General features: G+C 44.6%; 3 protein-coding genes across 9 annotated transcripts; all 3 read left to right on the top strand.

Moving 5' to 3' along the window:
- Positions 1–219: 219 nt before the first annotated feature.
- On the top strand, positions 220–75,430 carry RASGEF1C (RasGEF domain family member 1C). 4 transcript variants are annotated; one of them, XM_063348829.1, is made up of 14 exons: positions 220–444; positions 46,639–46,817; positions 48,469–48,591; positions 51,168–51,305; positions 56,412–56,624; positions 58,773–58,847; positions 62,447–62,542; positions 63,613–63,715; positions 63,817–63,896; positions 64,530–64,625; positions 69,758–69,853; positions 71,272–71,395; positions 73,456–73,528; positions 73,932–75,430. In XM_063348829.1, exons 2-14 carry the CDS (start codon positions 46,641–46,643, stop codon positions 73,954–73,956), a joined length of 1,419 nt encoding a protein of 472 aa, XP_063204899.1. In that variant the 5' UTR covers positions 220–444; positions 46,639–46,640; the 3' UTR covers positions 73,957–75,430. The 4 variants fall into 4 exon arrangements, with proteins under 4 accessions (XP_063204899.1, XP_063204898.1, XP_063204900.1 ...); XM_063348828.1 differs by having other exon boundaries at positions 46,635–46,817; XM_063348830.1 differs by lacking the exon at positions 220–444 and adding an exon at positions 2,510–2,641 and having other exon boundaries at positions 46,635–46,817.
- Positions 75,431–86,876: 11,446 nt separating this feature from the next.
- Positions 86,877–98,727, top strand: CLK4 (CDC like kinase 4). Of its 4 annotated transcripts, none has more exons than XM_063348977.1 (14): positions 86,877–87,009; positions 89,114–89,173; positions 89,802–89,953; positions 91,001–91,226; positions 92,434–92,524; positions 92,922–92,988; positions 94,428–94,544; positions 94,641–94,807; positions 94,910–95,004; positions 95,752–95,881; positions 96,230–96,312; positions 96,800–96,879; positions 98,191–98,278; positions 98,370–98,727. In XM_063348977.1, the coding sequence occupies exons 2-14, from the start codon at positions 89,120–89,122 to the stop codon at positions 98,505–98,507; spliced, it is 1,488 nt and encodes a 495-aa protein (XP_063205047.1). In that variant the 5' UTR covers positions 86,877–87,009; positions 89,114–89,119; the 3' UTR covers positions 98,508–98,727. The 4 variants fall into 4 exon arrangements, with proteins under 4 accessions (XP_063205047.1, XP_063205046.1, XP_063205048.1 ...); XM_063348976.1 differs by having other exon boundaries at positions 89,796–89,953; XM_063348978.1 differs by lacking the exons at positions 86,877–87,009; positions 89,114–89,173; positions 91,001–91,226; positions 92,434–92,524 and having other exon boundaries at positions 89,820–89,953.
- Positions 98,728–102,117: 3,390 nt separating this feature from the next.
- On the top strand, positions 102,118–110,543 carry LOC134522145 (collagen alpha-1(XXIII) chain-like). The gene is made up of 3 exons (XM_063349458.1): positions 102,118–102,507; positions 106,538–106,607; positions 110,485–110,543. The coding sequence occupies exons 1-3, from the start codon at positions 102,292–102,294 to the stop codon at positions 110,541–110,543; spliced, it is 345 nt and encodes a 114-aa protein (XP_063205528.1). The 5' UTR covers positions 102,118–102,291.
- Positions 110,544–121,896: the final 11,353 nt, after the last annotated feature.

Genomic DNA, 121,896 nt, shown 5'->3' with positions numbered 1-121,896 from the left:
TTAAAAGCCCTCGCGGGGCGGATTCGCGCCTGGCCACGTTACGCACAGGCGCTTCCAGCGGCTCCCTCACCCCCCCCCCCCCCCCCCTCCCCGTTTACCGCGCCCGGCCCCGCTCCGCCAGCTGCACCGCTCCGGGGCCGCGCCCGGCTCCGCGCCGCCCCCCCGCCCGCTGCACCTGCCCCCGCCGCCGGTCCGTCCCCCCCACCGCCGCCGGTCCCATCCCGGGTGCGGCGGGCAGGCGGCGCTCTGTGGCCGGGCCGCTCCGGGGCGGTGCGGCGCGGCGCGGTCTGCTCTTCCTCCTCCTCCTCCTCCTTCTTCTTCTCCTCCTCCTCCTCCGCGGCGGGCAGATGCGGCGGATCCTGGGGCGGCTCTCGCCCGCAGCGGGCTCCCGTCCCCCCGCCGCCCCCATGGACGGCAGCGGGGGCAACAGCCGCGCGTAGCTCGGTGAGTCTCCCCGGTCCCGGTCCTGTCCCCGTCCCCTCCCCCAGCACCCTGCCCGCCGGCAGCCCGCACCACGCTGCCGCAGCCGGGGATGCTGCCTCCCTCTGCCGCGCTCCTCCGTTTCCCTCTCCCCGCGTAAATATCACCCCCGCTCCGGCGTCCCACGCGTGTTGGCGGCGGGGGCCCGGCTGGCGGCGGGGCTGGGCTGCAGGGACCGGCTGGCCGCCCGGCTCCGCCACCTGCTCCCTGCGGCTCCGGCTCCCCTCGGGGGCTGCGGGAGCGGCGCCTCTGCGGGCTGGTCCCTCCTGCCGGGATGGGGTCTGGGAGAGCGCTCCCCGGTCGCGTCGCGGCGAGCCTTTCTCTCTGCTAGGAGTCCTGGGCCGGGGGGGTTGCAGGTGGACTCCCAAATATTTGTTTTAGGGTAGGACTTTAGCAATATCAGTCTTGGAGTTATTTTCTTTCAGCTAAATTTAATTTAAACCGACTCGGCGGTTGTAAGAAGCTCAGGGGAAAATGTCAGTTTGGGGATTGTTTTCCTTACCTTGGGTTTAAATATCTCTCTATATATATATTCGGTCATGATTTCTTTTTGTAAAATAATTTTGTTGTGCTTTATTTAATCCTGGAATTTCACAATCCTCCCAAGACAGACAGGCTTGTTAGAGGCTGAAATAATCAGCTCCAAGGCATAGACAGTGCCCTTGGTCGTAACAGGTGCAGTGTGCATATTCTTATGAACAATGAAATGGTTTCAGCATTCAGGTTTATTTGTATGCTCTGCATTTCTGTGACTCTGAAGAAATTGTCATGCTATGTTATGTCAAAGATGTGCTTACAGCATGAGCATGTCTGTAGTACCTAATTAACAGGACATGGGAGCAGCTGCACAGACCCCGCCAGTGATGGCTGTAATACCCGGGGTATTTCTGGGTGACACTGTATAGCTTGGGGTGTTTTGGTGGCTTGTGTGAGGACCGACGCTGGGCACCGATCCCTTAGCGATGCTCTGGCATAGCATGAAACACGGGGAGATGAGCGGGAGAAGAGAAGTGCAGAGGAGGAACCATTTGCATCCAGATTGTATTCTCTAGACTTGATGGTCCTCTAATACAGTTCCCTGCCCCTGTGTTTTCTGGGTAGGGTGGCAGTGGTGGCACGTCTTATGTTGTTACTGAAACCTAAAACACTGATGCTTATGTTCCACAGAAGAGATTTCCTGGACAGGTATTTCATAGATTAAAAGATTGTTGTTTACCGTCACAGGCTCCGTATTGAAGACAAAAATCCAGAGTGACACCACATTGGTAATTGACTTAATGGGAGTCATTCTGGAGTTAGAGCTGTAGATCAGAAGGAAATTAGACTGGAATTTAATTACTGCTCTCAAGCCAATATATCACAGTCCTTACCCGGGTTCAGCTTCTGCTGCGGGATACCTGTGCTCTGTGGTGCAGCCAATGGCATCTTCTGCCTGGAGGTGTCTCTGCCCGCCTTGGCACTGAAAGATGCACTTTGCTGGTGCTCTGCTTTCCAGGACTCCTTGAATCTCATTTGTTTTGTTAGGGATGGGATAAGGAGTGGACTGTATGTGTAGGATGGGGGACGATGACTGGTAAAGGGGTGAGGATGGGGAATGCATTCATTTATTATCCTCCAGCTCTTTATAGATTACAAAGAAATGGTAGAGCAAAGGAGGAGTCAAGGCTGAAGCCCGGGGAAAGTGCCTGCGAATGAAGGTCTGTTAGAGCTGTCCTCCTGGGTGATCTTAGTGGAGGCACAGAACAAAGCAAAGACACTAGAGATGTCCAAGAGGTCTTAGCTTGTCATCAGAGGTGCTCTGAGACTGTACGGGCTTGGAGATATGCCTTGTAGCTTGCCCCATCATGAGAGACAGTGCTTCTTCCTCCAGGAAAATGATGGGAAAGAAAGTCATGATGGTGTTGTTGGGGCATTCAGCCCTCTACAGAGGGTTTCCCCAGTGGTGGGGCCTGCCACCTCATGCTAATGAGTTGCAGTAACAGCGAACTTCGCGTTGTTCTGTAGTATCAAAAAGCATTGGGACAGCAAAGTGTCTTGCGAAGGAGGTGGAGAAACAAACCCAGCATTTCTACTGCTGTGGTTAACTTCCCTTGGACTTCTTACAGCCTCACCCAGCAATGTGATTCCATCCCTCGTGGTTCTTGGTTTACGGCAAGCAAAGGTAGGAATATGCTTCTGCCTCCTCTGAGGCACAGCATTTTGTATAGTTCTAATTCAGCCAACCAAGGAAGATAATTACCTTCTTAACCCTTTGTAAGATGTGACTGATACAGCTCCCGCTGGTTTCTTAAGTTAAAAGTGGTTTGTACTGTTAAAATATAGCACGCTTCACAAAAATACGTTAGTTGCGGAGAAAACATTTCTATTATGCTATTAAGTCAGCTTCACCTAATGATGTTCAGTTGAAAGGATTTAAAGTGTTATTTAATCGAATTTGCGTACAATAATCTTAAAGTATTCCTTAAAAAGCCTTAGAAATAATTAGCAGCCTTATTTAGCATCTTGGGTGATTTACACTGGTGCGAGAATGATTTGTCCTTTTCACATCGCTGGCAAAGCGTGATGTTCCTGTGAGTAAGCTGGATAATGTTTACAGATCTGCTAAAGCAATCAAGCTCTGGATAGTGGTCCTTTAATTGCCTGAGGCTTTTCTTGCTGTACATGCTTGTTTTAACAGAGTTTTGAAAATCATCTCTGGAAGCCAGTTATTTGTTTATGCTGCAGATGCTGATCTGGTCAGGGATATGTCTATGCTACAGTCATGGATGTAGCAGGAAGCGCTGAGCTCCGCAGGAGTGTGTCTGTGAGGACATGGAGGTCAGAGCAGCCTCACGCTGCCGGTACCTGCTCGTCCCTGCTGAGCTCACCTGTGCAAAAGGAGCGCTCTGGCCTCACTCCACTGACTTGATGCACTTGCAAGAAACAAGTCAAGGTGGGATTGATGCAAGAACAGAGACTTCTGGACGCCCCGGCCAACAAGTGTAGGAGACTCATCACCCCAAGCCATTAGTTAGGCCAGGAGTTTAGCAGGATGTAAAAACAAGTTAGATGTTTCAGATAGCTACAATGAGAGAGTGCCGTGTGTGCTTAAAATGAACTCATCTTTAAGGGGAGGTCTAAAGCCTTTTGCTTAGAGTTTAAGTTGCTCTCTGATGCAGAGAGTTACGAGAAGGTGCTTTCTAGGTGCTACTGATGGCTGCTGCAAGGCACGGGGTGTTTTTGAGGTCTGAGTGTCAGTGCCTGTCTGCTGAGGAAGACCTGTTCTCTCACAGTAGACAGTTAATAAATGAAGAAATTAATAGTAGCAAATGAATTCATAATCATAAGTTTAAATCTGTGTGATGAGTTCCTTAGTAAACTGTATCCATTCTTTATTCTCATTTCCTTGCTCAAGGTCTGCTCTGCAGATTATTATTAGTAGTAGTAGTTCAAATACTCTGGGCTGCTTCTTTCTAATAGCGTCACATTGGTTATGTTAGAGATGTTTTGTCTAAGTAAACTCCCTCCAGATACTTTTCCTTCCTGCAGATTTCTTCAGGGATGCAGAAGCTTAGCAGGTGCATAGTGAAGGCCTTTCCTCTGCTGGTCAAATGTTTGCTCATGTCCTAAATATAACTTCTGGGAATTTGTGTTTGTTTTGGAGCTGGGGAACACTTTTCTCTTTTACCCTCTTTATAGATTCAGAGGATTTAAGCATATGATTAACATTAAACATGTGAATATTCTCCCCGGACTCATTTTTTGGATCAAAGGCAGAGTGCTCAATATGTTGAGAGGATGGAGCCCACAACCACTAAATGCAGGGAGATGATCTGCTGCTATGCTGTCTAAAAAGAGTATATGAGTGCTTTGGATTTATGTCTCTCTGTGCCCCAAATCCCTCTGCTAACTGCTGTCTTGATGTTCCTTATCTACAAAGTGCTTACAAGCATTAACAAACGTTTGTGGTGCTGTTGAGACATGTTGTTATCCCCATTTTCCAGAAGAGATGCTGAGAGAGTTTGGAAATAGGCGGAGACCGCTGCAGGTTATGGACAAAGCTGGGTGTTGAACTAGCAGCCTTTAATTCTCAGCCCGGTAAGGCAGGGGCAGTAGCACAGCACTCCGGCAGTATTTGGTTAAACGTTGCTATCTTTCCGTGATTCTGAATGCTCCCCAGATTTCCATGCCAACACAAAGGCTTCTCATATCATCTACTGGATCAAACTCCAATTGAAAATATGGCCTGTTTGCAGGAGTGAGCAGTGGCCTGTTAAGGGAAAGAATCTCAGAGAAAATTTTGTATCTGTCCTGACTCTCAGTCTTGGTGGCTGTTGCAAGGAGAGCTGCTGTGTCAGGACTCCTGTGCCCTGAATAGTTGCAGCTTAGAGAAAGTGGGATTTTTCCATCTTCTTTCCTGTAAGCGCAACGATTCTTGCTTTCTTGCTGATTTAAAAATACTCAGAATACTTCTACAGAGCAGAGAGCCTGAGTCCGTGCATATAAATACAGACAACACTAGGTATGTATGCCTGTGAGCTGGCAAATGAATCAGTTTCTAAATCCAAAGTTTGTGTTGTGTCACTTCTGGCTCTGAGTTGGCTTGTTGTGTGTGTGTGTTGGTTTTTTGTTTGTTTTTTTTTTTTTTTCCTGGTTTCATTTGGCTTCATTTCCTTAAGTTAGAAGAATCTCTCAAAAGAGAACAGGCAAGCTTCAAACAAGGAGGGATGTGTTTTGCACTGATCTCGCAGGGCTGTGCTCGCGCAGGGCAGCGGGGAGGTGACGCGGGCGCCGGCCTCCCGTGCTGCTCTGCCCTTTGTCAGTGAGACCCTCCTGGACCGCTGTGGGACGCCGGGGCCCTGGGAAGCTGCGGTGGCCAGGCAGGCTCGTGGGCTCATGCTGGACCCAATAACCATGACAAAGGCAAGCTTCTGTGTGTTTTGAAGTTTTCCTTTAGGAAATAGGATTCCTCAAAATCCAGCATTTTGTAATATAAGGCAAGTGACAAATCTGCAACAATTCTGGAGTTCCCCACAGGACAGCCATCTGGTGTACCTGTGCATACAAACATGCGTGAGGGACAGACAAACCCTAATTGGGAATTTACTACCTTTATGTGCTTTGTGAATGAATCACAACCATCCTGAGCTTTTGCATGTATATAATGGTATATTTCCCTCTCTCCTTTTATCCTCCATAGGGAACCTGTGTTCTTCTGAACGAATGCTCCCTTCCATAAATGACCCAATCAGCCTTCATCACTGCTCGTTAGATCAGAAACTTCATTAGTTAATAGCAGTGGTGTTCTTCCTTTTTGTCCCTACTACAGCTAAGCTCATGGCATTTACAGACAGACTTGTTAGTCATTAATATTCTTTGTATTCTTCATCTTTGGCTTCAGAAAAGAAGGCCTTTCATCTCTTGCCTTGCTTTGTTTTTTAGAAGAAGCCAAGTTTGACTGGAGGAAAAAAGAAACCAAAAAAACATTTCTCTCCTGCTTTCTTATAAGCTTCCAAGCAGTCTCCCCTGCTGACTTTGTACTTTCACAGTAGACAAACATTGACTTTATTTCCACAGAATACAGCTGTTTTATTTTTTTCCTGGTTTACCTTTTTGCTTATGTCTCAGCAGCTTGACAGGACAGAACTAATTAACATCGACCATCTATATTGCTGAAACTTTCATTTTTTTTCCACAATTTTTCCATGAGGTTTATTGTACCTGAAGTCCAGTTGGTGTAAAGAGAACATGAGCATGTGTCTAAACTTAGAAAAACTGTGAAGGGTTTCCCTGGTTTGGAGCCTAGGAGATTACTGTGATTGGTCTGTTGATTCTTGCTCTTTTCTTTAAGAGAAATCAAAATGCTGGTACCCAGGAATGTGTTTTAACTCTGCCTACCTGGGGTGAAATGTGCATGGGCAAGTAAAATAAATAAAGCATATTCCTCAGTTGGGGAAGATTTTCTTTTCACCGCTAAATGCTCTCTGCTTGTAAGTGGTTAAGTCCAGAGCCTTTGCTAATCTGCAGTGCCAACTGAAAGAAAAGATAGAGGCACAGCATTGAATGTCTGTGATCATATGGAATCTCGCAGATGACTTCTGAAGAGCAGGACCAAAAGCAAAAAACTTCCGGCCTAGGCTATGTGTTTCGGTACACCAAAAAAATTAAAAATCTCTTGAGGTTCGCTAAATGCGTTTTTGAATGTGCAAGTAGTTCATATCCATTCTGCTCAGGTTTTCTCACTTCTAGCTCTGATGCAGTGCATATCACAGTGTGATCATTAGGCGTGATTACCACATTTTTGACCTATTTAAAAGTCTCTGGCTGTGAAATTCCGAAGATCCTAATTTAAGCTATAAAACAGATTATTAATGTGCCTTCGCTTACACATTTCATGGCTCATTTCCTGATTACAGCAATCTTGAACGTGTACATATAGTCTGTTCCAATGGGTGTGTATAAACATTGTATACCATGTACAGCCTGGTCATCTGGGCTTGGAGCTCACATTCCACATATCTTCCACAAATCAAAGCAGATAGAAGAGAAAGCCACAAGTGTGAGAAGCTGCAGCGTCCCACGTTGGTGCTGGCAAAAGGCCTGTTGCTTTCTGCAAGGCTGGAGCTCAGGAGAGGGTACAGGAATGAGGATCAAGCAGGGGTATAGAAGTTGGGCAAAAGACCAGATTTCAGGCAAAGAACATCTTCACACAACCCCTTATTCTCCCTGTGGACTGGAGAAGGTGCCCTCTGAAAGCGTCAGGGCTCAGTGGCTGTCTCTGGGTTGCTGCCAGGAAACTTCAGCTGTACTGAAGTGGGGCACAGGCAAGACGCTGTGTGTGCTCAGTGGGTCTGTGGAGGGCAAAGATGGCTGTTGAGATCTTCCAGTCTTTTCCATCACTTCATTCAAATCTGTCGTCTTGCGCATGGAACTGAAACTCTGCAGAGCTTCCTTATCCATGCGCACAGAAAGGAGTTTGGGGTTACAGTTGCATGGGTCACTTATGATTCGGCCATTGGGATGACACAACATGAAATAATTCACTAAGGTTACAGGTGCAACTGCAGATGGTGGATCCAATAGAGAAATTCAGTTTGCAAGTTCAAGAGCATGTGACAGTGTTGTATAAATTACCCTGTCACCCAGTCACTGCGTGAGGCCCAAATCAGCGAGGCACGTCTGTGCATACTTACTCTACTGCCTCTACTCCTGGTGAGGACATAAAGAAAAGCCTACGTCTCACTAAGTTTCATTTGATGAGTTATGTGCTTAAAAGTGCATCTAGAGATTTCTTCCTGAGCTGGGAGCGTGCTTCAAGTGAAGCGTGTGGCTGGCTGAGTTTGGTGCCATCTTCCAGAGGGGCTGACGCTGCAGTCCTAGTGTCTGGGGTTCCGGCTTTCAAGTCTTTCAGAAAGCAGCATCCCTTGGGTTTAAGGTATGAAGCCTTAAAATCTTTGTGTTGACTCTCCACTTAGACTGGGTGCACTTGTTACTGGAGTAGTGGTTTGTTCCCATTCCCTTCCTGCAGTCTAACAGCTGGAGATGTTTGGGGGTCTCTAACGCAACCCCCACTCTCACCTGGTCACAGACACAGTGGGGTCCTCTGTGTTTCTCTCAAAGGTCGAGGTAAGGTGCAATACCTATTGGCAGAAAAAGGGGGGGGGGGAAGGAAAAGTGAAAGACAGGTGAAGGAGTTAATTTGGCTTATTGACTTACCCTTTTGGGTCACGGCACCTGATCAGAGTCCTGACCTGACAGAATCGAGTAGTTCTGTGCTGCAGTTGTTTTCGTTTTTGTTTGGGGTTGTTGTTTTGTGGTTGATTTTGTTTGTTTGTTTTAAATCATTTTGTAATTTTAATAATGGTTACTTCGTCAATCACATCCAACACAACCAAGTCAGGAGGCAAGTGTGACTTGGAAGATAAGGCTTGACTATTCTTTACTTTGCTCCCTTTAATATACGTTGTTGTGACAAAGTGACATGTATATTAAATGTGTAATCTTGCAGATATTTTAAATGGTTGAATAATTTGGGGGATGTGAGCAGTTCTTCAGAAGTCAATAGGGACAGTATCTGGGCCTGGGCATTTGTAGATGAAGGACACAGGCTATTAGCTATTTAGGGGAGAGACCTTTTCCTACTGCCATGTCGAGTACTTGGCTCTTTGGTCCTACGTGAGCTGTCAGATACAGATGTCTGCCTCCACATGAGATCAGCAGTGATTTTCTACAAGTTTGGGATGCAGGATGAACGCAAAGTCTGGCGTAGAGCAAGGTGAGATGGGACCCTTCTCTTTCAGGACACGGGGGAGAACTTCAGTGTAGCTGAACCGCTTGTGCCTCGCACACACAACGTGTGAGAGGTGAGAACCAGGCAATAGGCCATGATATTTGTTCCTACTTAGTAGCGGTCTCCCCTGGCATTTTCTACCCTACTCCAAGGAGCGGAGATGAAGGCAGAGTTGCAATGAGTGCTCCCCATCTCCAAGCACTGCTGGAGGACAAGGTTAGCAGCCTCTCTCGTGGCTGCTGCTGCGCCAAGTGCTGTGGGAGAGATTTCTGCTCCTTTCGGCCTCTGTGGAGGCTGCCAGTACAAGCCTCATATACTCGTTCTGTGTGTCTGGGACAGGATTTGTGCTTTTGTTCTTGGCGTGTGCTTATGTTAAACAGCATTTCAGGTGTTCAGTGTGTATTGTTTTAAAGCGATCATGATACAAATTTATAAAGGCCGAGTTGCTGCCATTTGTTACTCAGTTGTGGAGACCATGTGGATCCTTTGGATCCTCCTGACTATCTCCCAAGTGAGAAGCTGGTTGTGAGGCTGGCCAAGCCCTGGTAGGAGATATTACATAGTGCACACAGCTGGGAGAGCATCAGCTTGTCGTTTGCAGTTGTCTTATTTCTTAATGTGGTGTAGTAAATTATAAATGTACACAAACGTCTATGGAGCATTTCATTCGTAAGCTGCCAGACTGCAGTGTGCGTTTTGAAATTGCTGTTTTGGGGTTTGTTTTTGTTGCCGAGGACAACTTCATTAACTGATACTAGGCATTTCTTAAAAATAAATAGATCACATGAGAACCATGTGTCCATTAGTGGTTCTGTTAATAAAAACTTGATCTTTCTTTCATTCCGTGAAAGATCTTCTATGCAGCAACCTCTTTGTTCTTTATGGTACAGTTATTAGCTGTTATTAGGTCATTTCAGGAAGGTCATTATTTGCAAATTGGTGTGCTGTGGAGCTTGGAAGCATGTGCCACAGTGTTGTGTAGGCCAACAGAAATATTTGAGAGTGTAGATTGTTAGGAAAATGTGCAAGATGTTTGTATAAATAGGGATGGTTACGTCTAAGTCCCTCTCTGGGCATTACTCATGTGCCCCTCTCTTCTGGGGTATAGCAGTGCTAACAGCTATCCAGTTCGTGTGTTAAAGCAAGTATCTTCCGAAGTGGAACCACAAATGACAGCAGAATTATGATTAAAGGGCAGTCAGTACTGATGGTGAGCCCAGCATAAAATACAAGTCTGGCTGTGGTTAGGAGAATGTGCCCATGTAATAAGTAGCTTAACTTGGTGTATTCTGTGAAATAGAAAGAAGCGTGAAATATGTGATGTGAATGGTAGGCTGGATTTCCCTGTCACTCCGTATTTATGTTCCTGGAGCTGTACTGGCTTCGCCAGGGTTACTTCTCAATTGCACCCAAGTGAATGAGGTGGATTTCCACTTCTCAACACTTTTTTTTTTTCTTTTTTTAATTTGGAAACAGCAGTGTAATTGAGATTCTCTCTTGTAGCTCTAGATTTAGAGCTTTCATATCAGATAAAATGTAGCCAGTGAGACTAATGGGTCTAAATGTTTTATTTTACCTGATCAGATGCTAACTGCTACAACTTCATCCAACTCCATTAAAGAAAATAGGTGTTGTTCCTTTCTCATTAATGGGAGTAGGATTGAACCATTAAAGGCCAATTTCAGCAGAGATATTAGCAAATACTAAGGCTTGATCCACGGCGTTTTGCAGTCAATAAATCAGCAATTGTTATCTCTGCAGTAGCAGGTCTAGTAGGGATTTGAGTGTCTTTGAGATTGAGAGTGCTTGTCTTGAGTATCGCTTGTTTAAGTTTTCTGAAATCAGTTAAATTGAGATAAATTCAGTGACTTGTTCATGTCTGTTGGAGTTGCTCAAAATTTATGTTCTTCACTGAGAATAGACTGTGGCCTGCTGTGCTTGGGTAGGGGAAATCAGGAGCTTTTCCCCATGGGCTATAAACAGCCTGACGAATGTTTGTGTTCTAAAGGAGGCGTTCAACCAACCACTGAAACAGTATTTCCAAACTGCTTTAAATCACTTCCTAATCGTTTCTGTTACGGATAGCCAGGTTTTACTTTTTGTAGGCTTTTACATGCATGAAGCTTCCTTTTAAGATTGTTGTGTCACTCTCGCCTCCCCTCCTGGCAGGATTCTTCTCCTTTACAAGCCAAGTCCAAATATCTCAGTGGTATGTTGTGGAAAGAAAAGCCTATTGTATGAGGCTGTGTGTATGGGTGTTTCAGCAAGAAGCACAAGAAATCTGAGGTTCTGTCTTGCACACCTTCTATCTTGATGTTTTGACAAGCCCCATTTAAAAAACTCCTTATGGCAAGTGATTTTTTTATGAGCACATGTGGAGAGGAATGTGTAAAGTGCTTGAGATGGTAGGGACTGGGAAGATGCATGACAACTGCTTTGTGTAAGATGATCTGTGTTGTGAGGAACAAATGGTGCATTGAGATGACAAATGGAGCAGTGGAGGTGCAGCTGGGCTGCACGGGCTGTTCGATAGTGGAGGTACCGCTGAGCGGCTCGATGAGAGTCTTCTGCAGTGCTAAGAATAATAAAAATGCATTTACTTTCAGCAGATGAAAGGATTTTGTATGCTGGTCAATATAAACAATTTCCTTTTAGGTTTGAGCTTTCTGATAAATTAATGATATAATTCCCATTGAATTAATTAAATCAGGTTCCAGGGTCTTGATTTGCAGAGTCTAGCTGTGAAACCCCTACCAGAAGAAGATTTTAGGCAAATAAATGGCCTCTATTTTCTTGTGTGCTGGGTGGGGTGTCTGGCAATAATTAGTGCATTTATCAAGGCATCTTTCCATGTTAGAGACAGGCTGTTATCCGCTTTTCATAGATGGAAACAGAGGGACAGTGAGATTATGGGGCTTGTCTAGAGGCCACTGTGTGATGTAGCAGACACAAGAGTAAAGTGCTGGCACCCTAAAAGACAGACTGGTCCCCTGCGTCTTGCATTGTTCTTCCTTTGGGGTATATTGTGCCTTTGCCTTTCCTCTGGATGGCAAACAAATACAGCACAAATCTGCCCTGTTCCCTGCACCAGGCTCCCAAAGGCAGGCAGGGAAGGGAGGGTGCTGACCTGTCCCATCAGTGCCCTCTGGTGCTTCGCGATCTGGGGAGCAGAGGCTGTTCACTTTCAAAGGGAAAAAGAGAAAGCCAGCAAGAGTGCGTGTGCAAATGGTTTTCCAGCATCTGAATAAAGAGCACAGTAAGGAACAGTGGTGTTCATTTCCATCGAGGTAGTTTCTATGCTGCCTGGGGACCCAGGGAGGTTGCACTTATGTCATTTGGAAAAGCGCAGCTGGACTGAAGGCAGGAGCCAGCCAGGGGTGTCCCAGAGGGACGGAGAGGGGAAACCAAACCAAAAATTGTAGGGAAAGTAATGAAAACAAACTATTTCAAATTAGCAGGTCTTGCTCTTAAACCACCTCCCAGGGGAAAGGTGTTCAGGGGAGCATCACTTGGGTCTTTCACATGGCTCTGGCTGAAGTCCCCACAGTGATTTGGAGCTGAGAAGGAGAATGGTTTTGCCCAATTTCTTTCCCTATTACACCAGATAGTTCCTGGTTTCCACAGCGCCACAGCCATGAATGTGGACACTGCCTCTGCTTGGCTGATTCAATGGGAAAACACCCCCTGCCCACGCTTGGGGCCGAAGTCCTGGTCAGCTGGGCTGGGATGGGCTGGAGCAGTTGTCCTGCACATGTGATGGCGTCTTCCCTTTCTGCAACTGCAGAGCAAATATTGTGTGTCCAAGGCACAGCTCAGCCCGCAGTTCCCTGAATTGATTTGTGACAGCAGGGAGTGAAGCTGAGGCCCTCCTTTATTAGTAGGCCAGCTTTAAAAAAAACAACCCAAAACCTATCAGCTTTTGCTTTGGCTTACCTCCCTGCTGTGAACAAGCACTATTTGATTCATAAGACACTATTGGTAGGTCTTTCTGGATTCTGTGAATGCTTAAAATACTGAAAAGTTTGTTCCTAGTGGAGTAGAAGGCTGGGTTCATGACTAGCAATGGAAGAGATCTTTTTGCAAAGATAAGCGCGAACATGAAATGTCTGTAGAAATGCAAACAGTCTTTAGTCTGGAATATTCTAAAGCAAAGGCAGAATACCAGAAAACACATAAGAAAAATGTGTGTGGGGAAGTGAAGTAGTAATTTGACAAAGTCACCTTGGCATGGCTTTCAAAGGTTGTTGTTGCTGTCAGCAAGCAAAGCACAAGTGCAAAGACTTGAGGTTTTGGTATCTCACCAGCTTGGGCTGGGAGTGTGGAAGTGATCCTCGCCGCTGGCACTGCGGGGAGCTGGTGCTAGTTTCTTGGCTTTCCACATGGTGAGACAACACGTGCTAATATCACATTGCTCTGATTAGTTCTGATTAGTTTTGGTTTCTCTCACTGGAGTTTGAACGTGTGTTGGCTTTCCTCGGTAGATCAAGAAGGAATTAATGCCGCATTCTACTTAACTGTTCGTCAACAGCTAAAATCATGACAAAACTGCTCCACCCCAATTAGTAAAGCAGCAAATAGGAAGACTTAATTAGACTCAAGACATCTGAAATCTTACTGCTTCCTGGGTCTGGGAATACTGTAGCAGACCAGTGCGTGCAGCTAACTTTGCTTAGTGTTAGCCCTGCACTGACGAGCAGAATCATTCTTTTCCTCGTTTAGAAGTATTTGACCTTAAGATATGAAAATATATCAAGAAGGTGACTTTTAAATGATGGAAACTTGTTTTTCAAGACTCAGTTAAAATCTGAATTTTATTTCTATGTATCTTTAACTCATTCTTATTTCTGCTAATTACTGTGTCAAGTAACTAGTTTATCAAGACCACTTTAAAGATGAATGACAGTCAAGTCTTGTGATGAAGAGAATGTTGTTTTCCTACAACCAGGACCAGAGGAATTTGTACCCATGAATTAGATTTGCAAACCTTCTGACCTGCCTGCCATCGGTATTTTTTTCATAAAAACAAAGATGCTGTCAGCACAAGTCACTGTTTCACCAAAAGGGTCGTTTACCTTTCATAAAAAATAATAAAGAGCTGTATAAATATTCTCCATATGCTGCTACTGGATTGTATTAGTGAAATATGTCAATGTTTGTGGCGTGTGCAGCCCCACGTTTTATGACACCACTTGAAAAATGTGAGACATTCATATGAGTTATTTGGAAGATGGTGACAAGGCTATTGGATATAGCTGTGTCTTAAAGAGAGCATTTTCAAGCATACAGTAGAGAGAGAGAAACATGCATGACCAAGCGTCGCCAGTGCTGGGGTAGCAGACTTCAGCCCATGTGCTACTAGCAAGATGGCTGTAGGGCTTTGCAGTTTGTTGGATTTGTTTTTCCAGTGTGACCTGTGGGACCGAGTGCTTACAGGGACCAAGCAGATGGCCATGGAGATCTTTTCTGCACAGCTTCCAGAAATTTGAAAGCAGTTTTTTTGACAGCTACTGTAGTATTGGGGCTCTACCATACCTAGGTATTTCCCATCCATGTATTTACTGAGCTTCTTGGATTATCTGCATATTGCCAAGACTCAGTGTGGAGCTCAGGAGCTGAAATGTAGACACCGAAGAATCTAAGAAAGGTTGTGTTTGACTTCTTGAGCAGCTGAGACTTTCACCTGATGGTGTTGGCTACAGCAGAGTGAACCCTTGTACATCTGATGCCTCGCACACCTGAACACAGCCTTTTGTGTCGCTGACCAGAGCTGGGTTTTTCTGAGCCAGAAGAGCAAGGGTGATTGGGGACAAACTGGGTTTGGATCTGAGTCATGAGAGTATGCAACAAGTGGCTGAGGAGAAGGTGACCCCAGCTGCCCTGTCCTCTGAAGCAGTTGTGCTGTGCCTTCCCCATCCCGTAAGATGACAGGGACGATTGATAGTAAAGAGCAAAGAAGCAGCAGCTTCTGCCTGTGTCTTTTTATGACTATATCTAGTCCCTGAGCCTTCACTGTATTATCTCCTTAAATCTCCGTGCCTGACAATTGCTTTAGCACAATTTTACTGTTATAAAGTATTACTGTCCTGGGTTGCAAAAGAAAAGCATGCACTTGCAAGCCTGATTTGGAGTCAGTCTCCCAACCCGCAACTGTCTGCTTTAATTTTCCCTTTTCACATAACCCTTTTTTTGTAGAGTGAGCTATTGCAGGGAGAAGTTGTATGCAAATTTGAAATTAAACCTTTGGCCCTTCCAACATTTTCTATTTGCATTGCTGAAGAAGCGGTTGAGGTTTCCCAGCTTTGGACTCTGGCTATGGAAGCACCCCGGCTCAGGGCTGGGAGTGTTGATGCGTTTGGGGTGTCTCCAGGTACAGCGTTCACAAAACAGCGGGTGACGGGATTCACAAAACCTGTGGGCAGATGATTTGTACTGCAGGCAGCAGCACAAAGTGGGGGCTCTTTTGGTTAATGAATATTGAACTTCTCCTGTGTAACAGCGAGTTGTATCCTGCTCTGCAAATGAGCATCTTTGTGAGAGGCTGAGCTGCAGACAGGGGAACTGCTTGTGAGTTCATTAATTCCTGTCTGGGTGACAAGTGTGCTCCAAACAGGGCTCTGCTGGTCACCGAACAGTTGGTGCTGTGTTTTTTTTTTTAGTTGTTTGGTTCTGATTATTTTCCTCTTAAAAGCTCAGAGTCTTTACTCAGTGCTGGATGCTTTCCTCTATCTGCCCACATTGAATTTTGTACATGACAATATCCTTCTTTGGAAAGAATTGATGTAATAAATTTGCGCACGCAGCAGTCCCTAAATTCAGCTCTATTTGTGGCAGGAGTTCCAAAGGGCACATACGTCTCGGAAACATTGTGACTGTTGCATGAAATGATAATTTTAATGCATGGAAGATCAGCTTCTGATTTATTTTTATTAGTGCAGATGAAAATTACTATGATGGTTCAAGTAGGGCGTAAAATAAATATCTCTAATCTCATTCCGTGAGGAATATTAACTTCGAATTTTGTATTTCTTTTCTTTCCTAAGCCACTGTAAAATGCTCAGTATGTGACTTGAGTGTCTGTTCCATCATGTTTATGTAGGAAGGTTTCTCTTTTTCTTTTTTCATGATCTTAATAGGAGAAGTCTGTTTTCATTTCTGCGGCACTTTATGCAACATTCAAGTTCCAGTTCCTTTCACCAGGAAAAGGTAACAATTTTTAACCAGAGCGCACAAATGTATGTTTATCCCAATGGACAAAAGCGCATTAGGAAGAGCTTTCCCAAACAGGTGCTGCAGGTGACTTCAATTTAAAAAAACACCCATACTGGGAAGTCAAATGCTTGCTACCAGCAGAAATGTCCCTGTAGCCAGGGCTTGTGGAAGGGACTATTTCTGCTTTTTTTTTTTTCCTTTTCTCACCTGCAGGTGAGAACCGATATGGTCCTGAAGACTTCCTAGATATACAAGTAATTTCTTGGAAGGTTGACTGTAAATTGAGGTTCTGGGGAACACCCAGGGACCTGAGTCTCCAGGCGCTTTTTTCCCCAGCTGTTTTGGCACAGGCTGCGGGGAGGATAAGCCCTTTGTAGACTTTCAGCCGTATCCTGCCTGTGACAGGTTAATCTGCTGCCTGTGTCCGCGCCTCGGGGTGGCTGACAGCACGAAACCAGGCCTGGAAGTGGAAACTAGCGCTCCTCCCTGCTCCCGTTTCAGGGGTGGTGTGTTTTAGGAGATTAGGGGTATGACGTGTCCCAACTGCTATAGCATACCTGTCTGCTGTCCTGCTGCTGTACGGTCCCAGTCATTCTGTTAGTGTGCAAAATCATTAACTGGTAGCACTGGCCTTGCCAAACAGATCACTGAAGAAAAGGTGATGATTCTCATAGCATGGCTCAGCACTCCTGCTCTGAACTACCAAACAGAGGTGGATGAGTAGAGTTGGGAATAACTAAGTGTTTTCATCCCTAGGTAAGTGAGCAAAAACATGGTTACAGGCAAGGCAAGACTTCATACGCGCAGAAGAGAAGATGAATGCATGGCTCTGTGACGTGGTCCTGTCTTTGACCGCTGTTGTAAGAGCACTGGGCAACAGTGATGTTTTAATGGGGTTAATTGGTAGCCTAAATATCATTGTGGGAAAATAGTAAAAAGCCTTGAAGAGAATATTAAAGGATTCAAGTATTGCTTAAAGAATTAACAGAAGATGCAGATGTAGGTATGTGCACGCATGTGTGTAATTGGCAATGCAAAGCCTTTGAGTTGGAAATCATTGGTACAGAAATACAGTTAAGAATGGATTTAGTTCTAACAGCCACAGCAAAAAGAATATTAAAGCAATAAAAAGATGTATTGTAAGGCATTCGCTTCTGTATCGATATATTGATTATACTGAAGGTGGAGTGTGTGCATAGTTGGGCCTTCTGGTAAGAAAAGGAAACTTATTTTGGGGAATGGGAAAAATCAGTGGAAGTGCTGTAAGAAATTAATATTAATGCTTCTTTCTGAAGGTCTGGAGAGGGTTCTTGTGAGTTTTACTCTATGTTCCAGTAAGTTGGGGACTGTCCTTTGTGTGGGAATAGCTATGCACAGTTTAAAGGTGAAGAAACCAGTGTGGTCTAAGGCTCCACAGGTATAAGAGAAGGGAAGTCATGATTTGAAAATATTTATAATGGCAAGGAATCTTACACTGCTAAAGTGACACTTCTGCTGTGAATAATTTACCATAATGAAAGTCAAGAGTTTGGCATCCTGGTGAGTTGACTTTGGCTGTTTGCAGTGAGAGAGCTGAGAGAGGTGTTCCTGATGAGGTAAGGTTGATGCTCATTATTCCAAAGAATAACTTGAGTAGTCTTTCTGTGTCAGCAGCACATAGTCTGCTAAGGATTATCAACCTCCGGCCTAGAGAATGGACATCCAGAGTGCATGGTCAAGATGGTGTCTACCTCAAATGACTTACCTGCCTAGGAGCCCACTGAATCACTGGTTAGCATCCCTTCAGCTGGGCTGAGAGCTCTGCTGGTGGTAAGCTTTTTGTGGTAAGGTTTTGGGAGGAATTTGGAGGAGGTGGCTTTGGGAGCGCCATGGGTTGAGCTGGGGAGAGTCCTTATAAACTACACTGGTCTTGTGACTGGTCTCTCTTCTGTTGATTTTGTTAGGGGCAGCCCTGCTGTCTCTCAGTGGGTTTAGGGTGTTGGGCACTGGGGACTGCAATGGAAGGCTGTCACATCTGTGTCCTTCAGTGTGAAGTGGAAGCATGTATCCCATTTGTGGTCTCCACCACTATCTTGCATTCAAGCTGTGCGCTAACCTACTTGATGATGCCCAGTTCCACCACGGACTCCTGCATAGTGTTAAGGACACTCACCCTGTCCTGTCCATACCCCGCAATGTGGCATGGTGCCTGAAAACTTAAGCTAACTCCGGACAAACCAGCTCACACGGTAGTTCACCGTTGAAATAAAAGTACGCTGTGGTCCCTGGGTGCTGAGACAGGCCGAGAGACGTGATGTCTGCGTGGTATGGTGCAGGGTACAGAGCCAGTTCATGACTTTACACTACAGAGCATACACATGCCCTGAGGGTCTTATACTCACAAGAGGTAGCTCATCCCTCTGTCTCCTGAGCTTTTGTATAAACCGATAGGCCCAGCTACTGTGTTTTCTTTGGCTACTAGAAGCCTAATCTTCGACTGTCCTAATTTCTTTAGGAGATATTTAAGAGTTGCTTGGTCTCCACTAGCAAATATGTTGCTTGTATTCCTGGATGAAGATATTCTTGGAATACTTATTTTAGTGCAAACCCTCCAGTGGGCAATCTTTTATTCCAGAATAATGGGCCTTTGTCCAATTTAACATAATGTACTTTGGAAGTGGAAGTCTGTAGTTTGTTGTGCAGGAAATGCACTCATTTACCAAATCTCATTAATTAACTGGCACCTATTTAAGGGAACTTTCTTCTCTCTTGTGGTGTTTAAAACATCATCTGTCATGAAAAGTAGCTGTGTAGTTTTTTACAATTGGTCTTTGATTTTACAAGTGATTCCTTCTGCATATTAAAAGTAATATTTCTGCTACTTCTTGTTATGAAAAAGGGACCTCAGCTTTGAGAATTACAGTTTCAGCTGCTCAGAATTGTGTGGCAGCTCTGTGCTTGCTGCCAGGAAGCTGTTACTGTGCTCAGGACAGTGCGTCTCTGCCTCTTGATGTAATATTCTACGTGATGAAAAACTAAAGTAGTTTTTTTTTTTTTTCTTCCGTGTGTAGCCCCCACCGCTTCTGGGCGGCGCAAGATTAATCTTCTGGCTGCCAATCTACAGAGCTCTTGCCCAAACCAGAGACACCTAGCAACGCCTGCACTGCACCAACTGTCTCAGACAAAACTCATCGCCTTTCCTCAGCGGGCTTTATCGATATAGCCATGCAAACGTTTCTCCTCGGCCGCCTCATCTTTGCTCCTTGCCTTGCTTCACTTTGTCATTTCCAGGTCACTTCCCTTGCCTTTGTCAGCATGTTTAGCATTGCTTCATGAAGGCGCTGCCCTCAGGAGCACCGTCATGCATACTAAATGCACGTCTGGGACCACAGCATGAAGTGGCCCATCCACTCGGGAGCAAGATACAGCCATAGGGAAGAACAGATGACCCCCAGACCTTCTGGAGGTCAGTTCTGTGCAGCCACACAAGCACCTTCTACTGTCCTTCTGGAGTCAGGGTGCTCGCGTGGCCCTTGTACAGGTGGATGCATCGCTTCTGCCATCCCTGGCTGCTCTGACTCGTCTTCAGTGGTGCCTGAGCCAGCCTATTTTAGTAATGTAATTATTCACATTGAGCATAATCAATGAGCCACAGAGCAATCTACGGGTGGCTCCAATCAGTGGAATTACTCAGAAGGATCAAAATGAGCTGCTTTTTCTGAAGATGATGTTGTCGTTCACATAGAAACAAGTTCAAGGAAACCCCATGCTTTATGTGGGGTATGCTGTGACTCCGAGTACCTGTTCACTTAAGTCCTTGTCTTGCCGTAATGTAGGAGTAGGGGTCTATGTATGTTTGGGAAGATGTGGGTCCCAAAGGTGTTTGCCTGCAGAAGAGTAATAACCTTACCAGGGAGATTATGAATAAAGGGCTGCAGAAGATACTGCAGCTCTGCTGGCAATACCAGTAAAATGAGGAAAAGATTGTTTCAGTTGGGTTTAGCTGCGTGTCTCTCTAGGACAATGTGGACACAGGTCAGGCTCTGATAGCCACCCGAGAAAGGCGGTGGAAGCTTGTGCTGTTGTCCAACAGAGAGCTGCTGCGGCTGGTACCTGCTGGCATGAGCCTGCTGCCCCCATGCAAATGGGCCACAAGTCATTAGCACCTGACCATGAACGCATACTGGGCAGGTGAGTCCTCTTGCCTCTCATGTGTGCTCTTCCTTCCAAATTACAAAAATACATGGAAGATTTCCGGGAGGGAGGGGCGATTTGGTATGAAAAATGGCACTCCTCTGTGCTTGGCAGGACTTCGGCCAAGCTTACAGCCGTACAGAGGGGAGGCCAAATGTGTGCCCTCCATCTGAATGTGCCTCGGCACAGCTGTGGGAAAGTGTCACACAGATTGCCACCCGCGGGCTGTGATTTTTAGGCGCACATCTCTGTGTGCATGGGTTATGTATTATTCTGCAAACCTGCCTCTGTCTGCTGGCTAACCCCAAAAAACCACGACTTTGTGTCCTCTCCCACATGTGCTGGATGCCACTTGCTCACCAGGAGCACAGCTTGAAGGTTTTATCCTACCCATGAACTGATGCCAAAAGGGACAGTCTCTTTCCTCTTGTGCGGTTGCGCGTCTGCTCCTTCTCCCTTGCCTCAGCTTTGCAGGTTGTGTGGCTGATGGGAGTGGACTCCCTGGGCTCATCCTCTGGGCATTGTTCAGTTTTGATAAGAGCAGAGCAGCCCTTAGAGGGTTTTTTATCTCTTGGTGTGTTAATTTTCTGCTAGATCAGCAGATTGAGCAGACTTACCCCACTTGTCTGCCAGTTGCTGTCTGTGTTGCAAGGGAAGCAACAGGCAGTGGTGGGCGAGCAGCATCTCTCCTTCACGCTGCGCGTGGTCGCACCAGATGATGTTTAACATCCAACTGCTGTCTTACCTACTTACTGCGTACCTTGGATGTGCCCGCAAATGGAAACTGCTGTGTTTTTTATATAATTATTGTCGGGTTCTGCATTTCAAAATGCAGCCACAAATAGCTGTTTGGCATTAAAAAGCTAAAATATTGTGTGCATGAAGTCATTAATTTGTCAGACTCTTACGCTGATTGGGGTGAGAATCAGATGATGGGATCCAAATATTTCCATGCTTTCAGAGACCTCAGTTTGCAAGTCAGAGATTAGGTCCAAATGTTCATGGTGATCCTTCCCAAAATGTCTCATCCCAAAGGGCGTAACAATCCCTTGCCCATCTTTGGGCACTCGGCTCAAGTTCCTGAGTTATGTTCCTGTCCCCAGGCATCCTGTGCTGTCCTGCAGAGGTAAAGGGACCCAAAACTGGAGGTATTTTGAATTGCCAAAGCCCTATTTATTTTATGTATTTGAAATCCAGCTGGGGAGGAAGATTTGTTCTACTCAATGTTACTGTTATTTTAAGGTATTGGTTTTGGAGTTTGGAGGGGTTTCTTGCTTTATTTTTAATCCTCCCTTTCAGCTGCGTGGACAGAAAACCTTGTCCAGGACTCCTGCTGCTCAGAAAAAGTAAAGGGATGTTTGAAAAATGTTCAGTTGGGTCCAGTTTTTCAACTTAGTTCAGATCCCTGATTTGTGAGCCCAAAATATGTGTGAGAAAGCCAAGGTGTTTCTGAGACACCTGTATGTTTTGGACTATGTCTCTGACATTGCCTTTTGTCTTGATGTATAAGAATAAGCACGGTAACACTATGGTATTTGTTGGCAAAATCTAATTTCCTTTATGGCAGCCTCCCTCCAGGTTTTAGGCGCCAGTTCAGCAAAACACAGAACCATGGGAGCAACCCCATCTCTACTGGATGGGATGTTTTTGTTTACCTAATTTTGAACACACGAATAGCCTTATTGGTTGTTGCATATTGAAGAACACGTTTAAATGATTTACTGACCTGGGGCCTACATGCAGATGTGAATATTAAAAATGAAAATTTAGGCATTCAGTCCAGATTGTGAAGCTGAAATACTTCTTTTTCAGTGCAGTCTTGGGGATTTAAACAAACACTTTCCGTTAAGATTAATGGAAGATACATGCCGTAATTCCTGTAGACTGATTTGAAAAACATCAATCAAGTCTAGTATGAAGCCCTGAATGCTTGATGTCTTTGCGTTGCAGTCTGCGTTCTCAGTTCTGCAGGCCTTGTAACATCTCCTGGTCACTGTTTTGCATCAGGACCATTACTGTCCTTATCTCACTGTGTTTCCAGCCCCTGTAATTTTATTTTTAGTTCCATGGTACTTAGTTTTATCTTAAAAATCACAGTTCCTAGTCCTGATTCACAACGGTACAGTCTCTGTTTCTATTCTTATTTCTACTTAGTGCATGTTGCAGCGGGAGATGGACGTTTACAGCCTTTAAATTCGTGAAAGAAGGCCTTGAAACACTTGACAGCATTAACCATAAGTGCTCGGAATCCCAGAGGGAATATAAAGTTGATAGACTTGTGCGTGTGTTTTTAAATCTCGAGGTTTTAATACCAGTCTCCTGATCAGTGGGAAGCCCGTTTCATTGCTGTGGAGCATTTCATGCCGGCGACCTGGCACACGCAGCCTTACAACCTCCCGCATGTGCATCAACCAGACACGCATGTGGTGGGACTGGATCAGTCCTGCTGTGTTTTAGCATGTGCCACAGTTAAATAACTCTCCTCCCTGCCTTTCTGGAAAGTACTTACAATTGTTCCCAGCTCCTTACTTTTCTTGATGTTCTACCTTCTCTTTCTTGGTGCTCCGGAGATTCCAGAGAGGTGTAGCAAGTGTCATTTTCATGTGCTATCTGTAGAACTGCTCTGGTTTTTGGAGGTAAATCTGTGTTTTCCTTCAAGTCTGCCTTTTGTGCGTAGGCATTGGTGCTTGAGGCAGAGCATTTCATTAAAGATTTATGTAAAGCAGGGGCTGGTCTCTGAGGCAGGAGGATAAAGCTGTGCTCCAGAATGCTAATGCGGAGCTGGAGCGGTTTGAGATGTGCGTAATGCAGCACCAGTTGGCACAACCCAAGGTTTCATCCGGGAGAGGGAAACTTGCACCATCATCATCTTTGCCACCCTGAAACTTTGAGGTTCGTTTGCATTTTGGTTTACAGCGAGGAAGCAGAAGCGCCCTGCAGGCTGGCCTTGCCAGGCACCCTGGGTGAAGGGGCTTTGGCTCTCGGAGCCGAGGTGGCAGGCAGCTGTGAGCCTGCCAGTGCACTCAGCGGAAGTCATTGGGAGAAAACACAACTGTGTGATTTTGTTCTCTCTGCTCTATCCTTTCTCTTGGAGCTGGCACGAGCAGGGTGTGGAGGTGAAGCTCAGCTTGTGTTTTCCTCACTGAGATCTCTCTGATACATTTCAGCCACTGCAGAAGTTATGCAGAATGTGCCTTATCTATGTCCCTGGTTCTCCAATGCTGTCCTGGTTGGATGATTTGGATCCAGAGAGTCTGTCATTCATGGAGACACTTGTGAAAATCCACAAGTAAGTCTGAGAGCATTGGTGTGGGTAGCTTGATTGTGTACCTGGTGGTCACCGCAGCTGCTGGAAATCTGACTTGCGGAACAGCCATTGGGTTCAAACAGAGCTGTGGGCGGGGATTGTCCCAGCTCCATCCACAGCAGCTTGTGCAGAGCCCAAACAACCTCTGTCTGACAGCACTAAGTAGAAATCTAACAGCATATGGAGCTTCCCCTGGGCTTCACAGCTGCACGGAAGAACCCACATGTACTTTTTCAAAATAGTGTTGTTTACTGTTCATGGCAGGTGCAGCTCCTGTTCCCCACTTTGCGGGCAACGCTCCTTCCTGTAAGGATGCACCCAAAGCTCCCAGGGACTTGCTGTCCTTCACACATGCATTTATGTATTGCTGAGTTGTTTATTTGAATGTAAAGGCACGACAGGAAATGGGGTTTGTATTCATGGAAATGTAATTATGTATGTTGTGTAAACTGACTAGTAAAAGTAATTCTGGAACTCAAAACAGGACAAGATTTGAATACTTATTAACCAAAACAATGGTGGTTGCTGTGTACCTTGGAATAAACACCTCTGTCCTATAGGAAAGGTTGTAAGTGTTGTCCCATTGTCTCCTATAGCTCTGGCAGGTGGAAATGACCATCCTGCAGACCCAGTGTAGGAGGCTTTGGCAAATGTGGTCTTGAATTTTCTCTGCTGCATGAAGATCCTGCAAGTGACAGGATAAAAAACTGGAACAAGCTTGCCTACGCAGGCGGTACGCTTGAGCTAATCTCCTGCAGATAGGATCTGTGTGTTCCTTTGAAGTCATTCATGGAGAGCCACGATAATGTGGAAATCTCTTGGACTGTCTCCCTCTGCCCGGCAGCTCCATCTGGGATCAGAGGCCAAAGTGCTGCATTGGATGTGTGAGAGGGAAAAGCTGCCGTAGGACTCTGGGCACACAGAGGGTGGTGAGGGGCAAACAGCCTTGTCAAGGAATGAACAGGGTAAGGTTTGATTTTTTTTCTTATTTTTTTTTTGCAGGCTGAAATATCAGCCAGAGCAGTGTAACAGCATGAGTGTGAAATAGCTTTTTGAGTCGGAGAACCCAAAGATAGGTGTGCGTTGCAAATGCTGCTTCTTGTGGTGTGAGCTCCCGGCTTGCATCAGCTGTACACAGCAATTGCACTGCCTGTCACTAAGGCGTCAGATCCCAGGGTTTCACTGAGCTCACCGTGTACCTGAACTAATAGAGCAGACCTTGACTGTCTCATTTGTAGTTTGTTTTAAGGTAAATGTCTCCACAAATTGGAAAGTCCAAGTCCCAGTCCTCCTAACATCAGCCAACTGCATGGAGACTGCCAGCCAAGTGTGTGTATTTTAACAAGCACACACCTGGAGAAACGCCCGCAGCTGGTTTTTGCTCTGTGTTTGTCAGAGGCAGGTAATGCAAAGCTGATGGCTTTTATAAGAGAAAGTTCTGAAATTCTTTGAATTATTCTAGTGCAAATCAACTTGCTTGCTATGTGAGTGGAGCTATAGAAAAAGATTGGCCAGTGTTATTATCCTAACCAAGAAATAATTCTCTAGTTCTCCTAAACTGTGGAACATGAATTGAAAAAATCCAAGTCTATTTCTGTATTTTTGTGGTCTCCATTTTTGGCAGTGCAAGTGACGTAGGACAGCTAAATGTCACTCGGCTTATCTGCTGCGTCCTCAGCCATCAGTGCGGGCAGCCACCAGCTCCAGTCCCTTTCAGCAGCTCTGCAAACAAGCACTGGAAATGGCTTCACTGATGCTAGGGACAATGTAGGGTCTAGAAATAACAGGTTGGCAGTGATAAGTTGTTGTTTCCCAGCAGCTTTGGAGGACAGGGTATACTTGAAATAAATCTATCCGGTAGGGTTTCAAATTGGCCAGGGCTGTAAGCAACAGTTTATTGAGCTTATTTATGATGTTGCACCTAGGAAATGAAATGGAGAAATGTCAAGTGCTTTCAACACCAGCCAGCACAATTTAATGCCCCCTCCCCCTTGCTTGGAATCTCTGTCTTGGCTTCCTGCCGGACGCATATTATTGTAATAAAACACATTCGCATTCTAGGTGGTAAATGGAATTTACCCGATAATTAAAACTACAAATAAAATAAATTCATTCATCATCATCTTCATTCTCAGCGTAGCTTACATTCTTAGTACTATATATGGTATAAAAATGTGCACCTTGGGCTTTTTAGCTGTTCATGGCGTAATGACCAAATCCATCTGTGAGAGTCTTGGGAATCCAAGCTGAAGCAAAACCACACAAAAGCTAGATCTGAGCAGTTCCCTTAAATGATGTTTCCACAGCCTCTTCTCCTGTATTTGGACTTTGTCCCGGTCTGAAGCCCATCTTCTTTCCAGACTGCTGGTTGTTACCATTATACAAAGACAGAACAGCCTCAAGTTCCTCAGCTGAGTAACCATCTGTCTGGCCTCCCACACGGACACCTGAAGATGAGTTAATGTTGAAAAGAAAACAAATCATTTAAATAATTTTAAAGCCTCAAACGCATCTTTCTACAATCTGGAAAGTTTCCAGTGTGGGGTTTTTTTTTTTCATGTGTTAATAGGATAGATACATACTTAGGTGTAAAGTGTGCTTGTTACATTAAAATTCTGACATCCAGTTTGATAGAGTTGCTTCATAGTTGTGCAAAAGGTATTCTTGACGCCTTGGTTGTAATACGTGTGCTGAACCTGGCACTCAGAACGTGGGTCATTTGGACATGCACGGATGGCTGTTACTTGGATTCTGTCCTGAGGACCAGCAGCCCTTCTGCAAACCTGGGGACAGGGAAGAGTGACACGACATCTGCAGTCTCTTTTGCCAGTCATGTCTCCTTGTGCCGTCTTACTGAGTAAAGCCTGAGTAAGCAGTCGCATAATCCGGTACAAGTAGCACAGCAATTTCTTTTCAGAGGAGTGCTTCCTAATGTTAGGATAAAGTTACACAAAATAGAAAAATTAAAGACAACTTTGAAATAAATCCTGAAATGCAGCTAGAGGGATCTTGGATTAAAAACCTCTTGCGGGCTGCTTTATGAACAAACAACTTCATCCGTGATAGATTGTGTGCCCTGAGCGTACATAACAAGGCAATTAAGAGAAAGCACAGTCAATGGAATAATATTGTATTATCTTTTTGTTTCACTTAAGTCCTGTATCTCCTTTCCACTGCCAGTTTGCTGTAAATTGCACCTTGTCATTAATAGGATTATTGATAACTCTGCCAAACAGAGCTTCTGCAGAATTTAGTGTTTGCTAAAAATGCCTCCTTCATCATTAAAAAGTGTTACTAATATGCTTTAAACATAAATCTTGTACAGTGTTAATGCTCTAGGTTACAGCCAGAAGCAAGTAGAGCTCTGTAGATTGCGAAAGCTGGAGGACAGGGACACATGCCTGCTTTGGGCTGCAGACTCTCAAGCTGTTTGAATTTTTTTTTCAAGTCTGTAAACTCTTAAAAGTGAATTTAACCTTCTTCCCTGGGGCAAATTCAGGGGTGAATTGTACCCTGGATAAATCAGCTTGTGCTGCGATTGAGTGCCCACCGGACAACTCATATTTTTCTTGCTTTTGCCCTCTCGCTCTGCTTGTTTGGAAGCAGCGGCTGTGGTGCAGGTGGCCCCAGGTTGCACTGCTGATGTTGGCTCTGGGGCCTTGCACCTTGGGAGGTGGCACTGTGGGTGGTTTGCACTGGCCTTGGCTGTAGGGATGTGGTGGTAGACAGGTTCAAAGTCTGATGGCCTCTGGGAGTCAGCTGAAGGATGTGCGTTCACATCCAGCAACAAAAAGCCGTTCATTGCCTGCCAGCAAGGCTGTCAGCAATGTGGCTAGCACGTCACACGCTGTCCCTCAGCCTGGACCCAGGGCACAGGCTCATTTGGGGCGAAAAGACAGCGTTTGGCTGGAACTTTCTCCAAACCGCTTTTCTTTGCTGAGTAGCATCATGTCTCTGAAGTTTGGGTTCAGTTTCAGCCAGCTGCTTCCTGGCCCTTTGTCATCCTCCCGTGCAGTGCATCATCCTTGTCCCCGCAGTATGGCTGTGTAGAGCGAAGGGCAGGCAGTGCTGTGTCTTCTCTGCCTTTTGACAGCTTCTCAAATCCTCCCTGCATGTCCCTTCATGTCCAGGAGGTGCTGAGTGGGGTTCCAAAGTGGGATAGGTAGTAGAGGTGCCTCCAGCTTGAATCTAGATTATTGTCTAGACCATCAGACCCATTTAAGTGATCACTGCTGTTCCCTGTGTGCCCAGTCTGTGTAGTATTCTCTAGTGCTTTGTCCAGCTCAGACTTAAATAACCCAAAGGAATTTAATCATATCTGTGAGACGTGATTTATTGTTATTTGATGGAGCTGTGTGGTATCAGTCTGGAGTCGTAACAAGGCACGAACAGACTTGCATTGGTACCCTCTTGACGTTTCAGCACAGCAACCAAATTCAGGCTTAGCAAGGACGGTGCAGAGCAATTCCCTGGGATTTTCATTAGCAACGTGGTGATGTTCAGGTGTCTTGGAAGTCTGGGGCCTGCATGGAGTTAGAGCAGTGACCGCTACACATTCTTGCAGCCCCTTCTCTAGCTCATGTAAAGCAGCGATTTGAGACAGCCTGCCCAGTCATTTAGAAGATGATCGTTCTCTCAAAGCAGCAGTTTGTCAGACTGTAATTTTAAAATTACATTGTGTTTTGCTAGGACTTGGCAGAACTTCTCCTAGGCCTAGACGTTTAAAATAGTAGCCCAAAAAAGCTCATTTCTGCTGCAATTGAAAACAAAAACAAAAGGAAGAAGGAAGAGCGATTTGAAGTGAACTGTTTAGGAGGTGGTTGGTTTTTGTTAAAGAGAATGCTGTCTGAAACTCTTGCTTTTGAAGATGTATTCCCACGCTGAGTCACATCCAAGGTTCGTACAGAGAAGCCTGGCTGGCTGGCGTTTTAGAGGTCGATATTTGTTGACTGCTTTAGAGACGTTGCCAGAGCACGGCAGCGGTGTCTCGCGGAGGAGGGCTACCGGCATGCCCTAAGATAAATTGATTCAAAAGGTAGGCACTACCTCTTTGCTGCTTTAATTTTCCTCCCCCTGGGTTTGCTGTGCTGGTATGATTACAACAGACGCTGGGCTGGGGTTGCCATCTTCCGCTGGGTGACAAGGACAAATATTTTTGCCTTCAGAGACTGAAGGTTTCTCTATTGTGTGTCACTGCTGCCTGGGGAGCACGTAACTTCATGTCACCTGTGACAAACACAGCATTAGAAATAAGCCTGCTATGGGTTAAGAGCCTCTATCTCGAGGTTATGTGGCTGTTATGCTACTAAATGTCATTTTAACTTACGGAGTCTCACTCTGGCCTTATTTCTCAGTGCTTCAGTTGGTGAGTGTGCGGTTTTGTCACTGCTACTCATGGAGTGCATAACTCAGCGTGAGTAAAGACACCCATCTGAAATCATAATGTACAACGACATTAAGCCCCATTAGTTAAGACTTGGACCGGTTACAAACGAGGGTAAAATGCACACTCCATTACTGCATCTGTCTCTTCTCTGTGTGCGTTTAATTTTCTGAACAAAGGGTGGGGAATTAAGAGACACCTCTTTGATACACTTGCTGCCGTTTTGAGCCAGCCCAGATCTGAGAGAGCAATTGTATTTTAATCAGCTCTGTGAGTCATCACAAAAAACGCCAGCTCAGGTTTGATTGCCGAGTTTGTATTGTTGCTGATGTGCGAGACATGAAATAGAAAGAACACAACATGGTACTTAGCTGCAAGACTGAGCCCAAGATGCTGACAATTTGAAAAAGCTCGGGTTTGACTTTGCACGCCACACAGATTTACTGTAGGAAGAACATGTTTTCCTCACAGTGATGTCATTTTCATAGAGTCACTTTAGAGATAGTGCCCACAGCCCAGCAGAAGGCTGGGTCTGAACACGAAGACCTCTTCAGGATTCTTCTAAGTCTCCTGGTTGGAAGAGAGCCAGTACTGATGTGATAACGAAGTGCATGTGGATAGCGATGCTACCCATCCAGTAAAATTCCTGCCTGAACCCACTTGCAAATCAAAAGTCACTGAACTGCCTGGAGAAGGTGAAAATTACCAAAGATTTGCAGATCTGAGAGAGAGAGAAAAAAAAAATCATAGGATTCTAGAGAGGTTGGAGACATGGTGCTGGAACAAACCCTTTCCTTGTGGGAAGGTTGTTTGGAAATTGGAAGCCCTTGGAGGCTTTTCTAGAAATGGGCATTAAGTAATGACAGACTGAGCTCTGGAATAACCTCTTGACTCCGGCTTCTCGTGGTGTGCGGTGTGGCAGTGAAGCGGAATGAAAAGCTGATGTAACGTGAAAAAGGGATGTTTTAAAAGTGGAGGATTTGGGAATTTAGGAATTGAGTTCCCACTGAGAAATGACTTGGCTGCTAAAATGGACTACAGTCCTGGAAAATGTTGGTGAATTGTGCCATATATGAGACAGAACTTTTTTCTCCCTGGGTAATTATGTGGTAGCCATCTAAATACTCACTATATTAATAAAAATTATAAACAAGAAAGCAATTATATATTTATGAATGACGAGCACACGCTTTAAAGTGCCCTGAACAATAAAGAAGAATGTTGGTCATTAGTATGGTAAAAGAGACATAATGGGCTAAATAACTTAATTTCTCGCACATTTCTGGATTTGGCCAAACATGAAATATTTCACTGAAATGATCACAAAGCAGACTGAGAGAATATTGGCCAATATCCTCCTTTTCGACAAAACAGGTTCTAATAATAAAATCCTGTGTTTGATTGCTTAGCCCAGTGAAAGGCTTTGCGTAGTCCTTCCTTTTCATGCTGTTTAATAGGCTGTAACGATATCGCCAACCCGTCCCGAGCAGGAAGGGAAGGAGAGTTTTGTGCTGGCCTTGGCAAGAAGGTCAGGACACAGATCTGGCCGAAGTGCCGTGGCGCTTGTAGGGACCGGCTGGGGGGATTATTAAACGTGGAGAATGGAAGTGAATCAGAGTATTGGTGTGAAGGGGGGGATCTTCACAGGTATCTCTATTTAGAAGATAATACTTGAACAAAATGCTTGTTACAGTATGGGAGGAATTCAGATATGGGTGAACTCCTTGTATTTCCCAAATGGGCTCCCATGCCAATTTTTGCGGGGCTCTTGGCCCTGCTGAGGTACAGGGAGGCCTCCAGGTGAGGTGACATGGCTGTAGACACGTGCTGCTTTTGGTATTTGCAGGGTATGTAAATGACCGTCACAGCTGTGCTTTTGGACACTGCAGCTTTTCTGTGGTTTGATCTACTAAAACTCTGTGAAGAACTTAAATAGCTGGAGCTCTGTCTAAAGCTGAATTACATCTTGTCCTGTTCTTGTAGCATAACGTGGTGGTTTTGAGCAATCTGAGTTGGTTTTTTTTCTTCACAGACCATTAAAAAGCTCCCAATTCAACCATGTTGTTTTAAAGCTTGAGTATTTCATTTTTGTGAATATTTTAAGCAGGGATCCTTGAAATCCCTAAAAAACCAGCTTGTTTCTCTGAGTCCCAGGCATGTCTGTTGAAAACACTGTAAATGTTATAAGATTTGACTGTACAGGCTGCCCAAAACAGACATATTGATGTTATTTAGCCTTCACTTGCCAAGTTGAGCGTTAGGATTGTGTTTTCACATGCGAGGAAGCTATCGGCTTTACAGATAGCCATATTTTTATAAGCTGCATTTGGCTGTCACACCTTCTCCTGTAATCTCTTGATATGCAAACAAGTCTCAGTTATATATGCTCCTGGCCTATAAACTGATATCCCTGAAGAGTTCCTGATTATCCTTCCATTAACTTTTACTCTCCCCCGTCTCCCTCAGGGAGGTAACAAGTAGTCGTTCCTTCATCAGGGGTTTCCAGCTGGTTACCTCCCCAGTTCCCTCTTAAATGGATTCTCTCGGTAGTTTTGTGTGTCGTGAAGGAAAAACCGACTGTGAAATTTCAGCGCCATCTGAAAGTACAGCAGGGACTGCTGAAAATGGGGATTTGAAAATCTGAAATGCAGGGAAAGCATCCTGGATCTGAAACTGCCATCCCAGAGAGCAGAATAACCATACACCACGTCTGAAGTGGAGTCTCATAGTGCAGCAGGGGAAGGGGCATCGCTGTTTCTATATGGTGTTTCAGCTTAGCTACGCTGCTGAAAACTTTGCCGAAGGCTTAAGTGACTCTGCAATTCTTATATTTTCTGTTCTAGTTAGGATTATTTACAAACTGACATTCAAACCCATGTCTTTGTTGCACTGAATGCTGCACACTTCATTACATTCCTCATTTCCACAGTTTCTTTCCTATATGGGGGTCAGATAGCTTCTTAATCAGATTTTCATACGCTGTGTCTATCATGGCTGCAGCTGAGGACATCCCAGCAAAGCGTTTAGCAATGAAATCTTCATTTGTCCTGTGTCCATCCTTCTGCAAACTCCTGCAATAGCAAATGTTTGTGAGTGCAGCCTGAGTCGTGTTCCCAAAGACTGGGCCCGTGCAGGGGTTTTTGCGCTGGGAACCCAGCCATGGAAGTTTTGGACACACTGCTGATGTCTTGACTGCTAATCTCTATTCTAGTAGTAAAATAGCCTTTGAGGCCTCTCTCACCCATCACATATTCTTTCTTGTTTTATATCCATTTGACGATGGGCTGTACGTTTCTTCTAGTTATTGCCTTAAATTGAGCATAAACCAGTGTTTGCTTGTTCCTGTCAATATTCTTTGTTTGAAACAGGCTGCTGGCTCAGCTCCTTTAAAATTATTCAAACTGAAACGATTATTTAGCTGAATAAATGTTTCAAGACAAGTTGCACGTTTCTGGTTTTGGTATTAGCAGTCCTAGAAAATTTGCAAATACCAGAGACTGAATTTTTAAAGGTGATATCTAGCCTGGTTGCTGTAAACACTTACGTGAGCAATCGGTTCTATCAGGGGAGCAGAGGTAGCTCCCCTTATCCATGCGATGCAGAATCATACGTTTTGAATAGTCACCCTGATTGCAAAGGCTTGTTGAGTTTGTGGCCACTGAACAGAAATAAGATGGTTAGAATTTGGCCCCAGTGATGTCGCGGTGCCAGACTTAATTTGAGCTTGTGATTCATCCAATTTCCCAGGTGGTGTGGGAAGTCAAGGGTTTTCTTCAATTGCATGTATAAATCTATGGGCTTGAGAGATTACTGGTGACATTAGACTCTTCCTTTTGCAAATCCTACATATTTGCATATCTGTACATGCATAATTTTACCAGAAATTCCCCTACAGTGTTTAAAGTCCTGTTGTGTACGTCTCTGTGTAGGTCTGGAGTCTTTGAAGATTAAGTAAGGGTGAGACATTTAGCCACAGGGTAACGACTCAAGTGTACATTCAAATTTTGTATCAGGTAGTTTGTTATATTATTAAAATAATACAATTTCGTAACAATGGTAGTTGCTGCTTTAAAGAGCTCACTGTTGCTCAAGCAATATGCAAAATGAACGAACGAATATAGCTTTTTATGCTGGGGACCTATCCCAAAACGTGGGATTTTCACTGTGTCCCTGTAGAGCATGTCCTGCTTCAAACGCTACGGAGGGGGGTGTGTGTGTCCCCATCTGGGGGCTGTACACTGAGCAAGCTGCCACCCTGCGGCCTTGGAGGGTGCGGGGGGAAAAAAGCCACGCGTGGTGTTTGTGGCTTCTCAGAGCATCAGAATGAGTTAAAAAAGCTCTGTGCTTTCTGACGGGTCAAATATCTTTCTGATCTATAGGATTTGCACCCTTGACACCGTCTTTTGAGGAGCACTTCCAAAAAGTATGGAATGAATGTAGATTATGTGGGAAATATCTCAGTAGTGCGCTCACACAGCTCGAGTCAGCACAGTCTCCCACTGTTAACTGAACATGTCCTTTATGGAAATTGGCTTTGTAACCCACATTTCAGCTGCTGAAGAGTTATGAGGTCAGCAAGTGCACTTCAGAATTTAGCTCATTTTGTGTATATCTTGGACCATTTTCACCCCTGGGTTTTATACCACAAAAATCAGTGAAATGATGCCAAGAAAAAATTCATCCCCTAATATTTAAAGTCAGCTCTTCCAACACGCGTGTATTTTGCTGAGCTCCCTACCGTAGCTCTAGGAAGACTTCTCCTTGCTGGTTCCTGAAGGTTATAATTTTTATATGGGCACTGAGAATAACTTACAAATGCAGATTTTGGATGGATATTAAATCTCGTACTTCAGTGTATGAACAAATCTCTAACTACTGGAGAGCAGAAAGAGGCTCCTGGAGTGAGCAAATGGTTGTATTTCTGCTCTCTGCGGTGCTCTTGCCCCTTTCTACGATGGATCTGGTGGTGGCCAGCATGAGAGGCAGGCAGGTGAGTTGGATGGACCACAGGCAGCTCCGCATGGGTGATTCCCATGTTTCTGCAAGAGCAGATTGTTGATCCCAAAGCCAGAGCATCACATCACTGGTGCTTTGATAGGAAGCAAAGACCTAATGCCTGCAGTCCCTTTAAATGACAGACTTGCAGCAATGATCACAGAAGGGTCTTGCAGAGTTAATTTCAGCTAATGAGCAATTAGTCAGCTTGGCCGTGACTTCCCCCTGCCCCTTGCCTGCTGGGGAAGAGGTGGTGGGGCTGAGCATGGTGCTTCCCTGGGGTATGGGAGCCCCAGCAGCACCCACCTGGGCCCAGCACTCTCACCTGCATTGGTGCTTGAGCTGCAGCTGAAATTTCCTCTTTCTGAAGTCGAGGGATTTATTTCCCAGCTACAGGCTTACTGTGTTATCCTAAATGGCAGCAGAGTCTCTTCTTTTTTCTTCTTTTTTTTTTTTTTTTTTTTTAAATACTTAATGTAGCCAGAGAAAATCTGTCAGCAGAAGACTCTTTGCCTGCCCAAACGAAGGTTGAACTTGTGTGGGTTGAGCAATATTCCAGGGTGAATGTGTTTTAATTTGGGGACAGCTACAGATGATGTTGCTGCTTTCTCGCCTCGTGCGAGAAGTGCAGGGTTGGCGAGTCCCCCAGCGCCGTCGTGTCCCTGGCTGCCTCAGGTCACACCGTGGTAGCGGGTGGTGGGACTGGGAGCAGGCACAGATGGTGCTCCAGAAGGGGAAATCCAGAAGCTCACGAGCTTCTCTTTTAGGGAGACATGTCCATATGCCATCCATAGAGCACAAGAGCCTGCTCGTCAGTCTGGAGCACTCCAGGGATGCTAGGATGAAATAATCCAAATCTATAGCTAAGACTGGAGCCTGATGCTGGCTGCACTGGTGTAGCCCCTGTGCTCTGACCTCTCCATTTCCCTATCCACAATCCTGTGCACAGCTCTTGAAAGCAAGTTGAGGATAGGGGATGAGAGCACTGTAAATCAGGTGCTTGATTGTCTGTCCCCTCGGCTGGGCACGGCACACTGAAGCACAGAGGTGCTTGCCACAAAGGATGCCTTGCAGTTGGACATAAATCTCAGGGATGCCTGCAGACCATGGCAATTAGGAGCAAAAATCTAAGAGGCATTTGTGCTAATCTGGTAACTGAGCATTGCTCAAATGCAATGTAATTAACAGTGGTGATAAATTGACATTGCTGACAGTCAGAGCTTGTGCCTCTCTTCAGAAGGCATTGATGCTTTCTGAGATAAAGATTAGACCCTCTTCCATTTAATACTTTAACAAATTTGGGAAGAAAAAAAAGTCAAATGTAATGTTGTCCCACCCAAACTGGAGCAGTGATAAACAAGTTACATATTGAGGAGCGAGGGTGCACTTATATAAAAATGTGTGTGCCTCTATGTAACTGTATATACCTACGTAACACCCAAAATACATTATGCATTCATATTTGCATGTGGAATCTGTCTGAGGACGTATGTGTATGTATAAAAATATGATTTATAGGTTTTTAAACCTCCCTGACAGACTCCAGGAGACCAATTTCTAAATGTATGCCAAGATTTTTGACTAAGAGACAGGTAGCAGTAGGTGCTAATAAATGAAAGAACTGCAAGTGAAATGTTGTGACATGCACCTCTCTGAACAACCTGCGGAGCGCTGGCAGAATCATCAAACCGAGCTGAGAGTAATCAGCAGGGACTGATAAAGCTGCTCTTGTAATTATTTGTTTGATATACAGCTTTCCTTCTTCCTTCTGCATAAATAGCAGAATTGCTTTGCTTAGTGTGGGAGGTTTTTTATTCCTGTCAGGGCTTGTTCTCACCAAGATGTCATGAGAGGAGGACTGAGGTCTGCATTTTTGTTTTATTTACGGGCTTTCCATTGTAATTCTGACAGCATGCGGTGGAGACAGCATTCATTTAGATGGGGAGAGGCGTCCTTGCTCATGCAAAGCTGTCGGTGTTGCAGGGGCCAGACTCTGCCATGCTGCTTTTAAGCTGCTCTGATTCCTCCAGGTTCAGCCTGGAAGAAGCTGTTCCTTGAGAGGAGGCGGCTGCTGACGTCTAAAGGCAGTCACAGTGTCATGCCTGTGTATTTAGATATAAAATAAAATTCCCCACAGCACCTTTCTGGTTTATAAGTGTGAGTTTGGTGGTGCCACAGCCCAGACTCTACCCTACAAAACCACACAGCCCTTCGGATTGACAACTGTTAGTTATCCTTAAATAACTTCCTCTCCTCACCACTTCCACTGCCTAAGCAAGAAAATCCAAGCGTTGACTGATTTCCAGGCAGTCACAGTGGTGGCCCGTCAGCGACAACTGAACTGAGCCAAAAGGCTCCTGTTGATGTCAGTGATTTCTGGGAACGCTGCCTGCATGGTTTTGTTCCGGGATTTCCCTCTCCGTCCATGCCTGGTTGAGCTCTGACTTCACTCAGGGCAAATTTTGCAATTGTGTGTTTAACAAAAGGTGCAGTAATTCGTTCCCACTCTAAGCACTCTGATTTTCCTTGTTCTGTTTGTGTTCTATTTATCCTTTTTCTTTCCTTAAGGAAATCCTTCTTTTCCTTAAGGAAAGAAAAAGGATAAATTTTTCTTGGAAAAACAAAAAGAAAAAAGACCCTGTACACCAGAATAGTTTTTATATTGTCTAAAGGTTTTACCAGCAACTCGGGAGGAAGGGGGAGGCGTAAGGGGAGAGAGGCACATTAGAGCAGAAAATAGATTTCCTAGCCTAAAGTGAGAGAAATCCAGCCTGCTGCCTTTAGCATACATTTGAATACTGTGACGGGCATCTGGAATACATTGGTAGGTGTTCTCCTTCTAATATTACAAAAAATCTGATAACAATGAGGCACAGATACACCACCGGCCCCGTACTTCACATGCACACGCAATATTGGGAAAGTGTCCGAGACATCAGAGGCTGCGTTCAGTCTCATGCCAGGGTCAATGCCAGCTCACTCTTACTCAGGAGAAATACTTCAGACTTGAACCAGACTAATGAAAAGAGAAGTTGTCCTGAGACTAAGAAAAAAAGCCTTACAGCCTTTGCAGTTTTATGGGGGGTTGTTCCTGAGCGGTCACAGTGCGTCCTTTCAATGCTTTCTGATTCCGGGCAACGATGGCATTTTAAGATAAATAATGTCTTCGCAGCTCTGCTTGTTATTGAAGGGCTTTTATTATTGCTGATGTTACATGAAAAAGAAAGTTATTAAAAAAAATGTGGCACTAACAAATTGAAGCCCCTAGGGAACTGTTGCCTGAATGGGATTTTGATTGGAGTTCAATTTAATTGGCCATAAATCTTCTCGTTTCTGATTTACATTCTACTTAGCACCATTCTACCAAATTCATGATAATCAGGTTTTCATTTTTCTCTATCGAACAAAATACTCCGACATGAGCATAAACAGAAATATTCCTTCAGCAAGGTGACCTTGTTCTTGCTTGCATCGTGCTGGTAATTGATTTAACGCCTCCTTACCTATAAATTGGGCCTCTTTCTGAGGCATGTCCATCAGATTCTGAAGTAATTGGTTGGCATGGTTGTTTTTTCACTGTAGTAATTTTGACTGCAAGATATTTCTCATAAACCTCTACTACAAGAATAGCTGTGATCATGCTCACTGACACGATGGAAAAAATTTAGCTGGTAGCTGTACGTATGCCTCTGCCGTCGGCTGGCTTTGAACGCAGCTATGTGCGTATCTCGGAGAATAAAAGCTCTTGTTCTAGCCCGGAGTAAATATGCGAGATGCAAAGCCCCGTGATTTCTGTGGGGTTTGAGTCGAATCTTTTTCCTGTCTCATTGCAATGTCTTTAGAGGAATGAAGCTACAGTGCAGGCATCGCTCCCTTCTGGTTTGGAGGTTTGCTGCAAAGCAAGAAGCCAGGATCAGTTTTGTGCCTGCCACGAGCGGTGGTCTTTGCTCCATGAGTTCCCCAACCGCTAGCGGGGAGAGGATGGAGACTGAGAGCTTCTCTGCATGTTCAGGTCACTCCTGGGGCGATGTAAATGCTGTTTTGGAGATGCTGGGCCCAGTTTCTCAACTGAATTTTTGCAATTACTCTTTTGGATTAGAATGCTTTTTCACAGGGAAGTTGGAAGCTCATCAAGAATTGTTTGGTGTGTGAGTTTGTAGCTGCTTTTTACAGCAGGGGTTCCTTTGGTTTGGGTTTTTCCTTGAAAAACTGGATGAAGAGGGTTTGTGCTTTAGGTGCTTCTCCAGTGCCCTGTGGGAGCTGCAGCTCGGCTGCTCTCGTAGCCTGTTCTCCCCCAGTCGGAGTTTCCCAGTGCATCCCCCTCCCCACCTTGTGCTGAGGGCTGGGGCTGTGCCATAGCACGGGGATGGGCAGCAGCACTCACCCGATCTTCAGTCTCCAGCAGCTCCTAGCACAGTTCAGAACACTTCAGTTTGGGCCAAACCAGGTGTATAGTGGAATTTCATCACCCCCAAAAGAAATTTTACAGAAGAAAAAGTTTTCCAGGCACCCTGAGACTCCTAGCCCACATCCCTCTCCTGCTCTGGAGTGCCATGTGCTCTACATGTTGCAGAGCTGTGCTTTTCCTCTCTGCTCTCCTTTCCCTTACTTTTCCCAAGGTTGCTTTTTGCAATTGCTGGTTCAAATTTGTCAGGAGTTTTCCTTCCCCTTCTGATCTGCAACACCCAGAGGAGGCTCCACACGAGAGACTGTGGGGGAGAATTCTTCAGGGAAGTGATTTGGGAGGGGAGATGAGCCAGAGATGAGAACCAGGTGGGATCAAAGGAAATAGAATTGTCATCTAATTCTGATTAGATACCCAAAACCCTTACATTCACTTACTGCTCTTGCAATCTTATTTGCGTGAATCTCAGTAAAGTGCCTCAGCTGCTGCAAGGAATGGATGGGAAAGGGGAGGGAGCCAACCTGCATTGAGATGTAATCATTGTTATTGAGTTGCAGAATATTGCAGTTAAGTGTTTTTCCCCACCTTTTCCATCCCACGATTCTTTTCCCCTATGATTCTTTCATGTTTCTAAGTTGTGTAGCTTCATTATATTGCTCATTTAACCGTTTCCGGCAGTATTGGGATTGACAGGTTGAGTTTTCTGCAATCTCACAACTTCATGGAATGTAAATTGAATGCTTTATGGCCTGTTGAAAAGGTGAAAAGAAAGTTACATCTGCTACCAGTTTCCTAATTACATCAGCATCAAGTACATTATGAGTTTGTTAATGCCAGGTACTCTTGCTGAAAAAACGTTTATAACCATGGCCTTGACAACTGAAAGCAATTACTTTGCAGTGGTTTTCTTTTTGTCTTCTGAAACATTAGAATTCTTTCTCTCTTCTTTCCTCTGCTTCTCTCCCTACAAAAGAAATAGAGAAAAATCTGAATTTTAACTCATTATGATTATCGTCTGAGGTTTTATTTCTCTGCAAAGATGAATAGCTGGAAAATTACTGAAAGTAATGTAAAGAAAAATGAGCATCTGTTACCAAAGTTTTTGCTGAGCCCTCCATTATTTAGGGCTTGTATGACTGCGGTGGGCAGGTACCAAGGCAGATGAGACCAGACTGTGCCGCGTGTCCTGGCAGAGAGCACAGAGCAGGGTTTGTTCCCCGGGGGACAGGACAGAAAGCAAGTGCTTTATGGGAACAGCTGAAGGACTCATGCCGTATCCTGACCTGCGGGGATCGTGTGACAGAGACAAGAAGCATCATTGCTAAAAGTGTCTTCATGCCAAATAATGCAGCTACAAACAGCTAAATCCTTCTGGCTCCAGTTGGCATGTTCAGACTGTCTGTGAAGTTGTCAGTCGGGAAGGTTTGAAACTCTCCTTCATTGTGCAGCCTGCTCCATGGTGCCATTGTTTCTGCTCCTTCAGTCGTAACCTACTGGAGTCTCCGCTTAGGAGTGAAAGTCTTTTCCAAGCTACCTAGATGGTAACTCTGGTTATAGCTTGGACCCCAAAGCCCAGTGAGTTGGGCTGTGAGTTGGTTCTTCTCCCACCTGTGGCGTTAAGTAGATCACCTTTGGCTTCAGTTTACTCTCCTGCTGTTTGTCCATCACAGTAGTGACTTTTGTTTGGGGCAAGATTCACCTGTACATGAATTAGAACAAAGAGGGCCTTGGTTTTGGGGCTATTGCAACTAAACATCAAAGGAGAAGAGATCTGTATGTCTGCTCTGAACTGCAGCCCTGTGGAGTACATTAGATCGTATCCAGATCCATCGAGAGAAGATGCTGGTTGCTTGTGATTCTTTCTCTTTTCCTGCTATTCCATCCCTTAGTTCCTGATGCTTTTGGAGCAGAGCAAATCCTTCAGCAAAGCTCTTCCAGTGTCACATAGAGAGATTAGTGATGGTTGGATAATAGGTTTGGTTACTAAAGGTGGACAAGAATTCTCCAAGATGTTTTCCCAAAATGTTTTAGCATGAACCATCTTCACTTCCTTGAACTCTGGTTTTGGTGACAGTTTGATCAATAAAGAATTTTGCAGGATTGAGATGGGATGTGAGATGTCTCCCACCTCTGTTTGCAGATGGGAGTAAGAACTAGTCCAACTCGCTCTGGATTAGGTATATTTGTTAAAGTCTGTGCCTTGCCAAATTATGCTTGACCTTGAATCTCCTATAGCCTTGATTTATCCCCTGGTCATGCTCACTGAGCACTGACTTCCACGTCCTGAGTTCTTGTAAGGAGGAGCCCACCATCACGGTCAGGTTAGTGAGGGAAACTGGAGGCTCCCTCATGGCACAGGTGGACACCCCAGCCTCCACACCTTCCCTTACCATCCTCTCAAGCTCCTGTAGTTCTGGGGGGAGATTGTCAAAAGCTTGTGCCTTTCATCCCTAAAGTGGGAAGGGTTTTATTTATTTTGTTAATCTGAAAGTTAAGTGGGTGGGAAGATAAGTCTGCAGCCCCGCTCCATTCGTCACATGGTACCAGCTCTTGTTTCCCCTTGAGAGAGGCAGAGCAGATGGAAGGCAGAGATGAAATGAAGATCAAAAGTAAACAGCATGATTAAGTTTTTGATAGAGGATAAAACACTTATCACATCAAAGCTGCTGAAAAACACATTAAGTGTTTCCTGAACATTTCGTGTCCACATAAGCATTAACTTTACTTGCCATGGGGACATTTGTAACAGCTGGCAGTGGAGCTGGGGAATGCTGGTGGGGTATTTACCCTCATGGCTCTGCTGCAGGTCACCTGGCTGGCACCAGGCAGAGCTGGCAGCCTGTTACCATCCTCCAGCGCATTGAACCTCTCTCGCTGCAGGTTGATGGGCCCGTGTTATGTGCATGACTAGACAGTCCTTTCTTTAAGCCATTCCCTGCTTAGTTTTCCAGGTTTGGGCACTGGTTTTCCAGAGGCTTTAAGGCACTTGCAGATGTAGGTAGGTGCAGAGTTTGTGAGTGTTTTTTCATCCAATCATTGGTGATCCTTTGGTTCCATGCTTTGGCTTGGTGAATCAAGTCCTTAGATATTTTTGTGCAAGCAGCATAATTTGTAGTGAGCAGTGTCTATGGATCACCTATTTTCATCATTATGTTGGAATACTGAGCTGTCCTGGCCAGTGGAGAAAGATTAAAAAGCAGTATATTGCCATTATTTTTTAATTTCTTTCCAATCTTATGAACGTATAAAATATATTAGAAGAATGTAAGGAAAAGGCACTTTGTAATAGCCAATAAGAGCCAAGAATGATGAATGATGAAACAGAAGAGCAGCAAAAAAAAAGAGTAGAGGTAGAAATAAATGCAGGAGAAGATTCCCTGTTCCAGTTATTAATAACCCAGAACTTTATTTCCTCTGCAGTGGCAATGGGCTCACTTACAGCAAACCCAACTTTATAATCCAAAAAAGCCACAGTTGAACAAGCTGTTGCTTGAGCTGTTGTATTTCCCAATCAGAGAATCCTTCACAGAATGCACAACCCCAAGATCTGGGAGAACACTGAGGAGCCCGCTATGATCCGGTGTAACACGGTTGTCCTGATAGAGGGTCACGAGGACACCCTACTGCAAAGTGCCCCAACAAGTGCAGAGGGACCTTTCTTGTCCCTTCTTGCTCAGCACCACTTGCACAGAGCTGGGATTATTGATTGCACTGGACCACTGCTGGTGGACATAACGTTTTGGTAAGATTAATGCAAAATCCTACCAAACCAGCTCAGTAGCATTTTATGTTGCCTTTATGCAAATGTCAGTGCTGAGTCCAATCTGCTTTTTTTGTTTTTTCCATTTTATAACCTTGGTTTTCTGTAGGCAAGGAAGGAGCCACGTGCCCTTCCATCTCCCACATGGGAAGCCCTGTGTAACGGAGACCAGTCCCAGGAACAGTCGACCCTTGAATTGTCTTTTTTCAAGTGGTTCAGAGACATTTTCACATCTCTACGTCTAAGTCCTGTAGAGCACAGAGGTAGTTTAAATGCTGTATGCGTGCAGCCACCTGTATCATACTTTTGCATGGTGGGGTGTGGAAATCTGACCTTCACTAAGATCCCCTCACCAGCAGCACTCCCTCCAGAGCACCATTTATCAGAGTGGTCCTTGAGGGCACACATTGTATTTTACCCTTGTCACTGCCACCAGAGCCTGTGTGCTGTTAGCAAAGCATCTCTGCTCCTTCTGAACCCACAAATATGAAATCTGCTTTTAGGACCAGTGAATAGCAGTATCTCTTTCCAAAGTCAGGGCACCAGCCCTCCAGTATGTTGATTGCTGGAAATTTCTAGGTCTCAGTATGTATAAGAGCAGCAAAGTGAAACTTTGGTGTTTGGCTTTTTTTCACGTGATAAGATTTTCCTGTATTCAGCAAGGCTGGTGGATGCTGGTCCTTCAGCTGGTGTATTCGTAAGGTCTCTTACCTCTGTACAAGTCCTCTTGAATGCAGCAACAGGTCAGCTCACGTTGCAGCTTTCTGCCCAGAAGGTGAGAATTTGTGTCTTTCTCCTCTACCCAGCTGCTCAGCTTTATGGCATGTGGAGGAACTCAGATGCTCCATCATCCTGCAAATTTTGGTTGAAATTGGCATCTGATTCCCTTCTGAAATAAGAGGAATGGCAAAACACTGTGTGTTGAATTGCACTGAAGCTCAGGGAAGCACATACCTGCTGAGTTTTCACATGCTTAAATCTCATTAACTTCAGGTTAAGTCCAAGTGGTCTTCAAGTGAGGTTTTGGGCCATTTTTACCGCGTGTGAGCTGTTGTTTCCGGGAAAAGTGAAAAAAAGTTTTTATGCCCAACACGGACTTCTTTACAAATATCTCATGATCTGGAATTTATTTTTACTTGCCATGGTTTATATCAAAAAGCCCAGAAACAGGGCAATACCGCAACAGTTTGAGAAAGATATGTGTTAGAATCGCAGGAAGTTAAGGAGAAGGGACCTTTCATGGCCGTTAGTCCAAGCTCCCACTTCAAGCAGGGCTAACTTCAAAGTTTACTCAGGTCCTTGTCTGGTTGAGTTTTGAAAATCTCCCAGGATAGAAATTGAACATCATTTCCGTGTCCGTCTTCCAATTTCGCTCAGGGGAGGATTTTCTCTTACGTTCAACTGGAATTTCCCTTCTGCATCCTGGGGCTGTTGCCTCTCATCCTGTCACTGTGCTTTTCTGAGAAGGGTCTGGTGCTGTCTACACCATCTACTTTTTCCGTCATCCAAACTACCATCAGTACAATAACGTGCATCTCCTTGAGGTTGTTTGCTTGTTTGTTTTCCTCTCTCAATGCTTCCCTTGTTGTTTCTGTGTTCTGTGAGTGATTGTCAGCATAACCTCATCTTCTGCCTACTGTGGGCAATCACATATTTGGACTTTCAAAGCAAGATCTTGTTTCTGTTTCGTAGTTTTGAAAAGAATAGTTTGGAAACTGCATGAACAGAAAAAAAAAATTAGGTGTCATGAGCAGAGAAGCCCCTGTCCTGAATTCCTGTCTGCCAAATACTAATGTTAGTTATTGTCAAGCTTAGTAGTGCAAGAGGTTTTTATGTGGAGGATGTGCAGTTGGCCATCATCCTGCTGTGAACGTAAATGTGTCAGTTAACAGGGACCAAAAAGGCATTAAGGTCTCCTTCGGTGGCAAGTAAGGTGGCAACCAGGCACCAGCTCAGATGTGATGCAGGCCTCAGCCAAAAACTTGAAATTAGACCAGGAACTTCATAATAAAAAGTCAAATTTAATTTCTTAACAATACCCAAGATGGATGTCTCAGTGACAGTTGTACTGCTGGTTTTATTCAGTTTAAAGAAACAAGGTAACTTTTTCTTAAGAAGCATTACTATGTATTTCGGCAAGATTTCTCATGTAATGAGATGCAAAAGTTCAGACAATATCCTGTTTAGATACGTTTCAATTTGATAATAAAAATGACATTGTCAGTGAGGGCTTGCACTGAATAAATTATTACTTTGAGTTGTGTTTTACACTGAAGCCAGGATGTGTCCTGTAAGTTCACCGATGTTTTAACTTTTCCTCATCTAGACAGCTATATGTCCGCGAGATTTATTTCTTGATCTATATGGACATGCAGTCCTTCTTGGGATTATTGCCATAGAAACAAGATGTAACGTAGAGCGTGTTAGAAGTAACAAATGGGATTTGGCAGTCTTTCCCATTTACTACACAGAGTCTGAGCTGTGTACAAAAAGCAGCAATTACTTGCTCTTGGTGCCTTATTAACAGGCACATCTGCACGTTCATTAAAACTAGATACTTCAGCTTCCGTTCGGGCTGGGATGACATTCAGATATTCTGGTGTTTAAACTAAGCTAAAATCCTTGACATCTATTTTATTTTTCAGTCAAGGCAGGAATTTGTTGGGTTTGACATTTTGGTTCCTCTTGGTTTGATTCGAAATCCCGGAGGCAGCCCGTGCTCCCCGCCCGTGTCAGCCTCCCAGGAGGAGATAAGAGGCAGTGACCGAACCGCTGGCTCCCAGGGAACGGTCCCTCCTTTGAAGGATGAAGTCACCCAAGTTTTGCTCGTAGAGCCTGATCTCCCACAGTGCTGGGACCCAGCTCCCAGTCTCTCCCAGGGCTTCACACCCTGCCTGGCTTACGGGCACGCTGCCATTCTCGTCCTTGGTGGCACAAGGTGGCTCTGAGCTGGCAAGTCGCAGCAGCCTGAGCGTGGGGGAGTAGAGGGGTTGTGCCAGGCAGAGAGGTGCTTTTGCCGGAGTAAATACAACCCATGTACGTGTAACTAAAGCTGAGCTGTCTGAGTCACAGCACATATATGTGAGGGAGAAACGCAAACTTCAGTTTTTAAGCCAAATCCGTGGGGCAGCTTTTGAGGTTGTGTGGGATGGTAGAGAGGCAGAAAACCAAACAGAACAGGGTAAAGAATAGGGCAGAGAAATATATTGGAAAATAAGGCGTATCTGCTGACTGCTTGTGAGGGAGCAGCAGCAGGCTGAGGCGGAGTGGCGGGCAGGCGGTGTCAGCCGGTGGCCCTGTGCCTTCCTCCGTGGGAGGTCGGTGCCGCCTCAACCGGCCGCAGGGTGCAGATCTTGCTCTTCCAGCAGGAAGAGATTATGCTCAGGAGGGAGAGATGGAGTCCTGGGAGAAGTGTTGTAGCTGCACAGGGGAGTAGAGGTTGGCTCTAGGACACATCCCTTCCGTCGTCTCTTTCCCATCCTCCCTCACACCAAGTAAAATCAAATTTAGAAGCAAATTGTCAAGTCACAGGTCCCTTTGCTGACCCAGGAGTGAGCATGCTCTGTCCTTTTCCCAGTCCATGTCCTGTGATGCTGCCTCTAGCTGAGAGTGGAGCAGTTTCTAGCGGGGATTTCAGAGGCAGCTGGAGATGCTTTAAAGCTCTCAGGGCAAAATCTGTCATCCCCCCTGCACCAATTCAGACACAGACTAACTTTACTCAGCAGAAGAAACATTTAAAACTGATTGTAAGCCACAAAATTGAGATGGAGCCTAGAATGAAACCCAGACAGCCCAGAAAACCGAAATACAGGGAGCTTGAAACTGGGCTATGTGCTCCGAGTTTGCCTGGCCTCCTTTTCAAAGGTGCTGAGGACTCTGCATCTCTAGTGAAGCGGATGAGTGCTCAGGATCTTTTTGAAACATTTATTTAGTGCCTAAGTATAGATCTAGGACTGACTAACTTCAGGCTCCAAAAATAGTGCAGGTGTCTGCCTTCTCCCTCTTCCTCATTTCTCTTTTCTTTGCTCTTTAATCTCTTCTTCAGCTCCCACGTTCTCTGTTCCCTCCAACTCCTTTCATTTTTCCATCCTCCTCCAGTTGACTTTGGCTCCCGCTGCTACCCCTCGCTCACTCTGATGCCTCTCCTGTCCCACGGGAGCCGCAGAGCATTTCTCAAGGTCCATCCTGAGCAAGCCTGGGGTGCCACCCCGTTTCTCTCCCTCTCCCCGTAAATCCTCCCGCCTTGTTCTCAGCGGGACAGAGGTTCAAGCCGACAGCTCTGATCTGCTCAGGAACTTTTACTCAATTCAAGTCCCAGGTATCTCACCTCTCCTACGTGGGACTGACCAGGGCTGGTAGCAAAAAGGAGATCAGCACCGAGCTCTCAACTGGAGTGAGGGCCCGAAGCAGCTGCTGTTCCTTTCTGGCCCAAAAGCATAAATCTGAATGTCCCATTTTCCTGCGTGTTTCCCATTGCAGGCGTGATCTGCCATCGACGACTATAAAAGTGGTTATAATGAAGCGATCGCGTTAATTTTGTGAACAGGAAGCTCTCATTATAGGCTTGTGTTTTTCACCAAAATCAACCAGAAGACAGATGTGGCTGTGAATCTGCCGGATCTTGTCCCTGACGTGAGTTTCTCTCTGTTGTAGGAAGGCATGCCCCAAACGCTGAGTTCTACCAGTATGTTTACCCCATGTGGCTTCAGCCCTCATCTACATACTTCAAAAGAGGATGAACAAGGAGGATTGATCTTCCAGGATGGAAACCTTACCTCAGCATCTCTGGATGCTCTCATTCAGCATCTGATACCTACCACTGATTACTACCCTGAAGTAAGCAATTCACAGTATAATAAACAGTTTAATTCTGATGAATTGGGGCAGCACTTTATGCAAAAGTGCAAATGTGTTAAATTTTGAATTAAGAGGGCTAATTTAAAAGCTGCATACAATTAAAGCTTGGTAAATTGATGCATGGCTTTAAATGCTGTTTCACTGCTCTATAATTGTTCTCATGAAAAAGCAGATCCCAAACTTGATACTGCCTTTAAATAGGAGAAGGGGGGCGGGGGGTAGGGGGGAAACTGTGGTGGTGATGAATTAGTGATATAGCAGTCGGAGCGCTTCAAAAATAGCGGTGCATCTCAGAGAGGTTTAGATGAACACTGAAGCAAAAAACTTCCAAGTCTGAACTGGCATTAAATTAGCTGAAATTCAGTAGCTGCTGAAGTCATCCAGGTTTGTCTGCTCGTACGAGGCACTCCCTCAGTGACAACAGAGACGCTCCTTCTGATGGGTTCACAATCTGCCTAGGGTTATATTCACACCGACCTGGCAGTCACTGGACAGCACAGTCCAGATCCTAATCCTTGCCCCATCAGTGAATATTCGGCCTTTCTTCACCAACACTGTGAGGATGTAAACTGGAAGCAGGTTTATGGTCCTGCAAGCCATTGAATTCACTGGATTTTGCACGTCCTCAGTGGAATTCAGGACGGAGTTTAACTGGAAGACTTTTAAGTGCTAATATATCTCTATGGAAAGGCTTGTATTTCAAAGCACAGAGTAGCATTGACTTCTGGGCAGTTTAGAAGACTACGAAAGTTATCAATGCAGAGCAGACAGCATGTTTTAAATTACCCACAGCTCAGTTTCTGATTAGCTAAAAATAAGTAATAAAGAAGCATATCAATTAAGAAAAAACACAGAAAGGCAATAAAAATAGGTAATAGACAGATTAGGCTGTGAGACTTTCATTAAGCAATGTGTGATATGTAATATTATACCTGCTGCTCAGGAGCACGGCTAGGTCTGGGGAAAAGAAGATAATTCAGGCGCCAGGAGGGGTCAGGATGCGGACGACTGAGGATTCATGCATATATTTTAAATTCACTGTTGGAATACTTTAAATAATCCAAGGATTTATTCAAGAGTCCTGCTTCCCACAGCTTCACAGATGTGGGACTGTCTATGATATGGCTTGGTTGATAGAAATGAATTTTGGGGAGTTAGTAGAATAAAGGAAACATTCCGTAAAACAGGCTGGGTGAGACCTGCAGGGCTACAGCAAGATGTGGCTAATCTGGGGGTCTGTGATCTGCAGCTCACAACCCAGTACAGCAGAGAGATGCCCGAGTGTCTACACATTTAGCTTTCACTGGCCTCCGTGCATCCCTGGCTGTGCTGTCTCCTATACCTGGGCTCACTCCTGTAGAGTGACCTACCCACTGTCTTCGCTGGATGTTTGCACAGGGTTTGGGCAAACAAAGGCTGGAATTGGATGCTGTGGAGGAAGGAGATGGTGCCACTGCCTCCTGCACCCACTGTAACCAGTTCCATCTTCAGGGTCAGGAATCCTTACGTCTTTTAGACATAAAGGTCTGTCCCAGTGGAAATGTATAAACTATGGAGTTTGGGGCTTTTATGGCTAATATTACCCACTGTGCGGTTGCTTACAGCAGGTCTGCTTGTTTTTCTCCCACAGAAAGCCTATATCTTTACATTCCTGCTGAGTTCCAGACTCTTCATCGAACCGCATGAGCTTTTGTCCCGAGTTTGTCACAAGTGCATAGAGCAGCAGCGGCTGGACGACCCCGTGCTGGACAAGGTTAGTTTATCTTTACAGCAGAAAAATGTGAGGTATTTTCAATGGGCAGAGAATTCTGGGCTGTGGTGTGTGTCCTTTGCCTCCTTTGGATCGAATGAAACTTTCTCATAAAGGATGACGGTTGTCGCTGAGATCCTGACGTTGAGGCATCCTCGTTTCCATGTCCAAGAGCAGTGCTCCAGGCACTAGTCACTTCAAATCTTCTTCTAATTTTCCCTTTCCCCCCTGTCTCAGTCTTCCCAGGTGACTTTACTTCTTAACTTCTTTAAGGCTCTGATGAAGCCTGCGGGATGCAAGGAGGTAGGATATAAACTTCACACACCATCAATTGCAGATGTCAACACACCACTCTCCCGTTTTTACTTAATGCGTCTGCCCTTTTGCTTTGGTGCTTCTGGTACAGTAATATTTCCTCTTGGCCTTACCTGTCACTTTGAACACTACGTAACAGCATGCAGCTACCCACTAACCTCCCGTTGCTGGCACTGACAGACCGTCCGCACAGCCGTGCTGCAGAGCGGCGCTGTCTGGCACACCAGGGACGAGCTGAAGCAGCAGTGAGGCCGTGACAAGGTAACAGAAGAGAAAATCCAAGCTGTTACTGCGTCAGCACTCCTCCTCTTTTGCCCTAGGGACTGTGCAGACTGATACAGTGTGTAACAACACATGTGTATCCTCTGGCAGTCCCGTAGACCCTACGGTGGAGATGGATCCCGCTGGATTCTATTCAGTGCTGGATTCCACCCAAGCTCTCCTCAGTGTGTTGATGAAGACCTCTCCAGTACATTACCTGGAGCAGGAGATGCGTCTTCAGTGCAGTGGAGGGAAGAAGAACGTGCATTAGTTGCAACTTTCCAAAAACCCCCAAATTCTGAAATGATTCTCAAGATCAGCCTGTCCAGCTTTGAAACTATTTTTGGCATCAAATACTGAATAACCAACAACTGAACGCGTGTGCTTGGTTTTGCCCAGGCAACTGGTTGCAGGAGTAACGGGAGCTCTGCCCATAGTGACTGCGGAGAGCCACCCGCCAGGCTAGATAGAAACCTGATACTTGGGTTGACCCTACAGTCCATGTTAATAAAAATACCTGTATGAGCTGCAACATTCAAAACAACATTTCTGAGGTGTGATGGGTTCTGTTCTCTGATGCTACGGCAGATGCAAATTTAGGAGGATTAAAATGTCAGCATTACAAGGTTTTGCTGCTCATTAAACTTTGCAAGAAATGAGAACTGTTATCTTATTACGAAGATCTCCCAATCTGCCTGAGGTGAGTCTGCATTTTGGTCTAGCCTGTGGTAACGCAGAGTTGGTGGGACACGGCTGATTTTGTGTTCCTGAGAATGGGGCTGACTTTGAAACTTTGCACACAAGCGACCTCCCATCCCCTGCATTGTGTCCTGTGTGTCGCACAAAGTCCTCTCCTTCAATTCGTCATAGCAGTTTACACAGCTGGAGCAAATGTCTCCCCAGACCTTTGTAGTTTCCAATAAAGCTTTCCCTTTAGCAGCCACCTGCTGGTCTTTGAGCATGAGCTTAATGCTAGCTGACAGCAGTTATTTTTAGAGATGTGGTTCATTGAAACCTGTTGTTGGTGGAAAGCTGAAATATGCATTTTAACCACCTTGGTTTGAAAAGCAGAGAGCCGTGGAGCTCAAGAGTATAATTTTTCCTGATTAGAGGGTACACTTTAGCTACAGTACGTAGGTTGCAGAAGAAGGCTGTTTGTTTTGGTCTGGGTTTTCTGTAAATAAAAATGCAGTTTGTCATTTAACGCATTTTCCTTTTCACGTGTTCTTGGATAATGGAGAATGGAAGCTTTGGAAGCAGCCCCACTGGCCGTCTTTTGAGATAATACTAGTGCACCAACCGAGCTGTTCCCCACATTTCCTTCCTTGCCCCATATCTTCCTGACCATTCCCACTGCTGCATCCTCAGTAAAGTGGGCCTCAGCTGTATGTTATGGAAGTGGGTGTCCTTGTCTTATCATGACCTTGAGCTCATGCGGGCAGAGAGCAACGTGATCAGTAGCCCAGGTAGAGTTACTAAAGTGCTGTCCGTCTTTTCTTCCTCATGTTACATCTGACAGTGGTCACTAAGCAGTTTATTCATACAGCCAGAAAGCAAAAGACTCACCTCTTTGTTGGTCAAGAGATACATTGCAATCAATTTTTCGGGAAAGGATGAAAATGTAGGAGGGTCGTAAGTACAAAAGGGAAGAACATGTGGTGCAAATGAGCAAAAAGGCCAGATGTTTTTAAAAAAGGTATAAAGGTTGCACCAACAAAATGTCTATCCAACCATAAACTGGCCAATTGCATGTGCAGAATATTCCAATCTGCATGTAAAACAGATGGTTGTGCATGCATCTAAGTACTGGTATATTTTGCATGCCAAAATATATCATTTGTGCACCACACTATTTGTTTGCATGTGTGCAGATTTTGCAGGTGCAACCGTCAGTTCCTTCTTTGAAAATCTGGCCCCACCTTCAGTGAGACACATATTTGCTGGGATACTTTAATGAGTAACCATGTTTCAATCCCTGTCCATCATTCTGGTTTCCATTTCAGGCACGGATCAGAAAATTTGGCCCCAAAATCTTACAGTTGCTGACAGAGTGGACAGAGACATTCCCGTATGACTTTCAGGAAGAGCGGATGATTGGCCATCTGAAAGACATGATTCACAGGATAGCCCCGTGTGATGAGGTGAGGATGTCTGACCTGGCATGTTGTGTCGAGATGTTCATTTTCCTAATTGGTTCTTCCTCTTCCTCCATTTGCCACGTTCTCTTCCGTGCCCCTTCCTGGGAACTCTTACAGTTTTGTTCTCCTCTAACAGTTAAAAACTGTAGTAGCTTCCCTGAAAGCCACATCTCTCAGTTTAGGTACCCCTGTGACAGTGACATGGGGACACATTGGAGTGATCAGTGGAATTTATCTATTATCTTACCGGAATTGTAAGAGAATACCGTTCCCATTTTACAGATGGAACATCTGAGGCATAGTATAGTCCGAATGTGGTGGTCACAATTCAGATGGCAACAGAGCTGTGATCTCCCAGGTTACAGCCTAGCAGAGGAGTGAAGTATTGTCACCTGAGACCAACCGTCCTGGCCAAGCGGTGGCTCAGGGAGTGCTCCAGGATGTTCAGTTTAGCGAATGAGAAGCGGAACAAGCAGCCAGTTGTCAAATGATTGCATTGGGGTGCTAAAAAAGATCATCAGTTGCCTGAAAGTACCAGATGAAGGCTTCCTTTCTCTAAGAAAATGAGTGGTTATGAAAGAGTAACTACCAAAGGGTGTTTATGGTCCTTTTTAGTCTCACCTTCTCCATTTGCTGATATCCTTGATCACCTGTGCCGAAATCTAATTTTACATTCTTACTTTACGCGTCTTCAGTCTGGTAGGTTTTTTATTAAAAACAATTTTTGCATTTTGTCGTCTTTTTCATTAGTGAATCTAACAAGGGTTTGGCTTACAATCTAACAAGTGGGTGGCCTGCTGGGCAAAACTCAGTCTAGATGGCTGTATGGTCTTGGTGTTCAAATGCATAAGCCATGTGTGCAGCAGACTAGGACACAGTAAATGGAGTCTCTGGGAGACCTGCTTGCAAATTCAGGTGGCTGAATCCCATAAATTGGTTAAGAAACATTAAAAATACTACAAAATCCATGCAAATAATAAGGATAAGAGCAAATAGTACATAGAGAGTCTTTAATTACTTCTAGGTTAACCATGGGATGTGGAAGAATTCAGTTCCATTGGCTACATCAAGGCCTGGCTTTAGGCCACAGATGGGTGCAGTTCAGTAGAACAAAAAGCACGTACCTGTGAGTCCAACGAGAGGGGTAGAGAGAAGAAAGAAGGAATTAGCAGGGCTGCAGCACAACGGAAATGAAATTGGACCCTCCTACCCACATGAAACACGAGATAAATTGAAACAGCTGCTCTTGGGCTGGGCTGGCATCACGGCTGGCACTTTTGGCTGGCTGTAGGCTGGCATGGATTGGCTGGCTGGGCTGGCCAGCCCGTGGGAGAGAAGGGGTGGGAAGGGAAAGCTGCGTGACACTTCAATGGAGGTGAAGGAACACAAAGGACTTTCAGAAGGAACCAAGGTGGCCTCAATTCAGTTGACCAGAGCAGTAAAATGTCTCCCTCAAGGGGAAGAGGCAATGAACCTGCTCCTGCCAACCACCAAGAAAGGTGCCTTGCAGCCCGTCAGCAGCTGAAGTGAGAGAAACCTGTACAGACCCACCAAAATCATGTCCACTGGGAAGAAGGAACCAGCCAGAAGGGCAGAGAACGGGGGCTTTATGGATGCTCTTTAAAAACAATAGCTGCCCTGGTCAAGAGCCATAGATGCTAAAAATCAACTTTTTGCATACAAAGCGATAGTTTATTTCCCTAACCTGCGCAAGTGCCACACACCTTCGCTCTGGAGTGGGCACAGCTGTGTACCAATGCTCATGGGTGCCCTGGGGGGCAAATCATTGTTTTTCAAATATTACTACGCAGTATAATTGCAAGTGATTACGCCTCAGTAAAATCAATTTAGGACACAGCTGTGAGTACAAATTTCCTTTTTTAAGGGACAGCACGAAAGAGTGGTGGTGCCCATTAGTTGTTTGGAAGAAAGTTGTTGCCATTGTGGATCATAGAAACTAAAAATTGAAAGATTTGTGAGGTCACCTAGCCCATGTAGGTTAATGCAGGATTTTCCCCTGCAGTGTATGCTCTTGTCCTTTGTAGGGTCCACTTTCTAAAGGCTCTGTGATGTGCTTGTAAAGGTGGTCATGCTGAGAAGCATTTCTTAGTAAGTGCTGTGATTTGCATTTAGAGTTAGAAATTTTAATTAAAATTTGAGCTCCTAAGTTACCTGCTGAGGCCTGCCGTCTTCAGAGGAACTTTCCTGGTTAAGAATGAAACATTTCCTTTAAATATTAAACAGTAGTATGCTTCTTTTGACTGTTAATGTGGCAATGAAATGAAACTGGTTGACAGAGTCCAGCATGCAGCCCCTGTGCAATGGGGGGTCACTTTGTAGCAAGGTAATTACCAGCATGTTGAAGGTAATGAACAATGTTGTTTTCACTTAGTGAACATAGTTTGAGGAAGGCAGGAAATACTTTTAGAAGGGCAAAAGCAGGATTTTTTTTCTAATTTCTCCCCCAACAGGCACAGAAAAGCTTTCTAGGCAAGGGTGCACCCAGCCGATTTTCCATGAGTCTCTTCAAGAGCTCTAATTTCTGAATAATCTTTTTTGTGTCCATTAAATGTCTCTCTCATTTCATTCTTTATTAGGTGGTTGGCTTACCTGAGTCTTTGTTTACTGTTTTCTATATCTGTATTATTATGCTGTATTCCCTATAAACTATGTGAAACTAGATCTCTTGATAAGGATTTGTTGAAAGACTGGCTAATATGCATGTCTTTCAGCCAATTTTATGCTGCTTTTTGGCTTTTCATACGAACAGCGAAGAATTTGATAACTGCACAGACATGGCTGGCCTAAGATTTCTTCTCCAAACTCCTTTTTGAAAGAGAACTGGGTTTTTAGCTAAAAGTTTTTTAGCCAAATATTTTATGTTCTGTAGAAGACTTGGATTTCAGTGCTGTGCTTCCCCCCCTGCCCCAAAGTGAATTCCCCTGTTTACAAAATGTGTTCACAAAATACCAAATATGTTGCTATTTGAGTTTCCACTGAAAAAATAACATTCTATTCATAGAGCTTGATACGCTATGCTCAGATCTGCAAACACACCTGGATGTAAACCAGAGAAATATTTAGACGGTGTTCAGTAATTTGGGTCCAGGGCAGTCTTTGTAAATCAAAGGTGTGACCATCTGCTTGAATGAGGAATTGCATGAAGAAGGCCAGCAGTCTCTCTTCCTTGCAGCTAGTATACGTCAGGAAAAGATGAAAACGAAAAGCCTGGTTTTTAATTTTCTAAAAATTATTTAAATTCTTTATTTTTACATCTTCCTCACTCAGTTTTCACTCCTCCTGTGTGATTTGCTTCCAAATAGAACATGCGTTGTCATTCTCCAGGACAAGTCCCTCCTGCCTTATAGGTACTTGCTTCATTTTGGACTTAGCAGTTCTGTTTTGCAAAAAAAGCCTGACGACGACCTGCTTATCTGGCCCATGCTCCGGCCCAGCTTGAGAGAGCATCTTCCTTGAGTGAAATAAGAGGTTCCTCAGCAATGTGAAACCTTCTGCTAGAAAAGCTGTATGAAAGTTACAGTATTGCAGCAGAAGTTGAAGTACTTGGGATGTTCTGATGGTTTCCAGCCTCAGACTGTGATGGAGACAGGGTAGAACTGAGCACATTATTCTTACTGTGAAGTAGTAGGAGATGCTACTTCCAGCGTGCAGGTGGGATCCTGTGTAGGTGAGAAGAGCAGTGACTCTGGCTTCGGGTACCTTGAACACCTAAAACACAAGTGTGGTCAATGCCTAACGCTGAAGACTATCCACAGTCTACAGAAGACTGACGAAGACGAAGGCTGTGTCTAAACCATGGGATTCATGAGTACTTCCAAAGACTTCGCTTGGGCTGCGTACAGCTTGGGATGCAACACAGGTGTGTGTTGGTCTTTGTGGGAATGCACGCACAATCTGGCCAAGTCCCTGTTGCGATGATGAGGAGTGTGTGGCGGGTGCCAGGGTGTACATCTGCTGCACAGTACAGATGTAACAGAAGAGGCCTTCATGCCAGCTCTGGTTTCACACTGGCAGATTACAAACTGATGTTACTGGCAACTTCATGTTAGTAAATTCTGTTTGGATGGGGAGTGAGGAGTTATTGCACTTGTGAGCAGCCAGAGGATCTCTCCACTGTGTGTCTGTGCTGGAAGAGAAGCTGCTAGTAGGCCAGCCTGCAAACTGTTTTCCCAAATGACCATGCTCTTTGAAAGTGAGCACCCATTGCACCCATGGCTGCTGCTCCTTTTTCTGCCTGGGAAAGCCCATGAGGGCATGTGCCTCAGCAGGGTACGTCCAGTGCTCCACAGGAGGCTTTTGCCCAAGGACATTTCCAATTAATCCTTGTCTTTAGAGCCCATCCACCAGTTCGCTCAGTTGTTTCAGTTTTATGATGCCAGCCTCCATCAGTCATGAAGAGTTGAAGGCATTTCTTTCTGCGGATCCTTCATGGCCAGTGGCTCTACTCATTGTCTGTAAAGAGCTGCTCCAGCTCGGAAACAGCCTGAGCAACTTAGTAATGATCATCCTGCTGAGCACATGGCTGTGCTTGGAATGCGATATGAGCTTCCTTGAGTAGCAATTAACATTTTGGATGTTAAATACTCAAAGCTACATGATGCTCAGACCACTCCAACTGGGTAGCAAGCAGCAGCATGCTTCTGCTGCTCTCAGCTCAAAAGGATGGAGAGAATAGCATTAGAAACATTTCTTATTCCTAATAAATAAGAGTTGAGGAGACACCACTAACAGGTAGAGTTCTCGGCCAACACATAGCAGACATAAAGGATAGGTACCGCATGCTGCTGTGCTCCAGAGAGCTGCAATAACTCCTCTGATCCTGGTGTTGGCAGGAACATGTGAGTATCGATGCCAGCCCAACCCACCAGTCCTGCCTGCCTCTGCTCTTGACTGCAGTCTGTTTCTGTGGTCCAGAGCACAGAACTGTAATTAAGCCAACTGGTTATTCTGAAATAGGCTTGTTGAAAATAAAATGGTAACCTGTTGCTGGCTTAGGAGTATTTTACAGAAGGGAAAATTCAGCATAAAAACACTCCTTTGTCGAATTTTGTGGGTGATTTATGTTTCTTTCTCTCCCTGTCTCTCCAGGCCTACTGGAAAAAGATGAATCAGCTTTTGCAAACCCTGAATCAGAAGCTTGCAACCCTCAGCCACAGGCAAGAAGGGATTGTCAAGATCAGTGCTGCTGTCTCTGATAAGCTGGTTGCCTTTAAAAGTAAACCTCCATCAATTCAGAGGGAAATCCTGAGCGTCTGCAGTGACCCTTACACTCTGGCTCAGCAGCTGACGCATGTGGAGCTGGTAAGTGGGAATGGTTCCCAACTTCTGCAGGCAGAGATATTATTTTAAGCCATCAGCTGCTAAGTATTCCAGACATAACTGAAAAATGTCTGCACTGCTGCAGCACATCCCGTGCTGTATCAGCGCTGCAGCAGGAGCAGGGTTTGACAGGTTAAGAGGTGCTTTGGAAGCAGGCTGTATATCGGTGTTCCTGTGCCTCTTGGGGCAGGTCACTTTACTTTTTCAGCTTGCTTATTTGTGAAATGTGAGTCATTGTCCCAGGAAGGTCAAGGCGTTCCCACTTCTGTAAGGTGTTCTGAGCCCCACAACCTGAGGGTGTTGTTGAAATGGCTGCTCTTTAGCCTTTTTATTAATGTGGAAGAAATTTTAACAGTTCAAATCTGCTCCTACAGATCCACAAAGCATCTGAGTTCTCTGGTGTGTTTTTCATTCTTCCCTTTGGGACTTCATACATGGAGATTCAAGGGTGTGCAAATTCCACCCCCACGAAGTCCTGCTGTTGCCCTCGTTGGACTGCAGTCCACTCTCAAACAGGCTGTTGATGGTAATTGCTCCAATTGCAGTACCAAGATGTTGGTCAGACTGTTGTGTTGCACACCCTTCTCCCAGGTTCAGGTCCTTTGTGTAGACCTCCTGGATGTTCAAAGAAGAACATAAAACGTTGCTGCCATCTGCAGATCTCTTGATGCTGTAATGATTCCCTGCTGCCTGTCCTCCTGTAGACAGTGTTCATCCTTGAGAGGAAGGCTGGAAAAACAAACCATGAAATGGACTGTGGATTGGAGTGAATATCACGGAATTGGCCTTAGGAATTCTGAAGGTAGTTGATATTCTATTTGTCAAGAAGTGGAATAGCTCAGAAACCCCGAATTTAGGATCATCTTCTCAGCTCGGTTAATTTTTAGAACATGCAGCTTTGGCTCTCTTTGCTTTATATAGCTTAAGCCAGAGAGTAGAAGTCCTTTTGCCTGGAGTTTTTCTCTTGCTTTTCTTTCTTCCTCCACAGTACAACTGTCTTCCAAGGGGAGATTCCCTGTAACCAGGGCACTGCTGCACTTTTAAAACTGATGCAGCCAGAGGTTTTCATTCCACTTTACTGTAATCAGTGGTCTCTACCTTCTCTTTCACTTACTGCATCCAGTACACCAACTACTCTGCACTAAAACTGTCTGATGCTTCTTTGGTAGTAAGAATTATTTGCTATTTATTTAATAACAGTTATTTGCTAGTAAGAGTCCTGTGCAGTTATCAGCGGCAAGGTGAGAAGCCAAGAGAAGTAGCATGGCAGTAGCCGTAAAATTTTCACTTAAGCAAAACTACCATTGATTTTATTGTTGCTTGAGTGTCCTAAGTTTGGGCTGTAGGAATTCCAAAATACCTCCTCTGAAATACCTTTGTGACCTACAACCTACTGAAAATATTTTTTTCTAATAAACGTATTTAAGGGAATTGAAAAGCCTATTAAGAAGGCCAGCGGTGTGGCTGGAACTGCCAACTTTGTTCAGGAGCTGGGGGAGATGGCCTGTCTTTCGCTAAGTGAGATCTGGATGCTTTATTTACTCTTGTTTTGGTTAATGCATGGGACACTCTTCAGCGTAAGGAAGGCCTTTAATGTAAGCCTGTGCATCTTCAATGCCTTTGTTCCCCAGTGGCACAGAGCCACCACCCCAGGACATCACCTGAGCTTCACTGGGTAGGGAGGCAGGGTCAGAGCACTGTGTGTGCAGACGAGGAACGTATTGCTGTGGTTACCAGAGCACGGTATTGCTGCCATTGTAACAGCTGGGAACAAGGCTATTGAGTAATGCTGGACCACAGCAGGTCTTTGATGGCTCCAAGCACAGAACTGAGGTCTGCTGGCTCCCAGATGGGGCCTTGTGCATCCAGCACCTTTCTGTCTGTGCAGTGGAGAGGGCTCTTACTGTGACTTGTCAGTAATGAGACGTATTTATTCTCATTTTCTTCTTTCTGCTGAAATAACTCTAATTGTTCTTATGAGTTTTAATGTCTGGTGCTAGTTGGCTGTCTACCAGTTCAGTAACACCATTCAGAGCTGACGGATAATGGGGATGTCTTACCAAGAGAAACAGAAGAGATTCTGGGGTGGTTTCTTATTTCTTCTTCCCTCTGTTTTCCCCCCTCTAACAGGAGAGGCTAAGTCACATCGGACCTGAGGAGTTTGTGCAGGCATTTGTCCATAAAGACCCTCTGGATGGTACCAAGGTATGATTTGTCCGCATGTAAAGTGTCTCCTGTGATCACTGTTTGTTCTAGATGAACTGATGTGATGAGATCCGTAAGAGCAGGGCCTGGGGCACGGGTTGACCATGGCTAGGCCAACTGATGACCTGTATTCTCATGGCAAGGATGGGACCTGTTGGTAGAGCTCGCACTGGCAGGTCATTGCCATTCCTTCCTGGTGAGAGTGTGTCCTAGCCTGAGACTGGCCAGCACCCTGATGTTCTGCTTTCTGGCTTTGTTCCTCCTAACCTGCTAGATGGCTTGTGGCTGTACGCAACCAAGGAATGTCTGTTCCCAGTGTTGGAGGCGTAAAGACTCTGGGTGTGATGTAATGCCCATAGTGTGTGCCCAGACACCACAGTAATGAGTCAGTGCGTCATGAATCAACATACTCTTCTCTCTCTACACAATAGCTTTTAACCCAAAGCACCGCAGGGAATGGAGTGCCTGATCAGGGCTTCATCCAAAGTCCGTGGAAGCCAGTTGGAGTCTTTCCACTGATTCCAATGGGGTTTGAAGCAGCATTTCAGTGAGTGCCTCAATAAGGAAAGAGACTTCCTGGCTGGAGAGGGAGTGTCAGAGATTTCACATACTGCCAGAAAAGAAAGGGAATGGAAAATTCTTCCCCCAAACTGCATATGGGCTCCCACTGAGATCATACATCAATGGCAGAATTTCATCATTGGATGCTGAACATAACGGGAAGACCTCTGTTTATAGTGCTACCCAAAGAGCACCAGAATAGCTTGTGATGGATGGATGGATGAATAAAAAGTGCAACATTGGACTCTCTCCTTCTCTTATTTGAGTTACGGAGATTCTGCAGTTGGTTTCAAGGAGATGGGAGTGGGCAGAACTGGTGTTTCAAGTATTTTGAGCATTGATCACGTCCTTTAGGAAGGAACCCCAAGGTAGCAAAGATGTGTCAGAGACATGAAATATCAAACCAGCCACAGTGAGATTTCATCAACCTGCTGCAAACATGAGGGACAAGACTGAAAATGAACAGTCGTCATTGTCTGTATCTAAGTAAAATGAAAGAAGTCAAATGAGGGCACTAAATTTGAGTGAATTTTGGAAGAGTGGGAGGGAGGCAGCAGTGAGTGAAATCAAATTGCACAAAGCCATAGAGGAGAAGGGATGCTAAGAAGAAGGAAATGTTCAGTAATAACCTAACGTACACACAACGGCTGCAGCTGTGTCTAGAATTACAAATGCAGGGCCAGCACAGAATGCCACAAAGATGTGAAGAGAAATTGAGGTTACCAAGTAAACGTAAGGAAACATCAGCTAAGGTGGGCAGGAAAGATTAGAATGAGAGGCGGAGAGCCTGAAAATAATGGTGGGATGGGAAATCCGAGCAAATCATCTTGATGGACTATGACAAGCTATTTGACAGTTATGCATGTTCTTCAAATGCAAATCTGCCACTGAGGTGCTGCCCAATAACAGTTCTGTGACTTCAATGAAAAGCATAATAACAGCGAAAATACCAGGTGCAAAGCAGGCATGCGCCACTGCATTGTCTTTTAAGTGTCTTCCCCCAGGAGGATCTACTTAGTAAAGCAAAACTGCCGTAACATTTTCACACAAGATGAGGCACTAACAAACTATTGGGCTTCAAGTCAGCAAGGCTGATGAAAGCAGAGGTAGTCTGGAACTTTTCTCCACCCTTTTTCCTGGGCTGACCAGAGGTCCCAGCGATGACTTAGAAGAGCCCCTGCGGGAGGGTAAGGTCTAGCCCAGGGCGGGCTGTGGGACCTGGCAGAGCATCGTACATAGTGACACAAACCTTACGTGGAGTGACGTATCGTTCCCCGACCCATGAAGAGCACCCCTGTTAACTGCAGGGAATTGGCTCTGGGCTGAATTCCCTCCAGCTGGAGATCATATTAAATATCTTTCTTGCATGAGGGTTTCAAAAGGCTTCACTTACGAATGTTTATCAAGCACTCTGAGTTGCAGATGGAAGATGCTAGGGAGGTGATAATATTGTTGCCATTTGTAAAGCTTAACCTTTAAAAAGCAGTCTGTTTCAGCTTTAGCTGCTGCACATTTTTTACAAGTTTTGTGGTATTAGCTGTGGTTCTTGTGCCGCGGCACAGGACAGCAGTGTTGAGAAGGAAATGCTATATTCAAAATAAAACCCAGGTTTCATGTACTTTTTTGCTATAATGAGGAACAATACCACAGAGCGCAAGAAAAGCAACTGCTGTGGATAAACTGGGGCTGCTTTGGGTCTCCTTTGTTTGATATTTACATGCTGTTTGCTGACATTTAATTTTGAAATGCTTTCAAAATATGTTTTTTACTTTATGTGTAGTCTACTCATCAAGTGGCTAGGAATTTCAGGCTTAAGATTTGCTCCATAGCACGGCACTGTGGTATCTGTTTCTAAACATTCCTGTATACAGCATCACGGGTGAATATTTTCTTACTTTGTATTACCTTGGGAATCATACAAAGCCCATTTCTTAAGGGGTTTTCGGTACTTGTTTAACGTGCATCATATGGGTAATCCCATTGACATTAATGGATCTGTTTTATGTATTGTGATTTTCTTCTTAGTGGTGTGTATTTATGGCAGCTCTGGGAAATAATCATCTTAATAAAACAAAAAAAAATCAGTATTCTCTGATACCCTCTAGTGGATGTTAATGAATGTTCAAATAAATCACGTGGACTCTAGAGAGCAGTGTGTCCTAGATGGACAGTCTAAGAATTTAGGGCTGGGAAAAGGACTTGAATTCTTATAATCCCAAGCAACATCTTCAGGCTGTGTGAACTGCCTTATTACTCTGCTGAAGTCAAATTATCTGTTGATGTCAAAGGAACTGGAAGAGTTCAGCCAAGTATCTGCTCCCACAGCCTGTATCGGTTATGGGAATTTATGTTAAGTTTCATAGGAAAAAGTGAAAAATGTTTTTCTTGTAATGGCTTTTATCAGTGAAGTATCTCTGGCACGTAAGTAACCTGTTCAAGAGCAGCCGTCAAGACACGGCTGGTCACTGGAGAGCCTATTATCCTGAAAACTCAATAAGGGAAATATGGTTTTTTTTTCATAAAGAAGCAACTAGGACCGTGTTTTCTCTTGCTTATCTCTTGTTCACTTCACTAAATTATGGTCTGTCCCCTCCAGAAGAGGGCTGTGGGTGACTGCATTTACTGAAGTGAAGGAATTCCTGGAATCAAAGCCACAAACCGAGCGTGCTGTGGAAGACTGTGCTTGTCTTACTTTTTCTGCCTGTTCCTGTTGCTGTCTGAATCCTGCAGCGCCCCGGCTGTTAATATCCCAGTGAACAGGGGTCAGCGCAGACTGTGTCGGTGAACACGTGCTGCAGGCAAAATGGGGCTGTTTTCTAGACACCGGTGTGAATTGTGCAGTGTGACAGTCTCAGAGAGACCCTCTGCATCTGCCACCCACCTACCCACTGACTTTTTGAGAGGGGCCCTTAATGCAGAGTCTTCCGTGTGCATCGGAGAGAGGTGGCCAATAATTACCTTTGTGTAGTATTTATCTAAGCGATCAGGCAGCTAACTGAAACACAGTTATATGTCTTTCTGTGCTTTTTTCTCCCCAGACTTGTTTCAGTGAACAGAAGAAGACGAGTAACCTTGAGGCCTATGTGAAATGGTTCAATAGACTCTGCTATCTCGTAGCAACAGAAATTTGCATGGTAAGCGAAAAGTACCTGGCGTGTTTTACCACATGCCTGAAGTACCAGTTTGGGATTTTACATTAATAAGCAAACCTGGGGATTTATTTCTTATGACCTAGCTAAGCATCTGATGGTGAGGTTTACTAATATTGCACTCGCAGAAGCGACCTGATAAATGACTAACATATTGCAAAACAGAGCTGGCGACACACAGGGGACGCGCTCTTCTCTTGATGTAGCAGGAGCACAGTGTGGAATAATGAACCCTGCAGGGAAAAAGAGAGGAAAAAACGCCTTGAATTATCCTGTGAGATTTCTGCTGGAAAAGATTGTAGTGGAGCAGTGTTTGTTATCTGTCATCCTAAAGCTCTCTTGTGCATGTGCGTTCCCATAGCATGGCTCTTTGTCCTGCTGCCCGTTACTGTTCCTGTGACTGGTCGATTTTTAACTTGGTGGTGGTTTTAGCTCATTTAACTTGGCCCCATCAAAATGAAATGAACGTTTTCTCCTTTGAAAAGGGGGCGGAAGAGAGGAATAGTAATCGTATAAACAGCCTAGGCAGCCTGTGACTCAAAAGCGTTACCATTTGAAGATCGTCTTTAGAAAAGGTGGGGTGTTTCCAGTCCAGTTAAAATGTGGATTTAAAATGCAAACTCCCATTTGTCCTGGCCGACTTGCTGAAAGGGCCAGAAGAGGGGAAAGGGATTAATGCAGTGAAACAAAGTCTTTCTGGGACAATGATGCTGCTGTTATATGGGTGTGAAATCCTGCCTTCAGGAAAGCCCGTGCTGATGTGTCAACTGACTTGAGGGAGGCCAGCGGGGGGCTGAGCTGCTGCAGGGCTCCTGGGCTGCCTGTTCCAGAATGAGACGTTAACTGAGGCAAGCCTGGGAGCTGCCGGGAATTTCTTCTGTGTCACTGCGATGAAAGCTCTGATTTTTAGAGACTGCCAGTCAGCAGTATCCACTGGATTGCTGGAACAGAACTGGGGACAGTGACTGATAGCAGATGCATATGGAACAAATACCTAAGATGCCCTCCAATTCTGCATGTGCTTATTACAGATATTCGTTTATTTTAATTTGCAGCCTGCAAAAAAGAAACAGCGAGCACAAGTCATCGAATTCTTCATTGACGTTGCCCGAGAGTGCTTTAACATAGGGAATTTTAATTCGCTGATGGCAATCATTTGTAAGTACAGCTTCTAACCAGACCTCTCCATCAGCTGCCACAGATGAAAAAGGAAACCTGACTCTGATCCCTGGCTCTCCTTTCTTCTTTCTCGTTCTTAGCTGGAATGAACATGAGTCCAGTTTCCAGGCTAAAGAAGACTTGGTCAAAAGTGAAAACAGCCAAGTTTTTCATTCTTGAGGTAAAAAAAAAAAAAAAAAAAAAAAAGTGCTGATACACTGCTTGAATTATATATTCTGGGTTTTTTTGTTTGTGAATGTTCACATTGTGATCCAGGTACGAGATGTTTGCAGACATGTTTCACAGGCCAGATTCTGGCTGAAGTTTGCCAGGTGTAGTGAGGAAGGTGTGAAGCTGCTGAAATGTAGAGGGGAATCAGAGCACTCAAACAAATAGGAGGAAGAAAACCCAAAAATACAAGCCTATATGCAAGCCATAGTGCTTCCCAGTGATGCTAGTTTTGTTTGGCCACAGACACGGTGCTGAGTGTAAAGCTCCCAGGCTATACCTTGGACATCAACTGAACACGGCCCAAGGTTGTTTTGGGTATTGAGGATACCAGGATTTATCATAGATAAAATGTGCAATCTCCGTTCTTCACATAAAAGCTCAGTAAGCTGTTACTAGAAAAATCAAAGGTACAAACATGATCTGTAGATCTTTCATTGTATTTTTGGTTCATGGGTTTTGTGCATATGTAGATTTTTGAAGATGTAGGCAAGGTTTTCTTCAGGGTTTGCTACAGCTGAGGGTGAAGTTGTCTTCAGAGGACCCAGGTTGCTTTCTAACCAACATGTCTTCTTTGTGTATCTAGCACCAGATGGACCCGACTGGTAACTTCTATAACTACAGAACAGCATTGCGGGGGGCTGCTCACAGATCCCTCACCGCTCACAGCAACAGGGAGAAGGTAGGTGTGAGCACATCCCTTTATCTCCAAACGGATGCTGTGCATTGCTGCTGAGAATCAGAGGCTCAAAGACAAAAGATGTTCAAGATGCAAATGCTCTCCTCCCTTCCATGAGTCACCAATGCAAGGCTCCTGCGCTGCTAAATGCAATTGGAAATGTAAATCTGTGGCGGAAAGGAGTCTGAAATGGATGACAGGGCTTTTGTGGACTTGCTCTCAGACATTGGGGAGCTAGAGAGGGCAGGACACACAGCATGGAGCGCTTTGGTGCAAGCGTCTCTATATCCCAGGAAAATTCACATTGTTTAGGTTGATAAGCCTGATGGAATAGGTATTCCAGACTAAAACAACTTTTATTTTGGTATGGAGGGCCCAGGTGGAACCCTGCTTCTGTTCCGGCTGTGCCAGCCAGGCCTCTGTGCAGACAGGCCCCTATTGTGTTGTGTGTGATTTGAGCAAAGGGCACAGCGCTCGGGGATGAGGTCGTTCTCCCTTTACATTAGGGAAAGGTGACTTACTGCAAGTCCCGCAAAGAAGTCTAGTCTGAATCAATTGCAGCAAATGTGGAGCGAAATTCTGTCCGCGTGAATTTTCATTTCATTTGGTTGTTGCTGCCATCTCGGTGAGCAAGAATTGAAGGGTTTTATCAGTGTTCGTGGCAGATACGTAGTTTTCTGAGATGTCACTGATGCTGCAAAAATCAGATTGACAAGATGGTAGTGCAGGATCCTCCTGTTTTGCACCCCAGTTTGTTTCTTGTTCATTTTCTTATTTCTCCATTCAGTTCTCTCTTTTTTTTGTTTTATGAAAAAAAGGTTTGTTTTGAACATTGCAATTGCATATAGTCATAAATGGGTGATCTCTGCACAGAGTATGGCTAAGGTACAGTAGATAATGCGTGAACAAGCATAATACAGAAGTTCGGATTCATTCACTAGAGGAGCCAGGCCAGATGCTAATCTCACATCCCTGTAAATTTGATGTAAATCTGCTGAAGCTAATGGAATCCCACAGCATTTACAGTGAAATGAGATCAGCATCTGGTCCCAGGCTGACTCAGCTGCAATGGGAATACGCTGAGTTGTTCTGAAAAGCACTTCCCTGCAAAGACGAGACGACGGCTTTGGATCTTTGTGACTGGCAGAGAAATTCTTTTAACTCGCCCATTGCAGCGAGGGCCTGTCAGTGTGGGATGCTTCTGCAGTTTAGTTCTTCTGCGACCATCGTATATACTCCAACCAGTTGCTTTGTTGTTTGACTTAATTTCCTGTGGAAGTTGGCAATCTCTGTCAGATCTCTACCCCTACCTGGTTAAGACCGAGGGCAGAGAGGTTATTAGATTGAAAGGTATCTATTTTACATAAGAAAAAGCCCATATTCTGTTTCCCTTGTGTAGATAACATTAGTTCAAGAAAATGCTTAAGCATATGATTTGGTAGCTACTCACACTGGGTATTTTACAGTGTCAGATACTGTAATTCTTGCTGTAGGAATTAAGGGATTTTGTTTCTTTCTGTAAACAAGATTATCAGTTATTGTTTTAATGAGTTTGAATACAATTGAAAGAACACGATCACTTTTTTTGATAGAAAATGTTATGTTGTTTCTTGGCAAACTTGTAGCAAAGCTCACTCTGGAGAAAATTTTTTTATCTTCAAACGGAATTGTGCTTACAAGAGTTTGAGATCCCAGTCCCCTGCACCCCTCTTCTCAAGAAGGGGCCACCCCAAAGCTCAGATGGAGCCTTCAGGCCTCAGTCCATCTGCTTGAGAAGGCGCTCTGGAGGGAGCGCTCGTGTCGCAGACCAACAGACCAAGCAGCGGGTTATGTCTCACAGGAAGAAAAACTGCCTGTAGGCTCAGAGGAGCTAGCATTTAACTGGCACACTCACCAGAAACGTTACTTTCTTCTCTCCGGAGGACTGGTGTCTTGGCTGCTGAGTTTTGCCCAGCACCTGAACAGAAGCACAGCTCAGGGGCTAAATTATATCCTCAGAGGGCGCCAGGGTGAGCCAGTGACCTGGGACACTCCCCCTCCTCCTCCTCTGCACACATCTCACCCAAATGCCCCATGTGCCACCAGCCTGGGGGCATGAAGAGCACTGCCCGACCTGCTCTGTCCCCATCCTCAGACTGCAGCACAGGTTGTAGGAGAAGCATCTCAATATACCCAAGGAGGATCCCTGACCTCAGTCCACACTGTTCTGATCCAGCCCTTCTCTCGGTGTGCAGACAGCACAGTTATCGCTACTCGTTCAGGAGCGGGTTTGTAAAAGGACGGCGAGGCAGCTCTCAGAGCTGAGACATGCAGTCCAGCGGCAGAAAGAAACCTGCCGAAGTGCAGGGTGAGCGAGCTGGTAATGAAGAAGGGATGATGTCCCACTCAGAATTCCGGGGGATGTACTTGTTAGGAACTAAATCTGGTTTTATCTATGCAGTCAGCCGACCTATGCCACCTCCAAAATTAAGTCGTTCCGCTGGGAAACCCTACATTGTGCTAATGACATGTCTCTGGCATTGAAATGTTGGGAGTGTGTACAGTGCGGTGCTGTGTGGTGTTGCTGTCTGATACTGTGGAGGAAGAACACGTCTGATCTCATTAGCTTGCTGCTTTCTGCGGGAGGCGATTGTCCTTCGGCGTGTGGGTGGGTTGGATGGCATGGCGGGGGGGGAATCAGAAGGGAGTGAAATAGGAGTTTCTGGCACTAACCCAGTTTTTATGCTAGCGAAGTGCCTGGATTGAAGCCAACGTTAGAGTGTAACTATATCCACTTTTGTTGCTTTTCCTACAGAAATTTGGAAAACAAAACATACAGGGTAACATATTTTTATTGGGGAAATTAATGGTGACCCAAAGGCAGCAATTCCGTGCAAATGTGTAGAAAATTGGTATCCTAGGGTATGTCTGATGCTTTTGGGATGCAGATGAGAACAAGCTCTACCTGTGCTCTGAGCTGACTGGTGGCTTTGTAGCTGTATTAGCGTGGCACTGAGCCCACATTCGTATATACCTTCCCTCTCAGCAAGGCGTTTCGTTTATGTTTAGTACCACTAACGATGGTGACCTGGCTCCCGGGCAGTGCGGAGCAGGGTAGAACAAGCTGGCATCTGCCTGCAAAAAATATGTAGACAGAATCTGGCAGTAATTTCTAGCTGGGGATCAGTGTTTGCCTCCAGCCCTCTCTCTCCTTCCGCCTTCTTAAGACCACGCTGGTTACAGTTATCGTCATTTTTGGTAGAAAACAAACCACATAGACTGAAGTGTATTCTTTACCTTAGGTTGATTGATCTAGTTTGGGTGATATAAAAATGAACCCTGAAACGCACTTAGCTCAGTTTGACTAGAAATTGCTCCACCTCACCCTGATAGGAGGGCTCAGCGTTTCGGGGGGTTAGGCTGTGCTTTGCTTCCATTCCTGTATTATATCAGTAGGATGTATAACACCAGTGACTCCTTGAGTGTCAGTACAGGCTTTTTTATGGCTATTGCACTGACATTACAGAGTTAATCTATGGCTATCCCATAAAAAAGCCAGCTGAGACGCAGATCTTCAGCAGTTTACTGCACGTGGTATTTTAGCTGAAACAGAAATCGGCTTCTTTTTTCACTGCAAGAATTGGTAGTGGCTTGTAGACTCCTTGCCTCAGTGTTTTCGCGTCTATGACTTGCTCGCACTCGCTGTTGCATCATGAAGGCTGTAGACTGGAAAATAACAGCTGCCGTCCTGTTCTAGGTCCATTCCATATCCCATTACAGCTGATGTACAGCATGAGATGGAGTAACAGTATGACATTAAATCCTTAGCTAGAGGATTGCTTTGTTGTCACCAGCTCCCTTGGCCGGTCTTGCGTGCCGTGAAGGCACTTTAACTTTGCTGCACACTTAACGAGCTACAGTTCAGTTAATTCACAAATAGGCCAGTGGAAACATTTGGACACTCTACCATGTGATGCGCTTTCCTTTAAGTTCATGGTGATTATGTTTATACTTAATGGCTTAAAAGACAAGTGTTGCTGCCAGATGCTCACAGGGGTGGCTGCCGCCCATATAGCTCAAACCCTGCAAGTGTCCTTTTTCTGTCACAGGGCCACTGCTGAAGAGGTGGGTGGACTCCGATTTGAATATCGAATCCCAAAGCCCCGGGGGTCAGCTTTGTCACGGACTGGCCCTTTGTGTTCTCTTTCTGTCCCCTTTGAGTTGTGACACAAGAGGACACGGAGGGAGTCTGCTGCACGTGGGGTCGCTGCTGAAGTGCTGGGGATGCGCTTCGGGAGCGCTGTTGCTGCTTCCTGCTGTACAACATCTGGCAGCAAATTTATCCTGCTGTAATTCCATTAATTTCAAGAGTCTTACCTAGAAGTAGACTTTTTTTATAGCAAATGATGATCTGACTGTGATGGCGTAGAGAGAAGGCTTGGATCACCACTTTGCCCTGGATGATGCCCCGGGCTTATTTTGAGTGCCACAATGATCTCTGTGGCTACTGTTGGCAGTTTCCTGTCACCAGCGTAATATTTTCAATCCTACTGTCTGCAGGTTAATTTGGAGGAGCAGGTTGTACTAATTAGATACCAGAAAGGAAATTACATCCTCAAGAGGCAGCCATGCGTGGAGCTGTTGAAAATGAAGCAGCTCCTGATTCACTGTTTGCAGACAAGCCCTTGGTCATCAAATTTTATTCTGTCTTTCCTTGTTCAGGGACAATACTGGTTCTTTGCTTTCCAGCTGTCTTTAAATTGCTCAATCTGTATATTCAGCATCTTTGTTTGTAAAGACCCGAAAGAGAAAGAAGAGTTCTGCAATTTTATTTTGCTCTTTGCTGTCTGATCTTGTCATCAGGCAGCGATGCTGTTGATAATACACTGGATTATTAGCATTTTCTTAGTCATGTTATTCTGCTCGTGAACATCGTGTTCAGTTCATATTAATTTCAGCATATGTTCTCCTGATGGCTGAAGGTGTCTCTGTGCCCCACTGCCCTTTTGCTTGCCTGTCGCTGTACTGCTTTCTAAGTGCGTAGTACACTGAAAAGTTAATATTTCTTTTTTCTCCTCTCTCCTGATTGAGTTCTTCTTTCATGCAGAGAAAATACCGAACTGGAAAGATAATAGTTATGTCATTTCTCTTCACAGATTGTGATCCCCTTCTTCAGCCTATTGATCAAAGACATTTATTTTTTGAATGAAGGGTGTGCTAATCGCCTTCCAAATGGACATGTCAACTTTGAAGTAAGATCTGAAAAATGTTTTTATCTATCCCATTCTGATAGCGCTATCTGAAACTGTTTGCCTGCGATTTCAGCGCAGGCCAGCAAAGACTGAATATGCCAAAATGGACGATCTCAAGAGACTTCATGAAGGTTAAACCAATCCCAGAATGTTTTTTTTTTTAAAGAATTAATATGTATATTTTATGTAAACATTACAAGCAGATCATCCTACCTTGCTTGATGTCTGTTGGCTGCTAGAAATACAGTGTCAGCAGTATAAATGACTATGCTTATGGCTTGGAGGGGAAGACGACTTTTTCAGAAAACATGGGAAAATATTTTTCTTACATAAATAAATCAGTATAAGATGCTTTATACTTTATTTTATCTGCCTTTTTAGCCCTTTCTCATTTTTAATAAGGAGGTTTGGCAAAGCAAGACTTGTGGTCTTTAAAGAAATTTCTTTATTTTCAAATAATTTCAAAAAAGAAATTTCAAATTACTTGTGGTCATTAAAGAAAAATTAGAATACGAGCAGAACTGCATATAGACTACAGTCACTGTGTCCATGAGGTAAATGTCACGCTGCTGAGGTAAGGATTCAAATGTATTATCTCCTGCTTGTAGGTTTTACACAGAAGAATTTATGTTAAATGCCGTAGAAGGATTGTATTCCCCCCAGCCCTGGCACCAGGTAGCGTTAGTCAGGTGTCCCGAGTAAGCCCAGTTCTCTGCCGGAGTGGATGGTTTTACACCGGTACAACTTGCTGGCAGTGGCAGCGTGCAGGCACGCAGGTGTTCTGCGTTGTGCTGTGCATCGCGATGGCTGTGTTCCTGCCCTCTGCTGGAGGGGCAGAGATGTGGTGCTTCCCAAAGAAATGCCCAGGGTCAAGGAGAAAATAGTTCCTGAGCTCTCTTAATTCTTTGTAAGTCATTTCTTCAGCATGTCTTTGGTTGCATTAAATTTCTCCTTCAGTTATTGGCATTGTGAGACACTGAATAACCCATAAAACACTGAGCCTGGGGCATCGCCCTAAATTATATCAGAACTGTTAGAAGGCCTAAAGAGTTGTGAGGCGTTGGAGTCACTCCATTTTATGTAATTAATATCTAATTCTGCTCCCTCCTGTTCCATCAAAGTTGGTGGCCTCTATTCTCAAGTACATATGTGTAACCTATACCTTTTTTCACGGATGCATTTTCCTTTAAGTACAAACAGAGACATCTTGTAAGAAGAAATGTAATGCACCCTTTCCTCTCTCTTTCCCCTGTAAATGAACTGGGAAAACGTACCCACCCAAAACATACATGGGTCTTTTCTCCAAATGTCCTTGTGGTTTGGCACGAGGGATCCTGGATCTCAGTCTTCTGCTTGGATGTTGTTGTTTTAGTGAGATAACCTTACTGTATCTGAGCGGAATGGGTTTATGTTTACAGAAATTTCTGGAACTGGCTAAGCAAGTAGGAGAATTTATAACATGGAAGCAAGTGGAATGTCCCTTTGAACAAGACCCTAACATCATCCACTACTTGCATACTGCTCCCATTTTTACTGAAGATGGTAAGACTATGTACAATCTCTAATCACTGAAAATACGTCTCTCCATCACTACTAATTAACAGCCTGATCCATGCTTTGGTGATGTCTCCCACTGACCAGTCCTGGTTCTTTCCTAGCGTTGCTGTCATGTGGCTTGTTTATCCCCAGCCTATCAACGTGGTTTTGCAAATATAACCTTCTAGCTCCTGAAGCCGCTGCCTGATTGCTTTTCTCTTGTCCGTAACTTCTCTATAAGGCACTGTCTAGGCAGTCGCCATTGCAGCCCTACTTTTATAATCACAAAAAGAGGCCACACAACCGTGTCGTGGAGCGCTGTGAATGTCAGCTGTCCCTTAGCCACTCACTCTGTGACTGATGGAGCCAGAACTAATCTCTTCCGCAAACCAACACTGTCATCTCTTCAGTGAACGCAGCCCAGGGCGATGGTAGTCCAGCTGACCTCTCCCCCTGCACCAAAGAAAAATGTTAGCTACCGAAAAGAATTTTTAAGAAAATCTTTTCTAGTAATTAATTTAAGCTGTAGCTATGAAAGCCCTGGTCTGGCATTATTTCTCTGATTGTCTTTTTATACTTATCTGTCCTCTTCAATTTGGTATCCAGCATGTCAGACTGTGTCATTTCACATTGCTTTATGTCATTTGCCTCTCGGTACATTGTCACGCACAGAATTGTCTGTAGCTATATTCCCATAAGCTATACTGGTGTTGGGTTTATTTTTTCTTGATTCTATAGGCATTTTTCTGTACTAAATCCAAGTTAATCAGACCTGACAGGTTTTATTTCACAGACTACTTCAGAACACAAAATACTGCTTCAAAAATCCTGCCTAAATCCTAAGAATGGCTGCCAAAATAGAACAATTAATATGACTAAAGTAATACATACCAAAAGGAGATAGGATGGAGGCATTTGTTCTGGTTTTAGGCTCTGAAGGGACAGAAAGTGAAAGTCAGGGATAAACGTTCAGTTTTCAGGCTGATGGACCAAAAAAGGGTGACCTCAACCCACTAACCGTTTGCAGATTTTCTCTCTCCTGCCCTCCCCTGTATTCACCCTGCTTGCACGAGATGCCCTGTGCAGGAGCCACAGTAGAGCTCCCTGTTCCCCAGGGGACGCGCAGAGCAGACAGACCTGCCCCGAGCAAAAGGTGGGCCAAGATATTGGCGAGATGCAGCAGCGGCACGTGAAACGCAGCTGTGCTGTGCTTGTTACAGCGCGGCGGGATGGTGGGCCCACACTGGAATATTAAAATGCAATTGAACTGTAGCGCAGACTTGAATACTGACATGGTTCCAGCTTTAAAGAATAAAGCATGGCTAAACAGTCAAGTGAAGAAATGCGTGTGAAATGCAAGTCACAGCTTACTTAAATTAAAAAAAAAAAAAAAATCTGCGAAGACAGTGAGATATTAATGCACCGCCAGCTTTTGCAGAGGAGACTCTACAGCCTAAACACATTTTGGTGTGTCATAAAATGCATCCTACAGTGCAAAGTTTTGCAGAAAAAAGAGAGACTTGTTTATTTTCTTCTGCTGTGTTCTTTCTCTGGTTTCTGTAACTCATTCTTACCTTGAGGGTGTTTTGTATCCGTTTAAGATACCGTGCCCCCATAAGCTTTAAAAAGATTGAGGAAGATAGCGTTGTGTTAAGTGATGGGAAGAGCCTTACTTTTAAAAAGTCTGTTTGTTTAGCTGTCAGCTCTCCCTGTCCCTCTTTTTTAATGTTTATATAACACTTTGGCAGCAGTGCTGTGATGGAGTAAACAGGCCTAGACCTCTATCTGCAAAACCAGAGACCGTTTAAGTGCTTCGTATTATAAGAAGGTCACGCTGACAGATTTTAACTCTGGGCTCTTTTACTGTTGCAATAAAATCAACCTAACAGCTTTCCAAAGGTAGCCACGTGAGCTAAACATCAGCGTCCTACTGATTACCAGCTACTGGGCGGACCATGAAGTTTTAAAGTTTCTCTTGCTTTATGGTACAATATAGGACATACAAGAATGCAGAGATACAGGGGGTTACTGTTGCTTTGGAAATAACACATATTTACTTTTTCCAGGTTTGTATCTGGCTTCCTATGAAAGTGAAAGTCCAGAAAACCAGACAGAGAAGGACAGGTGGAAATCCTTAAGGTAACCACTCGTTTTATCAGCTCATTTCTAAGGTACCTCCAAAATGCTACACTGATAGTCAAAGTTTGCAAAGTGCTGGTATTTAAAATGTGACCTCTGCTGGAGATCTTTTCCAGTTAAAACTAATCTTCAGAGCTGAGGCTGCACTGATAAAAGCTAATCGTAATCTCAAATTATCCACCATTTAAAGAGTACTCTCCACTCTCCACACTGCATTTACCCAGTGCTGGACCCATGCGAGAGAGGCCTGACGTAGATGAAAAATGCCGTAGGTTAACTGGATCTTCTGAGAGGTGTGCAATGGTTCGGTGTAAGTGAGAATCTGAAGAGAGTGATTTAAAAAAAAAACCAAACACCTTTATATTTGCCTTTTTTTCATTGTTCTTATGCTTTAAATTTACAGATCCACTATTTTAGGAAAGACTTGAAGATTAAGAGATTATTGCAGTAGGTCAAGGAAAAGAAATCCACAAACATTTTGCACTACTGATTCCAAAGATGCCTGTTTGGGATTTAGACATTTTTTTTTCTTTGAGATTTTTGTTGGGTTTTTTGACTGCCTGACATGATGGATGAACTGGATTCATCCACTGAAATCAACAGAACTGTGTGCACAATGACGCTTTTCTACCTACGAGACACAGAGAGGAAGGACAAACAGACTATTTGTGGCTGTGCCCAAACTGCGTCAGGATCACTGTAACTTTTGCCTCTGAAGGAAAACATAAGAAAACCAGGAGCGTGGAGAACCATGGTACTGCAAAAGAGAACGGAAGTATAAAAAAAGGAAAGCAAAAAATACACATTACTATTTCAGAAGCAGGTGCTTCAGACAGCAGCTCTTTAAACTCTCTGAGGATTGTAAAATTAAATCAAACACAGACACAGCAGCAATCTGGTTAATTGCTGAATGAAGAAAGACGAACTAAATCTTACATTAGCAGTCCCTCAGCCTTGTTGAACAAAGCACTGACTGCTACAGGTATAAGCTTCCCGCGGATGAAAACTGACATCGCTCACTCATACGTATACGTGTATGTCACATATAGACCGCATCAGCATGGGACAATCGTACAAACCCCATGAATTTTTAGAGAGAACAATCTGAAGTATGACTATTGCTTAGTTATTCTTCCCACCACTGTTGTTGCTTTTCTTACTGTGAATCTTGGCAGATCTGAGGAGGGAACAGAGTGTAGACGGTATTACTTAAGGACACCCCACCCCCGCCCACGTCTAATGTTGAACTGAAGAAGCAAATGACTCTGGGCTCAACTTACCTCTATTTAATGTATGTAGCGTATTCCCTAATTTTGTTGATGCCGAGTTGCATCTTTTAGAGGGTTTTATCACACTTAAAAAAAAGATACTGCATTACCATATGAAAAAATCTATCAGGTTCCAATTAATACAGTACTGTTTATTTTGCAACGTGATACTAAGGGGACAGGAAGCGAGGGCCGATTGCTCTGAATTTGGGAACGACGTGGTATGCTTTAAAAAGACAAAAGGGTTTCAGACTAGAATGAATGCACTAAAGAATTTGTCATTCATGAGCAGATAACCATTTTTCTCGTTTTTATTTTTTAGGATCTAAACCACGTTCACCATTTCCTTACAGATAATATGAAGTAGGGACTATGTCTTGTGTTTAAAGTTGTACAATAATCAACACAATAATCAAGGTGCTAGTGTAACACATATATTAAATGATAATGAACTATATGGATATTAGATTCAAAACTAAGCCCTAACAGTAGACTAATTACGCGTGGAAGGAATGTTCCTATCTGCCCCAGAAAAGACCTCAAAAAGCTTAAATGAAACCTAAATGCCACGTGATATTGAACTTTGCAGTTTATTACAGACTTGATGCTGGCCTTCTCAGACGTTCCGGTCTTTCTCTGTCTACCACAGAAGCGTGTAACCCTTTTATTTCAATATAGAGTGATTGCAAGTGGCTGTAGTGTTTTGAAAAATTAGGCTAATCACAAAACCTGGCTGGGTTGGCCTATGCATTTAGCCAGAAAACTGGAACCGTTCCTGCCCTCTGCCAGGCCTCAAAAGTTATCCATGCCTGAGCGAGTTGTTGAAATGCGAGGCATCGGTGAGCCAGTGTCTGAGGGCAGCTCTGCCAGTTGAGCAGATCGGGAGCGCAGCAGCCGGAGACGTGCTCTGTGCGATACACTAAAGGTTGGTAGTGTTTGCAGGGCAGTTCTTACGTTGGGTTATCATCTGTGAAAACCTGTGCAGTCTGGATCATGGCCGCCTGGAATCTGCTGCTCCTGCAATTGCTGAGATGAGCAGGACAGCTTCTTCTAGACTTGCATACGTAGGGCTTGAAGCGGAACTTCCATTCTCCTTTTCGTATAGGTCTGTCAGCGTATGAATTCAAGCAGGGGGAACATAAAAATGTCCATGTGTTCATTCAAGCTTTGTACAGAAGAACTTAAGTGTAAGGATGGTACATCATTCTAGCCAGGGAATGATCGCTGTTCTGGTGATACTGTTAATATGCTGCTTGTTAATTTTTGTACATGAGCTGAGAGCTATACAGAGAAACGTTCACACATAGTCATTCCTTCAAGAGGAACCATTTCCAAAATGATGCCATTAAAAGCCTCTTAAATTCCAACCCAATCCAGAGCAATAACCATAAACATATCTACAACAATGCTAACGCTTAAGTGTGTTTGCTAAATGGTCATTTTTTTCTTAATGTCTGCATCCTTTTAACAGACACAGCGTGACTTCATAGTGGAAATGGTTTTTTATTTATCTGAAAACCAATGTAGGTGGATGGTCCCTTTTTTAAAATGCAAATCCTCACTCCTTTTCTAATGAGCCAATAGAGGCTGGTACAGCCGAGATGATAACACCCTGAAGATGAATCAAAATGTGATTTCTCATGGTAACACTTTATATTCTTGGGCACCTTCCATGAATTCAAGCAATTTTGTAAGTACGAGTTAAATTAGATCTCATAAAGTTTATCACTGTTGCAAACTAAACCACTATCATAGTCCAAAACTTTCAAACTTCAGTGCTCAAAATGGAAGCCTAAAGGTCAGATTTAGGTAGGTATTAAGGGCTTAGTGGGACTGTCCGAAGCACTAAATTATCTTTAAGCCTTTATGTCATCACATATTTAAGAGTTCTTTTTTCAGAGGTGCTAAACATCCTCATTTCTTGGTGAATACTGAGGCGGTTGTTGCTTTATAGAGGTGCATGGCATATTGGTCTGTAATATTTGATCTCCAGAGATGCTGGCTGCTCTTTGCAAAGTGACTTGGAGATGAGAGTACAGGGCAACTTAAAACAAGAGGACAGCACTTTTAAAAAATGGACTTTAGGAATCATAGCTCGTCTTCACATAATTTCGTAGCTAAAATCCTATTGATTTAAATAGAAACAATGTAAAGCCTTAAGGTTACAGCTGTCAGTTGCATTTGTAATTCATATTTGACCTAATGAGGGTGTACAGCTCCAGACTCAAGAGTGGTTAGAGTCTTGCCTCACCAAAAGGTTTTACAAGGTGCGAGTACAACTGAAAACAAAGGACAATTTGGGGAATAGATTTCTTCAAAAAATGTATTAACATTACATGAAAACAAGAAAAAGCACCTCCAAAAATTAATGTTTTCTTGCTATAAACATGTGAAGAACTCCTGCCATGCTGAAAAGAAAGCAGTATCACTTAACACCAACCCCTAAGCCACTGTAAGGCATGTAGTCAGACTAACATCTAGACAAGTTGCTAGTAGTAATGTCATGGCTTGCTAATTCCACCTTTTTCAGGGGATTTGCCTCCCTGACAGCTGCTTGAACTAATGCCACAGAGAGAACAGAGCAAAACTAGACCGATAGGTCTGTAGTGTTAGTATCCGAACCCTAAGCTAGAAAGATGTGAATATATGATACAGAGCCTTTCCGAAGCATTCACTTAGCTCCTGTGTATACAGAAAAATTTAAAAGACCCAAATACATTAAATCTCTTCTGCACCTCCTCTAGGGTAATCAGAGTTGTAGCAAAAGTCCTGTTTTTTCATCTCTTGAGTGTGCCATTCTGCAACATGGGGTAGATAAAAAGCCCAGTGAAAAACAATGAGGGAATTGTGTGCCTTCAGCTTGTGTTGAAGTCAGTAGATTAACTTGCTCAATGCCTTTCAAGAGACGCTTAATCATACCATCTTGCCCTCAATTTCACATCAGCATCAATCACATTACCTAATTAAAGGTGCATGGATGTAGGTCTGCTGGGCATGACTGAATTTTGAGGGCAAAAAACTCTTGAAATGAGTCTAGCACACGAGAACCCTGTGCACCAGAGTACGCTGTGTTTAGCATCTCGCCGTTCCCTCTGTTGGGCCGTTAACACAATCCTGTCGTACAGCTGGCTGGAAGCTCCCCGTGTGGATAGAGGACACGCAGATCTGGAAGCAGACTGTGATCCCAGCCACTGCCGAGATGGCACTTTAACAAAGCGTGGACACAGCTGCTAAAGCACTTCAAATAAGAAACAATTTAAGCATAGAGATATTTTTCTCAGCTTGAAAATATTTTACAATGTGGTCAGTGGTGATAAGATAATCACTCACTTAAAATCAAGCCAGTCCCTTGCTGATACCTTGGTTACTCTGTCGTGTTCTATTGCAATAGTTTATGCACCTTTTATTAAAGCACGTGAGCACTGGTTTGCACGCAGCTGTAAATCCAGTTTAGAACAGAGCTCAGATTGCTGACTATGTAATTGGAGTTAGCAAAAAGAAGACGTGTTAGTAGAAAAGATATTGTTATGCATATCAGTGTAGAAATGTTACACAGTTACCAGTATCTGGCCTAACAATGACTGTGTTCCATAGAATGAGACTGATCCCAAAAACTCCAATTGATTTTGATGGGCTTTGGAGCAGTCCTGCAATTATTAACTATAGTACAGTTTTAAGTTATTCATAGGGATTAAATTGCATTGACAACTATTATAGTCCCTGGCCTTTCTTTTGAGCCGGGTGCAACTCTCAGATGGGCAGGTTGCACTTAATTGGGTGAAAATCCAGCCTTAGCAAAAGTTTTCTTTGATACTGTTGAAGTTTCAGCAGTGAATTCAAGGACTAAATCTGATCCAAGGAATTAATTCACGTCTGAAAGCAAAATTTGACTTTCTGGCTTTAAGAACCTTTTTTTTCCTTTTAGTCTGGTAGAAATTAGCCTTACTGTCTCAGGTGCCTCTTTTATTGGAAATTAAAACCCCTTTTATTGTGAACTGATTATTTCCATTGTTGTAATTGCAGAGTGGGATTAGGGAGTGACAAGGAAACAGGGAAAAGCCCCTTTGTCACTGCTCAGAGGCTCAACTGTGGGCCAAAGACTTTCCTTTCTTTTGTCTCTTTAACATTATCCGTTGAGTGAAATTACCTCAGTAGTTGGTGCAGGGCATTATTGAACCGTGGCTGGGGAACAGCGCACACGTATCTGGTGTCCATATGGCAGCACATACACTAACAGGGGGGATGCAGAGGGGATTAGGTGATACTGTACGAAGCTGACATGCAAATTCATATCTGAGCCTGCGCTGGGACACAGGATGCTGATGCTGGGACACATCACTTTTGAAAGGTAAGAAGTTCTTGGAAGTTCACCTGGGGCAAAGCCTACTTCCTTATCCATCCAACAGGATGATTACAAGAAAATTTTTCGAACTAAAAGAGGTTCCTCTAGAGGACTTGAAACAGTGAAGAATCTGTTACTTAGTTGACAGAGATGTTAAGATCTAAGCAACATGGAAAAATAAATACTTTTAAAAAGTATGAGAAATATATTGATGGTTGTTAACTTTCATATTTCACAGCATGGTGGCAGAGTGGAACAAGATATGTGTGCATATCTTCCTAATAATATCAGTGGCAGCTGGACAGGCTGAGGCAGGAGAGAATACAGTGAAATACGGATGCAGAAAGCTGTACCAATACTTTTGTTTTGATGTTGGGTACATTGGAAAGAAAACACACTGCCTGATCGTGTGTCCCTTTCCCTGCAGCCACTGTTAGCTGCTGTGTGGAGCAGCTGAGCTCTGAGCTGAGCAGAGGAGGCAGCAAACAAGTTACCTTTTTTTTGATGGAACAGATCTGTAGGATAATCTGTTTGGTATTTCTTTTACAATTCTTTTTGCATATATTAAGATTTGCAAAAAATACTCAATACATTAAGCTAATGCTCATACAAGGCATCACATCCTGCATTTTTTATATTATGCAAGATGTAGATAAGAAGCTAATAGCTTGTATGCGTGGTATTTCATATGCTCTGCACAGGTGCAAGACGCTGAAACTCAGGCTATAACCTCAGCTACCGAAAAAAGCTAAGTATGAGTAACTCCTGTCTAGATCCCCTGCCTTGCGCTGTGGGCAGACACAGACTGTAATGCTGTAAATTCAGAGTGGCTTAGACTGCTCGCTCTTCCCTTGATGCCTTTCCCTCCACAGAAGCGGTATTTCGCTCTTGCAAAATGCCATAGGAACATTTTTCTAGTTCCCTGCCATACAAGGGCTCTATAATAATACTCCAGAGCTGTCATGATAGAATAGGAGTCCTCCTCCCTTCATCCCTGTAGCCCTAAAACTGCCAGCCCAGACTAATACTGCAGTGCAAGAGTGTTCCCAGGCTGCCTTGAATGCAGAAGACTTAGAGTTCAGAGCTCATACGTCCTATAAGTTAAATATCTGTACAGGAAACTTCCTTCTGAAATGTGCAAAGCCTGTTTAATGGACTTCTGACCAGAAAATTCCATAGTCCAGCTACCTTTCAGAGAAATGTGACTTCCTCAATGAACTGGTACTGGTCAGTACTACATCACTGCTTTCATTATTTAATTATGCTTCTAAAATTCCAGTATTTTTGAAACAACTAAGCATAAGATGGTTTCTTGATGTTTGGCCCATGGGGAAACAGAGTTGAGAAAACGCAGGCTGTAGTCTGGACAGTTGACATCATATGTATTTCCATAACAGCCCGAGTTGGGTTATCACTTACAGTCTGTCCTCGCCTTGAATTAGAGGAATTGTTCCAATAGAATCCTCCTAATTATTAAAACTTAGTAAAAGATGCACACAGAAAGCTATTAAATTCACATGCTTCAAGATACGATTCTTGCAAACGTACAAGTACTTCCCTTAGGAGTCTGTCTCTAAAAAGACTATTGTTAGTACACACACAGATGGAAATAAATTATCCTCTGGGTTTCAGAACTCTTAACAAGTGTTCATCAGCTTATAAAGGTGAGAAATCAGATTTTAAGATTTTTTCACTTTTAGGGACAGTGACAGTACCAGCTGTCTTAAACCTAAACTCCAAGAACAACCTATTCTAAAACATTTAGTCACAGACTTAAAACCACAGAGTAAAACCGGGTGAGCAGAACTGTCCTTACTTTCAGATTGAGAATTTCAAAGGTTGAATAACATGTTCAGGGTCACCTGGGAAGCACGTCCTTTCAAAAAATTACCCCATTAAGGTATCAAAATTTTAATTTTACATTTCTTCTGGTGTAACTTCTTTTTACAACTGTGCTTAGAAAAATGGGAACTAAATTATCATTTTATTTTTTAAAAAGAATCAAGCTAGAAAATAAAAATGGATTAAAAGACTGGTATATACTGATCATGTAAGCAATAGTTATGAGGCACTGTGCTTTTCCTGTTATCTTTTTCTTTAAGTAAATTCATGTTCCAATTAGCATTTTCAAGTCAAATTAAAATCCTTCTACCATCCATAATACTCAAACCATGTAGCTTTGTTAGAAGTCCTCAGAACAAATATTGACACTTTATTAATTGCACAGGCAGGAAACAGTAAAGTTACTTGAAAGTGGCTGTTATGATTTTGTGACTGTACATAGATCTTGCAAAATGTTAATGGTAAGATGCATACTGTACCCCACATAAACACCGCAAGAATAGCATGGTCATTGTTACGCTTTATAGCTGTTGTGGAAAATGTCTTAACCTGCATTCATGATGGTAGTGCCCATCCTATTCCCATGCCTTTTTATACAGTTGTGGTAAGATTGTTATGAAATCCTTTTGTCAGTCATGTTCGAGCTAACTTACCTATGTATAGAATTTATATATTAAACCCCCCTAATTTATACTGTGTTTTAACAGTTTGCCTGAACTGTCTATGGTTTCTAAATTTTGTAATGTGAGTGTCAAATAAGAATAATAATTAAAAAAAAAAAAGGCTCAGCTGTATGTACTTTGTTCTTCAGTTTTATTTGTAATAGAGATTTCAACAACGACAAATCTACAGAATAGGCTGTAAAGAAACTTGGAAACTCGCATTGCTTTGAAACTCCAAAAATACAAAGGTGCCCCTGACTCTGCTCAGCAATTTATGAATATGTGTGGAGGCACAACAGTACCTGTGGTTTCTGCTCTGCTCATTTCCACTTTACTGCTTCTCTCTTCATCCTCACACATTGAGAACATTGCACTGCATGTACACTGCAAGGAAAAGAGATAAATTCTCTTAGTTCCCATAATAAAGTATTTTCCCAAATAAGAGTCATAGACTTAAAACTCTTCATAATGAGAGGAAAAAGCTGAGATTGGGCCTGAGTATTTCCAGTCTGTTCCTATAAAACTCAGTGGTACAACCAATGTTTAAATGTGTTCTTTTATTATTTTTATTGCAGTAAACTGAAAGCTTTTATTGAGACAAAGGACCCGTTTCAGTAACAATGTACAGCAAGAGAAATCCTTGCTTCAAGTAGCTTAAAATTCTTTTAAATAAAGAAGAGGCTGAGAGGTGAAGCGCAGGGGCAGGGGCAAGTGGTGGAGCTCCCTCGATGTAACATTAGGCATCTGCACTACGTTGCGACCGTAAGCGTGTTACTTCTGTTCAGCACAGCCTGGGCCTGCCTGCCGTTACCAAGCGAGGACTCCTGCTCTATGTAAGCAGCGTCTCTGACTCCAAAGCTTGCAGAAGTGGGATGTACAACCTCCTTCCTCAGCAGTGTTCTTACGGTGTCAGACTCTTGCTAAAAGGCACTGGTAAGTCGCCTGGCTGAATTTCTTGTAAACTGTAGCTTATTCAGACTTCCCAGTGCCAAGCCCCCAAGTCTTTATTAGGCTAAAACATTTCAATCCTCAGAAGGCTCAATCCTCAGTTGTGCCACAAACACAGAGTGAGAAAAGTCCGAGTTTCCACTGTCCCTGTGAGCTGTGCAGTCAAAGGGAATGGATCAAGTCAGCTCAGCCCAAGGTGATCCCAACCGGAAAATCACACCGTGCCTTAACACGGGAGAGAAAACATCTTGCCTGAGCAGCAATCTGCCAGCCATTTAAGGTATGGTGTTTCGATTGCCTTTAATATCTTAATACAATGTATGAACATGCTGAGGGCAGCATAGGCCATTCTGATCTGCCCCCAGTCACAGTTCAGGGAGAACCGTCATATTATTTGGCCACAACTTTTCACCAATGCACGTGTGAATGAACGCAAGTGCCCGTGCTCACACAAAGTTTCTGGGTCACTGCTTTTCTAAGAAAAAATTCTAATAACTCATTAACAAGGATAATGTGTCCCAGTGCCACAACTATTATCTTGTTCTTTTTGACCTGGCTGAATATATTTGCCTTTATTCTACTGCCTAATATGAAAAGAAAAAAAAAAATTATCCTTTTCAAAAATAAACTCTCATGGAGTGGAAATACTACTGTCAGTGGATTCTCACTTTGCCTTTCTGCTGATCCACCCATCCAAGCTCCTATTATCTCTTTGAATTTACATATGCCACAACAATCTAGGACACTGGCTCCCTTGATCAGTAGTTAGAGTGATTTGTGAGATGAATAATATATTTTCCCTGATACATCTTCGAAGTGCTCCTGGTGGTTTTTCCATGCCCATGCAGTTCAGCCCCTTATAAACAGGCAGTATTGTCATTACCCTGTCCCTGCGCTCCCAAGCAAAGCTACAGCTGGTACCACCCAGTCAAGGGGACCTACAAAATTCTCTCCATCAGTATAAAAACCAAACCATGAACTGCAGAAATCCACAAAGAACTAAAGGCAAAGCACAACTACTAATCAACCAGCCTCTGACGCTAACCAGAGGGAGGAAAAACAAAACCAATACATCTTTAATTAAGAGAAAGCAAGCACAGCACTGGAAGTACTCAAAGCCAGGAATTTTTGGCTCTGCTGTTGAGTCTTTCTGAGGCTTTGGCCATGCAGACAAGCCCTGCTTTAAATTTTGTATCCAAACAATGAGAAAACTAAATGAGATTTACGTCTCCTGAAGAGCTGCTGTGAGGATGGATCACCTACTGCTGCAAAGCATTTGAAAGGGGGACCATGGAAAATAGCATTTTGAAGCAAATGTTTTGAATGTAGCTTTTCATACATGCACAAATGTGTCCCACTAGGATAATTACACTGCATTGTAACGTATTCTGCTATACAAAGCAATCTAAACCATAGTTGCATTGTGTTGCACTCTCCTCAAGTTGTGCATATGTTTGGTGTTGTAAAGTCTAATTAAACAAGGAAATATCGCATATAAACAGAAGTAAATACCATAAGGGTTGACAGCAGAAGTAGCTGTAACTACACTCAAATGAGTTTTCTTCCCAGTTTTCTAAAGACTAATTTGATTCTTCACTGTTAGATTATTCCTATCCTAAAAACGGCCATTTCTAGAGGGGCTGTTCCTTTGTTTGCACTACATAACCTGTCATGGCCAGTGAATTTCTCCTGACTTTATCCTTCTCGGAGACCCCACTTAAATTCCAGCTGACATTCCTCTACTGCTGGGTCTGCACTGCCACCTCCTGAACAGGAAGGAAAATTAAATGCGTTCAATACGGCTTTTCTTTTGAATGTCTCTAGAGGTATTTTTGAAAGCACTTTGTTCAGCACAAAGACCAATAGCTGAAACTGCTTCGCAGCCTGTCTATAGAGGCTGCAAAAATAAAACTAAAATCTGTTTAAAAGATCTATAAAATCTGCTGTAAGGCTTTTGCTTCAGAGTGAAATTTCTTTAGTTTACGTATGTTTGATGTGAAGGTGGTACAACATTTACACACCACTTTTCTTCTTCAAAAAGGTTTCAAACAAAAAGTTAATTATTCTTCTGACAGATTGGTTCCTCTTTCAATTGTCAGCTGAAAACCTCTGATTGCAATAGATTTTTACTAGCTCCCATTCCTTGCATTTTTCATAACGAACAATAGTTATTTCCACCTCTTCTATTCCAGGCTGAAGGTCCTTCTTCCCGACAGGAGAGAACTAATATACCCTAGAACCAAAATTTTCCTGCTTCAAGGTAGTCAGTTCTGATAATCTCTTCAGCATTAGCTTATTTTTTCCCATTACACAGGACGTCCCTGAGCTGCGATACCCTGCTGGAGGGCCTGTCATCTATTTATACAGGAAGACAAAAATAGCAAAGGTAGGAAAGACCTAGTAAAACCCTAGAAGAGGCAATGAGGCAAGGAAGGTGGATAACACGATCCTGTCACGTCCCATCTTCTCTGCCCTGCCAGGGATATCAGCCACTGGTTTGTCATCGGCCTTTCAGCAAGAAGCTTTCCATAAAATCCAGGCACCCTTCCTAGACAGTCCTCTTGGAATAAGAAATCAGTGAGAAACTGTAATTATCTGGTACAGTTGCCTAGTGTCAGGTCAACGGGTATTTTCTGCATGTTCACAACACTTCTGCATGCATGTTCACGTGTGCATGCTCGCTCTCTATATATATAGTTTTATCTCTCTTTTTTCTGCTTCTTGCGGTCTGAGAGAATTCCTCAGGCAGGGGCTGTATCAGTGGATGCTGGGAAAACTCTTAACGCTTTGCAGATGTTACAGTGAGTTTTATAAATAATAACCAATCGTTTACATGCTAAATGAGAAATAGTAAACCACTGGCACCAAAGCCATATTTGGCATTGACAGATTTGATGTATGACAAGGACTATGAGGTAAAAAGTTTTTTAAAAAAACACGTGGCAACAAACAGCCATCAATGCTCCATATCTTAGTTTCTCTTCTTAAAAAAAAAACAAGAAGAGAAACAGGATTTTCACTCTAGTGCAGATCACATTTAAATGCTTAAACTCACTGGCAAACAAATTGTAATGGAAATTTTAAAAACATGAAACCAAATGTATGCCTGCATTTTAGTAATATTTGCTAGTACTTTGGGGGACTGACATTAAAAAGACACCAGCACTTGTTCAATAAAATGTATGCTACACCTTAGATATTCTGGGTTTTGCTTCAGTTCCAAAATCTTGCTGTTTTAGAGGTAAAGCTTGCTAAAACTGTTCTGGGAAGGGATGAGTTCGTTAATTTTTCACTTTATCCACTATCCTTCAGAGATTTGTAATTTTCCCTAGATAAAACATTATGAGTTAATAAATTTGAAGTTTGCGTTTCAGTTCCACTTTCACCTCAGTTTGGGTTTGCGTTTGCCTGAAAACAATCTCTTTGGATTTATTAAATTCTCAGTCTGAATGACTGCTAGAGGAGTTGGTAATAATAATTTTTCCATTATACAGCGCTGCCTGAATGCAGAACTGTGACACCAGGGTTTCGCTTTTCTCGGAGCAAGCATTTCTCTCTGCCGGAAGCGCATGAATGAGCTTGACTCCCCATAGTACATTTCTAGGGGTATGAATCAGGAATTGCACCACTGGTGGAAGGCCCGGGTGGCCAGGCCTGGCACCCCGCCTTCCTCACACCCCAACCACAGCAGCCCCCCTGGGCCCGTCCCAAGGACAGGGAACATCCATTTTCTTGGACCCAGCAACGCACAGGCTCTCTCCAGCTGTCAGAGCAATTACTCACGGAGGAGGGGGCGGTTTTACCTTGCCGACTTGGGCAGATAATCAATTTTATTAAGTTTTTTACTGCAGAGCCTGTTAGCATCACACAGCAATGACTCCCCCAGGACTTACCCGCGAGCTAATCTTAAACACTCAAGGCCTAACAGTGGAATCAACCTGCACACCAACCTGCTTAAACACAGCGTTCGGCGAGTTCGTTAGGAGGAGTTAATTGGCGGTGCGATCCGAGGCAACGCTCCGCACCAGAGGAGGGCGGCTGCGTGGCGGCCTTTGAACCCGGCCTCGCTGCTTGAACCCCCCGCATGATTTCTGGGTCCCCGACCCACGCGGCCTCAGCTCCTTTGAGGTGACCGCCCCCCCCCCCCCCCCCCCCGCGGGATGCGGGTGTGGGCTCGGCCGGGCGGATCGGGACCCGCTCCGCTCTGTGAGGGAAGCGGGGCCTCAGGGGGCGGGGCTTCAGGGGGCGGGGCCTTCCCTCCGTGCTCCAAACGTCACGCCGCCGAGAAACCGCGAGAGGGGGCGAGCGCGAGGGAGGAGAGGAGGAGGAGGAAGGAATTTCGTGCGCGCTCGGTCGCGGCCGCCATTTTGTTTGTGCGCGCAGGGCGGACACGGGGCTCGCTCGCCTTGTTTTTCGGCTGTAAGTGGCGGGGGCTGCCCTCCTCCTCGGGCTCTTTTCTTTTTCTTCCCTTTTTTCTTCCTTTTTTTCTTCTCCCTCTTGCGTTTCCGGGGGGGCGAAGCGGAGGGGGGAGCAGAGGGTCGGTGAGGGGGGAGGGCCTGCTCTCGTCGCCCCCGCGGCTCGGCGAGCAGGTTGAGGGTAGAGCCCTGCGTGAGGGGTTGATTGAGGCGATGTTGGGGTGGAAGGAGGGATTCTCGGTACAGGACCCCCCGGGCAGGGTTTGCTGTGGCGAAGAAGGCCTCTGTGGAGGGGCGAGGCGGGGGGGCCCGGTTGAGCTGGGGCCTCCTGTGTGGTGGGTGATTTTTTTTTGAGGGGGAGCCGGGCAGCTGGGTTGTTCAGCCTGGTCTGCACGGAGGTGCCTGGCGCCTGCCCAGACGGTAAAGGAGACGAGTCACCCCACCCGCCCCTCCCCGCCATGGCTCCAGAGGCCTCCCGAGGGAAGAAATGGCGGGGAACTCTGGACTTCGTGGCCGTGGGTTGGGGTAGTGGGTGTCTTCTGTAGAACCTGCTCCTGCCTGTCTGGGCCCCGGACAGCTCAGATCGGCCTGGTGGGGCGGACTTTGGTCATTTCAAAAGATTAAGCCTTTGACCTCCTCCGATTCGTACCGCCTGCCAAGTTTTCGAGGAGAGACGTTTAGAAATTGCTGCGTAGGCAGCTTATGGCAGGACGCTTGTGTCCTTCCTGAGGCGTTTTATGTATGGATTTATTATTTTTTTTTTTAACAAAAGGTCTGTGGCTTCTATTTGAGAAACCGTATGGCAGAATGTGGGAGTGAAAACGGCCTGTGATATGGATTAGGACTACATGCCATATAGGAATGCATATGTTCGTGTCAGCTGTCAGTATTACATAAGTCAAGCGCTTCGGTGCATAAATTTAGAGGGAGTGCACGATAGTAAAAAAATCTTAAGGTGGCTCCTACTGCAAAATGGGTTGTGGCCACTTCGGGCTTTGCACAGACCGATTCTAACAATTTCCTCCTCATTTGCATTTACTTGGCTCCTTTAGGGGCAGAATTTGCAACTTCCGCCTTAATTCCAGTAATTTTGTGTGCACTTGACTGTAGTTAAGCAGCAGTTAGACTTCAACTAAACCTTTTCTCCAGTTTCCTGTGTCAATTGTCTGTCCTCCCACCCTCCAAGTCCCCCTCTGCACAACACTTTAATGGTGATTTTATTTAGATATTTGTCCACTATAGAGTATTAATGCAGCTTGCTTTCTGCTAGATGGGGAAGAAAAAAAAAAAGGCATTTATAAGTAAAATCCTCAGTTCACTGTGTGTGGGGAACTCTTCACCTCAAAAGTAAAATAACTGAAATCTGAGGGCATTTCATAATTTGAGTTATATAGGCTGAAAATAGAGGAAAATGGCATTGGAGCTGGGTAAGAAGAAAAGAAATTCAGCCATGTAAATGAAACACTAATCTGTCTTAATTTCCTCTTTATCCTTCAGGCATTTTTGTCTGTCATTCAGTATATTCATATTTTCATTTCTTATTAATGTATCATAAGTGAATAAGATTTTTTACAAGACCTAGATCATGACTGACTCAAAGGGTGTACCAGTCACTTATTTTTTGTTACTCTGTTTGCATCGTATTTGTATTTTAAAACCAGATTTCAGTAAAAAAAAAAACAAAAACGTTGGTACAGGTCTGTTGTGGTTTATTTTTAACTACTAGCCTGTCACAAATATTATGAAAGTATCAGGAAACTTCTTTTTCAGAACAGGCTTGCCACTTACATGTTCTAAAAGTTTCCTTCTTAATGCCTGCAGTTGATAGAGAGGCAACCAACATTGTTCTGTGTAAATTTGCACAATCATGATTACTTTTTTTTTTTAGTGCTATCCTTGTTTCTAAACTGCTTTTCTTGCTGTCACTGCTTAGTATAGGAAACTTAACTTGTCGTGTGTTCTTTCTTCAGAATATACTAAAATAAATTTGTAGTTTATTCTTATTTTCAAAAACCTCTGCCAAAGAAGAGTAAACAAATAATGGTTGGTTTTGCTATACTCTTTAATTCTACAGCTGTGCTTTACTTTCTTTTCTTCTTTTTTTTCAGTTGTGCATGTACCTGTTTGAACACAGAATTTCTGCATCTAACATCCAGCAACGGAAGCTGGTGGGTTTTGTCTTTGGTGAATCAGCTTAATTGTAAAGCACCCGCATACTTGCATGCTAATAGGGTTCAAAAATTGTGGCTTGGCTCATAGTACTACAGAATTATGTATATCAGAGTTAATTGTTGCTAAAACTTTAAAAAGTGTTTATTTAACAGTGATTTGTAAATAGAAGTTTTTAGACTGGTTGTGCGTATTTGAGTTTCATGTAGTAACTTATGTACAATATGAAGAACTAAATCCAGGTTTTGTCAGAGAGAATGTTTGAAGATTAAGGTCTCTCTCCAACAGAAGACTTTTTAAGGAAATGATTCTGTTTAGTCACTTGAGAGTTTATTTAAAATGGGCTTTATGACATGTTTGAAGCTATTAAGTGAAGATGAGTTGGCCTATTTAATCTTGATTTGTGTTTCGTAACAGTGTTACAGTGTTAGGATGAGAAAGCTATGTCTACTCTCCAAACCAAAATAATATGTGGGGGAAGCCGAGGAAAAGAATTATTTGAGGAAATGGTTCTTTCTAGTTACGTCATATTTGATGAAACTGCAGTAGTTGACTTGCATCTACAGATACCAGTGTAATGCTTTTGTCTTTTATGGTTTTTGTTGATTTGGTTTTTTTCAGTCACAGATGCGTCATTCAAAACAATCTCATTGTGCTGAATGGGACGACAGAAAGAGCTGGGATCAAAGAAAGCACAGTAGCAGCCGTAAACGCAGGAAAAGGTCCCACAGCAGTGGACAAGAAAGCAAGCACTATAAACCAAATCACATTTCAGAAAGGTATAAAACTCTGAATTGAGTAGTACTAATTTTTCTTGTCGTGTCTAAAACAAATGCATTTTCAGGATAAGAGTGTTTGAGTGCCCAAAGTTGGCAATTCCTTAAGGTTTGGCTTACTTTAAGACAAGAGGTAGTTGGTTTTGTTAACACAGTACCTGAACCATTACATAGAAATTCTTTAATAAAAACAAGTAAATGTTTGTTTCATTGTTGTCAGTTTAGTATTGGTATTGAACATGTTCAATATTAAACTTCAAGTAAAAAGTATGCCTTTACATAATGTGAACGTAAGGAAGAGAAGGTTTGTTTAATCATTTAATACAGTGGTAAGTATGAGTTTCTCTTACTAATTTGGAGGTGGTTTGCTTTTTCTTCTAAATTGTTTTTACTGGAAAGATGTGGTTTTTTTCTATTTGTGGTTTGTTTTTTTTTTTGCTTGAGAAGAAGGTCCCATGGAATTCTTTTAAAAGTTCATACTGATGCTTATAAAATGCTGGAAGGGTAGGTGGGTGTACAGCAATATGGCGGCTCTTGGCCTCACCAGCTTTCTTAAAGGTTTTTTTTCTGTGCAGAAGATCCTTGATCCAGATACTCTCTGTGGGTTTTAATGTTTAATGCAGAGCACTAAGAACAATGCTACTTCTTTCAGTCTCCAGTTTTTATCTTTAACACTTTGAACTTTGAAAGCATAGAAGGGGATTGTTGCTGTATGGAGTTTTATCCTGTGACTTTGGAGATTGTAATTGAGTTACTCAGTATATTTTAGGAAGTGTTTCTCCTTTTTGAGTCTTGAGTTTCTTATTTACTGTGCAAACTGCGGATGAATTCTATATTGTTCATGTGCTGCTATGTATTTGAGACTGACAATGTTGTTAGATTCCTAATAAAGTAACATCAAAAGCTCCACTGTTTTTGGGGAGGGAGTCAATTAGAGAACATTCTTGATGTAAAGACATACTATGTAACTCTAACTCAGCTCAAGTCACTTATCTTGTTGGAACCTCAAGTTTTTGAAGTGGAGAACATTCACTTAAAATATATTTTCAGTCATTATTTGGACGATAGAGCCATAAATGAAAGAGACCATCATGACCGGAGATATGTTGAGGAATACAGAAATGACTTCTGTGAAGTATATGACCACAGGCATTATCACAGAGACTATGAAAAGAGTCACCATCATCACTATAGCAAATCCTCTGGTCGGAGCAGGAAAAGTAGTCATAAAAGGAAGCATAAGAGACATCATTGCTCCAGTCACCAATCGCATTCGGTATGAGTAATTTTTAACTTTACTATTAATGAATTAGTGGTAATAGACGTCTTAAGTGAGTGGCTAGAACTTCAATTCCTGGTCACAGTACTTTAAGAAATAATGTATTATTAAGAAAGGGTTTGTAGTTGAGTCCATTTGTGAGCAACATGAATATGTTCTTACTTGAGACTTTTGGATCAGAGTGTTGGGTGGGGGGTGGGATTATTTAGTTATACAGTGGGAACATAGGTGGCTAGTAGTTAAGGTCTCTGGGATTAATCAGAAAAATGTTATCTCAAAATTGAAAACACGTAACTATCCTGTTTCAAAGTACAGTTGTCCCTTTTTGGTTTTATAGCATAGTGAACTATGTTTTTTTCAGGTAGGCTGTGAGTTGCCATATATCCTATTACTAAAAGTAACTAAAGTGACATGCCTTTTTAATGTGAGCTTAATTGGAGCTATGAAACATGCATGTCTAGTAAATTGATATGAGCGAGCTCTACAGTTCTACACCTGATTCCAGAAAACTTTGATAAGCCAAGTGCCTGGCTAATGGCAACTAATGTCTTACTGAAGATGGGATAAGTTTGCTGCTTGCCTTTGAAGGCATCCTCTGTGAATTTCTTAGTATTGGCATGATGCACACTGATGCATCTTCAGCTCCAGGTGTTTTATGTCACATTTCTGCAATAGAAAACAGCAACTTGTATTAGGTTATGCAATGCAAATTAAGGACTGCAGAATAATTTTTCTTCTCTCCCTAAACGCGAGAGAAGTAAAATTACTTTATATTTTTTAATGTTTAGATTCTATAAAGTGTATGTTTTAAAAATAGACATATTTGACCTGACTGTAAGTTTAGATTGTAAAAAAATACTGTTTGTTGCTATTTGCTAGCAAAGTATTAGAAATAGTGATGTTGCATTCTTAATCTGTCTTCAGTTAAGCCACTGTTTGAGAGACAAAATTGTGTTGTTTTTTCTGTTGCTTTATCACTTTAAGTATTTATCTGAAAATCTGTTCCTTGCCATGTTTTTCTTCTGTAACATAAACTGTGCCCTGTGAATTTCTGGGGACTGAATTTGAAATTGCTCCTGCCAACTGTTCGTGGCCTGGTGTGTAACTGAATGCCTGAATATCTCCCCGCTGAATGAATTGCGTATTCTGCCCTGAATTCACTCTGATATATTGATTGGCTGGACGATCTTGGTGCCGTTTCCAGAAGAGTCACCGAAGGAAAAGATCCAGGAGTGTAGAGGATGATGAGGAGGGTCACCTGATCTGTGAAAGTGGAGACGTTCTAAGAGCAAGATGTATAGAACATTTTTCAACACTTTTTAAAAACTTTTCAGCAAAAAATCTGTTTAGAATAGTATGTCAGAGGAGGGGGGCTAAAGAAATCTTCATTGCTCTTTTTGTTCTGTTTTTTTTGTGCTTTTTTGTTTTTTTGCATATCTTCTTTTCTGTAGAATTTAAATACTGTGTTCAAAAAGTTCCAATTAGTAAATGAACTTGAATCTTGAGATTAGAACAAGAGATAGTTTTTTTTGGCTAACTGTTTCATGACACCTGTCCAATAAAATAATGCATACAGATGCTGAGATTTAAAGTAATTATGCTTTTGTAATGGCACATTTTTAAATCTACATTAATAATATTCATTCTTGTTTAAGTAGTTATATAGTTCTAACTTGTGTTTGTTCTTTTTAGATGAAATTGTTGCGACTTTAGGAGAAGGAGCTTTTGGAAAAGTTGTGGAGTGCATAGATCATGATATGTAAGTGTCTGTTATCTTTTATAAGTGGATCTCATGACAAAAGACACTCCTTGGCTCAAAAACTAAAAGCTCAGGGTCATTTTCTTTAAAAGAAAGTCACAGTTAAAATCAAGTGTTGCGGTATATTTTAGAAAGAAATTACACTGTTTTTGAGAGCTACCTTGTAAGCTTATTTCTAGTTGAAAACTTCTAAGGATTTGAGAATCTGTCCTTAACAATAAACTTCCTTAACCATGTTTTTCTTGGGAAGCATCTGCCTAGAAAGGGTTTCTTTCAAAATTAAACCTTTTTATAACTATCCTATTTTTTCTTTCTATACAAGCTGTATAACCATGTGGTGCAAACTAGTAATTAATGAATAGATGTCATTTGCCCTTTTTCAAGGGAGAGCGCTATGTTTTGCTTCATTGTGTTCTGTTGGTTCTACAAGTGCTGTTTCTGTAACTGGAGAATTTGAGGGTACATAAAGAGTACAAAATTGATTTGAGAGACTGACTTTTAGAAGATGGTGCAATGAAATGCTGAGAAAGTAGATTTGTTTCTTCATGAAAGCAACTGCTTGGTATTGGTCGAGCTGTAAATTTCTTTTCTCAGTCTCCAAAACCAGAATTACCCTTTGAACTTTTTCTGAATGCACAGTTGTTTTTTTGATGGAATGGATCTCCACTAATTCTGTATGTGCTAGGAGGTTTAAGCAGTTCGTAAACCTCAGATTATTTTAACCATATGCTCTGTATCTGCAGTTCTGTGACGTGGTTTTAGCGTTTTTTCCTCTGCCTTTGGTTTCTTCTGTCGCTTCTCAAGTTTAGTTCAGGAGCTCGAGATTGTGTTATGAGGCGAGACCGTATTCTTAAGTCATTAGACTCCTAATATAGACACAGTTAAAAATTGTCTGTTGGTAAATGGGATAGAATGAACTATGTGTATCTGTTCCATTTGAGTAATAGCCTTACATTTTGAATGTTACACTGAGTGCGTCAGTTTTCAATAGTACAAAATACTCCGAATGTAAACTTCAAAAGTTATTAAATTCCGTAGGAGCACTGAAAAAGAACGAGAACAAGTGCAAGTTGGAGGAAAAAAGCCAAATTTCTGCAGTGCTTTCCTCAAATTAGAACTTTGCTAAGTTTTTTTTAATGGTCTTGCAAGTGGTTTCCTGATGTTTACTCTACCTTAGATGAGATAATAAGACTGAGTAGTCGTTAATTTAGCATACGCTATGAGTCTTTGACAAAGGAAAGATTGGTATTATGTTTCTTTATAAATATAAACAGTTCTGCTTAAGTGCAATGTGCTTAAGTCAAATTCCCGTAATCCAGTTTATAATTCTTTATGACCTGTAATCTTCCTGTGTTTCATTTATAAAACTGAGCTGCTTTAGGGTTGTTGGTATTTAACAATAGTAGGTTCAATTTGTGATGTTTTACTTTCTTTTAAAGGAGAGGAATGCATGTAGCAGTTAAAATTGTGAAAAATGTTGGTAGATATCGGGAAGCAGCCCGTTCAGAAATACAGGTATTGGAACACTTAAACACCATGGATCCAAGCAGCACTTTGTAAGTATAAAATCAGCATAGTCAGCATACCAAGGATTTGCGAAAGGTAATAATTCAATAAATTGAGTTTTCTTTTTTCTTTTTTTTTTTTTTAAGCCGCTGTGTCCAGATGCTGGAATGGTTTGATCATCATGGCCATGTTTGCATTGTTTTTGAGCTACTGGGACTTAGTACTTACGACTTTATTAAGGAAAACAGCTTTCTGCCATTTCATATTAATGACATTAGAAATATGGCTTATCAAATTTGCCAATCTATAAACTGTAAGTAAATCACGATACTCTTACCAAATATTTTTTGTTTTTTTTTTTCCTATAGGAAATAAATGTATTAATTATGGCATACTGTTCTTTTCTTCCTTGTAGTTTTACACCATAATAAACTAACTCATACGGATTTAAAGCCTGAAAACATCTTGTTTGTGGAGTCTGATTACATAGTGAAGTACAATGCCAAAATGGTAAGTTTGTTCTTTGTTTCTCCCAACTTGCATTGGGCTACTTCTGTCTTCAGATGAACTTTTCTTTTAAAAAATGTATGTGTAGAAACATCAAGTGATAGTTACATTTCCTGGAATTTTTTTGGGCTCTTTGAGATACACTGACTTTTTGCTAAGCAAGTAACTTTTGCTCTGATTCAAACTGAACTGGAGAAAACACTAAGGCACAATGTTGGGATAGGAACTTGTCTGCACAAATCACTTCTCACAGTGGCAGAAATACAAGTTTCTTTTTATGTTGCTGCTCTCTTTTCAAAGTATAAAACCTTTTTAGAGACAGGAGCAATATGGATTTCAGTCCCTTTAGTGTATGCATAAGGCTTGATTTTATTTTTTTTTATTTTAGAGATAAAATTACACAAATGAGTGCATGCACCAATGGATAGAAAAACCTAAGACAGATAACAACTAACTGAAGTTAACTTGAAAGTTAACAAAAGAGGAAAGGAGCTCTGTTACTGTGGGAAGGGCCTTTACTCGGCTGTTTTGAATATTCGGATTAAATCACTTTACCAGCTTCTCTTTCTTGGAGCTTGACCTGAATAGGAATTGATGTATTTGGAAGGAGTGTTTTGTTACAGAGGTTTAACTTTTATCATTTTATCTTAATTTCTCTTCAAAATACCAGTTAACATAATGTGATGAATACCTTTTGCCTAAGCATGTTTTTGAAGAATACTAACAAATAGCATTTTGATTTTCTTGCAGAAGCGAGATGAGCGCACTTTAAAAAACACAGACATCAAAGTCGTTGATTTTGGAAGTGCGACTTTTGATGATGAGCATCACAGCACATTGGTGTCTACAAGACATTATAGAGCTCCTGAGGTTATTTTAGGTCAGTAAAGATTTTTAAACCTTCTGACAGCTAATTGCAGTTAATTTGGATGTCTTTATTTCATGAACTGCAGCAGTTGCTTGTGCTTCTAGTAATAATGTCTTCTCTCACAGATAGCGATGTTAGAATTCTTGAGAGTAAACAGTAAAAGAAATATTCTAAAACAGTTTAGAAACATTCTGAAAACAGAAGTCCAAACGTGTTCCTCTCCCAACAAGGTTTGAGGAGAAGTGTGTCTGTGGGGAAAATGGGCATCAGTAAATGCGTGGAAACTGGGCATGTGCTTTGTGGCTTACAAGTTTTGAGGATATATTAAAAAGTAAAATGTAAACTTTGCCTCTTTTGCAGCACTGGGTTGGTCTCAGCCTTGTGATGTTTGGAGTATTGGTTGTATTCTAATTGAGTATTACCTAGGATTTACAGTGTTTCAGGTATGTACATAAAGTCAAATTGAACGTTTTTGTTTCTTTTAATAATGTGTACTTAACTATTACTGTATAAGGCATGACCTTACAGGCTTTTTGAGGATTATATAGGTGAGACTGTAAAGACAGCACACACATGATAATTAGATGGCTGGGATATCTCCTTCGGACTATTTAAGATGATCTGTTGTGGGTTTTTTTTGTATGAAGAAGCCTGTCTAGATTCTGAAGATAATATTGGAATTAAGAGTAAAGAAAACATACTCGTACAAAACTTGTTTTATGAACGCTGTTGTTCAGGGGCCATCTTAACTGTGGAAAGTGCTATATTACAAGCTGCGTTGCATAATCTATTTGTAATAATTTAAGGTGATAATGTATAAAGATACTGTGATGGTACTCTGGCAAACATCCTGTTTGTAGATGGGTGTTGTGCCCAGGTGGCTGAGAGTAGAAAAATGTGCTAAGTGCTTTCATTGCTTTTTCCACACAGACACATGACAGTAAAGAACACTTAGCAATGATGGAAAGAATACTAGGGCCTCTGCCAACTCACATGATCAAGAAATCCAGGTAAGTTCATCACAGAAGTAAGTTGCCCAGTATTTTCCTGTGTTAAGAGAAATCTTTTTGAGTTTCCGTTGCTAGCTGTGAGCTTCTGATGATCAACAAAGAGACTTCCGGGTTTCTTGTTACCTATTATTCTGTTGCAAGAAATCATGTGAGATGTAGGTGAATTAAATAGCTGACAGTAGTAATCCTTCCTGATTTTAGTCTGAGTTGCCAGCAACCAAAATGTCAGCCTCTTGAACATTAACTGATTATGAATATTCTTAAGTCTTTAAAGCAAAGTTTGGTATGGTACCAGAACAGTACTAGACACCCATTTTTCTATAAACTGTGAGAATAAAGAACCTGCTGTCATCAGAAGATACATATTGAGAGGAAAGAGGGTCCTGTCTTGCTAATACAGCTGCCAACCCCTTTCATCGTCCCTTCATATCCCTCGGACGTGTGCCTCAGTGATCTTTCTCTCTTCCTCAAAGATAGCTACACGCAGCAGGAGGTTCCCGCTTCCATTGCAAGGAGAAGCAGCCAGTACAGGGTTCTCCCCTAACCCCCTATGTCTGAATCCAGACCATGAGATTTGATGGTCCATTCTTGTTCTGAAATAAGTTGTGCTCTTGCCAGCTAATCTAGATAATCCTGTAACTCGTGTTGTAGTAGAATTCCAACAATCTGGGTTGGTTAGTGTATTTAGGTTTTTTTACAGTTGTCCAACTGATTGATAATGCATTTTGAAAAATGGGAAAAAACTCCGAAAGCGCACTTGGCATAGATTCAGGTAGTATTTAAAAATCAAACGCTACTTATATAGCAGTGTTAATGTGATGCTGAGGTGTGGATTTCTCAGAACATAGTTTGCACTGGTAGTCAGTCTTGTGTGTTGGCGACACACTTTTTAAAGACGTTTGGCAATGTCTGATTTTTTTTTTTCAAGTGGCTAGCAACTATTTTACACTGTGCAGATTTTATAAGAAATGTTTTTTAAAAGTTGATAGATGACAAGCTGTCTTTTTGTTAGTAGCAGATGAGACCAAGTTGTTCTCTTGGAATACCTGAAAGCATCCATCTGTTTAAATGTCAGTAATGGAAATGATGTTTTCGGTGGCTGCTTTGTTGATTGGAATACTGAAGGACCTGTTTTCTAAATATTGGGACAATGGTAATATAAAAGCAACAGGTCTCCGAATAAATATTAGCTAACAGAGGTGCTAGCTCCTAAATGTAGAGGGATATGCAGGAACACCTTTATGGTGTTTCAGAACTTCTTAGAACTTTACACACTGACACCATCTTAAAATTATTTTCCGTGTCATGCAGAAAGCATTATTTTCACCATGACCAATTGGACTGGGATGAACACAGTTCTGCAGGACGATACGTTAGGAGACGCTGTAAGCCTTTAAAGGTAGGAGGCAACATTTTTATTGTTTTGTTAGATTGGCAGTTGTGAAAGATCTCTCTAAAATACTTTTTTTTTTTCTTTTCTTTTCTTTCAGGAATTCATGCATTGCCAAGACACGGATCATCAAAGTCTGTTTGACCTTGTTCGCAGGATGCTGGAATATGATCCAGCCAAAAGAATTACTCTTGATGAAGCCTTGCAGCATCCTTTTTTTGAACCATTAAATAAGTAAATAAATTTGAAGATCTTTTATGCTTCTCCAGGGAGATTTCCTAGACTGTGTCAGTCAACAAAAGTTGCATGAAACTTTTGTAAACTTTAAATTATTTTGTACAGTTAAGTCTGTAAATACTTACCATATGTTTTGTATAACTGTTATGTTTACCTTGTTGAACTGTTGTAGTCTTCTGGGTATCAAAGTGAAAAATAAAAGTAATTTTCATTTTTGAAAATTGTTTTCTCTTTGTATCCCTCTTTTGCAGATGGGGCTAGTTAAGCTTCTGAGTTGAGAACTAGCTTCCTTTTCCTAGTCATAAAGAGAAGATTTGAAGGGCTAAGGCTGCCTAATCATGCTGTATAGTACTTGGTGACCGCATTCTGAAGCATGGGTGGAAGCAGTGTATGTTCAGAGTAGTCTCTGAAACCTGTCTGATGCTTTCGGTGTTAAGTGATTTTTAGAGGTAGGTTTTTTGTGAAGGTCTGAAAAGTAACATTTTCAATACCGTTTTATTTCATTGAATTATCAGCACTTTCATAAGGTTTTAAGGAGGACTGTACTGCTCCTGGAGAAAAATGCATCCCACAGAGCTGTAGTATATTTAGGCCCTTCTCTTGCAATAGTAACAAGGTCATCCTGCGCTCTTCAAATTCACGTTTCTGTGGAGCTCTAGTTACTGGTAAATTAAGTAACCTTGGCAACTGAGGAACACTGTCATCGGACCATAACACAGGGAGGAGGATGGGTTCTCAGTTGAGACTCCTGAATTCTGGTGCTGAGTTGAGAAGAAAATGGCACTGCTTTCCAAGCCCTGTTAGTGCACTTTGGTAGTTTTTACTCTTCCATGTTTAAGTTGATGTTTTCTTGGTCTTGCTCAGTGCTCTCTTAGTCTGTGTGACACAGCGTGGATGGCTTGCTGAGCGGGAGGAAGGGACGCTGCTGCGGTAGGGTTCATCCAGGCTGTCAGGGTAGATGCAGGGTGCAAGCTGTGGCCTATTATTGCGGTTCTGACTTCTACCATGCAAGACTTTCTTAAGGAAACAGTAAATTGTTTCAGCTCCGCAGGAGCCTAACTTTAGGTTTTGTGCTTGCTGATTAAGTCCTAATGCACGGTAAGATTTTAAACTGATGTCCTTGTTCCACTGATGTGGAGGAGGCTTAATTTGCAAGAGGCTCCAGACGTGCATATCTCTGGCTTGGGGGTAGAATATAGCTGGGACAAGGCTTTGAAAGCTTATCTTGTGTAACCAGTACCGCCTGCTGTGCTTCATTCTATCTCATAATAGACACCCTCCTTCCTAGGATGTTGATATTTACAGCATTGTTTCTTCTCTGTGTGACACAAAACGTAACAGTTGGGACCATCCAGGTCCGCGGGAGGACGGGAGTGAATTCTTTCCTTTGCTGCTTCCCACAGTGCTTTCTATCCTGCACCTTCGGAGGCAAAGCACTTGGCTGAGCGTATCAGCTAAGCAATGCAAATCAAAGGCAGATGGGGGGGAAAAGAAGTTTATATGCTGCTATAACTATAAAACTGTGACTATAAAACAGTTCTATCAAAATTAGGAAGGGAAAGATTGTGTGCCCTTGCTTAAGGAGTACTTTAGCCTTTGTTAATGTAGCTACTAAAATGCATTGCACTCGCTAAAGGAGATACATGCTAGAAAAAAAATATATATGTATTATAAAAATCTGTTTAAATTCGCTTTCCTCCTCCCAGTCAACTTAAAAAAAAAAAAATGTGCTGTCAAGAAGAATACAGCATCCGCAGTGAGGTGCCAAGTCTTTCTGCAGGACTTAGAGCGTGTTAGTTTGAAGGCACACAAATCTAAGATCCCCGGGCTCCCTGGTGGGGCAGGGCGGAGCTGGGGGCAGCTGGGCAGCAGCCAGGTGGCAGGGGTCTGTCTGATGGGTCTCATTTCTCCTGCTCTCTGGGCTGCTTTTGCCTTACCAGGGAAGAGATTTTTATATGCGCACCCCCATTGTCTGGTTAATACATGAATATAATCCTGATTTCCCTCTATCGGGGCAGATCCAAACCTTTACATGTTTGGATCAAACTAACACTTAACTGCCTATAGCTGTCGGTAAGTAACTGTAAGACTCACTTGCATATTTGTGTTTCTGATTTTTAGCTGTTGTACTCTAAAATATGGTTTGTAAATCCGAATGGCTCAGCCAGGCATGCTAACAGTACGCGTTCCTGTAATGGGTCAGTTGTACATGTTACTAAATGGATGACAGGACAAAGTAAAGCTGTTTTTCACTTTAAAAAGTTGTTTGCCTCTGAAGCACAAACAGCATATGAGACCCAGAGCTTGCGAAGCTGAGCGGGGCAGGGGAAGAGTTGAACCGGGGGTTGAACTTCACAGGAAAGGGGTTAGGCGTTCTGGGCAGAGGTCTAGCAGCTACAGTGGTGATCGGTCCTTCCTCTTGTTGCGAGTACCTCTGGTGTAGGGATGGCTTAGGGCTCCCGGATGCGTTTTAGGGCAAGATGCTTTGCACTGTGGAAGCTCCCCCGGGGTGATGGTGCAAGCGATAGAGCTCGCAAGCAAAGTCTGAGCAGGCTCATGGAAAGGAGAGGGAGAGGAAGGTGAAGAAGAGGTTGCTCACAAAACCCTGGAGTTTTCTTCTTTGTATCTTCAGGCATGTGAAGAAGAGCAGGATAATAGTTGTTAGCAAATGGCTGTTTGGAAATAGAGGCTACAAAAAAGGAGCTTGTAGATCCAACAGGGTTGTCTGCACGTGTGTGTTTCACTAACAGTTACTAGATCCTGACGCCACTCCTAGGAGCATTTTCTAACTCCTGGGCTTCACCCACCTCTTCTTCCAAGTAAGAATTACTCTTGGAAGGGCAGGGGCTGCGATCAGGAGGCAAAGAGTATGTTTGGATTTGTATAGTATGTGCTCAGAGTCTAGGCAGGCATTAAGTTATCCGAGGATGTTTTATAGGTGAGTTAAGAGTTGACGTGATGCAATGTGTAACAGCGAGGAGAAGGCAAGGACGTTTGGCAAAGTCTGGGGGTACTTAGTGCTTTTATATGAGCACAGTTTCTCTCATTCAAAGGCTCCCTAAAGCAGAGGGGGGCACTTTCCTGTGATAAAACCAGTAGGTTTGGGTGGCAGAAGGCTTTGCAGATCCGGTCTCTTCCCTAAAACAGCTCACAGCCCGGACAGGGGCTGTGGCACAGAAAGAGTGAAAAAATCCCCAGCGGTTGACACCTCTTCTAGGTCGCGCACGTTACGGGGGCAGAGGCCGTTTCCCGCCCGGTGCCCCCCAGCGAGTCTGGCCGCCGCCGGGTGCCCGCTGTCCGGCCGGGGGGTCCCGCTCCGCCCGCCCCGGCCCCGCTGGAGGGCGCCCGCTCCGCGGCCGCTTCCCGCAGCACCCCGCACCCGGGGCGGCTCTCGCCGTGCGCCGCACCGCCCGCACCCCGCGGGGCACCGCCGGGACCCCCGGGGGCGGGGGGGCGGGTGGCGGTGGAAGGGGGAGCGGTCCCCGCGGGGGGCCGGGCAGCGGGGGTGGGATCTGCTCCGCGTAATCCCCCATGGGGGGCGGCGGGCCGCGCTCGGAGCATCCCCCCCTTCCCCGGCGCGGGGGAGGCGGCGGGGGAGCCGCCACCCCCCGCTTCCTCCGTTTAAGACCCGGGCCGGCGGGGCGAGCGGAGGAGAAGCGGCCGCTCCGCAGCTGCCGGCCCCACTTCCGCGGCGGGGCGCGCAGCGCGCAGGGCGGGCGCTGGATGCGGGGGGAGGCGGGCGGCAGCCGAGCGGGTCCCCGCGCAGCGACGCGGAGCGCGGCGCGATGAGCGCGGGCAGCGGGGCCGCCGCCGCGGCCGGCACCGCCACCTCCGCCCTCTGCCTGCTCCTCTCGCTCACCGCCGTGGCCGTCTGCCTGCTGCTGGGCGCCAAGACGGCGGAGCTGCAGGGCCGGCTGGCCGCGCTGGAGGAGCGGGGCGCCGCCGGCACCGGGCCGCTGCTGGACGCGCTGCAGCCCCGCGTGGAGCGGATCTTCCGCGAGGTGAGTGGCCCCGGGAGGCGGGGGGAGCTGCGGGTCCGGCGCGGGGTAGCGCCGGGCTCGCTCCCTCGGCCACCGGTTTCGCGTCCCCTCTGGAAAAACTTCCCCTTTGGAAAAACTTCCTCCCTTTTACCAAACTTTTTACCCCCCCGTTTTCTCGCCGTTGCCGTTAATGAGAGCGTAGGGCGAGGCGGGGCAAAGCCCGTCTGGTTTAGCAGAGCCGGTGCCCCAGGTGGAAAGGCGAGCACTGCAATCTTTGGGAACGTGCGGCTCTTTCCCTCGCTCCATTCACTGGCAAAGGTAACCCGAGCACTTAAATGCTGTTTCTCTTTGGATGTAATGGACTATAATTTCCTTGTTAGAAATTTATGAACGTGATCCCTGTTATCTGGGCTGTCTGTCACAGGGTATCGTGTGGTCCAGCAGCGCTGAACTGATTGATGGCGGGTAGGGAAGAGTGGCAACCAGTTACTTCACTTTCAGTCCCAGGGTTTTCTGAAATTATTCAATAAAGATTTCAGTGCTGAAAGGCTTCTCCTACTTGGAGAACAATTATCCACACTGATGCCCTTCTCTGTAACTAAACCAAATCTCTGGGAGAAGTTACGCTTGATCCCAGGGTTGGTTTTCCCCCGACTCTGGTGTTTAGGTTCGGGGGGTTTTACAGCCAAGGGGGACATCGCTCAGAGGAAACACTTGAAGATCCCACAGTTGGTTCGTTGGATTTGGGTAAACAGTAGTTCATAAAGTGCAGCAAAATTCAACACAGCTTAGGGGGCTGCCGCAGGACGCTCCTGAGTGATCCATTCTGACATCTGGGGAAGGTTTTACACTGGGATTTTATTAATGGCCTGACTGGGGTGCAAAACACGGTGCGGCATTAAAATTGTTACAGCCATGAAGCCTCAATCGTGCAAAAATGTATTTTTTTTAAATACAGTGCCTTCCATCTGTGAGCGGCTCCGGGGAGCAGGGCGGGATGGAGGGGGATGGAGGCAGCTCAGGGGGGACGGGGACACCATCCCTCCCGCCGTGTCTGACTGTTGGAGTTACGGGGAGGGCACTGCTGGCACCGCCGCGGCGTGTCCGTCCTTCTGGAAAGCTCGGTTGATGTGCCTTGATAAAAGGGAAATGTTAAAAAATATTTTTTTGTGTGTGAAAACCCTGAATACCAGAACAGAGGGGGGCTTGTGAGGCGTAATCACAAAATCTAGTTAACGTCTTTTTCTCCAGGCAGGAATTAGCCTGCCAGTCGTGGCAATGGTTCTATTCCAATTACTCCAATAAATGTGCTTAGCAATGGGAATGGTTTCTGTGGCACTGCCTAAGATCATGTGCAACCTCTTGCTGGGATTTAGTTAAGTGTGGAAAGCTTGTTTTGTACTGGGAACGCTCAGATGGAGATTGTACAGGGGAAAATAAAGCAAAACCACATAATTGGGTCTCTAATGCAAGAGGGAGCTTGTTGAAACATTTAGGATGCCCGAACTTTTGTCAATACCGAAAGCAAATTTTGAAAGGAGTAACAGATGCAAGGAATGCGCGGCAGCGATTGTGCTATCTATTAATAGTCGTTTGAAATGAAGTTATTCATTTATGTTAAGTTTAAGAAAGTGTCTGTTTCTTGACCAAACTCTCCGCCTGCTCGCTCATGGGACGGCTTCTGTCCTTGCTGTGCTTGAGAGTTTCTGGAGAGCGAGAGAATATTTCCATCAGCATGAACATCAGCTGATGCCTGGGGTCAGTTGTTTTTTGTGTTAAATTCCGCGTTGGTCCTCCTTTGAAGTTTACCACAACATTTCAGAAGCGAAACCAAAGCTCCATACGCTCCCTGTGCACGACCCGGCATACTTTTGTTCTCCGTCGCTCCCCAAAAAGCGTTACTCCATACACCGATCTGGGGTCTGCTGGCGTAATTTATGGCAGAGCTGGATATAAAGAGCAGCAGCTCCAGCACCAACATGCTGGCTCTGTTCCTGTTGGTGTTGTTTAAATGTTTGGCAAGTAAAAGAGGATAGGAAACAATAAAGGAAGGGTGAGTGTGTAGTTAAGGCAATGAAAGCCGATTTGGACAACGAGCATTTAGTTTCTGGCCCTGTGACAGGCATCCGTCTGACTGGAGAAATTGCTGGTTTTCATGTGGTGGGACCTTGCCCTTCCCTTGGCCGTCCCTTTAGCGGGACGTGCTGCAGGCTCCTGCTTTGACGCCCTCCAAAACATGGTCCTACCGTAGCAGCGTCTCCACTTGCTCTACGTCAAAAGCCCCAATTCGAAGCACGTAGTTTTCGTACTGGAGGGAAGATGTTAACGGGAGGATTATAGAAGCATCCAGTTGTTGTAAACAAAGCTGGAGCGTTTTGTTCACAAAGGATTTATTGTCCACGGTAGGCAGAGAGTGTCCAGATTAATCAGTTTCATGACAAGAACAATTCAATGGGAGAACAGAGGACTCGCTCCAGGATTCGGGATTCAGATCTCCTCTGCTGTTGCCAGCGCTGCCTGCTGAACTGAAAGGACAGAAGAACTTATTTTCGTTTCCTCGAGCATCTTCATCATCCAAATTACTTTAAAATAAACACAGAAAAATTGAGCAACTCTCTAACATTTAGACTGCAAGTGGCTGTCAGAAAAGTCGCTTTAGGTACTTTCGTGCCACTTTTTCTCAAGGAAAGCGTATGCGCTGCAGAAGGCAGCTCCATCGTTCTGCTCTTTGTGCTTCCCGCGGGACAACTTCTCTGGCAGGTGCTGTGAAACCATGTTGATGCTTTCAGGACCTCTTAGCATCATATCTGAGCAGGTCGAAAGGAACGCATAGGATTTCAACAACAGATAAAACTACTTAATCCCCAGAATAAAAGGAAAAGAACCTAATTCACAGGTAGCCTAATTCCTGAATAGTCCACAGTGTTCAAATATTTGCACATAGGCTGGGTTGCCAGCTCTATAAAATTAAAGTCTGAACACCCTGAATGCAGTAAGTACTTTGAATCTTCTGTCTTTGAAATGTGGGGACTCCAGTTATCGGATTATTGGTTTCTCTCCTGGCAAATGCTCTAGGTGAGACAGGGCGTTCCTGGAGGGCTGAGGGAGCAACCATTGCGGGTGAAGATGAGATGATCCCACCCTGGCTGGGCTGCCCCAGCCACGAAGCGCTGCGCCTGAGCTAATATCACTTACCTGTCATCAGGGCTTATTAACTTGGGCTTGGCAGTGTCCTAAATGCAGGCACGAACATTTTGGTTGGCTTAGAGAGCCCGCAGGGCGCGCTCACATCTGTCTGCAACACGCCATGTAGACATTGCTTTACTTTGTGAATTTTTACGTGTTCTAGTAGTCGCACTGGTGAGTTTTTCACCTTGGAGATGGAAATGCTGGGCTTTTGGGGGGACCTGCGGGTGGGGAAGCGTCCCGGTCTCCCTGGCAGTGCCCACCCCGCTGTCCTTCTCCTCATCCCTCTTCTAAAGAACCTGTACTACTCCACACAGCATGAATTCAAAGTACGAAATCAGCCAAATCGGGCCACATCTGTCGTGCAAACATCACCCTGCCATGTAACCTCCAGGGTGTTTGGAAGCAGCTTTGTGTTTGGTGGCAGCGGGGCTTTCCCTGGGCACTCGCTGTGCTGCTGGGGCCGGCCGGGGCAGAGCAGAGGGGCTCTGTCACCCCCCAGCACCGTTCCTGCCACCAAACACGCTGAGATGACGCTGACATCTCAACCTGGGACTTTCGTAGCTGCTCAGGAGGAATCCAGCCCACGGTGCTTGTCTGAAGTGACTTTTGGGATGTGCAGGAGTCTCTGCCTGCCCCGCGTCAGCATTGTGGACTGGCCACTTTTTGCTAAGAAACGTTTAATATTTTGTGTGCTACTATTGCATGGGGCGTTATCCAAAGAGGCTGAACGCAACAGGGTGAAACTATGACCTGTGACGGGATGGAAGCCTGCTGGAAGGTTTGGCTGTTGGCATGCACACGCAGTCCGCGTTTAGATAAAATGTATTGTCTAAATGGCTATTTTTCTTCCTCCTCCAAACAGAAACTGGGTGAAGGACTGGCAAAACTGCGGACGGCGAGGGAGGCTCCCTCAGACTGCACGTGCCCCCCAGGTAGGTGCAGACGTACCGGCACAGCCGACACCAGCCTGCCCGGCAGCCGCCTGCTCGTGGCACCGACGCCACCGACCTTCTCCTCCCCAATTTTATATACTCCTCCGTATCAAGGAAAATGCACTAAGAAGTGCTTTTTTTTCCCAAGCTGAAGCGCTCTCTTGTGCTTGAGACTGTTGACTTCTTCCATTGCCTTGCTTTGGCCTGTTTACAGATAAAGGAGTTTGAGGTTTGGACAAAAGCGGCGTTTGGCTATAAGAATAAAAGAGCAAATAGCTTTACTCGGTTGTGAGCCCAGGGTGTGGGGCCAAAACAATTTAGAAGTAGTAACAAAATCACTGGGGCTTAATGCAAGTGTGATAATTAAAAGCTGCAGCCTCTCTGCCTTTTCGGAGCGTAGCGACTTCTCCAGCGCTGCCTTGCTGTATGAGAGCTGTCACTGATTGTTTAAATTTCCTCCCAGAGTTTAATGAACTTCTTAAACTGTCAAAACTTCCTGTTCTGCTGTGGAAGTGCATGCTCCTTGGAAACAATAAACAGCTTAGATTAGTTTGTAAAGGCATCTCATTTATAGAAATGCTCCGTTGAGTGCTCTGCTGTCCTACCCAAAGGCATGAATGGCTTTGGGCTGAGGCACTTCAAGCCTTTTCTTTAATTTCTTTTCTTTTTTTTTTTTTTTTTCTCTTTTCACAGAAGTAGGGAAACATGGGTGAAAGATGTGCCGTGCTTTGATGGGGGAGAATGCTTAGGCGTGTTACAAAGCCTCCTCGAAAACAGCAGATTGTTCAATTCTGGTTTTAAAGAAAAGAAAACAAACCTTGAACGCTACGTGTAGATGCATAATAGGCAAACGGGCAGCCTCAGTTTTCCCTGCCATCCTGGGTATGAGTCCTACCAGCACACACAGGCCTAGTCCATACTCACAGGACAAAATAGGTGGACTTTTTTCCTGTCATGTTGTGTTATAACCTTGGAAGCATTTAAATAATGATGCTTTTAAATGTGCTGCTGCGGTTTTACTCGCTGGTTTTCTAGTGGAAGGCTCCTATGGGCGCCCTGTACACCTCGCTGCCTTCTAACCAAACCCCATCAGCTGAGACACAAATCGTGCTTATTTTCAGCTCTTCCGACACTGGTGGTCAAATTAGTTTCCTCCCTTCTGATGCATAGACCCAACCAAGCCCATCAGCCTCACGGGGCTCCGCGGGCTGCGTCTCGCTCCCATCTGTGCAACCAGGGTGTTGCTGGTGCGCTTCGGTGTCAAGAGGCTTTTCCTTTGCTCTGCAGAAAGCACTTGGGATTGAAGAGGCTCCTTTGTGGCCAGGAAAGTCCCAGTTCGGTTCTGGGTCAGTGGGTTTGCTGGTTGCTGCATGTGAGAGATGGGGGGGGAAGAGAGGAGGGGGACGGTTTTCCCACGTGCTGCTGAAATACTCATTACAGTCATTAGTAACGAATGTCAAAATAATTGGTGAGCCGAAGGAAGAAGTGGTGGGTAGGAAATGTTGTGGCATTGGTGGCTGCTCCTGACTACCGCTGCTCAGGAGTCAAGCGCTGTGCTAAGGCGAGGATGCTCTGATGAGCTGTCATGAAGGCTTTCAGCTATTTTTGAGCAAATTGAAGGAATATTTACATGTCTTTCTTTTCTTTTTGTCTTTCTCCTGAAGAAGACAGAATTGCCTTCTGGTCTGTAGTTAAAAGAGCTTGGTCAGGAAACATCCCGAGAGCTTGTTGCCCTCACTGGCATTGCTGCGGAGCTACGCCAGGTTGCAAACTAACAGCTAAGCTTCAATTTGCCTCCGTGCACCAAAAAAGCAGCCCCTGGGGAAGACAAAATCCCCTCCGTGGAGGGGATGGGGAGATCCTGCCAGCCTTGCCCATGGGGAGCTTGGCCAGCATCTGCAGCCCTGGCTACAGTCCCGCTCCTGCTTCCCGAGGGCAGCTGGAAGCTGGTGGGTAACGCCTGGGCTGGGGGGCTTTCCTCCTCCAGGAAACCCCGCTAAGGTTAGGATGCCTTCCATCTTATCACTGGGTTTAGTGATAAGCCACCAAAGAGCTGTCGATGGCAGTGCTGTCGGCATCGGCATCGTCATGCCGGTGTTGTCTCTCTCCGTGCCTCTTTGGGAAGAGGGGGACTCGCCGCTCCACAGACCCCCGGGCAGTGGCAGGAGCAAAGTGCACGCTCAGAGCTTGCCCTGCGAGCTGGGATTGTTTTAAACAAGACCCGTTTTTCATCGAAGCGAGTCAGTTTGGGCTTTTGTTGGGGTTTGAGGGGGAGCGGGTTGTTTTTAGGGGGCTGCCTTGATAAAATCGACCCACTACACATTAAAAGCAGTTTGGGACAAGACGACTATGATCCACTTAAAAGTTAAGTGAGGCTCAAGTTATTTCTGCTCCAGCAAAGACCTAAATTAGTGCTTGTAAAAAGACCCCGGGGGGCGGCAGGGCTGGGCCAGCAGCGCCGGGGCCGATGGCCAGCAGAGGGGGCCCGGCCGTTTCGCCAGGGCCACGGAGACATCCCCCGTCGTCAAGAAAAATCATCATAATTTTAAAAAAAAAAGCCTTAAAAAATTACTACTCTGGCTCTGACGCTGGGGATGCTTCAAAAAAGGTGTCTCCGTAGTTGCTCTCAGCATCTGTGCGCTGCTTTGAGCTGAGCTGTTTTGCTTTATTTATTCAGCCAAAGCGATGGGGCGACGACGACAACAACTTGGCGTCACTTTGGCTCCTTCGTGCTTTGGGCATTTCTGTGGCTGAGGGAGAGGAGAGCATCCTTGGGGGTTTGGGCCAGCTGGGTCAGGTGCGGGTCGGGCTCCAAAATGCCGTGACGGGGTGAATTGGTGACCCCGCTCCGGTGAGGACTGTGGCCTTTCGCCCCCCCCGGCTATTTGGGACGGGGCCACAGTGGTTGCGTGCTGCTGGCGCCGGGCAGGCCCAGGACAGGCTGTCCCCATATGTTGGCTCACTGCGAAACAGCAGCTCAATATTTTTATTATTGTCGTTCCCTGAGCCAGGCCCGTAATATTTTGCAGAGAGGCCCCTTGTCCCCTTATGCTCAGCCTTTCTCTGGTGGGATCCTCACACAGCCTTTGCTGCAAGATAAAATCCAGCAGGTGCAGGACCACTTGTTTATCTGGCATTTAGGACAGCCTCCAGCTGAAGAGCACTTGGAGTTGGGTTGAAAATAAGACTAAAACTTCATGCTTGCAGGCCCTTTGTTTGTGGTTGTGTTGTGGCCTCTGGTTGCTTTTTTTTCTTTTTTTTCAGAAGTCTTTTTTATTTTTTCCCCCTTGTATTTTTAAGCACAGTCTTTTGAAATGGATTTAAGAGGAGATGCTTGCTCTCAGGGTCTCTTGCTGTCTTACTCCCAGGATGGTGAGCCCCTGGCCCAGGTTGCCCAGAGAAGCTGTGGCTGCCCCATCCCTGGAGGGGTTCAAGGCCAGGTTGGACGGGGCTTGGAGCAACCTGGGCTGGTGGGAGGTGTCCCTGCCCAGGGCAGGGGGTGGCACTGGATGATCTTTAAGGTCCCATCCAACCCAAACCATTCTGTGATTCTGTGAAATCTGAGGTGCAAAACGCTTTTGTTTAATACAGTATTTGCCATGCAAAAAGTCTTCAGGGTCTATGAGAAGGTCCTTCAAAGAGCTCGAGGTGCCGGATGCACCGTGCTAGACCCTGAGAGCAAGCATCTCCTCTTAAATTCAGTTTTAAAAAAAAAAGGCTTAAACCAAGCCTCAAGCTGCAGAACATGCCCTGCCTGGCAGCTAGTCCTCGCTGTGTTGCAGACTGAGGGTGTGAAAATCTCCAGCTCTTTTGGCTGCTCTTGCAGTGTGTATTTCAACGTATGCGTTGTGTTTCCGAGTGCCTTTTTATTTAACAGTACCTCCACAGCCTTTCCGCTCCGGAGCCTTAACTCCAAATTTCCTGGCTGCTGGATGATGCATATCCCTGTCTTCATCTTGAATTCACGCTGAGACGGTGTCATATGCTTTTGAACGTATGTATATATTACAAAACAGTGTTAAATGTTCGGTGTAGTAATCTGATGTTCCAGTTAATATGTGACAAATATTTCCCAATAATGGCTTGGCAGTGGGGAGAGCGGAGTGGTACTCCTGCCTGCAGGACAGCGGATTGCTCCATTTCTCGGCAATTCAAACCATGTGTACTTGGGGAAGCCGATCATTTAAAATCCTCCCTACCTCTTCAGACTCAGCAACTCCAGAGGCTCTCTTGCAGCACTTATTATTATTTATATAATTTTTATATTTTTTAAAAAATTTTTTAATTTTTCCCCTAACTTTATACACAGGGAGCAGCTTTCTCCAGCTTGCTTTGGAAGTTTGGCACGGTACTTTCTGTGGTTCCCAGCGACTTGAAATAGCTGCCTGATTTTTACTGGCGTAAATGTTGTCTTCAAGTGTCACTCCCTATCTGCCTTCTCCCCCGCGTTGTCTCCCCAGGTAATTAGCACAACAGAATTTCCCTAATTGCTGGAGATCAAGGAGAAGAGGGCTCTGCTTCCTTTGTAGTCCTGACAAAGGGCAGATGTTTTCCAGCAGGCCAAATGGGATGCGCTGAGCTCTGTTAACGCCGGCTCTTTGTTTCGCACCCTTGCGTGATAGCAGCTCTGTTACTGCTCTCTTTTTACATCGTCAGTATCTGGGTCTGCAGTTTATGAGTCGTGAATCCTTCAGGATAGTTAAATAGATATGGAAAAATATAAAATGGAAGTGAGTATTTCTTTTTTTAAATTAGCGGTGATCTCTGCTGTTCTGAGCTGCTTTGCATCTACTGAGCTTAAACATATGAAGTATTCCTTACTGTCACCGCGAGAGACGCTTTCCTGCCTACTGAAACCGTTAAAACTCGGTATTTTTCTGTCATTTCTGTGATTTAGAATAAGACAAAGAGCTTTACAATATCTTCAAGTTTTAAAATGGTTCCTATATCCTCCTTTCCTCGCTTTCCCATACCCTGACGGTTGCTTCAGCGGGGTTTACCTTCTCGGTCTGACTTTGCCTGCAGGAGGCTAGGACATTATAATTACAGTATTAGGAAAAACAGGAATTTTTTTGCACTAAACTTACAAACACAATCAGAATTCTCTCCTGCATGGAAAAACCTGTGCCAGCATTTTAAAAAACTGACCCAGAAGCCAAACATTAAAGCATCTAAATAACAAAGAAAAACTGGCTGGGAAGGACATTTGACAAATGGTGCCATTTAAATGCAGACGCTGACTTTCTGTTTAACATGTTTTTGAATATTACCCCTTCAAAAATACGATCTGATCGCACATCTTAGCAGCTTTTGGAAAAACACTCTTTGAGCATAGAAATTACTGCTGGCTACCTTCCATCAGCTCCTTCCTGGCGACCATTCCCCAGTCCCTTTTGGATATTTGTGGAAGGCCCCAAGGACATCTGGAGCCGTGTCTGCACGCCACATGTGCGGGAGCTGCCAGCCGCCTTCTCCCAGGAGCTACCTGGGATGGGCAGGGATGCCCTCCATCTTCTTACAGAAGGTCCCAGGAAGCAGCCGCTGCAGAGTGGTGGGTCCCCATCTCATCCTTGGGAACCTTAAAGCTCTGCTTAGGGGAGTTGTTTGTGTGGCTTCAGGACTCTCCGTTGATGGAAACCTCTGGGTCAGGGGTTGTTTCTTGGGTGGTTGCATAGATGGAAATAAATGGAGGAGAGGGAGTCTGGCTTTGTTTGGCATCTCCTCCCAGCTGTACCACTCGTGCACGTGTTGTGTGCTGCAGGGTGCCAGCCAGCAAGGGGGAAGGAGCCCAAAGTCCTTCTTGAATGATTTTCTCATGTCTCTGTGGGTTGTTGCGTGTCCAGAGAGGGGTGTTGGCACTGCAGCAGCAGCCAGGTATGTCATGGCAGTGTCAGCGGGACTTCTGCTCATGCTGGCTTGCTTTACTCCATTGCAAAGCCACCTTTGGCGCCGCTCTGCACCCTTGTTGAGGAGCTGGTGGTGGTGGAGGGAGCGGCAGGCGACAGCCAGGTGTACAGCAAAGGGGAGGTTTGAGTCTGGGAATCTGGGGACGGCTCTCAAAGCGAGCTCCCCAGCACGCTGGCGTCCAAGGGAAGGCACGTCCTCTGCTCTCAACACCCATCCAAACAATACCCTACCAGATCAGCTGCTGTGTCAGCCAGCAGTGACATTTAATGTCCTACCGAGGTGACATTAAATGCTGGATGTGGCCAGGACTTTCCGAGGCAGGAAATAGCGTGGTACCAGTGTTATTCCCAGAGCTGGCGGCGCCTCTGACATGGAGTCAGAGGCGGGAGCTAAAAGGCAGTCTGACCTCAAAACCACTGGCGCAGGATAATGGGCTGGAGCCATCTCCCAGCGAGACTGCGGCGGCATTTATCCTGGTGGCGTTTGGTGCAGCTCTGGCGTTTGAACACGGAAGCCCAGAACCGTACACCAGGAACCAGCCCTTTCCCAGCAGCATTCATCTTTAGACCACTTCAGCAAAAATTAATTAAAACTGGTGACATCAATGGGAGAAGGCTTTGAAAATTTATTTTTTCTAAGTCTGCCAAAGTTATTTTGAGTGTAATGAAAACTACAAAAATAAACCTGATGACCATATCCTCTGCGAGAGCTCTGTGTAACTTTATCTTGGTCTCGACATATGAAGTCATTTATCTAGGCACAGATATTTTTTGCTGCCAGCCCCTTCAGCGCTGCCTTTCCAGAGAGGAGGCTCTGAAGCAGGTTGGTTCAACGCTCATGGACTGACTCACCTGGGAGTTTCCCATCAGCTTCCAGTTAGTTTCCTTCTCTTTCTTGTTCAAGCGATGGATGAATGTTCCCCGCGTGAGCAGCGACTCGGCTTTGCAGAACTGATTTATTGAAAATAGACTGCGCTTGGCGTGGTACCTACTGCGTCTCCATGCCGTCTCATTGAGCCAGTAGTGCTGTCATCTCCTGTCCATCCTATAGGTAACAGGATGGGAATGTGTTTCAAACCCAGAGTGCTTTCGGTTGATCTTATCGTTCATGCAGTGATGATAGAAGGTTTTAGCACTGAAATGATTTTTGGGAAGTCAGCTACCGCTGATGTATTCCTGAAGAAAGAGCTGCCTTATTTCTCTGCCACCAAGGAGCTCCAGGCTGATGTTTCATGGCTTGTGTGGCACAAATACATGCTGCGTAGTAAGCCCGATCACCTGCGCATGTGGCTGGGAGATTGTAGATAGCAGCAATCAAATTCAAACTGGAGCAGATGGGCTGTACAACTGTTACGCCTCTGCTCTCGCTGCACCGGGTGGGTGTTGCTTCATTCCTCAGCAGACACTGTTAAAGAACTGTTCCTCTGGCCTCTGCAGGGAGCAACAGCCCAGGCAAAGACTGGACAAACAGCCCCATCTGCCCCACCAACCTCTGCCCTTGGCTTCCTACTTGAGAAGTCCCAGAGTATCCATAAACCTGGCGCATCTCCTGTTTTGCCCTTCAAAGACCAGGAACGTTGCTCTTATCCTGGTGCTGCCTGTTTGCCCTTGTTTTGTTGCTCTAAAACAAGGTCATTTGTTTTACTTTGTAGGGTTGCGAGGGCAGTAGGTGTAGTGACCTTTAAATATAGATATATTTCCAGCACTCCTGTCACACCAATAAAGGCTGGAATTAATCCCAAAGGGGCAAATCTATTGGTAGCTTTTGGGTTATTTTACAGATTTCCGGGCAAGAGAGTCCCTTACAGGTCTTGTTAAATAGTTTCCTTAAAGGAAAGTATTGCTGTGAACTCCAGCACCTAAATAGCATGCCTTCATGTTGCCGAATTTGCTTATCCCTCACCATAGCATTTTCAGGGGAGGAAGGAAGGTGAATTGGAGAGTGAAACCCATAGTTGTCTGCAGCTGAGAGTCCTAATAGGATTTTAACTGAGTAATGATGTTGCAACAGGTGCTCACTGAGAAGTGTGGCTTGTCTGGTTTATGGTGTCCAGGGCGTGAATCCAAATACCAGCCACAAGCGTGGATTGCTGCGCTTCTCTCTTGCCCAGGGTTTACCTTTGTTGCAGCAACTGGCTATCTAATCAGCAGTGAAATTATTCTGATAGGCAGAGCACCCCAACCTTGCTCCATGGGAAGGCAGTGTGACACCAGCAGGTTTGTCCCCAGATGCGTTAAGGGGGTGGCAGTTGTGTTGCATCAGTGTGACCGAGTACTTCTGCACCTTCGTTTTCCATGAAGCTGGCCTGGCTGTAGGAAATCACTGAAAAGCTATTTTAAAGGCAGCCCCCACCTGGAGAACTGCATTCAGCTCTGGAGCCCCCAACATCAGAAGGATGTGAACCTGTTGGAGCAAGTCCAGAGGAGGCCATGAAGATGATCCAAGAGCTGGAGCCCCTCTGCTGTGAGGACAGGCTGAGAGGGTTGGGGGGGTTCAGCCTGGAGAAGAGAAGGCTCCGGGGAGACCTTAAAGCCCCTTCCAGTCCCTAAAGGGGCTCCAGGAAAGCTGGGGAGGGACTCTGGATCAGGGAGGGGAGCCACAGGACAAGGGGGAATGGTTTTAAACTGGAAGAGGGGAGATTTAGATTAGAGATTAGGAAGAAATTCCTTACTGTGAGGGTGGTGAGTCCCTGGCCCAGGTTGCCCAGAGAAGCTGTGGCTGCCCCATCCCTGGAGGGATTCAAGGCCAGGTTGGACGGGGCTTGGAGCAACCTGGGCTGGTGGGAGGTGTCCCTGCCCAGGGCAGGGGGTTGGAACTGGATGATCTTTAAGGTCCCTTCCGACCCAAACCGTTCTATGATTCCATGATTCTATGATTTGGCTACAGGTTTGTCCATCCGTAGTTGTGAGAAGTCTGGAGACAGCATTGCTGCGGTGGTGGCCCTGGGGTCCCTTGGCCCTGGGGTGCGGGGTGGGGTGGCAGAGATGTGGTGGCTGTACCTGGCTGGGGTTGGTGCTGGATGTGCAGGAACCAACCATTGCCCTGACCTCGAAGGTACCCCAGTTTCTGAGTGACAGGTTCTCATGGTGACACACTGCATGGAGAAGCAGCGCAAGGAGACAGCTTCAGTTGCCGATCTTTTTTTAATTGCACCTGTCCTGCCATGATAAACTAGACAGTAAAAAAGACTGGATTTCTTTCTGCTTTTCTAAATCGGAGCCAAGAGGCATCAATTCTCGTCATTTCCCAGCTATGACCCCATGGTAATCGCACCACTTGTATGCAGCATCCAGCCCTGGGGGGAGGCCATCCTCTCTGCAGGCTGTGGCTTTCCATCCTGAACACGAGCGTGGTGGGCGCAAGCATTTGCGTTAATGCGGCCTTGCAGGTTGTGCTCACATGGTTTAGTGACCTAATTAAACCTCCACCTGTTCTTTGTTTGTCACCATCAGTCTTTGTGGCAGAAGATACGCTGGTGCCAAGATACTCCTGGACGCCCGGATTTGGCAGCCTGTGCAAACACAATGTGCTTCTTGGGTTTCATCCCCGTGATCGAGCTCACAGCCTTTTGTACGAGCGAGGCAAAGAGCTGCTGGGGATGGCAGGTCCTGAATGTCCCCTTTCCCACCCAGCACGTGCTCGTTTGCTTTTTTTAATGTGACCTAGGGGGGCAAGAAGGAGAAAAAACTGCATACGCAGGATGAATTGGGTGTAACCAGGGGACTCGCAGAGGGGGCTCAAGAGAGCCTGTCACTGGGTTAAACACTAATTCGGTGCCAGAAGTCCACCTTTTTCTACAAATTGGAGTTGGGAAGGTATTCATGAAAGACCTCACATTCATCTTGTAGGCCATAGTGAATCTTGGTTAGGGTAGGGATTTGGGGCTGCATTGGTTGCATTTGAAGCTGTTGTTCATGTTTCTGGCTCATGTTTAAATTTGGTCTATTTATTTATTTATTTATTGAAGACATTAAGAGAGCTTGGCTTCTGCTGAACAGTGGCAGCCCTTTGTGTGTTTTTTTTTTCAAAATGATTGCAATCATGACAAGACTTGAAGGCCAAGAAAAGCCAATCTTTACCCGGGGATGGTTGTGTAACACAAATTACTTTTTAACCCCCCCCAGCCACCGCATGGCAAGAGCCACTGACCCCTGACGGTGTGGGACTTTGTTCATCAAAAGGTCCCCTTTGGTGGAAGTTGACAGGGACCATTTACGTCAAGACAACTCTGGTGGTGGACTTGGCTCCAGCCCACCTGTGATGTCTCCTGTGCACTTGCAAGAAATCCCACATTTCTCCCTTTGCTTCTGGCTCTTCGTAGCACAACCATGGTTGTTGGCTGTACAAGCAGCCCGTGGAGGCCAGCGTCCCCTGAGTGGACCTCTTAAATTCAAGCTTTGTGCGCCACATAAAAATTTTACTCCTCATGCCCCAGGCTCTTGGGCGGCTTCCCAGCAAGTATGACATAGAGAGGGAAGTATTTACAAAAATTGAATAGGTTCGATGGAGCGCCCATACATCTGTATGCTTGTGGTCAGACTTCTAAAAAAAACTGCTGGTAGAGATGAGGTCTATCAGTACAGTACATCTGGAAATGTTTCTTTCCGGCTCGAGTTTGTCTGGGTTTTCTCCCCGTTTTGTGCTGTCTCTGAGCAGTCCCCGTTCGTGCTACTCCAGCGCGCGGCATGCTTGGTGCAGGAGGATCGAGCAGGTTTGTGCTGCTTCACTGCTAAGAGAGATTGAAGAGCTTGGACAAGATGTTGAACAGATTTTTCTTTTTCTTTATTTTTTTTCCCCAGCAGATCTGTCTGGAAGATGAGAACAGTTGGTATTGATATGATCTGCTTCGTATTTTGGGAAGCTTTGGCAGTAACTGCTACCAAATAATGATGCTTCTGGGTCCCTATTGTGCAAACATTTAAATATGTTCAACTGTGTTGCGCAGAGCCCTTGTCAAGAGACTTGAAGCGCCGTCCTGGGGGGACTTGAGGGCATGGCTGATTGCAAAAACAGGTCCTGATAGGGAACTGTAAGGAATGTATGTCCCATTTCTTAAGAGAAAGCCTGGCTTTTTGGCTACTGGCAGCTGGTGTTAGCTTGTCTGAAGACAGATGGTTGTTTATTGGAGGTGCATTAGATGGGAAACATGCAGTTGGTAGTGGGTTGTGTGCTGTTGATGTGGGTGATGATGCTCTTTTGTGCCATGGACACAGGTTCTTCTTGTGTTCGTTTCCTTCTTTAAATTTTTTTCCTAAGCTTTGCATCCCAAACCACAGCTTTTCCAGCTCAGTCCTGGAGGGTTGAATCAGGGGCCATCCTCGTTATTGGGGTGACTGCTGCGTGAGGGTCTGCCCCTGCCCACGTCCTGGCCGCTTGTCCATCCTGTGCTGGAACGTGGTGTGAAGGCAGAGATGCCCTGACCCCGGTCAGAACTTGCATGTGCTTTTCTGTTGCATTTTCTTTTTTTTTTTTTTTTTGATATAGCCATTTTGTAGATCAGGACTGTATACAGGTCTCATTTTAATTCTAAAGATATGGTTAAATTCCCCAAGAAGGCGTGTTCAAGTCCAACTTGGGAGTTTATATACAGACCTTTGACTTTAAGGATAAAAGCACTGTATTTTAGCTCCTTGAGGATTGCTTTAATGTGAATTAAGCCAGACCTTAAGGAACTCTGTTTCATTTTCAGAGTCTGTGAAAAGATTCAGCCTTTAAACTGTTTCTTCACAGAGACGTAAGGTCAGAGTGCATCAGTGCCTCGCAGCGTCCCCAGGCCCTCGGTCGTGCCCTGGTGCTGGGGGCAGACGGCTGTCCTAGAGATGATCAGACACATGAGGTCTGGAGTATCTGGAGGAGCAGCAGCACAGTCCCCCCCCGGTTTAGTTCCCCTTGGTTATAGCGACACAAAGACACATTCAGGCCTTTGATAAAAGCCAGGCTTCTCTGCTTTTACACACACAAACAAAAAAAAAATCGAAAAGGAAAGCAGAGAAGGGGAGGCTGTGTTTTGTTAAAGTACGGACTTGGGATTTAGCAAGAAAAAAACCCCGAAACCTCACTTCTTTGAATTAATGAGGGGCTCTGAAGTTGGAAGCAGCCCTTCTCCACCCCATTGGGTCAGCGGACATTTCCAACCCCGCTCCCTCCCCAGGAAGAGCCCCCTCCTCTTCAGCCCCATGGTGGTTTTTATAAGGAAGAAGGGGTTTCATATATATACATATATACACACACATACATATCCCATCCCATATATAATCCCATATATGTGTATATGTTCATTAGTGCTTACTAAGTGGCAAAGCAAAATGCAAAGAAAACAGAGGGGCAGGGAGTAACAACCACGTTCCTTTTCGGCGACTAAATGCCCGTCCTCTTTTACTGGGTTTTATTCTGGGCTTTGCTTATTGCAGGTTTTAGCTCCTCCTTGCTCCAGATCGGTCCTGACCGACGGCTCTGGGCCGAGAACTCGTCCCCAGGGGATTTCATTGCAGGGAGTGGGTGAAATTGGGTGGTTCCATCCTGATTTGGTTTAAGCTGGTAAATTTTGTGTTGCTTGAACCCAACAGTCTGTTGAACTGTTTTGGTTTAAAATTGATTTGATACCTAATTTTGGAAGCTTTGCCTGCTGTAGTTGGGGATTCTCTGTGGCTGTACCACTGCCGGGTATCTATATGCCATTCCTACCCCGAATTTCAGCCACTTGACACAGCGAGCTCAGTGCCGCTGGCAGGAATCCCATGCAGAGCCACCGTAATGAAGTGGCGATGTCAAACCTGGCACTGATACCCTGAGGAGTTAGGCCTTTGCCACCAAATGTTGGCTTTTTCCTGGGTGTAAAACTGTGTGTACTCAAGGGAGAGGCGATGCACGCGTTCAAGTTGTGTCGTTTAAGATCTAAAAATCCCATTTTGTAACATCATCGCACAAAGGAATGTTTTACTCTTTAGCTGCTGTCCTGATGGCTGACGTGCTGTCAGCCCCAGCGCGGAGCCCTGGACCTCTAAATGCCTCGCAGCATCCTTCTCGGGGCAAAATAATAAAAAAAATACTCTCCACACTTTAAAACTTATTTATATTGAAACTTTTGATGCAATTGAAAAAGATCCAAATGCATGTTTAAAAAGTGATGAAATAAGCAACATTTCTTCTCTTAATTGTATAGCTCACAGTTCTTTTTCACAGAAAGGAAGAGCAGCGCTGATCACTAGCCTGGGAGGCGATGGAGCTGTGCTGCTCCAGGGATGTGACCCGGGAGGGACGGTGGCGAGGACCTTCCCACCTCACCCATGGCATAAGGGCACTGTCTGCAGGCTGAAAACCGTAACACTGAGGCTGTAATTCCCAGATTCTTCCCTCTCTCGCCTCTCACATCCCCTCTGCCCCCAGGAATGACCCCAAAACTGGCTGCTGCTTCCCTTCCTGAGGAGCCAGGAGGGACACCAGGAGCATCTCTCCCTCCTTTGAATATCTCAGGGAGGGGAACAGAAAAGGCAATAGGGCGGCTCCCCTGCTTCAAAGGGGAAAAAGGGCTCTTTCCCCCTGCACACCAGCCCGTTAAGAAGCAGTGCTGTCACCTGCTTTTGCTGGTACCTGAACACAGCTGCGGCTCCTGATGAACCACCCTCGTCCCAGCTGTGTCTGTGGGGCTCCGCCTGCCCTTCTGGCAAAGCCCAGACTCGGTGGGCTCCGGGGAGGTTTCATATGGAGCCACTGAGGGCTCGGGAGGTGTTTCAGCAGCAGGGATGGGGCTCTGGGCTGGTGGGACACGGCTCTGCTCCCTGTGGCTCTCCTCTCCGTGGCTGAGGTGAGTCTCCTGGCATTTGCTGTTTCTCAGTTTTTTGTGAAGGTGCAGCAAAGGGATGATTTGGAAGAGTGTGCTCGTGCTGATGTTAGCTGGGATGGCATTTCGGCCTGGGAATAAGAGTTATGTACGGGTATCTTTAAGGTATCTAAATCCCTCTATGTTTTATAATACAGAGAGGGGTTTAAGATGTACTGGAGTGAAACTCACTGCAAGTGGGCAGGAAAGCAGAGGTGGGTGTGTATTTATGCATACACACGTGTGGAAGAGTTTCTGTAAGGTTTAGTCCGTGGGCAGCTGTTGAAGCAACCTGGGTGCTGTTTTAAGAAGTCCTTTATGTTTTCGGTGTTGGGGGCGTGAGGCCTGTAGCGAGGCCCTCTGTGCCCCCTTTGCTGTGGGAGGTGGTGTGCTGCCCCAGGGGCCTTTTTGGTCTGACCAGTGACACAAATGTGTTATTTTGAAGTCTGTTTTAACTGATCCCCTCTGGAGCTTGATGTCTGCTCGCTTCAGGCCATGCTGTCATTGTTGAACAGGAGAGAACTCAAACAAATACGTACCATAAGGTGAAATCCTTAGAAGAGTGATGTGGCCTAACTTCAAGTTGTTAAACCACAGGATGCTTCAGAGGGGTCTTCACATTCCTGGCTGTTCTTTTTTAGTGCTTTACTTGTGTAATGTTTTTACTCTGGAAGAGGAGCAGAGCCACATGTATTCCCCCACCCGCCTGAGCAAATGGTAACCCAGGTGGTCTGTCTGTAAAAGAAGAGGAGTTTGAGTACTCTAGAAACCTCCCTGAGATGGCTGCTCCCTGCTGGCGGGCAAATGCTGAGGTGAGCCCTCCCTCCCAGACTTCCATTTTGTTCAGTGAGGGTCAGGGCTTGGTGGAAAGCGGGGACTGAGCCCAGCCATCAGCCCCCGTGAAACAGCAATGTGGAGTTTATGCAAGAATGGCAGATGAAGTAGCGGGTTGTTAACCCAAAAAGGTGACTCCTAGAGATGAAGAGGTTGTCCAGGCAGTGGGGGGAAAGTTAGTAATATCCCTCATTGGCTTCTGCCTGTGGCAGCCTTTCCACAACTCGGCTATGTGACTGCATGTTGTCTTTGGGAATTTTTGTTGGGTTTTGGTTTTTGTTGTTTGGGGGGTTTTTTGGAGTGTCTATATTGGGGCAGAGGGAGTCGGACAAACCTTCATGGATGAAGGAAACATTGTCTGGGGTAGGTGTTACAGAATGCAAAGGGGAGGGTGGAAAAAATCTCCCCCAAAACTAAACTCCAATCTGGAAAGGCATGTTGCCCTGTGATGGGCAGTGACTGCTAATTGCTGTTCTGCTGCTCATCCATGCTGATGAAGCGGGAGCTCGTGGCTGTTGGTGGGGCTGGTGGAGGTCACTGCCCATGGGTGCCAGCTTTTGCTTGGTCGGTGCCACACTCTCAGCTCTTAAGCCTCAGTGCCTGGTAGAAGTTAGCAATAGTCTGGCTTAATGTAAAATGGAGCCCTGGGTTTAAGCCATTAATCTCTTCTGCTTGGGGTTGTACCCTTGCCAAGGAGTAATGAACAGCCTAATGAACGGGGCCAGCTGA

The sequence above is a fragment of the Chroicocephalus ridibundus genome, chromosome 11 (assembly GCF_963924245.1).
Source record: "Chroicocephalus ridibundus chromosome 11, bChrRid1.1, whole genome shotgun sequence".
Classification (NCBI taxonomy): domain Eukaryota; kingdom Metazoa; phylum Chordata; class Aves; order Charadriiformes; family Laridae; genus Chroicocephalus; species Chroicocephalus ridibundus.
Note: the sequence above shows the minus strand (reverse complement) of the source record. Positions and strands in the feature narration are given on the sequence as shown.

Bases quoted from the DNA above. Each gene is read 5' to 3' on its own strand.
- LOC134522145 (XM_063349458.1), top strand. From the start codon at position 102,292: ATGAGCGCGGGCAGCGGGGCCGCCGCCGCGGCCGGCACCGCCACCTCC. The intron at 102,508-106,537 runs GTGAGTGGCCCC...TCCTCCAAACAG, and splicing joins TGGAGCGGATCTTCCGCGAG to AAACTGGGTGAAGGACTGGC. The intron at 106,608-110,484 runs GTAGGTGCAGAC...TTTATTTAACAG, and splicing joins AGACTGCACGTGCCCCCCAG to TACCTCCACAGCCTTTCCGC.
- CLK4 (XM_063348976.1), top strand. From the start codon at position 89,120: ATGTACCTGTTTGAACACAGAATTTCTGCATCTAACATCCAGCAACGG. The intron at 92,525-92,921 runs GTATAGAACATT...TGTTCTTTTTAG, and splicing joins AGACGTTCTAAGAGCAAGAT to ATGAAATTGTTGCGACTTTA. The intron at 94,808-94,909 runs GTAAGTAAATCA...TCTTCCTTGTAG, and splicing joins AATTTGCCAATCTATAAACT to TTTTACACCATAATAAACTA.
- RASGEF1C (XM_063348829.1), top strand. From the start codon at position 46,641: ATGCCCCAAACGCTGAGTTCTACCAGTATGTTTACCCCATGTGGCTTC. The intron at 51,306-56,411 runs GTGAGGATGTCT...CTGTCTCTCCAG, and splicing joins GGATAGCCCCGTGTGATGAG to GCCTACTGGAAAAAGATGAA. The intron at 56,625-58,772 runs GTAAGTGGGAAT...CCCCTCTAACAG, and splicing joins AGCTGACGCATGTGGAGCTG to GAGAGGCTAAGTCACATCGG.